A 144,179-nucleotide genomic window follows, 5' to 3' on the forward strand; every position below is an offset into this window, starting at 1 on the left:
ATATTCGGAGTTTTGCTTGTTTTGCTTACACAATTAGTACAATTACATTAGTATTACCACCACAGTACTTGACCATATATACACCTCGCAAACATTCCATTCCTCGTAACATTTGCGGACATCGTTCCCTCTTACTTTGTTTTTTCTTGCGTTGACCTGGTTTTACTATGCGTGGAAATCGGTGTATCCCATATACACCGATTGCTAATGCATGCGCAGCTTAGAACATCGTAAAGTCCCGTTAATACGACTCCATATCACTGACAATGGTCATTTTCATACTCCTCTGTGAGACGAAATATTTGAATCTTTTCCTCGCTTCAAATTGTTGAGGATAAACATCACGAGACCGTCACCCGTAGTCCGAAGCCCGTTCAAAGTCTCATTATTCTATATATCCATGGGATCTACATGGTCCGCAATTTTAGCGGATTAAATGCTATTGAAAATTGCAATAGGATTGTGATTCCCAGCTAGTGTGTGGAAAATTGGGGTGGAGGCACCAGCAGAATTCTTAGAGGGACCGCGTAGAGGTGCCGAGAGATACATATTTAAAATTCTCATCTGATTAACGTGGATGGCGCGAAGGTAGAATGTTCGGAAAATGCCGTTATTTAAGTAATATTCGAACAGGAAACAAATATAGTATCAACAATTTCACAACTGCCAAATAAACTTTCTTGCTTAAATGAAATAATAACAAATGGCAAACTCGCGGCAAATATTGATGTACCAGCTCACCTACAAATTTTTGGTATTCAAGACACCCATAACTGAATGGGTTATTTAAATTTCAGCAGCTCCGAATGGAACTGACGGGATTCCTCGCTCGGTACCGGAGCCCCAGAACAAAATCAAAGACGAAACGTTGGCCGTGATAGAAAGTTTGGTCCAAGCAGTCGTAGAAACGGTCGACAAGGAGCCCACGAAAATACAGGACTCAGTCGGAGAAAAACAAAACATGGTGATCTCCGAAAATTGTAAGTGTCACGATCGATTTAATTCTGAAAAATTCGACGCTGATTTAATTTTCATGTTTGACTGTTTCATCCTTTACCGAAAATATAACCTCTCTCCCTTTTATCGTATTTTATTTTGTTTTATCTATTTATTTCATTTTTTTACCAACGCTCGAATCATAATTTATACATTGAAGGAAAGTAAATGTGATTTCGTCCCAAATTTGAAGGATAAACAAAACGAGAACAAATTCTGATAAATCTTTGATCATTGAAAATTCGATAGGAAAATTCCACCTACGCTTTTCTTCGAGGATAAATACATAAATTTTATAAAATTCGATGGAAATGTGAAAACGCTCTGATATCACCCGTGGGGGTAACTTCGGTCTAATAATGTGAAATTCTCTGACCGTTTAGACATGAGAGAAGATGCCAATGTTGAGGCAACGGAGCACTTGGAAACCTGCAGACCAGTTGCTGAACAGAGAAAGACGGCGAAGAGAAAGAATTGGTTCCGGCGGCTGTACCGGAGACTTCGTCGTGTCTTCAAAAGGCACTAATGACTTTACGTCTCGGCGGGACAGCTAGTTAACAGCTAAGAAACTAGTTCTAGTATAACTTTTTTTTTTTTAATTCTTCTTCTCCAGCTTAACTGAAATGGCAAAGCAATTATTCTCAACCAGCTTAAAAATTTAAAAAAATACAAGTCCTGTTTATTATGGCAAGGCAGTTATTTGCCAAAGCATATTGTAAAGATCCTTATGTTGCCGATTTTCATGATGATATCTTTATTATGATTATTTTTGATCGTGATTGACTAGCGAAAAAAAAAAAATGATTTCAATATGAATAAATCACGGATGTTTTTATTTTCTGAATATATCGTTTCCTCTCTTATTTTGTCGTTTTCTATAGAATGGCTTATTGTTGCAATACAAATTATTATGTAAATTTTAGCATGATATAACTCTTTAAGAAAGTTTTTTACTGACATCAGAGATTTGTAGAGATGATATGAAAGGAGTGGTATATACTATTATCATATTTGTTCTGATCCTTCCATCTTATTATTTAACGATAGCGAAATGATCCGAAGGGGATTTTATATATCAAGTGTATCAGAATCGATTTTCACATGTAGTCGTGGTCAAAACTAACATTTCAGACTAGAATTGAAATGTTTCTACAACAGTTTCGAGTGAATTAACACTCGAACTCGATTTTGATTCCATAGAAAAAAAAAATAGCTCAATTAGAAAGAGATTGTCGTTTTGGCAAATCAAATAAATAAAAGAGAAAAAAAAACACGCGTATATACCCATTTACATAGACATGTTCATTTCATATTTCGTGCTATTAACTTTTCTTTTGGACTAAATATGAAGCTACTGAATATATTGAATGGCGGAACGAGACATCTTTCATTTGTCACAGTGTTTCCTAAAGTGGGCAATATCGGTCCATGGTGGGCGATAAAATGGTTCAGGGGGGGGGGGAGGCGATAGAAGCTACGGGTAGAACATAGGATCCTATGGATTCGCTTGAGGTGGGGACGATGAGAGAAAAAATTCCTGAAGAAGAGGGCGATGGAATAAAAAGTTTGGAAAACTGAGTTATATCAAATTAAAAATTCCAATTCATCTAGAATATTTTACTTTGAAGAAAAATTTATAAGCAATACAATGATTATGTGCTAAATTTTTTCTTCTAATGCAATAAAACATATCCAAAAATGGAAAGAAATACACAATAATTATTTTTGCGTTAATATTTGTATTTTTTTGGTCTTCAAGGTACAAGACCCAATGTTGTACCTTATTGTAATTTCTGGAATTCTCAGGAGTTGTTATCTTTTGCAGTCATTTATTAGCGAGTAGACACAAGTGGAAAAAATGGTCAGAGTATTAGAGAGTAAAAAGTTGTTATTTATTGAAATCCTATTCTGAAGGACTTAAATAATTACAGACCTATTTCTGTTTTGAATTCTGTCTCAAACATTTTCGAAACATTAATTAGAAATAAACTATTCCTTTCTTCATCACTCAATTTTTTTTCAGTTAATCATAATTTGGGTTTCTCCCAAATAAATGTGCTGAATCGACTGCAGTTGTTAAAAATGTTGATCTCTTAGACGAAAATTTTAAATAATAAATACCATTTCATGTCAACTGATTTCACTACAAAACTTATTTATTAACTTATTTATTTCGCGTGGTTTACAGTGGGTTTAATCTGATAATCCGGGTTTCAAACATTGGCGGACAGTGTAGGTCGACTGAAGTTCGTTTTCTGCGGTTTACGAATTTAGAGGCGTGAATGCGAGCCAGTCTACCATTTGAATAGGTCTCTCTGCAGAGAGCAGGCAGTCCTACAACATGATACAGTGATACCTCGCCACAACGACCTCTATAACGATATTTTTTTTTCTAATCGTATTTGGAATTGTCTAATTTCGATACAACGATATATACATATCCCTTACTACGAGAAACACTTACTACAAAAATACTTAATAATACTTACTACAACCCCTCTATAATGACCCCTCATACTACTTAAATATTTACTACAACCCCTCTATAATGACCACTCATACTACTTAAATACTTACTACAACCCCTCTATAATGACCCCTCATACTACTTAAATACTTACTACAACCCCTCTATAATGACCCCTCATACTACTTAAATACTTACTACAACCCCTCTATAATGATATTTTTGAGGATATATTTCAAAATCAATACAACAATAAATTTTATATTTCGTCTTCAAATTCCTAATCAGTTTTTGTTCTTTCGAGGCAGTTTAATAACATCAATTTTTGCACTATCTACCCTCCGAAAGCGTTTATTAAGATGCGGGGAGACTAATTTCTGCGTATTACACATACAAGTGTTATGCGGTAAAGTACACTTTACAGGGTGCCACAACTGACTTTATTCATTAACTAATAAATTGGAATTTATTTGCTGCGAATAAATACCTAAAATATATTTTATGAGCAGTACTAACAATGCTAATTCAGGAGAAATGCCAACAACAACTTAAAATTTTTGGCGCCGGCTTTTAATGCCACCTCTCAATATAACGACAAGCGCTCTCTCTACAACGATATTTTCTGCTTCATCCGCAGAGTATCGTTTATCGATGTTTTGCTGTACTTTCATAACATCAAAATTCAAGCATTACCATCTTCAATTCAAAATATTGAAGACAGATGGCAGTACCAGCATGTGCGGACTCGCATCGCGATGACTTCGAACTCCACCGTTACTACAGTGGTGGTCGGTTGAAGTTGGTTTTTTGCGGTTCCTAACTTCGAGGCGCAAATGCGAGCCGATCTCTCCCCCGTTAAAAAGTGTCGCCACAGAGAGAAACAGGCCTACAACGATATATATATATCCAATCATTACCCTTCACTCATAGTTAGAAAAATTGATGGCAGCACTACACATAACAAGCATTACACGCAAACAAACTTTACGTCAGGTTGGTTCACTTCACCTTCGAACATGTACCAATCCGTTGAACTCGAAAAGAAAAATCATCTGGTCTCCACCGGGACTCGAACCCAGGATCTCTTGCATTTCGGGCAAGCATGATACTTCAGTGCCTCACGCCACCGTGCGTGTTATAAGAAAGGCAGGGTCATATCTCCAGCAAAGGCACCGACGTGAAAAGAAACGTGAGAGCTGAAAGTAGTTGGCCGTCCCCTATATACGGGACTTGACCGCGTACGCAGATGAGGAAGGGTGCATTGCGTTGTTTTTTTCAGAAATTATTGAAGGGGCTCAGCCCCGTTACATGATTTATTGAGGGAGGGCTGAAACGTCCTAGTTTCTGGCACCTATTGTCTCCAGTTGTGTAGATGGTAGCTTACTTGCCCGGAATCCCTGGGTTCGAGTCCCGGTTGAGATCAGATGACTTTTTTTTTCGAGTTCACCTCGGCATTATGTTTGTCTCGGTTTTATGTTTGCAATCAATCAAAGATTTAATGAAAAATTCGAATTTTTTTTCATACTCAGCAGTCAAAATTGGTTTTATTATAAAGTTTCTATCTACCCTCATCCTTTTAGTCTCGAAGTCATGCGTGGACAGCAACAGTTCTTTATTCTTGGCATGCTATAAATAATTATGTTTTGTTACCAGTACGAACGCAAGTACAGTATTTACGTGAATGCTGATGTTGCGCATTGTTATAGTGAAGATGGTTAACCTGGTATACCCCAAGCTTCAAGACATATTCACATCCAGAACCAGAACCAGTATTCGTCTTGATGCTGGTTACATGGTGGTTCAAAGTATACTTCCAGTTACAAAAAGTTTTCAATTATGAAATGCCCCTTTTCTTTGTATCCGCCTGTGCTGACCACTAACATATATGGTATGTCATCCTAATCTTTTACTTGAACCACTGATATTTCTTACAGGGTATTTAATAATTCGCATTTAATTTTATTTTAATTGTAATCGAATTTTCAAGTTCACCAAATGTTTGCCAAGTTTGCTGCCTTTCCTACTCTTGTACAAACATTTTGCGGAATAAAAAGCGTAATAAGGACATGATTTTAAGCGAAAAAAAAGGAAATATACACAATATCGAAACCTTTGTTAATAGTATTTAAAATGCGTTTTATATTGATTGGTGAGTAATTGTCTCGACTCGCGTTTATTCCGAGTACAGGCAGGTGACTCACATTCTAGACCCATTCCCTCGTCGGGAATAGCGCAAGGAAGTGTGTTGGATTACTGTCTCTACGCTGATGACAGCGCTATTTGCTGTAGGGATAAAAACTCTAGTAAGGCGCTTTCAAATTTACAGGAAATAGTGGGTCTGGTCGAGCGCTGGTGCGTAAGAACCCGTGTTCATTAATTCAGTTTTAAGGTTTTTTGACCGACGTGATGTCGACGTATACTTTTAGTCTTTCTACGTTTCGTTCACACGGGTTGCAAACATTTTCAAGAATTACGTACGCCACCCGTGCGAACGAAACGCCGAAACACATCACGTCGGCCAAAAAACCCGAAAACTTTAAAATTGAATTGTAATTTACATGATGGCCACGAGTCTTTTTTTGTTTCATCAACCCGTGTTCAGTTAAACGCATCAAAGACAGTATTCATGTGGTTTACAAATAAGATTGATCTACCGTTCAATGCTTACATTTTAGTGCAGGACACACCTATCTACCCTGTAACGCACCCAAAATATCTTGGTATTGTTGTGATAAGAGGTTCAGTTTCTTCCGGCAATGTGATGAAGCCATTCGCAAGGCAACTGTGGCCTCGATCATACTCAACAAAGTATGCCACAAATATTCCAGCTTATTAATACGTAATAAACTAATTTACAATGTCTATCTAATAAAATACCTAACTAATTTATAATATCTATCTTACTTTATAAGATGATCATCAGTGCTATTGTTATTTTTCTTAAAAAAAAGGTGCCCTTTTGGGTGTTAGGTGAACCTACATATTCGCCCACTTAATGTTTATAGTCGTCATGGCAAAGCGCACTTATGTGGTTTAGTATTTACTAAGATATTTCTTATATACGCTGTATGCATAGGTAAGTGCTGTTGAAGAAAATTCATACGCAAATCGTAAATTATAATAAATAATAATGATGCCAATTGTGTCAAAAGCGCTGTTAAAACAAGTTTCAAGATGGAGGGTTATAACTTCCTATGTATATAGTCCGTAAATGCGAATTTCTTTACATTGAGGAAAAAAAGTGTCCAATAATCCACACGTGCAAATCTTTATGGACTAATAACTATTAAATCTTACAGAGTAAGAGTGGTCACGATTTTTTAGAAAAATTTCGGTTCTTTTCGACCCTCATGCAAGTCCGGTCCTAGAAATTCTGCTGCCTGAGGCGAGTATTATTTTGCCGCCCTTAAGATACGATTATCAGAAAAGAGTTTTCTTTCTTCATCTCTATTACCGTGATACAGTGGTTCCCAAAGTGTTGGTCATGAACCCCCGGGATCCTAGATCCGCCCATGCTTGGGGGAAAGTTGGTAACGTTGATGATTATAAATGTCACGAGAGAATTTCCTAAATAAAAACGTCCTGACGAGAGTAAATATATCGAATCAATATAACAACTCTTCTTTGAAGGGGAAGGGTAGTCCCACAGTGAACGCATCTGCTTATATTTTTTCCTGTGGGTTTTGAAAAAAAATGTCTGCCCTTCAAATTATTAATTGAGCTATTTTGCACATATACCGTATTTTAACGTATATAAGGAACACTCGTGCATGTGGAACCCCTGATTTTTTGGGCTTAAAACTTGGCCAAAAAGTTGAAACGATGCATCTGTAATACTGTCTGTATATATAAGTAACCCCTCCTATTTTCGAACCCCAATTTTTGACAAAAATGGGGTTCCTTATACACATTATAATAGCGGTCAACATAAAATTTACGGAAAATAATTTGAAGTAAAATCTTATTCAATCCACTATCACAAATGTGCTTTTTCGCATTTTTATCAGAAAAACATTAATTAATTATTTAATATTTATTCTTTGAATCCAAACACAAAATTTATTTATTGAAAATAAAAGAATCACTCTTCTCAGTTTTTAAAACTGATTCTCCGTTATGTTGCTTATACCAGTGGTTCTCAACCTTTGATAGCCCGCTGTAAGGATTTCACTTTTTTGAGTGGAAGGCCCGACCATAAATGCGACTAATTGGAAATGGATGGGGAAATATGAAATGTGATGAATCACTCACGTCCCGGTTTGACTTTAGAAAGGGCCCGGCGGTTGAAAAACACTGGCCTATACACGCGTAGCATATAAAGATGTTTTTCCTACCTTTTTATTTATACGTTTCTGTGAAATTTTCTAGCCAAGGAGCAGACATGAGTTCATACTTTTGGGACCAGAGCGAACGCAGGAGAGAACACGGGGGAGGCGTTTCATCCCAAGTCTATCAAAAATTGAAAATATTTCAGTAAAAGAATTAAAATATCGGAAGAAAATACCTTTAAACTATATGTTATCTTTATCCATTTGTGTTAATTTAAAATTCTTTATGAGAGTAAGTACCTCAAAATTTCTCTCGGAGAGATTCCTTATGTTCCCAAACCCAATGTGTGTCCGTCGATCTTGCGTACCAAAATGCTCGTGACCAGGCGGGGGTCGTCCCTTATATACGGGACTCGAGCGCGGACGCAGGAGGGGGAAGGTGCATTGCATTGTTTTTCATACATCATTCGGGGGAGAGGGGAACCCAGCCCCTAGGTTCCGGTGTCCATGGTATAAGGCAGTGTGAAAGACCTTCTCATGGTGCAACCTTGGTACCAATATAAAACAAACTCCAATCCAATCCGAAGGTGCATATGCACCCTCGAATGGTTGGTAGTGTGTCGGAAGTGAAATGAAGTGATGTATAATAATCAGATCGGGTGTAAAGGCCATGGAGCCGAAGGGAGAGATGTCGATCCCTCTGGGCTATATTTCCGTAATCGGGTTTCCTGCCAACTTGGCGAAATCTCTTCTAGATAGGGCTGATTGAGGGCAAAAAGCTCCAATGGTTGTCCAGATAATTGACAAGCAGAGAATGATCTAAAGCAAATTTATAAACATTACTGATGTAAATACGGTCGGCCTTGACTCACCGCAGTTCCTCCCCCCACGGGAGATGTGCGGCTTTGACTTAAAATAGTTGTCTGTGAAAGATAATTATTTCCTTGAAAGGCTTACGGACATCTAGCTTTCAAGGATGACACTGGATGTGAGCATGGCCCCCACATCCCGAAGCGGGGCCCTCGGTTAGACTTTTCACGGGCCCTTTCTGTAGTTAATTTATAGCATGAAAAAGCAAAAAAATGACGAGAACTGTCCCGGGCCCCAGGGCTAGAGCCCTGTCAGCCCCCCCCCCTTTGTGGGGCCATGGATGTGAGTTTTCTTTTTCATTATCAGATGATAGCAGCAGTTCTACAACCAGTTCCATTTTTCCAATGATGTTTTCAAGTCTATCCATAGATAGCAGCAAAGTTCCAAACGTTTAGATACTAAGTTAATATTCAAGAACTGACGTGAAAAGAAATTGCGGTGCAGGGACCCATAATTTAGTGACCTCAGATTTAACCAGTAATATAAAAGGGAAATCAACCAAACATCTTGAACTCTATAGGGCGGAGTGGGGGCTTTCTTTGCAAGAGAAGGATTTTTATAGGCCTACACACTTGAGTCTGGCCGGGATTCAGCATTATTTAGGACATGTCGTTCACTTTATATACATTTCCAATCACAAACGCTGGTCCCCTTGAGTGACCAGCAGAAATACATATCACTTGAGTGTCCCACTGAATATTTCCAAATCACTGAAAAATGGCTCGGCACAGTTACAGGTCACTTAAATGACCCATGGTGCTGTTCCAGATCACTTGAGTGGCCCACTACAAACCAATGCCGTGGACAGCACTGTCCTAAAGGTTGAGCCCCCAGACCATGTCCTTTCTGCAGTTAAGGGAAGATTGCCTTCCTTACCTCCCACTCTATACTGTTTCGCCCCACTCATACAAGAGATAAACCAAATACCAAAACTTCTGTTTTCATTTGATCCACTTTTTATAGTTACAAAATAGAGTTTTGAAAACACTTGCGTACATAAAAATAAAATTGTTTTCAAATTATTTATTTCTTATAGTACATTTTTTATTTAAAAAAAACAGTCGCAAAATGGCTCGTTTAAGGTGACATCTCCACAGGAGAGTCAGTGGGAAAATATAAGACATGATATCTATATAGAGGTTTATTTGACAATCGGGGGAGGGGAAAGGGCAAAAGTTTCTATTTAAGAGAATCCAACAGACTTCAACCAATTTTTGATCTCATCTTGATATCTTGAAAGATGAGGCAATACGAAAGTATTCCACCAGACCTGGGTAGCTGATTGGAACTCGAGATATGATTCGAGCAAAGAGCTGCTTGCTAACTGGAAATCGTGGCCTTGCATTACATGGACTCCAAATATGCACATAACCAACAGCAGCGGAATCATCAACGTGAAAATGAGACAAAATTTGCACCGAGAACCTGGAGAAAAAAAAAATTAAAGAATCTTTTATTTACAGAGCCATGCATGTTATGGTTTAATATATATTGGATTCTGCTCACAATGTTTTTTTTTTTTTAAAAAAACCCCAGCATGAAAATTTTTTTCATGTTAAAAATGTTGTACACAGGGAAAATGCTTTAAACATTAAATTTGGAGTATTAGTAAAAGTTGGGATCACGAAATTAAATAGGCCCACAGTGGGAAAATAATAATATAAGCGAGGAAACACATTCTAAGTGAGGATATTATAAGCTAAACCCACTTTAGCAATTTCCTTAGTTCTTTTGGGTGCTTGAAATGACATGTATTATGTAGATTTTATTTTATATCAATGATCATGTAAGTTTGAAATCTTATAGCCCCCCCCCCCTTCCCATGTCACACCAAACCTGCTTAGTGACAAAAAATTTTTTTAACGAAATCTTCCTTTTCCATGCCTTGAACGAAAAATCATGTAAAACGTGATTCGATATAAAGCCAAATTTGTTATAGTGCAAGAATTCTACAAAAAAAAGAAGCCATTAAATCGGGGTTTGGCTGTAGTATATCCCTTCATTTATGTGGGCTTGATCATGTATATGTTACGGTAAATGTGATAAATTGGTTATTATGCATAATTGAAAATCTAGGACAATAGACTTTGATAAATTTATCAATTCTACCAGGAATAATGCATAATATCCGAGCGTCGTTGGTAAATTCGTTATATGCACTAAAAAAATTAACACTTTTACCTCTGATTATATGTAATACACAATTGTAATTGATGAATTTATTTCTAAACGAGTCTCAGTGGTATGTTTGATGAATATAGCCTGACTTTGATATAACTAACTCCTATTTAATGAAATCAATGGGTTTTTTTTTGTTTCTTTGTGAATCCTGTTCCTGTGCAAATTTGTTAAATGAGAACTTGTAAAAAATTTGTTAAATCAAAGAATTTGTTAAATGAGAGTTTGTAATACTGGGGTACAATCGTGAAATTTGTTAAATATGAGTGTTATATCAAGGTCTGATTGCAGAATTCGTCCACTAGTTATTTCTGGATGTTCTGTAAAAATTCATTGAGAAGTTCATTGTACCTGGTAACTACCATCACCTGAATAATAAATCGTATAGCTGCAATGAGAACGATTCATCATATATACAGTCAAATCTGTCATTTCCATCAAATTCATGTCCATCTCAAAATGAAGATCATGCATAATAATCAGCAAATGTAAAGAATTTAATCGAATTCATCAATGACACTTGGATATCATGCACAATCGCCAGTAAAAATGATAAATTTAAGGGAAATTTATCAAACTTACCAAAATGGTCAGATATTATGCATAATAACAAGATTTATCACATTTACCCTAATACATAATACAGAGAGAGAGAGAGTGTGTGTGTGTATATATATATACATATATATATATATATACACACACATATATACATATATATATAGACAGAGAGAGACTCTTACTAATCCGACACATATCAGACCAAGGTGTGCCAAATTACACAAATCACAGATTACTGGAAGTCAATTGAAAAAAAACCCATTTAAATAACAAATTTATGCGCGAAAACATGCAGTAACATGCTTTCCTCATCTATGCTCAAAGAAAACGTGCTAAAAAAACCAAAAATGGCGGATTATTAAGAATCTACAGTACATATAACCAATATCGGCCCTATAATTAAGAATAAATTACCTGTTTTAGAACTGGTACTTGTCTTGGATCCATTTGCTGTAGTCGTTTGGCCTTAAAAAAAAAAAATTAAAGTTAAAGCTAACACATGATAAATAAGAATGGCATGCACTAGAACAGTGGTCCTCAATCCTTTTCTGACTCGTGGAGTCCCCCTTCTCGTATATAATTTCTATGGCAGAGCCCCGTAGGCCTGTTTCTTATTTATTTATCAAAGTTACTGATTTATTTTTATTGTTTAAGAACATTTAGAACCTTTTTTTTTTTTCAATTTTACTGACCTCGAGCGGCCACAGAGGCCCCCCCCCCAAGAGCTCTGCAGCGCACCGGTTGAGAACCGCTGTAGAAAAAAACTCAATTTATCTGACCCTAATTCATCTTGAATTATTTTTTCCAGTCCTCCAAGCACAAATGAGACTTGACAGCATTACGCCACATCCCATAGGATGATTCTATTCTTTTTTAGAAGAAGTCAAACGTGAAAGCTCAGTTGTTGACACACACAAGTTCTGACGTGCAATTGCTTCATTTAAAAGAATATAAAAGTTTAACATGTCATGACAGGACAAAGGCAAGTCCGATCTCGTACTTGGAGGACTATATATATCTAGCATGTGGTTTCTACAGTGATGATAAGGAAATTATTGCCAAAGTATGATTTTCTCCCATGATGATGGTAAAAAGTCATGGCAAAGTACAAACAAGAAACAGTGATGCTTTTAAAGAATTATTCAAGTCTAGGCTACCTTTTTATACACATTTTCTCTTTGTTTAACAGGGTACCCAGCATCATTTCCGTGGCCCAAAAAACTCCCAGTGGAACAAATATACAGTTGAACTCACATATAGTGAGCCCGCTTTTCGTGAGAGTCTACATTTAAAGAGCAAATAATTGCAATTTTGTTTGGTACAATGCTAATTGCATAGCAACTGTCTCTCTATTTTTCAATTACTTGAAACAGATTTAGTGAGTGACCAGATCTAATGAGCATTTTTTATGGAAAAGGAGCTTTTCTGATTCATAAGATAGCCTACGTTTGATTGAAATTGACTGATTCACCACAATCAATGCATACCATTTTTGAAAGTATCATTTTCACTATTAAGTTTTGGTTGACTAGTGATTTTTTCTTTCTTTTCAGCTTTCCTCTTCTCTCGTTCAGCTTTCTTAATTCTCCTCTGTTCTGCAAGCTCTTCTTGCTCTTTCGCTAATCTTGCAGCTTCTCTGGCTTCAATTAAAAAAAAAGTGTATATATGTAAATATATGAAATGAAAATGATAAATGGCACTGGTACCACATCAAATATCACTCTTTTAGTTCAGCTGATAAACCCAAAAAGTAAAAATTTGCATGAGCATGTTTCGGGCGGGGGGGGGGGGGGGGGGACAACATATAATTCTAGAATCACAACTTTTGTTGCTAATAATGCCAATACTTTTCACAATATTCACCTCTTTCTTCTTTCAAGCGTTTCTGCTTCTGTCTTTCAAGTTCAGATTCCACGGACTGCATGTATGCTACAATCTGAAAAAAAGAAATTGACTCAACCAAATTTATGTAATCCAATATTATACACTACTCATTTAGTTTCAAAATTATACAAATAACCATTTGGTAGTGTCAAAAATAATATTGTGAAAAACACCAAGACCGCCATTAATAATTGAATGAATGAATTAAGAACAAGTTCTTACATTTTTTGCACAGGCCTGGCACTGCTTCGGATCCAGGCAGTCCCCGGCGATGTTTTTAAGTGTATGTGTCAGAGGGTTGTTCTTGAGATCCAGCCATCTTAATCTTTTTAAACGGCAGAAACTCACAGGAAGCATAGTCAGCTGATTTCCGTATAGATCCAAATACTCTAGATTCGACAGTTTACCAAAGTTTTGTGGAAGCTCGGTTAGGAAATTCTTACTCAAATCTATCTTCACCAAGTGCGTCAGGGTTATGAAAGTGTTCTGAACACAAAAGAAACTACAATTAAGAACACATTGTGACAATACATTACAGTTAACATAAAAAAGAATGGACTGCTTTCCACAATTTTAAACAAAAGTTTTCTTTTTGTAGGATTATAAACTTAAGAATCCAGGTTTCATAAAACTCGGTCAATGTTCAATTTTACAAACAACACAATTTTTTACGAACTTGTCCTCTGGTCGCAAACAATATGCCATTTGTTGACATCTTTCACGTCTATAAACTTTCGATTTTACGTACTAATTTAATTGTAATGAGACAATCATTGATCAGAGCTCGACAAGTTGAAAAAATATATCTATACACACACACACACACAGAGTTGGCAAAAAAGTCTATAGAAATTTTAAAAATGAATAAAAACCGGAAAATAACCTAAATAAAAAACGGTTTGCAGGGTTAGCATCGAATCACAGGAAGTTTCGAGAGGGAAAAAAACCCTCAAAAACAGTGAATAGGTGGCGCTGGTACGAGCGGCTGAAGTGGAAATATGCAAATAAGATGATTATAAGAACTTGCACACATAATCCACAACCATTTCACTGTTGCAAACCGTGTATGTGAACCTGTTGCACTCTGCTGTTGCTGGATTTGTAACTCTCCGGCAATGTGTTATCCCCTGTACTGGTGGTCAGGTCATGCAAAATACATACTGCTGTAATAAAAGATTCTGAGGCATTCTGTTTGTTATTTGCGTATCTTTTCTTTGACTTATGTATGTCAGCGCCATCTATCGGTTATTTTTTAAGTTTTTTTCCAGGCCTTAAAAAAATGCCTGCGACCTAGCGATGCTAACCTATGAATTTATGCTTTATGAATTTTTAAACTTTCTACTAACTACAATTCCGCCCCAGTCACCGTCGGGGACGGTCGCAAAAATTCTTGCAATTGTAATTGAAAACCAGTGAACCATTTATTAACTTTTTCAAAAGAGGAATTTCTCCCAACCTTTCCCCTCTCGTACACTCACATACATATTTACACAAACATTACTCCCTTGTCTTTTTTCCTTCATCAGGGGGACGCGACGGGCCCCCAGCCTGTATGGGGAATATATGGCCCGCTTAAGGGCCAGGCATCCCCTTAAAATTTTTATTCTGGTTCTGGTTCTACTAACTTTTGCCCACCATGTGACTCATTGGTGCTCCCCCACGCATGGGGGGGGGGGGCAAAAATATGACTTATTAAGCGGAGTGATTCGTTAAACAGAGTAAGCCATAGCTGTGCCAATTCATGCCTGAGGACAATTGGGACTTCCAAAAAGTGACCCGGTAAGCGGAGTGACGTGTTAACCGGGTGACGCACTAACGAGGTTTGACTGTATATACGCCAGCCAAATTTTTTTAACAGGCAAGTATGGTTTTTGCCAAATAAAAACAGTCCTTTATGATGCTTTCTTTTCAAATATTTTGGGACTTGATAACGCTTTACAATGTTTGAAAGTCGTACTGCAATGAAATCAGGAAATTTTGTGACATCCTTTTATTGTCCAGTTTAGCAAATCATGTATAGAAAATTTTATGTGTCAAGACCGATTTCCCAGCTATCCTGGATCTGTGAAGCCCTGCCAACGACACATTAAGCTTATTTTTACTACAAAGTGTCAAAAATATGCAACTACATTCAAAAAGTTCTGGAACTTATTTCATTATGGAACGCTGAGTACAGATACAACCCGTTTACTTGGTGTTTCTTTCGAATTACCTTGTGCAATTATGCATTTTTGCCATTGTTCGTACAAAGATGTAAATGTGGATGACAAGTTTTTTTTGCCACATCTTCCAGTACTTTCATTGCTGCACTTCTCTGAAACCGAGAATTGAAGCCCCTTAAGCAAATTCTTTATTCAACGGGAAAAAAAGGAAAAAGTCACATATCAGACATGATCATGGGAATGAGTTGTTTGTGAAAGTATCAGAATTTGATGTTTTGACAAGTAACCTGACACCAGAAGGGACCTGTGAGTCTTTAAACATCTGCATGATTCAGTGAGACGCAAGCAACCAGATCTAAGGAATGCCAAGCATTGGGTGCCCCATCACGATAATGTGCCAGTTCATGGTGTCAGATTACCTGTCGAAACATCATATTCCAATATTTCTACAACCAGCTTATTTCCCTGATCTTGCCCCAAGTGACATTTTTCCCTCTGATGAAGAATTTTCTTAAAAGGGGCACCAATTCTCCAGTTCTGAAGAAGTGCAGTGACACAGGCAGTGGAGGATGCAAAAAAAAAAAAAAAAAAAAAAACCACATTTACATCTCGGTATGAATGATGGAAAAAATTCATGATTGCACAAGGTTAGTTACTTGAAAGGAAAGATTAAATGAACAGGTTCTATCTGTATGTGCATTTTTCCATAATAAAATACGTTCCAAAACTTTTGAATGGCAGAATTAAGGTAACAATTTTTCATGATGTTTTTTTTTTTTTGGACATTACCATATCACCTCCCCCCAATTTCAGTGGCATATGTAACATTTAATGAAGTTGTTAATGAAAATTTCTGTGATATAAATTTCATTATCAAAATTATGACAACAAATAATTTATCTCGTATATGGTGTATCCCTGAAAATAAGACCCATCTTATATTAATTTTTCTTTCAAAAATGGATGAAGGCTTATTTTCGGGGTAGTTATGTTAGGAGCATCCTGAAAAATTATGCTAAGGCTTATTTTTTGGTAGAATAACTATCTTTTAGAAGACATTTTTCAATGATGGCTACGCAAAAACCGACAAAAAATTAAAACTTCAGAAAACATTTCTTTTGGGTGTTGTTTCTTCTCACAGTAAGTTCGGTTTAGATTTTCAGAACCAACTAGGAGATGTGCCCATGCCCGGTGCAAATACTCGTCGCTTCTTCCAGTCCTCAGTGTCAAACTGTACCGGTTGTATACTTATGCCAGACACTACACTATAGAAGTTAAAAAGATGTTTTACAAAACTTTAAACAAAAAAACAACCACTAAGACTATAACCGTTACACTTATTTGTTGTATTTTCGAGTTTCATAAAATTGCACACAATTTTATAAGGTAATCTTGGCCTATGACAATAACATTCATTGGGTAGCCGGAATATGTCATAGGCCAAGATTACACTGTAAAAGTTTTAGAAAAATTCTTTTATAAAACTTGAAAACAACCAATAAGCCTATTGCTTATTGGGTCACACTTGCTTGAATATAATCAATACACTTATTAGTTAAATTTTTTAAGTTTTATACTTTCATAAGTTCTTTTACAGTGTAATACCGGCCATACGTTGTTTTTTTTATTTACCATCAAGAAATTTTCTTTGATAAAAGTCAAGGTCTGAAATTTACGTGTTTACGTAGGCGATCACCTCTCGTCTAGGGAAGCCTGCTTGAGTGTTAGAGAAAATTTAATTTTTGTTCACATAATTTATTTAGAGTATAAATTTCAATGGTATCATTCATTTACATTTTTGATACAAATAATAAAACCATTATCATTATATATATATCTAGTTCATGAGGGATATATTATCCCTCATGTGTTGCAATGACATGCTAAATGCATCTCATTGACGATTTTACCTAGGGCTTATTTTCAGGGTAGGTTTATATTAGGAGCATCCTGAAAAATCATGCTAGTGCTTATTTTTGGGGAAACATGGTATTTACTACATTGAACGTTTTTGCACCTGAACACATTCTACTTCACTACGATTTGCAGCTCTTTCTCACTGTTGTTTGGCAATTTTTTAGTAATAAATTACAATTGTTCCTTCAATTATCAATTTTTTTCCTTTGCAATGTCCTGTATTGAAACTTGAAAGGTTCAGGAACAAGCAATTGATGTAAGCTAACCTAACACGGTTAATTAAATATATAATTGAAGGACAGAGAAATAAAAATACGAACCGGAAGTGAGTGTATCTCATTGCAAGAAAGGTCAAGATGAGTTGCTTTTGGTGCGTTTGCCTAAAAGGGAAATATAAGAGAACGAAAAGCTAATTTTCATTCATACATTTTAAAATACTGAAACACTCATAAAACTAGGAGCTGACACAAAGAAAAACAATTAACATGGCTCAGTTTAAAATACAAGATACCACAATTCACATTTGTCTAGACTCCAATATAGTAGGCATCACTGCCTAGTGACATATTGTACCAACCCCATATCTCTGCCCATGACATCAAGAGGGCCATGCACACAGGGCTGCAACTGGGGGAAATAATTGGCTCTGGTGCTCCGGGCGCTGGACTGGGTGGGGGGAAATTGCCCATCAACTGCTCTTTATACATCAAACAGGGGTGCCTAATGCATGGTTGTTCTGGCTAACAAAGTCTCTAGTTGCAGCCTTGCATGCATACCCTCCCTCCAATTCCCAAAGAAGGAAGCTCATTGACCTGCCAAAGGGTCTCCAGTTTATTCATAAAATTTTCATTCACTGTAATTTATCTAAAGAATTTAATAAGTAGTAAGAAAAGCCTCTTGCTCCTGGATAAGTGTAAGGGTCCCTGGATAAAATGGGGAGCAATAAGATAATATTCAGTATAAACATGCATGTCAACAGCTGATCATGTTCATACTGCATAACCTTTCTCTCATGAGGGAAGCTCATTGATGTTTAGCCAAGGGGGCCTCTTCAAGACCCCTTGGCTAATTTTAACTAATAAAATTAAAGCCAAGCGAATTCATAAAATTTTCATACACTGTCATTTTTACTCAAAGAATTCAATGAGTAAGAAAAGTGTAGCTCGTGGATGAGTGCAGGGTTTCCTGGATAAGAAGGGGCCATGGGCTAAAAAAAGGTAAGAAACAATGGTTTACGTTAGTTTGTTTAGGGTGCCTCTATCTCACCAATGTACGGCCCCCAGGGCTCCAGTCTAGGGACTGACGATGAACATTTTTCATTGCTTATTCACACAATTAACTTAATATAGATTGGGGGCCCTCCTCATGCAGATTTTTGACCGGGAAGGGGGCAGCAATCATGTGACACACTAACTCAAATAAAGTAGTAATGCAAGCTATACTCACCAGTTCTTGAACAGGGACTTCGGTGAGCCCGTTCATACTCAAATCCAACTCATTGCCTTCGATTTTGTCTTTAATTGCCGTCTTTTTCATCTTCCCGACAAGCGCAATTTGACACGTAAATAAAATGGATCCTAATGTAAACACACACGTCAACAGCTGAGTACAGCTCAAGCCGCTAGAACCAGCGCTGGTACCTGAGGAGGATGTAAATGCAGACGGTATAATCTTTTATAACTTCTTTTTTTTTTGACAAACCATTCAGACGAGAACCCAGAAACTTAGTTTCCAATACTAGCGAGAAAAACACATGAACTAAAATCTAAATCACACATTTTTCTATGAAAACAAATTAATCATCGAAAATTACGATATGTAAATTTTTTTGGACATCTAAGAATATAGCGGTCAAAGCCGTCATGTCATTGCTTTTTTTTGTCGGTTGCCTCTGTGATGAAAGCTGTAGATGTCAATCCAACCATTTTCGTATTTCGCGGGTTATTAGACAGAAATTGAGTGGTAAATAGCCAGTGACGTAAACAAGACTCTATTTTTCGTGCTCATCCAAAGTGTAAATCATATTTCAGATGGCCAACAATTCAGTTGGTAACAAGCGGACAACCCGAAGCAGCTCGAGAGTAACTGTGAGTTAAGCCTTTATTATCCAATCATATGAGTTTTCATTACTACCAATCATCGATTTTTGATGTTTAAACACTGTTTTTCACTATTATTTAATGAAAAAATTGCATTGTCCAGTTCCTTTGTGTTTGCCCGGCTATCATTTGTAGAGACGTCCCGGGTGAAACTTTTGAATGAGATCCCCCGGGTGTAAAGGATCGAAGATGTTCGGGAACAGCTTCGGTATAAGGGGCAGCTTGGCGATTTTCGACGCCTTTTTTTTTTCGACCCCAAACATTTCCGACGACCCGATCAAAAGTCGCCAAAGCCGTCAGACAGTACGGACGCCGAAAAAAAAATCGCCAGCATAAAAAAAAACAACGGAAACCTACAAGCACAAAATACAGTAGATTCTGTAACTCGACACGTGGATAACTCAACTATCCGGATAACTCGACAGCTATTATTCCCTTGGTTGGCCCAATACTAATTTCAATGAAGGAGGAACTCTCTAGCTCGACACATCTTTGGCTTAGCTCTGCTTAAGTCAACTACGACTTTTGTCCCTTTACTACGACTGGTTTTTACAATTGCCCGTGTTTTACCATTCTAAGAATTTTTTTGACGTTGTACGTGCACTTTGATAATATTAAATTAATATTTTGATAAAATTTAAATATTATATCAATCAGAGTATAAATAAAATACAGGCACTGTTTAAATAAAGGCCGCAGCTATGGGGGGGGGGATGTCATTTGGAAGAAAAGAGAGGGGGAGAGAATCACAGTTATGACAAAATGGCAGTTGGAAGTTTCAAAAGACTCGCTAGGAGCAACAGAAAACAACAATCAGTGCCATCTGACTATTTTTTTTATCAGAAAAAACATTTTAGGACAATGACAATCCAGCAGGCAATGGAAATACAGAACAACACAGCACGCCAGTGCTGGCGACTTATCATTGGGAAGCCTCATATCATATTTATTAACCCAAAAAACCATATTTATAATCTAGATCTTATGTTTTCATTTCTCTTGTGTTCCATGATATTTTTCATATTGTTTTCTATGCTTTCATATTTTTTTTTGGTGCCTGTAATGTGTCTAACAGCTTTGGCAACTTTTGATGGGGGGGGGGGGGTCATCGGACATGTTTGGCAGCGAAAAAAGTCGCCAACCTCTCCCTTATACAGAAGCTGTTCCGTAGCATTATTATGTAATTGTATGTGTTCTCATTACTACTGATGATCAATATGTGTTGGTTAAACTATGTTTTCAGAAACTGCGACACGACCGCAGAAAAAATTGCTACCGCAGGGAGTCCCCCATCGAGGGGTTAACGCACCAACCTCTTGATCAGTATAAAAACAAGCCTGTCGTTCGGAATTGGCAACAAATTGTAGGTCCTGGTCTAATTAGTCCTCGTGTGCAGAAAATGACAGTGGTGCGACAAAAATGATCTGATCATAAACTATGTTTTAATGAAAAAATTAATCTTATAGCTCAGGGGATTAACAAATCTCAGGTCATAATTTCAACAGAAAAATTGGAATTGTCATCTAATATTTTTTATGTATTACAACTTAATTGCAGTCGAAGGACCGCAAAAAGTATTGGAAATTATAACAAGGTTTTTCTAAGTTCTGGACAAGTCAAAGAATGCAATATTTTGGATTGGTTTTACAGTAAAAAAAATACTTGATGCCTATAAAATTTTGCTGCCACCTAAATTTTTTTTTGATTTGTCAAACCCTGGTGTAGCTCCTGTGTGTGTTTCCGAAGGTCTCGAATTCCTGAAGGGGCCCCAAGTAATACTGGTGATTGAGGAGATTGAATCATTACATTAATATTTAAGCCCTGTCAAAATTACATGGCAAATATCTCACTTGGGAGGAATATTATATAATCTGTGTGTGAACGCTGACTGGTGACATTTCTAAAATTGCCAATGGAAATTCTGTGTGACCTGAATTCGAGAAGTCTGTGGTTTACTGTTGCCACCAGCGTATAATCTGCATTGGCGCATAAGGGGGCTGTGCAAGTATTACGTAAGCAAATTTTTACCCATTTTTGAACCACGCTCCCCCCCCCCGTCAGCATAATTTCATCATCACTACCTCCTAATGCATATTGGTGGGATCAGAAACGTGCGCGCGGGAGGAGGCATAGGAGGCTCGTGCGTCTTGCCCCCAGAAAGAAAAATATTTTAAAAAAATTCTAAATTTCTCAAAAGAAAATACCTTTATCTGTTATTATAATCCATTTCTGTTAATTTCAATTGCACCCTCAAACCTAATTTTGTAAAAATGAACTAAGCGGCACATTAACAAATCGCTTAAATGACCTGTGTCATATTTTCAGATTACTTTCACATTCAAAGATCACTCTCGAGCCAGTTACAGAACACTTAAACGATTCGTGGCACATTTAGAGATCCCTTGAGTGACATGTAGCACCGTTTTAGAGCATTTAAGCGGCCCCTAGTGCTGTTCTACATCACTCAAGTTACCCGCGGAACATTTTCCAGATTACTTAAGGGATCCGTGGCATAATTATGAATCACTTGAGTGATGCGGGGCACAGTTACGACACACTTAAGCGGCCCAGAAACATTTCCAGAGGACTTGAAGGATCTGTGAAACATTTATAGATCATTAAAGTGGCTCTGTAGGGAGACTTATCAATAGGGGGAATGTTAGTTCAGGTGCCCAATAACTATCGAGAAGTTTTTTTTTTCCGTTTTTGGCACACCAAATAAGATGTCATTAAGAATATTTCATAACTTCATAAAGGGTGGTTGATGATGTAAGCATCATCCAAACTGCCCCCCCCCCCCGGTCATCAAAATTCTGCAAATCGGAAACCCCCATCAATATCAATGCTGGCTTAATACTTGAATGACCCTTAATCTGTGTACAAAATTAAAAAAAAAAAAAAAAGTAATGTATAATCCGCTGATGCATATTATCTGCAGGATTTAAAAAATAATCAAAACTTATTTCGTGTTTCAATAATCGATCCACACACATTGGTATTCTGATTAATGAAATTTATTTACGAAACAGTAGCATTATTTACACACCAAATATAATTTACAGTTCAGTCAAAAACCAATTTGGCAGCAATTTCGCTTATGGAATTTTATCAACTACTTTTGTGTTAATGGAAAGTTAGGCAAATTTGAAATTGAAGCCACGATAAACTGTGTACATTGAAAGTTGCATTAAATATGATAAGTGCTGATAGAGCAACGTCAAATCGGTATCGCCAAACATTGGTTTAGCAACATGTAGTCAGAAGCAATAATTTTAGAATAGTTGCCAATCAGCATTTGTTTACAAAACTAACAACACCAAACCTGCATTGCTAGCCTCTAGTTTGGCAACATGTAATTATGAGCAATGATTTTATGATATATATATTTGTCATTTTTTCATTTCATCTACTCTTATATTTTTGTCTTTGTGCAAAAATAAAATTTGTTTCGTTTATGAAAAAGCATTCTGATTGTCATTCATCACTTGCACTTGACCACTACAGTGGTTGGTATAAAATTCATTTGAAGAACTAAATTAATGACTTAGAATTTTCTAGGGAGGCACACGCACCTTCTTCATCAGCCGTCCCATCCCCCTGCAAAAAGTCTTACAACAATACATTCCTATGATTTGAAATTTATTTTTGTTGTTTTTTCGAATTGCAGAGAACTTCTGATCAGGGTTCGACCGATGCAGCAGCTTCAATGTCTGTGAAAAAAGAATCATCAAAGAAAACAAGTTAGTGCGCTCCTCCTTTATTTTTTATTATTTTAGGCTTGTTTATTATCACTTGATCATTCTTTTTATTGTATTTATTATGTCGTCAGGCTTATTTTATCAGAAAAAAAAAATTCATGCATGGAATTTGTACTTTTGAAACAGAAGCATTTTTTTTATTTTTAGAAATACTTTTTTAACCCATCAGCATTATAGCTTCATTATTTCGTGCAGTATCGCCATTACGGTGATCGAGTGGTCATGGTGACCCACTCCCATTGCAAGGACTTAGGTCCTAACCCCACCATCACCAATGTGGTGGCCGGCTGAAGTTGGTTTTCTGTGTTCCCAACTTTGAGGCGCAAATACAAGCTGATCTCCCTGTTGAAAAATCTCGCCACAGAGAACAACAGGCCTATAACAATACAATTATTCAATTATTACACTTCACTCATAGTTAGAAAAATTGGTGGCAGGTGAAAGCACTACACACACAACAAGCATTGCATAGAAACAGACTTTGTGTCAGGTTCACTACTCATGCACACACATTCCAACATGTACCAATGCATTAGAAGTTCCAGAGAGGGATATGGATGAGGTTCATGTCTGGTTCAGTAGTAGCCTAGTATATTAGATCTGCTGAACTGATAGTTGTCCACATTGATAATGGAACACATTGACTGTTCTATTTTTTGTACTCTGACTTCATGTATTGTGACTTTTCTCCTGTATTCATTACTAAGTTATACTAGGTATAAATATTGTGATATTAATTTTCAAACATAAGCATATAAGCCACCCACTTCCGCCCTCCCCAATAATTTGCTAATATATCCGAGACACTTAGACCTCAACAAACAAGGTAATTTAAGGATGTGCCATGGGAGCCTCCTGAGATTTAAAATGAATATTAAAATTGCATTGCCGGCTATCATTGGCAGCAATATATATAAGTTTTGATACGTGGGCAGGTGCAATCATGCACATCGCCAGTGAGCGTTGTAATCAAACCGATATAAAAAGTCAAATAGAACAAATCACATGTATAAAATCAGCAGTAAATCAATAAAAAAACGATCAATAAATTAATCCAAGTTCATATACTTGTAAACATGTAGGCCTACAGTTCTTGATAATAGTTGCTGTGGTGGTCGAGTGGTCATAGTGACGGACTTGCATCGCGAGGATTCGGGTTCGAACCCCACCGGCAGCACAGTGGCGGTCGGCTGAAGTTGTTTTTCTGTGGTTTCCAACTTCAGGGCACGAATGCAAGCCGATCTCCCCATTAAAAAGTCTCGCCACAGAGAGCAACAGGCCTACAACGTTAGAAATATTCAATCATTACACTTCACTCACAATTTGAAGTATAGATGGCGGCACTGAAATATCAAGCACACGGCTAGCTACCCACTCAGACTGTTAGGTGCATTCACTTTGTTCCAGACTCTGCCACAAAGCTGGGCTGGAAGAGATCTCTGCAACTGGATAAGTCTGGTGGCAGAGCCCCTGGCGTTCATTAATTCATTTAGTTCTTGATAATATACTAACAGGCCCATGACTAGGCTGAGGCAACCTGAGCACTGCCTAGGGTCCTAAGCCAAATAGGGGAAACAAAAAGTGAACACTTATTTTGCATAAAATCCCCTTTTAGAGCAGCCTCCAAGAAAAAGTCTGCCCCAGGACCCAAAGAAGGTGGTTCTGTATACTAATATTGGTTTGCAGCCAATCATGAAGTTCTGCAGAGGAATGTGAAAGAGGTACATGTGTGGTTTAGTTGTACTAGTCACACTGTCCGTCCAAATGCTAACTGAAAGCGGATGGTCTTTGTTGGGGGTGTGTGTGTGTATGTGCAGCGGCCTTGCAGATACAATGTGGACTATACAATCCACTGCATTTTCAATCTTAGCATCCGACTCAATTTTATGTGTTATAGTATGTAACCACTTAGTCAATGCGAAGTTTGGGATACTCAGTATGTATATACAGTAAAAATCCTATATAACAATACCCTTTTTAATATAAAATTACATACATATTTATATTGCTCTCTGGTCCGATGCATTTTTTGTAGTGTTAATATATTCCATCTATAAAACGTAACTCCTTTGCAACTATATGTTTCTCCGGTTTCCTGTTTATTTTTATTTAGCTGTTTCACTGTGTTTATAAAGAGTGGTTATAATTAAAGTGACACTATACTGAAACGTGTAGTGTTTCTTCTGATGGATGTATTTCATTGAAACTTGGTAAATAGGTTGTATGGACTATGGGTGAAAGAAAACTGCAATAAAAAATAGTTCAGTTTTCGACCACGGGTGAAAAAGTGCCCAAACCTAACCGTGGAGAAAAGAAAACTGTAATAAAGAAAAGCACCACTGTCTCACCTTTTAATTGAAAATTCAGCTACTTTTTTTTTATTGCAGTTTTCTTTTCACTCCCATGGTCTGTATAGCCTATATACCAAGTTTCAACAAATATGTCTACTGGAGCAGCTGCTACATAAGTTGGAGTAAAGTCAGTTTAACTAAACCCACTCGGTGCACATGCGAATGTTTTGCAAAATGTGCAGAAAATTTAAAGCAAATTTTCACTTGATGAACTAGTGATATCATGTAATGCGAGTAGTACATAGGCCTTTACCAAAGCCTCCTAGATGAATATCAGTCTACATGAGGCTTAGCATATTCACATTTTCTGTGAAAAATTACAACAGGAGTGACATTCATAGCTCAAGCCTCATTTGTCTGTATGATGTATGTCTCTCTTCGTATATGATGCACACACTTGCTGCTGTTTTGAATAATTTTGATAATACTCAAGCCTTCAATATAAAATAGGTGAAAATAACATACTGCGATTTCAAAATAAGTCCTGCAATCCTCCTTTAAATAAAACCTGCACTATATCTTTGAAAAGAATTGTCTCTGGAATGGGGGGTGGGGACAGTCAGGGAAAGAATCATTTGAGTTGCCACCATTTCCTATGAAGAGGTTTGCTTTGATATATGAGCATGTTTTTGGAATGGGTTATGCTCGCAAACCAAATTTCTACTTTATATGAGCATGTATTGTAATGATCGGGTATATTTTGTTGAGAATCATTATTGTCTTCAAAAAGATTATTTTGAAAATCTGCAGCTGAATTGGAATATGATCTGGTTGAGTACATGTCTAGAATCTAGTTTGATGAAGTTTTTGATTGCATTTCTTTTAGTACTTCACTATATGTTCTTTCTCTTACTCTCCAGAGAGTGCTGAGAATACTGCGAACGAAGAAGCAGATGTTAGCCTAAATGATCCTAAAGAGAGCAGCTGTTCTGTAAGTTATTTGAATTATATTTGTACCTAATCATTGATGCATCCCCCCCCCCAACGTACTTTATATGGCCGAAAAATTTTCTTTGGGGCATTCCTATCGCATCAGTTCTATATTCAAGATAAAATATTTTTCCACATCCTGATCACTTGAAACTGTCACTCGTTGGCATCGAGAAAATAGATAATTGTGATAAATTATTTATGGGCTGTGTGTAATAGTGACTCAACTCAAAATAGTTACTTTTTGAAAAAACAAGAAACATTATTTATTTCTTTGTTTCCATTGAGTTTTTAATTGGTAATGTAAATCACTGGCATTTAACTAATTACTTTCATAGCAGTTCTGCTGGTTGATAAAGAACACACGAGCAAAATAACTAGGATGCCTTAAATAAATAGACTCATGAGTTTTGATAACTTGTGGGAATATAGTCATGTAACTTCTATGATTAGTCATAAGAGTCAAATTAGCTTATTAGCAAAATACAGTAAGATCTCTCTATCTTGAATCAGATGGAAACAAAAAATATTTCAAGCTTTTAGGAAATATAGAGTTTTTATGTAAAAAAGGGGTATGACTGAAATGGCAAAAAATTTGATTAAGAAAACTAAAGACTTACTCACTATTATTACAGTATTACTCGGCAAAGATACAAACGTCATTTACTCATGACTACAAGTGACACTGGCTATGTATCTTTTTTTTTGCCTACAAGTGGGATCACAATTTTTGATGTCTTGTCTGCATCTCTGCCCCTTTTCTCCACTCCATTTAACCCCCAATATTATTGTTATACTCCTCTATTTTCTATGTTTTACATACACACGAGTGACAGCATCCATAATCATGACGAATAAAATTTATTCCACAAGTTTTCTGCCTGAAGAAAGAATGCCTGATTTATGTGAAAGGGAATGAATTTTCATGTCTTTTTTTATTACCAGCATGGTTTGGCCTTCGAGATAGAGAGGTTTTAAAAAAAAACATATTTTGGTACAGAGGGGGGAAAATGCATTTATTTAGTACAGTAAATGTAATGATTTTTCCCCCTGTAAGGTACAAGATTGAAAAATTTTACTATATATAAAATTAGCTTATTCATTTCTAAAACATCTTGCCTTAGAAATTGTAGAAAAATTAAAGTAACCCTTGTGCATTAAAATTTAAAGATATATATATTTTTTTCATTTTAGGATATTTCCAGTATAAAAGAGGAAGGTATGTTTTCTTGTCTTTTTTTTTTCTTTGAATATCCTATATCCTATCCTATGCATGCAGCTAAAATCTCCAATATAACTATATCATTATACAAGGTGCAATAATTTCTGAAATTTTTTCATAAATAGTATACACATGATAGTTTAATTATGAGTTCGTTATACCTCAAATTACTAAGGTAATTTATTCTTGAATCATGTTCATTACCTGTAACACAATTTAAGAGTGCAAACCATTCCAAGATGGTTTCTCTGGGCAGTCATGTCTGTCTGTCAGGCAATTTCCCATAGGTAAATGAAAAGCTTCACAATTTTCAGGAACTGAAGTTTTGAATATGTTTAATAACACCTGATTCACAAAAGTTCTGATTGCGCATATGATGTGCCATTTTCAAAGGAAGAATTAGTTGATTAAAAATTAGCTTAATGATCACCCTGCCCTTATGATATTTTTGCAAACAAAAAAAACTATTCCTCTGTTTTGTGACAGAATTCACAATTTCAATATATCATAGTACCCAGATGATTTAACATAATAAGGACAAGCCTGTACTGAAGAATCAAATTTCCAGATAATCATTTTCAAATGTATCAATTTAAAGGTCGAGTTTTTTTTCAGTTTTATAGCATTTTTTGATTGAATAATTTGCAAATTAAAATAACAATTTGTTTTATTTAATTGAAATAATTGGTAATTATGATTGCATGAAACCTTGAAGCATGTGGCAAAAAAAAAAAAAAATAATAATAATAGGGGAAAAAATATTTCCATTGATGGGCGAAGAATAAAAGAATTCCAGATCAAGATAAAAATAAATTTTGAAAAATGAAAAATATTAAATTCTACATAATGTAATGGTACTCTTATCAGATTTTGTAGTTTCGGAAAATGATTTTCTTAAACAGAAATGAGTGAAAATTGCTGGTAATAATATTGTAAACAAAGCATTGCATTTGTGCAATGCCAGTCAAAAATGGGTTAATTATACAAGAGTTGTATCTTTAACCCAAACCTGATTAATTACATCTGAAGCATTTCATTTGATACAATCAGCTAAAAGAAGCTTTGATGGATGCATTCAAAAGAGTTTGGAAATTCTAGTAGACATACACATGAATCCTTTCATTTGATATAGGCCTACCATATTTACCTACGTATAATCTGCAGATAAAAATTTTGCTAATTTGAAAAACCATATTGTTTTTTCTGCATTGGTGTATAATCCACATATCCATCAATAATAAAATTTTAATAAATAGAGGGTTTTTTTATACCTTTTTTGTAGGGGGAAAATGTCAGAGAAGTCTTAAAAAAGTTTACTCAAACAAAAAGCAGAAAAAACTTGATATTAGTCACAGTGGTATACTGATTAGCCTATATAATTAAGATATTTCTGTCTTTTTAATGTATAACTTTGAGATTACATGCAGGAAAATACTGCTAGATTTCATACTTTTGCAAAGGAACATTTGATAACTTGAGTTCTTATTGCTGGCCAATTCATATCAGTTGAATTTATAGAAAATAAATTGCATGGGAGATTAAAATTATTTCAAGATAGCAAAAATTATAGGAGTTTGACTGTACTTTTTTAAAATTTTATTTTGTGAAAAAGCATGATTTTATCAAATTCGTAGAAATAACAGGCCTAGTACGTTGAATTCTAATGTGTACGCAAAATACAGATAGTATAGATATTTTTTTTAATTATTTGGATACCTTCAAGATAATATTTTAATTTTCTAATTTTAAATTTTTGAAAAAATCCACGGTATTCTTGATATCCTCTGACCTATGTTGCCACAAAATACTTTCTTCAGTAAGAAAATGCTGTGATGTTTTGCAGTTCACTCTGACATTTAGAGGTGGAAAGAAGTCTGAGACTGCTGCAGTATTCAAGATCATTTATAGTTATTTTACTTTTACTGAACTTTTTTTTTACAAAGCGGTGGATATATCAAGATAATGGATGTGTACCTTTTCATTTTTCTTGCTGATGAAACTCATCTTTGGAGATGGTGTAGCTGTTTCATTCAATGCTGACAGAACTTCATTATTTTCAAAGAGTTCGTGTGCCTACTTTTTGTGGACAAATTTATTTCAGAAAAGCAGTTGACAAAGTTATTGAAACAAGCATTCATTTTTACATTTAAATCAGTTTAACATATTGGTTTTTTTAATGTGCTGTTTTGTTTTTCATAGGCTAAATTTGTTTCATTCCAAGTTACATTTATTTCATCCTGCTTTTAATTACTGATATTATCAAGTTTACCAAAGCTGATGTCACTGAGAGAAATTTTAATCTGACCGATTTAGCTACTGCGAAAAAAATGGAAGAGATTCCAATGAAGGACAAAGATTTTAGTGAAGATGATGCTGATGTTAATGGGAGCGGCGACAGTTTAGAAGGAAAGAATTGTGATGGTGAGCAAGAGGCCCATTCAAGTCCTGCTGCTTTAGAGAGTGAAGATATCATAGAGAACCTAGATGACGCAGATTTCGATCTTGAAGATCTCACCATTGTGGATGATGACGATGAGGCTGATTTTGATGAGGTAGAATATGATATTGAATCTGAACAGTCTGGAGATGATGAAGCATCTGAGGATGTACATATTGTTGATGACGATGATGAGGCCATTGTTGAACTGGTTGAGAGGTTGGTCAAGTTTTAGATTTTAATTTCTTCTCAAGCTTCAACGCATTGTTCTTTTTTTTTTTCTTTTAAAATTAGATTTTCATTTTTAATTTCAGGTTTTTGTTTTCTTTAATGAATGTTTTATTTAGTGGAGTTTGTGATTGACAAAGATTGTTCTGTTATGTTGAGTAGCACGTGATCCGTCCAAAAAATTCTTACAAATGTGTTTTTTTTTCAAGTTTGGTTTAGCTTATTTGTAGACAATGCAGACCATATGAGAACACTGAATGCAAAATTAATTTAATAACTATGTGCCACAATTTTTTCAATGTAGTTAAGAGAAAGAGGTTCTTTATACATTATTTCTTTTCAGTTTCCATTATTATTGCAAAACATTGTAAATGTAATAGAATAGAAGCTTTTTAATTGATTCTTCATCAATGCTAATCTATATATATTTTGCTCATAATACATACTTTATGCTATTTAATTATTGATAGCTTAATATTTAATTTGAAACAGACGGTGAGTATACACCTGTATGTGCTCTAAAATGTTCAACCAAACCCTTAAACTGCTTACATACTCTATTTCCTCCCTGTATACAAAAGAGTTCAGTCAATGGTTACTTGCTGATTAAATTTTAATATTATTGACTTTTGTTGCATTTCAAATATATAATTTTAAATACAAAAAAATATTGATGACCATTGTAGTAAAATTTGCAATTTTAAATACAAAAATGTTGATTGAAAAAAAAGAAAATATTGATTGTTCTTGTGCCATCTGTTATCTTATTTTTTTGTATTTGGATTATCTCAAAATATGAAAGTCATTAATTAGCTTTCAAATTATTATAAGTATCACTCTTCAAAACCTTTTACACTTCCAATTTTACACAGTCACATACAGGTCACCTCTTGTAAGTTCAGTAGAATGGTTTATAACAGGGTTGGCAAGTTTTTGCCATAGTGAAAAAAACCGTCCTAGCAAAAGTAAAAGAATTCAAACTTTGAAAGTTTACTTTCATGAAGTAAGTTCTGAAAATCTTTACAAAGGTGAAATATTTAAATATGAAATTAAATATTAAATATCAAAATATTTAAACTATATTTTTTTACCTGTGGAATCAGCTCCTTTCTTTTCAATTAGACAAAGGGGTTGGAGATAAATATGAATAAATACCATTTCTGCCAAGCAAAGTTGCTTGTAAACAAGTTCTTAATAAAGCATGTCTTTTCTTAATGAAACCCAACAACATGAATTGATATGAGTTGTGTCACAGTAGTGAGAGTAGAAAATCCCTTCCCATTTTATTAGTTTTGATAAAGGTCAGTGAAGTTAGTGCCACAAAGTTGCGTTCCATAGGTAATATGTAAATATATATCACCATCGTTGACTAAGCCTACAGTATTTTAATTTTCAGCCTTTTTGTTGAGATTTTCGTCAATTTTTTTTTGTTTATTTGGCATCTCTTAAATTAAAAGCAAACATTACAATAGTTTGATATTTTAACATTAGATGATATAAGAACTGTTTACAAGGATTATATATATATATATATATATATAAAACAGATGGCGAAATGTGAGAAATTCAGCTGTATGCAAAATAACAAAGCTATTACAGCCAGGATGAAAGCATGTAAAAGACTAACACAATTATAAACCTTGTATTCTGTTGTTGTTGTTATTATTTTTTGTGTAGTATTATAATCTTTTCCCTGCTGCTCAAGCTGATAATCGCAACAACCAAAATTTAAATTTGACACTACATATAAGAACTGTTCAACAAACTATGAATATGTTTATGCACTAAAAAGACAACTGGGAATGAAAAGCAAAGTTTTTTTTTTTGGAATAAACAATTTTTTGTTAAGGGAAATGAGGTTGTTAAAAACCATGCTTGAAGAGTTTTGCTCGAAATGTGCACCACTTATACGAAAAATTCCCCCGCAATTGATACTATTAATATTATTGATTAAGTTCAATAATGTTAATAGAAATATGGAAGGAAATAAATGATGGAAAATGTTATCTCCATCAGAATTGCTGTTCTAATGATTGATAATTACATAACATCCATAATGTAGTATTTTCAATTTTTTTTTCATTTTTCCATTTTTTGTTATTTTTACCAATTTTTGCCAGGTTTTTTGCCATTGTTCTGGCAAAAATTCATTTTGCACTATTTTCAGCAAAAATCCAACTCTGGTTTATAACCAAGGAACTGACACATACTCTTCTATTCAGCTCAGCTCTTTAAAACCTGTTACAGCAAGTTTGAGCACAGAGAGTTTTATAGATTCACTTTTGATGTTCTAAGTTCGAATTGTAGCAGTTACTTTAGAAATGGGTTATAAGTGCTTTGCATTGAACAAAAAACATTTCTATTTAAAAAAAAAGTGTAACACTGATGATGAAACTCTCCAGATGTGAGCTGAGTTACAATAAATTCATGGGTACTCTGTGCTATCATTAAGGACCACTTATTTTTGAACAGTTAACTTAAATGGGCTACACATTCGCAGAAGGAGAGTATCCTGGGTGACTGGTTTATGCTGGAAATCATGAAAGATCACAAAGGAGCTTGAGATAGCTGTTGTTGTGGGCATTTTCCACAGACAGGTTCACAATTATCTCCATGAGAAATTATGACTAAAATAGCCCCAAAAGCAGAATGTTTCGCGATGCCTTGCATCCAAAGCTCTTGGCTGACTGAAAATGTTTTGCAATAATAGTATTCTCCATGCATAGAGGATAGTTATTTTTCGTCTTTTGTTACAATTCTTCCCAAGATTCATCGGATTCTAGGAAGATTTTTTTTTTATCCCATGCAATAGTTTTTTCCGGATTGCTCACACACAAAACTGTCTTGCTTTTTCTTGAAACTTGAGTGTTGCACTTACGTTTTGCTCCTTTTTTCTGTCTTACATCTTTTGAAGAACAAGTTTCAGGAGTTTTTTTAACGCCCCATCTTCTTTGTTGCAAAATTACCTAGCATTTCACATACATCAGTTGGCACTGTTGATACTAGATCATTTGCAACAATATCAGCTTCATCTGCGATGTTTCCATTTTCATTAGCATGTAATTGGCATATATCTACATCTTCTAATTTGGAATCTGAAAGAGTTTCTAAATATCTTACAGCTTCTCGTAATGTGAGATATGTTTTTGACAGGGTTGGGTTTTTGATGTCAAAAACTGGTCTAAACTATCAAAAACTGTTGAAAGCCGTCAAAAACCTAAATGAATGCCTTTTGATAATGTTTTGAACACAATAGGTATACAAAATGATGAAAAACTTACTTTTTTGCATATTACGTTTTATTTTTAAACATTAATTTATTATAATAATTAAAACAAAATATTAATTATAATTTACAATTTTGAATTCTTTAACATAAGAGCCTAGAACATATAAAATATAATTTTATGGTTTATTTATCTAAGCTACTCATTACCTGTGTTCAATTTGCTGATTGGAATAGGGCTGCTTATTCAAAATATGATAGGGCATCAGGATTAGGTTTTTGACCCAGAAACTAACTCTGTATTAAAATTATCAAAATCTTACTGTCAATGATGTCAAATAATTTTCGTTAACTTGATAGATATGTTAAATAACAAAACACTTACTTTTATTTAGATTAAAGGGTTTTATATTCAGAATGATAATTACTGAGAAAAAATATCTATTTCGATATTTTAAATTTTCTGATCTGCCCGAAATTTTATTCCATATAAAAATTCTCATGCATCTGTTAATCCACTAATTAAATTCATTTCTTTTCACCTAAAAATTTCTTAGATCAGGGTGTATAGATTCACAGAGCTTTAAAGAGTATTTTTAACCAAAGCAAAGCTGTCAAGACTTGATATCCAAAGCATTTGTTTTGCACGTTTGAATACAGCTTCAATTGGAAAACCATTGCATTATAAATGCTAGTAAATGTACCATATCATAGTGCAAAAGTAAGAATAACTAAGTTTGGCATATACAAGCTAGCATTGCCAAATTAAATGACATTTTAGTCTTACAATTTAGTATTTTGATCGCTAGATATATTTCAATTTTATGCGCAATAAGAGTATTGTTTTAAGTATCAGTGGCTATCTAGATAATTTAATAATAACAGAAATCAACATTACATACATGAGGTAATAAACTTTTTTAAACACTTATCTGTTGTAAAAAGAGGACAGCAGACAGTTTATATCAATGCAAACATATATAAGCAGTTGAAGAAATTTTGGAAGGTCAAGAATCGTAGCATTTCTCTCAGGACATAACTTCCAATAATTTGTTGTATGTAAATTTCTAGTAAGAGGAAGTGGTATCAACAGTTGTGTTTGATTGATTTATCAGGGATGAAGCGAGCTGAAGCAAACTTGATTTTTTACGCTCACTGAATCTGAGTCCACTAAACTTCTTATGGGGGATACCTGCAGAGTCCATGGAATACAAATACAATGCCACAACAGGCAAATTGCCCAACAAGGTGGCTGACTTAAGAACATTATGGATCCCCGAGCCCCTACCTGCTACTGCTACACCACACATGCACCCCCCCCCCCTCCGCGGAACCCCCCCAACGAATCGGTACATGCGGGAATGTGCGTGTACGTACAGTGCAACCTGACGTAAAGTTTGTTTCTGTGTAATGCTTGTTATGTGTAGTGCTGTCATCTGCCCCCAGTTTTACTAACTATGAGTGAAGTGTTATGGTTAAATGATTTACCGTTGTAGGACTGTTGCTCTCTGTGGCGAGACTTTTTAACGGGGAGATCGGCTCGCATTTGCGCCTTGAAGTTGGGAACCACAGAAAAGCAACTTCAGCCGACCACAAAAAATTACTGTGGTAAAAATCTTACCACTACTGCAAAAGTAGGTTGAAGAACGAGTTATCGTTGAAATCAAATAGATTAGAAACAAAAAAACGGGACACTCTACTTCAAAAAAGGGACGTATGGTCAGTGGGAAATATATGTAAATATCGAGGCCTGTACAGAGAAGTGACTCGTACTTTGAGCAACACCAATCATTTTTGACTTCCGGCGTCCCTGATTACATTCAATCCGAACTAAGCCATTAGATTAGGCCTAAAGTCCTTCCCATTAGCGGAATGCATACCGAAAGATATCATTGCAAGAATTTTTGTTACAGCGAACAAAATGAATACACCAGGAGTCTATGAGAGGGTACTCCAGTCTTTCATTTACCGATATGAACTGTGCAACGACTCCCCTTGGATTGGTGTCACGTTGAGCATCTCCTTTGAGTCCTTAGCTGATCTGCACTGGATTGTGCAACATCTTTTTTTTTACTGTTGAAATTTCAACGTGAACAATTTACTTAATGTGTTTCTGACACTCTGAGTAGATTGTGACCATAGATTCCATTGTGAATATTGTTGGTCTTGATGGGTACTATGCTACTATCACCCCTCTAATTTTTTTGAACAGTTTAGGAACACCTTGTATGTAGTTATATAAAATTTCAAGCAAGTGAAAGATATGAAATCAGTAAATAATTTTGAATGCCCCAAATTTCTCTGTTATCAATTACTTTTGTGATATATCTGTGAAGTTGAAAAATTAATTTTATATCAGATTTTAAGGAGTGAATAATATTCTGTTGTAGATTTTCTAAGTGTAATTGTCTAATATTTCCATAGAAAGGACAAGGAAATAAAACATGGTGCCATGTTTTGGGTTATTCACGATAACAAAAAGTATAGTCTGCCCCAAGGGTAACCCTGCCATCTATAAACACCACAAACAGTTTTGCTATCTACAAACAATGTATCTGTCTAAGAATTTAGCTGTACAAAATAATCTCAAATTCGATATCAAAATTGAAAAATGTTGCAAAATATAAATCAGATACAACATAAGAACCTATTCTAAACACTTGGCTAATTTGGGTGGGCTGGGGGATTTCAGAGTGTATAAAATTAAGCATAGCTTCATTGAAGTGTGTTCATTGAAAAAACATAGTTACCACCATACGTTTATCACTCATATAAATCTAGTCCAAAAGTATAGAATTTAATATTTTACCACTAGTTACAGTGGTGAGACATGCAAGTTTCACAAACAAGTGGTTTTAGTGTATTAAAAATAGCATTCCATATATATACAGGGTGCGTTCCATAAGTAATGCGACTAATTTTTTCCAGATGCACCTATGCACTGCAGCTCCCTCTAACCTGCTGGGCTAGGTGGAGGGGGTGTTAGCTTCATAACACACCCATTCTCAGTCGGCTCTGAGCTGCCGGAAAGTCAAGACAACGAACAAAAGAACATGCGAGTGCTCTGGTGCCAAGAATTCTTGGAAATGTGTGAAAAGGATCTTAATTTTTTAAACTCAGTTATCACCGGTGATGAGTCATGGGTTTTTGAATACGACCCGAAAACAAAAAAGCAGAGTTCAGAGTGGCACACCCCATCGTCTCCCCGGTTCAAGAAGGCACGCATGAGCAAGTCCAGGATCAAAACCATGCTCATTGTCTTCTTTGATGTCAGAGGCACTGTCCACCGTGAATTCATACCTACCGGGACCACTGTGATTGCAGCTTTTTTCTTGGAAGTGCTCAAAAGGCTTTTTTTTTACCGAGCACAACTCAGGTCTATCGCCATAGGCAATTTACTACCTAGCGAGTTGTGCCGGACGCTCAAAAGGCTGAAAAGGGGGGTCGCAAGCTGCAGAAGTGACATCAAGGACGCATGGAAAAATCATCACAATAATCCTCCCTACAGTCCTGACCTGGCTCCTCCAGACTTTTTTTTGTTTCCTCGCTTAAAAGGAGCCCTGAAAGGGAAACATTGGGCCAGGATTGAAAACATCTAGGCTCATGTTGCATCGGCTCTATAGGACCTCCCAGAGAAAGCCTTCCAGGCCTGGAAACACCTTCTCTATAAATGTATCAACGCAGGAGGGTTTTATTTTAAAGATATTTAACTAATTGTATGAATATGTCCAATAAATAATTTTTTTTGAATTTGGTCGCATTACTTATGGAACCCACCTTGTATATAGGCTTTTCTCTGGTAACTGATTGTCCATTCATTATCCTTATATTACATGTTTTATTGATATATTCTTTTTCATTCAATTTTAGTTTGATCTTTCTATATATATTTAATTGTCATAAACATGCTTATTTCTAGTGCTGAAGAAGAAGACTGTGCCGTGGAAGTCATTCCCGATATCCCCAAGACCAGTTCTGGGGATAGTGGCGTTGTTAATGATGGAAAATCTAAGAAGGGGAACACCAAAGAAGAAACACTGAAGATGAAAGTGAAAGAAACTGAAACGAATGATTGTAAACAGGTAAAAAAGCATGATCTTGAAAAGACAAAAGAAAATAACACCAAAAAGGTAGAAAAACAAGAAATTGAGAGAAGGGGCTCCAGAACAAGCGAGAGAAGGGATCCTAAAGCTGCAAGCAAAAGTGATGGAGAAAGATCCAAGAAAGAGGATAATAACGAGATTAAGAGAAATGATCATAAAGAAACCAATAAAGATGTTCGTGCTAAAAGTCTAAAAGATGATTCCAAAGAAAGTAAAAAGGCTTCAAAAGAAAAATACTCTAAAGATAGTAAAGATTCAAAAGAAACAGATTCTAAAGAAATCAGGAAGGAAAGATCTAAGGAGAGTGAGAGAGAACTTGGTAAAGAAACCAAAAAGAGTGACCTTAGAGATAATCGGAAAAATGATTCCGGGAGAGCCAAAAAGAATGATGGTGAAGGGAGAAAAACAAATAGTCCTAAAGAAATCTGCAAAAAAGAATCAAGAGGAATTAAAAGGGATGCTATAGAAAACAAAAAAGATTCAAAAAAAGAAGAAGAGGATTCAAAAGTCAACAAAAAAGATTCAAAAAGAAGAAGAGGATTCAAAAGTCAGGGATGTGGATGCAAAAGTCAACAAAAAAGATTCAAAAAAAGAAGAGGATTCAAAAGTCAGGGATGTGGATTCAAAAGTCAACAAAAAAGATTCAAAAAAAGTAAAGGAGAATTCAAAAGTTGAGGATGGGAATGCAAAAGTCAAGGATGAGGATGCAAAAGTCAAGGATGTTGATTCACAAGTCAAAAACATGAATAAAAAAGAGGTTAAGGCTATAGATGAAAAAGAGGTCAAGAAGGATATGGATAAAAAGGAGGTCAAGGGCGACGATTTGAAAGAAATCAAGTATGTAGATTCGAAAGAAGTCAAAGACGTAGATTCGAAAGAAGTCAAAGACATAGATTCAAAAGAAGTCAAAGACATAGATTCAAAAGAAGTCAAAGACGTAGATTCAAAAGAAGTCAAAGACGTAGATTCAAAAGAAGTCAAAGACGTAGATTCAAAAGAAGTCAAAGATGTAGGTTTGAAAGAAGTCAAGGACATAGATGTAGAAGAAACCAAGCAGGTTGATTCAAAAGAAATCAAGATGGATGTAGAAGAAGTCAAGGAAGTGGATTCAATGTCAACGGAAGAAATGAAGGAAGAGAACCCTAAAAATTCTCAAGAGGATAATACTGACAAATCTGACATAATTGAAAAGCTTGAAAAAGAAGGTAATTCCGAGATTCAAATAAAAACAGTGATTGAAGACAAGAAGGTTGACATTGATAAGTCTCAGGACAAGCAAATGGATGAGATAGAAGTCCAAGAAAAGACCACTAAAAGTGACAAGAATGATACCAGTGAAACAAAAGAAGAAATTAGAATAGAAAATGGAGATACTAAGGTTGATTCCACAAAAGAAATGGAAAAAAAAGAGACAGGGGTACAGAAAAAAGATTCAGATGAAGGAGTGTCAGCTAAAACAAAGAAAGGTATATATGTTGCATTTATACGTTTTATGTAATCATTCATCTAGTGTACGAAGATGAATTTCACCTAATCTGACAAATGACAGGTATGATAGAGGAACTCAAGTGGAACATAAAACACCATAGCACACCTCTCCTAACCTTAACTGTTTATGAGTTATGGTGGTTAGAAAGAACATGTCAAATCTTAAGAACCTGAATATGTGTGAAGTTTCTGAAAGACCTGTTTGCTCAAAATAAGCACATATTTGGAAAGCACAGAAAAAATCCTATAAAGTGACGCCATTAAATCCAAATATTCTGTTGAAAACAGTGAGTTGCAAGCACTAACAGATTGGCGCAGTGCAAAATCCAATTGTCCCCGAAACTACCATTTCCGCAAACACCCTTCTAGCTATAATCGGTCAAATATGCCAAAAGCTTGTCTATTCCACCAGCTTTCGAAAAATCTACAATTAACCCAATTAACCATATCAGTGTTCTAGTTCTGGAGAAATTTTACGTTTTGTTTATAGTACATCACTGAAATCGGTGCTTGCCAAAGTACACATTTAGTACATTTTTATAACAATTTTATTTTGCACTTCAATGTCTCAGTGGTTATTGCTTGCCATTAATTCCAGATATCCTAATGAATCCCAAAGCAGAATATGCCAAAATTTGCAACATATATTGCATAACAATCAGTGCTACTGTAGAATTATCTGCCAGAATTTCAAGAAAAATGTAGAAAACAAAATATTATGGAAACTGCACAACATTTCCAGTCAGCCGAGGGCTTGTTTCAGAACAATGCAAAACATTCTGCTTTGGGGCTAATGGAAATAGTGTCACTTTATAGGATTTTTTTCTGTGAAATAAAATTTTCACCAAAATCTGTAACCACCAATTCTGAATGTTCGTATAATGTCTACTTCGATGAACGCCTCACTGAGTGATGTATTGCAAGCAACACACTATATAAATTACTCCTGAACTAACACCAACACGGCTTATTGTAAGCTCTTTCAAAAGCTGCTGGAATGAACACAGTTTTGGTGAATTTGATCGTTGTAGCTAGAAGGGTGTTTGTGGAATCTGTGGTTATAGATTTTGGTTTTACATTTGAATTTTGCATTTCACCAATTTTTCAGCACTTGTAGCTCGCCATTAAAAGCAGATAGTCTTATAAAAATTGAGTCACCTTATAGGATTTTTCCACACACACACTAACTTATGTGCTTAGTTTGCATGCAGATCTTTCTGGAACTTCAAAAATTTAGGTTTTTCAAATTTGGCACATTTTTCTTCTATCCACCATATTTTGAAAAGGTTAGAGATAGGATAGCTCCACTTGAGCTTGCCTATCAAATTTTTTTGTTCGGCAGGTTAGGTGAAGTACATCCTGTATGTGCTTTGATCCCCAAAGCAGAATGTTTAGCACTGTTCTGCAACGAGCCCTCCACTGACTGGAAATGTTCTGCAGTGAAAATCCCCCATACATGTAATAGTATTTTTTGCACTTTTTCTTAAAATTCTTCCAAATTGTTCTGCAGCAGTGCTAATTGTTCTGCGACGTATGTCACAGACTTTGGCACATTCTGCATTAGGGTCTTTTTATTTAACTATTTCATTCATTTTTGATTTTCAGTGATGCATTCAATCATTCTAGTAACAAGACTTACTGTACATATATAAGAATTTTATTACAGAACCTTCCATTTGAAATTTTAGTATACTCTATACCAGTGCCGGACAAATCGCAAAAAAAAAAAATCTTGGGTCAAAAAGTTTTACCTGAAGAAAAAGGTCCAAAACAATGTTTCTTTTGACTTTTTAAGGTCATAGTAACCCTCTTTCATGTTGGCAATGTTGGCAGCTATGTTACTATAAATTCCAAACATTTTGTTCTGCTCTCAGCCTGTAATTTAGTAGCTACACAAAAAAAATATATATATATATATATATATATTATCCACCAATATACACCAATTTTTTTAGTCACCTTGGTGACCTTTCACCTGGGATTTGTCCAGCCCTGCTCTATACTGTGTCTTCTATGGTGGGGAGGGGGAGGTACATCAAACTGAATGCATTGTTGTGTGTGTCATGTTTAGTGGGGCACGGTAGCTCAGGTCAGTGAAATACTCGCCTAAAGTACCAAAAGATGCTTAGAGGTGTCGCGAGTTTGATACTTGATTTGTCCTTGTCAGAAACTTTCCTGACACGGGAGTACAACAGAAATGGCGACATGACCACGAGAAAGATTGCTATTACAGAGAGTCCCACATCGAGGATAGCGCACCAATCTCTCTGAGTATAAAAACAGGCTGCCATTCAGAATTGGCAATAAATTGTAGGTCACAGTCTAATTTGCCCTCATGTGCAGAAAATGATCGTGGTGCAACAAAAATGATCAAAATGGTGATAAAATAAAATGAAGCTTAGTTTAAATTGAATACTAAAATAATTATTAAGTTGTTTTATATGTGTAACATTTTATTGACGGCGTATTGTTGGACTAATTTTGTCTGTTGTATGGATTGGAATGTCTTTCATTATCAGTCTTTCATAAGACTTTCGATACTGCCTGAAACTAGATATATTCTAGAAAAAATAATCATTTTTTTCCCCCTCGCTTATTTAATTCTTCAATGATTCTTCTCTTTTTTTAATGAGTCTTCAAATTTTTATTTGGTTTTTTTAAATATAAATATGATTGCATGATTATATAGTTTATTTGGTTTTTTCAGCTTCTGAGGGTGCCAACAATGAGAATCTTATTCAAGCTTTGTGGATTTCCAACCTTCCCACCACAATGAAAGCTACCGATTTAATGAAAACATGTGCAAAATATGGGAAGGTAAAGATATTATTTTCTCTAAATAATATAGTCTATTGTCCTGAGTGACACACTTTGCTACTACCTTTTTATTTTTCTGGATAAATACAAGAGTTGTATAGATCAGTCTTTTGAACTAAAATACTTGTCAGGGCATGAAGGTTTTTTTTTTGATAAATAGAAGAATAGTTGAAAATGATTTTAATCACAGATGATGCAGTATCATATGAAAAATTCAACATAACTCATAAAATGTGACACAAATGGAGCATAATTAATATTTATCATGATTTGCATTATATAAAACTACCTGATTTCAATATGATCTCCATCATTGTAGCTCGAGCTACATCTAAACCACACTCAATTTCGACCCACATATGTATCTGCTAACATTGATTGTGGAAGAGTCTCAATCACAATGTCTTGTTTTTAGTTCCTTAATGTTGGCTACAGGTGATGTGTAAACATTCTCTTTGACATATCCCTATAAGAAGGAATTGGGGGGGGGGGGGGTTAAATATGAAAACTCAGATAGTCATAACAGTGTCCCATCTAATCCATTCGCCTGGGAATTCTTTATCGTGTGGATCTAGTTTTAAAAATATTCCTGTGTGGAGGAGCGCCGTCTTGTTGCCAAAGATATTTGGTTGTGATTGGAAAATGTGTGGAAAGGAGAGGCTAACAAAAGTGTTACGTAACAAACCCATACTAGTTATTATGCACTGTTTGTGTCACATTTTATGCGTTTCGTTGATTTTTTTTTCATGACACAGTGAGTGATTCTATGAGTGAATTTTTTCTGTTTATCAAAAAAAAAAAAAAAAAAAAAAAATGGTATGATAAATATTTAGTACAAACCACACTTCTATGTCAGTTGATAGTATATAAGTTTTTAAAATATTTCTTGGACTTTTGCCCACTCTGTGTACTTTCTAAACATTTGCAGTAATTTTTTTATCCCCTTATTTTTTCGGGTCATTATAAACTGAAGAGCCAAAAAAACTGGTATAGGCATGCGTATGCAAATAAAGAGATATGGAACCAATCAGAGTATGGCGCTGCGGTCGGCAACGCCTATATAACACAACAAGTGTCTGGCATAGTTGTTAGATCGGTTACTGCTGCTAGAAAGGCTGGTTATCGAGATTTAAGTGAGTTTGAACGTGGTGTTATAGTCGGTGCACGAGAGATGGGACATAGCATCTGCGGCCGGAAAAAGATCATGCAAGAACGGGACCAACGACGACTGACGAGAATCATTAAGCGTGACAGACGTGCAACCCTTCCGCAAATTGCTGCAGATTTCAATGCTGGGCCATCGATATGGGCTTTCGGAGCGAATGCCCACTTGTGTACCCTTGATGACTGCACGACACAAAGCTTTACGCCTCGCCTGGGCCCGACAACACCGACATTGGACTGTTGAGGACTGGAAACACGTTGCCTGGTCTGACGAGTCTCAGTTCCAATTGCTTCGAGCTGATGGACGTGTACGGGTATGGAGACAACCTCATGAATCCATGGACCCTACATGTCAACAGGGGACTGTTCAAGCTGGTGGAGGCTCTGTGATGGTATGGGGCGTGTGCAGTTGGCGTGATATGGGACCCCTGATATGTCTAGATACGACTCTGACAGGTACGTAAGCATCCTGTCTGATCACCTGCACCCATTCATGTCCATTGTGCACTCCGACGGACATGGACAATTTCAGCAGGACAATGCGACACCCCACACATCCAGAATTGCTACAAAGTGGCTCCAGGAACACTCTTCTGACTTTAGACACTTCCGCTGGCCACCAAAATCCCCAGACATGAACATTATTGAAAATATCTGGGATGCCTTGCAACGTGCTGTTCAGAAGAGATCTCCACCCCCCTCTTACTCCCACAGATTTATGGACAGTACTGCAGGATTCATGGTGTCAATTACCTCCAGCACTACTTCAGACATTAGTCGAGTCCATGCCACGTCATGTTGCGGCACTTCTGTGGGCTCCCTACACGATATTGGGCAGGTGTACCAGTTTTTTTGGCTCTTCAGCGTATATGACCCACAGTTTTTTTCCTCTGTTTGACAAATACTGCTCAAACAGTAAAAGTCAGTTGTAATAAAAGCTTGTTATACCAGCAAAAATTGTTTGCTGTGCTGTGGGAAAAATCTTGTTTCAACTAATAAAAATCTACAACTTCAGCTCATTGATTGCACATTGAAAATCACTCAAAGTAGTGAGATTCTCATTATAAGACGTACTCAATGCATTAGACTTTTGGCATATTCCGAGTTGCCAACTGCTATGGATTGTCCATGGTTTCTACTGACAGCAGCGTTCAACTATATGAAGCTACAGAATATACTCTCAATACTATAGAAATTGTTTTTCCTTCGAATTGTATATTATATTTTCCAAAACAATTCAAATCTTTGAGTTTCTTGCTGTATTTTAATTTTTTTTATTTTTGAAATCCCATTTGTCTTTACTTTAATGATAAATTCGTATAGCCTACAAATGAGTGAGTTTTAGAGAAGATAAAGTCAGATTTGAAAGGGGTCAGTGAACAAATTTAGTCATCTGTTGGATGGGTTCCTCTTTTCTTAGCATATCTCCTACACATGCACACTCACTGGAAGGTTAAAGGGATGCTATGACAAGCTTGCCATCCGGGATGGCATCAGAGTGTGATAATAGGGGTGAATAATATCGGACTTCAAATAATCTGGAAAGTGTAAGGAATATGTGAAATCCGTCCTCATCTGGTAAAGGCAGTTTCGGATCCACCCTCCGCACTACTGAATACCTAAACATGAAAAAAATTGATTTGCTGTCAAAATCACCCGAGCCAAAGCTCTGTTACTCTTAATGCTCACGCTCAGAGCTGCGGGCTAAAAACAGTTTTTTGACCAGTTCAGTGCTATGAGTCTGGGCCCAGGTTTATTTGCACAGATAGTGCCAGGTCGAGCCCATGGAACTTGTTACGGAGAGAATGTTTTGTCATATGTGCTCTGATAAGAAAAAACAGGTGGGCTCTAGGGTTGCTAGATGTCTATATATATGACCCACAGGAGCATATGCAGAGTGAGATAGCAATTCATGAAGTTACAATGCAAATGAACTCGGTAACCTCATAAAGTTTGTTTGGAGGGGGGGGGGGGACTCATGTGGTCTAGCCAAGTAGGTTTAAAGGCCAATGAGGTGCTATATTTAATTGAACATTCAATTGAAATTTTATTTAAAATAGATAAAAATAGAATTTTTGAGTGATTTTTTAAAATTATTATTTGAGTATGATTATGTTGTCCCCACAGTTACCCCCATGGTAAAACTCAACATTCATCATTACTGGCAAGCTTCATGACAATGTTGGCATGTCTGCATATTTGAAAATAGAGATCCTATTATTGATCATGTTGCATTGCATAATATGACTCAAAGATGAGATCTGTCTGTGTTGAGATTTTTGTCTTTTACTGCGATTGCAGTCACCATGCGTAAAAGACCAATTTTTTGCAGCATTTTCCATTGCTTTTGCAAGTTATTAGAATCAAATCCTTCGGTAGACTGTTATATCAGAATCTTGTCTTCCCAATCGAAAAAAAATTTCTCCACAGAGAACAGACAGTTCTTTAACACAGCCCTTACATTAACATGAAAATTCAAGAATTTACCAATTATCACTTCAAAATATGGAAGCCAGGTGAAAGCATCACTGGAATACAAAACACTCGCAACTCTGACAACATAAATATGTTAAAGGCACACATGTTTAGACATGTACTGATTCATTAGAAATTACCCAGAGGAATGTTTACTAAGCACATGTACTGTTGAGTAGTATATCATACAATCATTGTAACGTGGTAAGGGGCAGAGTCATGTTTGTTTATTGGATTACCTGTTTTTAAAGTCTTTTTGCTTTTTATGCTCCAGCAACATTTAGCACTTCTATATTTATTTTGCTACTTGCAGGTTGCAATTTCAAGGATTGTCAAAAAGCCAAACGACAATCGGTTGTATGGTTACATTATGATGACATCTGTTGAAGATACTGAAACTTGTCTGGAAAAACTGAATGGTTTCTGTTTGCAAGGATGCACTCTGGTTGTGAAAAAGGTACAGTATTCTTTTTTTCTTTTTTTTTATTCATTATTCATACATTATTATACATTTCAGAAAACAAAATCACCAAGGAATCATATGATCCATACTGGTGATCATAGGTAAAAATGTACGATTCATTTCATGTAAATGCATGATCTTACATGTTGAAAAGATTGAGGGACAGCAGTTTTTTTATTTGGTACAGTTAGTAATATCCGGTATGTGGATAAAACAAGGTTTTGATATTATTTAATTTTTATTATTAGTAATGAGTTTTAATATTATTCAATTCAATAAATTTGTATTTATGAAATTAACTTCACCTTATTTACCTCATTCTAGTATTAATCAAACACATATTTTGTTTCCATTTCTTGAAGGTGTTCTATTAAGTGGAAATTTTTTCTTCAGTTTAATTATTGTGATATTTTTAGAAACTTTTCCAGTCATCTACTTGAGGAATTACATTGAAGTGGTAGAAAAACTGTTACACCTACCTATGTATATACAGGGTGATTGAAAACTCAATGAACAAACTTTTAGGGGAGGTAGAAAACAAAAAAGAAACAGAATCACTATTTTTTTTTGTGCATAATTGGGGATGGTAAGAACTTTGCTGTGCAGAATGTACTATAACAAAGCATTTCATTTAAATTTAGTTTATCTTACACTGACAAAAGGGTTACAGTAGTTCCAAAACAGCTGTCTGGCATTCAATTTGGTATATTTTAGTGAACATTTTTGGATTTTTTGCTCTCCACACATTAGTTTTAAAATTCAGTTAGCTCCTGGGAACTGTCTCTTGAATTTTTCTTTCATACTTTATTTTTCAGTAAAAAAGTAATTGGAACAATAGCTGCTCTCATAGACTATTTCTGAAAGCTAGAGTTGGCCTAATATAAATCTTTTTGTATCAATTTCTTCCTTTCTTATTTTATATCTGTCATTTTAATATAATTATGATATCTCTTTAGGTAAATTAGGAATTAAGAGGGTCAGACTTTCCCCACATTTTCACTGTGCTGAGGCAAGCGGAACCCAATGCATTTAACTAACCCCATACTCCAACATTTTTGTGAATTTTGCATTTCCCTTCTCATTTGCCTCATATAATGTTGGATAATATTTACAGGGGAAGAATGGAATGTAGAAAACTCACAACATGAAAACAAAGTTACTAATTAACATTCTGCAATTGGCTTTTTATACAAAAATAATACATATACAAATACAATGCCACAATAGGCAAAATGCCTAACGAGGTGGCATGATTTAAATCAATTTTTTTCTTTATTTAAACTTTTCAGTTATAAATCATCATTTTATGAATGATTTTAAAGCACAGTCAGCATCAGGTTCCACTTGCTGGTAGTAAAAAGTCATTGTAAGTTACAATGACTCATTGAGTCAAAGAGACTCATAATTTGCTCATAATTGTAAAATCCTTGTTGTAAGCCATACTCATTGTGCCAGACTTTTACTGTATGTGTCATTGCATGTTCAAAATCGAACTTTTCAATCAGGCTAGAGTTTAGAGGGGGAAAAAAAATAGAATAAATAATGTATGTATAGACATATTTTTTTTAGTCGCAAAGTTTTTAGTGTGAGTGCTTATTATATAGATTTTTTTTAAATTTTACATTCGATTTTCTTGTACTGTTGCATAGATGAAGCAAAACTTAGTTGGGCGAAAGAAGGCTGACAGTGATTCCAAACCAAAAAAAGATGTTGATAAAAGCAAAACTGATTCTTTGAAAGAAAAAGGTATGTTTGAATAAACAATAAAAATAAGTGGTTCTCCTATTTTTGCTGAGAACATGTAGAGAATTGTATACCTTTAAATCAAATTATTCTTATTATCTTCTTTCAGTTATTATTTCCACTCGCTCATTGCATGATGTGAATTTCATGAATATGAATCACAAAATTATCTACTTAATTTTTGTTTTAACTGTCATAATGGAATTTTTTTCAGTGAAGGCAGCATGATAAGTACCCTTGCCTTGCTAATGTGCAATTAGTGTACTGTGGATTGTTATCACCTCAAATTGCAAAGTTTGCTTATTAAAAGCCAGACTCGTACTTGAGCGATAGCACAACTATGTGATTCATAATATAGACTTGAAATTCACGTTTTTAACAAATCATTGTCAATGTCGCTGTAGTATTGCTTATTGTATTGCTTCAGTGCCTAAGAGTACAAAACAATAAGTTGATTCATGTTATAATTTACAGATTTTGCAGAAAAGGGTTTAAAAAAAAGTTTTCTGTTTGAAAGTCATCGTACCTAAGGAGACTCCTCATTTCAATCCACTAATTAATTTTTAATTTTCTTTTATTGATAGAGAAAGTAGACACTCCAGCTGACATAGATACGGAAGATGTTGGGGATGAAAAGCAAAGTAACAAGGATAATCAGAATAAGGAAAGCCCTGGAAAGAGAAAGCGCGAGACAAGCAAGAAAGATGAAGGTATTGCTAGAATTGATATGAGAGTAACTAAAAGTAATAATAATGACTCATTACAATGAGCTCTTATATAGACTCAATCATTCACCTGCTCATCCACTTATTCACCTATGAATTGTTTGTCATAAATTTCCCTAGTGGCTAATTGCCATATCAGTGGAATGAACATGATGAATTTTCTTTTTGGTGAACTACATGGCATAAACTGTTGTCTGAATTTTTTTGTGGTGAGTTGTTCCAGGTTAATTTTCTGCACACAAAGGTCTCATCCCACCCCACTCTTGCTCCTAACATACTTATCATAGTGCAAACTATGGCCCACGGGCCAGATGGGGCTGCAGAAGGTGTTCTGGTAAAAAAGCATCAATGCACGCAACACAATAAATTTTCTAGACGGATCATATTTCCTTCATAAAAATAAGGAAAGTAGAAAATTGGGATCCATCCGGTATATCACAAATTATCTCAGAAAGAATTGTCTGGTGCATGTTAAATGGCTAATTATAACCAAAATTTCAAAGGTAAGCAAAGTTTCCCATTTCAGCCAAAAAGAAAATGGCAACGGCAAATAAAGTTGCGACCTATTGCCAAAATTGTTGAAAAATTGCAGATGGCAGGAAGTAGGGAGCTTCCACAAGACGCAATGGATAACAATTTATAATTTTGCAAACAAAATGCATATGTTTGACATATATGTTTATATTACTATAATTTTTTTTATGTAAATTATATTGTGATAAGCTTTGCTATATTGTCAAAAAATAAAAACCTCTAAAGAAGCTATTTTTTCTCTCTGACTTCCCCTGCCCTCCAAGATTTTAACTATATTAATCAGGGTTCGTACAATCCTTGAAAACCTTGAAAAGTCCTTGAAAAAAAAAAGTTCATTTTCAAGGCCTTGAAAGTACTTGAAAATTGATGAGAGTCCTTGAAAAAGAAATTTTTTTTAAGAATTCTGTGAGTCCTTGAAAAATTTGTTTTTCCCGAAATAGTTTTCGCCACTTTTTTTTTACTCCGTACGTGACGTCCTATAAGGCTTTTCCCCTGTGCTTTGCACAGGGAAAAAGCCTTAGCAGCCAATAACTCTGGATAATTGGATTTAAAGCACGTTTTTTCCCATTATTCTTAAGCCGGGTTTTCGTAGGAGCAGGTTCTCTGTGCCGCGTGCAAAGTGAATCGCCCAGCATGACACGCCGTCCACTCACCAATAATACAAGTTCCACTGTTTTCCTAGAAAGCGCAACAAGCCTCACGGCAGTGTTTTACTTCGGGTGTGATTGGCCGACTGCTTCTGGAGGAGTCAAATGTGTTGTGCGCCACTCGTTTTACCGATCTTCTCTTCATTTTTGTTTTCTTTCACTTCCCTTCATTGAGCTCGATGCTTCCCTTCAAGCCTGAGTATGCAAATGACAGAGTAGCTGATGCACCACGGTAGAAATACACAAACGCGTAGTGTGATTATGTATCACATTTCTGTCGACGCGAAATGATCCAGTTCGGTTCATGCGGTGCCAAAAACCTATGTTGGAATGTTTTTTCCCTTTTTATTCTCTGTGCACGTGGAACCGCTGGGCCCGACGCAATATGTAAATCGCGGGCGGCGTGCTCTCACCCACACGGGAGCTCAGCTTTATATTGTAGGCTGGTTTTTTTCCGCGTGTATGTCTGGATTGTTTTTTTTTCTCCCTGAGATTGCCGGTTGTTATTTGTCGGCCGTTTTATTTATTTTTTTTATAATCGTAAATGATCTTGTTTTTTTCCTTGCAACTTTTATGGAATAAAAGCTAGTGTCCAAAATGAACTTCCGATCGTTGTTTTTTTTCTTCAGCTCAGTCGGCACGCTCTGGCCCCCAACAACCCACTTCTAGGAAAACCCGGCTTTATGGTAGCATGCATCCTGCGATCGTATGTAGACGTATTTGGAGTCGTTGGAAGTCATTAAACTTTTGTAGAGAAATCAATATTTTGGAAAAAAAAGTTTCCTAATTTTTGCCGAAATAATTTCAGCCTTTCGGTCCGTATGTGAGCAAAGCTTCCTCTGATTACTGTCAATCATAGGCGGAGATTACTTGGAAGTCTGGGGGGGGGGCACGATGATGATGATGTCAATTCATATATGTATATATACATTAGATCAGTCAACTTCACCTTTCACGCTAGCCCCCCCCCCCCCCCCCCGGTATCTCCTCCCATGCTGTCAAGAAAATATTTATTTAGGAGTGATGTGAAGCGCTTGTACAAGGTTCTTTAAAGAAAGAAAACGAAAAATGAGTAGCAAGTGTGTGTACTTTTAATTACTTGTGGCTGAAAAATCCCTTCTATCAAGATTGGTTGCTGAGTGTGCCAGACAAAAATGCCGCCAAATGTGAGCTGTTCTTCAATGGGTGAATCGGCGCTGAAATCCATTGAGCTTGTATTACTGGAGGGAGTATGACGCAGGGCCATAACTAGGATTTTTGTATTTTCTTGCCGCTCCCACCAATTCGGAATTCGATAATTTTATAACGGTGTTCACTTAAAAATTGCCACCCGGGGCAGTTGCCCCCCTGCGCCCTGTAGTAGAACTCCTTAATACACGTTGATGTCATCTTACCCTGTAGTACTGGTGCTGGTATGACGTCATTGGCGTACATTATTTCTTGGAAGATCACGTGATGCGTTGAATGTCGGTGCATCTCCGTTATTTTCTAATGGCATCCATTGTTGTTTAAAACAATAAATGAAAGAAATAATTTCAGTATCGATGATATGATTCCAAAATAAATGAGAGATAATTCCAAAATTAATGAAAGAAAAAATTACAGAATTAATGAAAGAAAAAATTACAGAATTAATGAAAGAAAAAATTACAGAATTAATGAAAGAAAAAATTACAGAATTAATGAAAGAAAAAATTACAGAATTAATGAAAGATAATTCCAACATTAATGAAAGATAATTCCAACATTAATGAAAGATAATTCCAACATTAATGAAAGATAATTCCAACATTAATGAAAGATAATTCCAAAATTAATGAGAGAGAATTCCAAAATTAATGAAAGACAACTTCAGCATTGATAAAAGAGATAATTCCAAAATTGATAAAGCAATAATTCCAGAATTGATAAAGCAATAATTCCAGAATTGATAAAGCAATAATTCCAGAATTGATGAAATAAATTCAGAATTAATGAACGGAATAATTTTTATTTTTCTATCTTTAGAAGAGTTCTTTTTTTTAGTCTTTAAAAGAAAATTAATTGCAATATTTAGAGACTAAACTATGTTTCAATGGGGAAATTGACAGGCACGAACTGTGTTATTCAATGTGTCATATGTTTTGTATGATATATATGTGTATGTGGCCTCCTTTATTCATTACGGATAATGTGAAATAAAGTAGGTAGAAATGTAATCTCTGAAAGTTTTAATCAAAATTAAATATGCGCCTATTCATGTGAAAAATATGCGTTTGTAAAAAAGTCCTTGAATTTTTAAGTTTTACCTTGAAAAGTGCTTGAATAGTCCTTGAATTTTTAAGTTTTACCTTGAAAAGTGCTTGAATAGTCCTTGAATTTTTTTTCGTTGGAAGAGTACGAACCATGTTAATGGATTACCAGCACAGGTCCCCCCCCCCCTATAAACATTAATCTGAGGTACAAAGGATGGGCAATTGAAAGAAATCATATTTTTTTTACCCTCTCTTCATATTTTTAGGCTTTCTCATTCTACACGCAGGATGTGGGGTTATTCTGTTCAACTTTTGTTTCTCCCAGTGACTGACTGACAATGGTCATCTTTCATCTTTTTAAGGCTATTTGAATAGACCTTGCAGATTGAAAACAGCTAAACAAATCACGCTGAAAAAGTATCTGATTGGCCTAAAACCAAGTCCATATGGCTATGGAACTGAGTAGTGATATAACAATTGAGAGTGTCAATTGTTCAATCAGTTGGCTGGATCAATATGAAAATGTTAAATTTGATGTAAAAACACGCAAAAAAATCAACTGCTGAAAGACCAAGAGTTGATTTCACAACTACAGTTTTGTTGATCTGCTAATAGTGAAACAAAATGGCCTAAAAGATTATTATAATGCAGATACAGCAGGAATCTTTCATAATTTATAATTTGACAGAGTGAAAAAAATGTAATTTGCTCATACCATAAAGCCTATTATAACAGCAACTTATTGTTCTGTTATTGCTAGCTGCCATTATAACAGACTTTTATTGTATTGTGATTGAGTTAAACTCTAAGATATAGCCTCAACAACACCAAACACAACTTTAAGTGGCAGAGAAAGTTTTTTTTAACTGATTCAGACAGTTGCAACATTTGTGGGGGGGAGGTGCGCAAACTGCTTTCTGCCCAGGAGCAGGATATGTAGTATTCCTGCTACTTGCTGGCCAGAAACTCCTAGGTATTGTGTGACCTGAATTTTACGGGAAATTTCTGTAATTTTGAACATCCCAATGTTTTTTATATACATATATATATAAAATTTTCCATTTTCTCTCTCTTATTTTATGTGAGGCGTACTTGAACTTTTAAAATCAAGAATATTAAGATTTTTCATCACTTTTTGATAATTATGACTAAGTCATGAAAAAATTTTAATTCTTGATCTTTCTCTTTAACAATCCCTATTTATATCAGAATTTTACTGTATTTGAATTTCAGTACTCTTTTGACTTTAATGAATTACCAGAAGTTATATGTTGTGTCAAATCTAGCAGATAAAGGAAAATTAAAAACAACGCAACTTATTACCCTGAAATGACTTGAAAAATTAGCATCTTTCATTATGATGAATGACAAAGCCCTGTGTCACATGTTACTGATATTATGACAACTTTACATTCCTTCTCCCAAAGCTTAACCCTAATAATTAGAAAAAAATTCATGCTCCTTTCTGATTTTGTTGTTTACAGGTGATGAGAAGCCCTTTGATCGTAACCTAAATCGACGCAGAAGAATGAGTGATCAGAACCAATCGGATGATAATGATTTCAGGAATAGAAATTTCCGGAGGCAACCAGACAGAAATTCTGGTAATTGGAAGAACTATGACAGGCATAACAACAGAAGAACCTACTCAATGAACTATAGACAAAGATCTCCATTGAGATCAGATAATTCATACAGACCTGTAAGTATTTTAGTATACTGTATTCTCCCATATTATCTGGCATGCTTTAAAACTTGTGGGGAGGGTCAGGGCCGTAGCTAGCCAATAGTGTGCCCTGTGCAAGAATTTGAATTTAGGCCCATTCTGGGCCGCTCTTTCAAGTGGCCCTGTACGGGTGCACGTGTTGCAACTGCCTAGTTACAGCCCTGTGGAGCGGACACCAGCTGTATGAGCATTGGAACCTGTTCCTTTCAAATCATTCTGGGAAAATTGAGGTTTAATAAAGATAACAGTATACACATCCCAAAGACTAATATGAATTTGTACTAAGTACTGAATAAATAGATAGATAGAACCACTCACAACCCCTGACTGATGTAAAGCAACTTGCTTCCTTTACGTCAAATGAGGCAGGGTTGTAAACCAAATAAATAAGCGAATCATATTTGTTTTACCAGAGCAAAATGTGATCAGACATTTTCAAGTCCGTAGCGGTTCCCCCAAAATATGAGAAAAGGGCAAAAGATAGCCAAATCTTTGTTCTATCACTTGCACCCTTTTAAGGTTTATTTATTGCTATATTTTAAATATAGTCATAGAAAGAAAATAGACATTCCCCACAATTTTTTTTTGCATGTTCAGTGATTGAAGTTGCTGTCACTTCTGTATTACATAATGTTTTACTTTGCTTATTCCAATCTTATACACATGATCAAGGAATATAAAAATACTTCAAAATCCACTTATGATGGCATTTAAAACCTTTCAAGAGGCTGTAGAATCGTTCTTATCCCATCTTTTTATGGAGTGTAACTACCAAACTGTCAGGGTTCCCAAAATGACCTGAGAAGTCACAGAAAAGTTGAATATTTAGCAAAAGCAAGGGAAATATGCGATTATTTGATAAACGTTATGGGGAAACTGAAGGGGGAAAAACTGAAACTTGAAAAATATTTTCAAGATAAAGATTTTGAATTTTATTTCTTCACGAGTTCTTCAGAGCAATGATTGACCAGATTTTTGTGGGAACACCCTAACTGTCTTTCAAAGGGTTAACTCCTCTAATCTACGTGAACAAATGTGAAGCTTATTTATGAAATAAAAAATTTATTTGTTAATTATTTTGGAACATTTCCATTTTTTTAAAATTGACTTTTCACTTTTCAGAGTTTAACTTTTTATCCAATTTTCACTTTCAACATAGTATTTAAATAATATTCTTCTCCTAAATATTACCTGCTGGGATATTTCCACTGTTGTAAAGCAGTCCACATAGGCTGGATACAAGAATATGGGGGAGTGATCACTACCCACTTCTCCAAAAAATTATGTTACAGTTGAACCCTGTTATAGTGAACCATCTGCGGACCAGTTCACTATATCCAAATTTGTTGAAACATTGATATTTTTTAGCATTTGATGCTGGTTTTGTTGGAAGCATTCACTTCGCTAACACACACTTTACTAATAAATTATTAATCACTTGAATAAACAATTAACAAGGAAAAATTTTAAAGTAGTACTACTTACCTTTATTTTTACATCTTATGGAAAAAATTTATTATTTTGATTGAATAAAATACATTTGAAGTAAAGCTCATCAATTTTCTTATCAACGATTAGGAAAGAGTCTAAAGTTTTTTTTGTCCACGTTTTCTGTAGCAAAGAAAAGTATTCAGAATGTTTGCAACCACTTTCACTTCAGACCGACGTAGCTTCTTTGCTCTATCCAGATTTTTTCGTGAGCAGCGATGATCATGCTGCAATTTTTCTAATTGTTGGAAACTGTAGATTTCAATAACAAAAATTCCTTGAGTATTTCCGATTGATTAGCTCCATCTTAAATCTGTTTGATTATTTCATCATCAATTGAAAATGCTTTCCTCTTTACGGAATTCGCCATTTTCACCAAATTGTTATACTGAAAGATACTGTTGAGATAGCAAAATGTTTGTTTGGTCCAGTGTTTCCCATAGACCCCCAGACCATTCTATTGCCCATTATGGGCCATAGTGGGCAATAGAATGGTCTAGGTAGTAATAGCTTCGAGTATAACATAGGATCCTATGGGTTTGCTTGAGTTATGGGGCGATGAGAGAAAAAGTTTCTGAAGCTATGGAACAAAAAGTTTGGAAAACGATGGTTTAGTCCAAAGCAGTTATACAGATGTGAAGACAGCGGCAGGAGGTAGAAACAAGGGAGACATCAGATAGCTCTAGGTCTATTCTACTATTATTCTAATTTTTCAAGGGGTGGTTTGAAAAGATTGGGGTCTTGTAGTGGACCAGTGGATTCCTAGAAACAGCAGGGAGAGTGAAAGAGTGGGATTTGACACTGAAGTCAAGGAATACCTTCTTTCGGGATCATAATATGTGTAAGCTTACCTTTGAAAAACTGGGACAAACATTTGGGAAAGAGACATTTCAGTTCACTATAAAGCTGACTTTCATTTTCTCAGCAGTTAACTATAAGTGTTTAAAATAGCATTAGTTAAATAGGTGTGCAGTTGGGACCACTGAAAAAGTTCACTATAGCAAGGTTCGACTGTATTAGCATTAGCGGGAGTGTGGAGGAGGAAAATCTACCCTCCCCCCTCTGTTAGAGGAATAACTTTTTTTAGACAAATTGTAAGCATGGAAATGTGATCCCTTTTAAAAATAAGTTGCTCAGATATTCTTTTTTTGCTCCCTATTTTTAATGAGTGTTGAATGAAAAATACTGTTGCAATGTTAACAGAGTTGCCAACTGCTACAAAAAACTGCTACTATAAATGGCTACACTCAACTACGGAGGTACAGGAGATGATCTAAATACTAAGGAAATCATTTTTCTTCAGGCACTTTTTTTTAGTCTCTTGTGATATTGTATTTATTTTTACTATTTTTGAAACTATGTCAATCTTCGCCACCTATCTTTTGTGTAATTTGTATACTCATGTGACAGAATGAGAGTTTGAGAGAAGACAAACTCTGGAGGTCTAGGATTGCCAGACGTCTGAATTTGCAAGAGCGTCTCTGGAGAGGGATAGCATTGAATATTCATGAATTACTAAGAGACTGAGCAACCTTGTTAAGTTTCTTTGGAAAGGGTTTAATCTGGATGGAGTCTCCCTAGGTTCCAGCGCCTATCACATGCAATTTTTAAATGGGCTTTCAATTAAAAAAAATATTGTTTTTTTTGGGGGGGGGGGTGCAATTGAAGCTCATTCATCACTACTGAGAAGTTTCATGCCAATGTTGGTGTGTCCGTGTTAATAAATTTTTGAAAAAAATATTGTAAAACAAAAAGAGTCCTTGAAGCTCAGGGAAAAAACATTCAAATCAGCTGATCAATTGCCTCTTTTAGTGCATAAAAATTGTGCGGAATCTGTGATTCAAATTTTCTGATATGCTATTTTACCTCAATGTTTCTATGCAAGCTGGTTAATATGGGAGAAATACAATATAACTTTATTGTTCTATAACATTGAAAGAATGTTATTGTTACGTTAAACAAATTACTTTAATTTCCCATCTTAATTCTAAAAAATAGAAATCCCTCCTTACAAAAGGAAATCTGAGGAAATTTGTTGAAAATTTCCCAGAAGAACATTTATACAAACTGTATGTATGGTTCAGTAATAGCATTAATTTGTGATATAGATTGTGTAACTTAAATTAACCCATTTACATTATGAAGCAGAATAATCTACTCACATACCATGTAAAAACGTGTTTCTTTACCGATGCATAGTAATACTGTATAGGTAACAAATTCCAAAGGAGGTTGCAAATGGGTTAATAAACTGCTCTAAGCTTTATTTTAATAACGCTCTGATAAGGAAGATATTTTTTGTATTTAAAATATTTGTCTGTGTGTTATGATGCTTTTTTAATGACACTAAAATTTTCAAAATTTACTACAGCCTGATGACGATGATAGGCAGAGAGAATTGGAGCGCAGAAACAGGGAGGAAGCCAGGAGACTTGAAAAAGAACGTGAACTCTTGAGGTACTGCACGTTTTTATCACCTCTACATTTTTATTTTATTTTAATGATTGAAGTACAGCTAATTATACGTTATAAGTGCAAAGTGAGTGCATAGAATTAAGAATAGCAAACCGAGGGAAATTTATTGTTATAATGTGTAGAGGCATATACATTTTTTTTTTAACTTCACCTTTATCTCCCCCTTGGTATCCAGCCTATCATACTTTGTATGAACAGCCATAGAGGGACACCGTTTTTCTCTATACCAGGAGTTTACTTTGTATATTTTGAATCTCTTGAAGCAAACTTTTATTTCCCTTTAAAAAATTTTTTGCGGTTAGATTTCCTTTCCTCGAATAGTTGAATTAATAACAATTAGTTTCCAACATCGTTAATGTATCTCAATATTTCCAATAGTCAACTGGTGTTCATATCATATATTAATGAGGAGATTCAGTTAAATGATAATCAGGGTTGGGTTTTTGATGTCAAAAAACCAACCCTTGTCATGTCAAAAAACCAGTTTTTGACATAACAAGTGTCAAAAACTAGTTTAAATTGTCAAAAACTATAAAAAAACGTCATAAACATAAATAAATGTTTTTGAATAATATTTTGAACACAATAGGTTGATAACATGATGAGAAATTTATTGTGTTCAAAATATTATTCAAAATTTTTCCTTTTTTTATGTATTAAGTTTTATTTTTAAACACTGATTTATTATAATTTAAAAATATATATTGATAATAATTTGAAATTTTGAATTTTTTGACATACAAAGTAGATTAGAACAGATTGTATGTAATTTTGTAGTCCATTTTATTTGAATTTTTTTTTTCAAGCTGAGCACAACTCAGGTCTATCGCCATAGGCAATTTACTACCTAGTGAGTTGTGCCGGAATTGTAAGTGTGTGTACCTAACAGTCTGAGTGCGTATCTAGTGTTGTGTATGATTTTTCAGTGCTGCCATCTATATCTCAGAAGTGAAGTGAGTGATGTGTAGTGACTGAATATTTCTATTATTTGTAGGCCTGTTGCTCTCTGTGGCAAGACTTTTTAACGGGGAGATCAGCTCGCATTTGCGCCTCGAAGTTGGGAACCACAGAAAGCCAACTTTAGCCGACCACCACCAGTGTGGCGATGGTGTGCTCGAACCCGGATCCCCACGATGCGAGTCCGTCACTATGACCACTCGACCACCACAGCGGCTTTTATTTGAACTACTGATTACCTGTGTTCAATTTACTAAATGAAATAGAGCTGTTTATTCAAAATATGTGTGATAGGGCATCAGCATCAGGTTTTTGGCTTCAGAAACCAACAAAAAATTGTTTACTTACAAATTAAAACAGTCAAAAATTTGTTGTCAAATAGTTCTTTTTTTTAACCTGATAGATACCCCACAGTCATTGATTGCATAAAAATGTTTTCTTTCCACTATGTACTGAATTGCAAATTGCTTGTAGGTATGAAAAAGAAGAACTTGAAAGAGAAAGGGCCAAAGTTCTTCAACAAGAGAAGGAGCTTCAGAGATTTGAACGAGAAAGAATTAGGGGGGAACTAGAGGAAATTCGAAGCAGGCAATCGACGTGAGTATTCTTTTTTTTAATACCACTATTATATAATTTTTTAAAAGTGAAGCTGATATTTTTTAAAGTAAATTTTATGAAATATGTTCCGTGATATATCACATGTGAGCGTCACATGTTCATGCAGAGGGTGTTAGGCATGGGAGGTGTCGAATCTTGTGGTTGAAATAGTAATACATATGGGGGGGGGCGTGTTCGGGAAGTAAATACAATGTCTATTATTTATTCAAAATATTTTTGTTTGAGAGAACGGAGGCTATCATTACTGTTATCATTACTGCATAATTGCCACCATTGTTCCTACATTTATTTTGTCTGGGTACTAGTTTCTGTATTGTAGTATCATAAAATTTAGCTGCCAGCTGTCAGAACTACATGTTAACTTCATTTTTTTATTCTGTGATCATCATGCATGTGTATGGTCTTTCCTCTTAATTCATTAAAGCTCAACCCCTCTGAGTCATCTGATGTGGTCCACAACTTCAAAAATAATTTTGTAAAAAAATGATCTTCAGGTGTGCTGCAGGTCACTCAAGTGATCTGGAAATGTGCCTCTTAAGTTACCTGTGGTACTGTTCCACCTTACTTCAGTGGCCCAGGGTACATTTACATATCACTTGAGTGACTCACAACGCAGTCCCAGACAGGGTACTCTAAATTAAATCATTTGATTTTTTAAAATAATCATTGATTATTACCAAATCACAAAATTTAAATTCCATTTTTGCTTTATTTAACTTCAATCAATAATATTTAAGTAAATGTAACCTAATATGGTACACATGTTATTGAATGTTGTCAATTAAAAAAATATAGATATGGCAAATATATAGACGTGGCCCTTAATTCTTAGATATAGTGCAGAAAGATAGCTGTTCTGTTTCTATATTTTGTGGATAGAAAAAAGAGATAAATGAGAGCTAAAGAGATATAACTGCAATAAGCATTTGCAATACATTACCATGGGGCGCTGGGGTTCCCTTTATTGAAGAAAAAGCAGAAATTAAGAGTTTTTGTGTAAAGCCTTGAATTTTATGCCCCTAATTACCGATTTAAAATAATAGATATTGTACCAACATAAGTATTGTTGGACTTTAATAAGGAAATGTTATAAATTTAAAAGTATAAAGTGTTTGCTTGTTTTTTACCAAAATTTATTAAATCTGTGGAAGAATAAATATGTGTAAATTATTGAGCAACATCATGCAAGTTGGAAACACATTGTGATAAATGTAATAAATTCATCAATTGCACAAGAAACAATCTTGTTAACAGAATGTTTTTCATTTAGTTGATGCTGAATGATCTTTTGATTGTTGTACATTGAGTGAATCAAGAGAAACACTGCATCATATTTGATACTGAATCGTTACCAGGCATTCACTTTAAAGAGGTGTGTGTGTGTGGGAGGGGGGGGGATCGTGAATAAAAGCTCTTTTCTCTGCAAGAAAAATGTTGATTCAAGAAGTTCATTTGGACTCAACGACTTTTCATGTTACATAAACAGAATTTTGTGTTCATATTTTTACTTGTAGTTTGTTTGTTTATTGTTAATTTATAGTTTATTCATTAATGCTAAATTTGAGAGATTTAATGAAAAAAATAGGTAAGTGATATGAAAATATGCATTCTTAATGATTAACAAGATTTGTTTAAATTAATAAGCTGTCAATTTATTTTAATAAAAAAATATATTTTTTTACTTTACTGACTCATGGTTAATTTTCAAACTGCTTGAGTAACCCACTACATATTTACAGATCACTCAAATAACCTGCTGCTCAGTTCCAGATCACTTACAAAATATTTACAGTTCACTTATGGTTGGCCTACTTTTTTATTGATGACAGTCTTTATTCAGTTTGTAAATCTGCTTTTGAAGTGACATGCAGCACATAGTAGCCTGCAGCGCTGTTCCAGATCACTTAATTAAATAGCCCACGGCACATTTTCAAACCAATGAAGTGGCCTACACTGCCCTAAAGGTAGAGAACCCTTGCCCTCTCTCTCTCTAAGATGTAATTAAAGAAACATGGGAAACTTGCTGGCACAATGTCTAGGCCATATGGGTCGAAACATACCACATGAATCTTTCTAAGAAGTGCATCTAACATTTGCTGAAAGGGGGATGTCACTCGTCAACATTTGAAAGGTTTTGAGTTTCTTGGCATTTCATGAATGCATATGGCACCATTACTGATGGTTATTGTTTTGATTCATGAAAATAAGTCCTACCTCCAGAGAATTCATTTCATATAATTACATTTTGTTCATTCACTTCCCATAAGCGCAGACACTTTTTTTGTGAATGGAAGGTCTCATTAAAAAGTACCACAGAGCGCACTTAGTAATTGGTGGGATTTGAACCTGTGCTGCCATTGCAAACTCTTGCTTCTCAAGCTAGACTCAACATTCCAATGACAAAATACACTAGGAAAAAGTATTGTTATTTTCCGCACAACCGTTGTATGTATTTTTTTTTTCTTTTTTGTGGAATGGAATGACAATAGAGTGTATCAGTGTAAGAGTCCAGTCAAGTTTTTTGTGTTTCGAAGAAAGAAACAAGTAATATTATATGATCTAATAAAACTCTGTTGACAATTGTGTATATTTATCTTTAGGTCTAACTCAGTGCGAAAGCGTTCTCCGGATCGTGATGATGATTTTTGGGGAGAGACCGCAGCTAAAAGATTTGCAGATGATCGATATGAAGACAGAGGCAACAGGTATAGGAATGCTCATTCTGTTTTGTTTTAGAAAGCTGGCCTGGATACTGCTTAACACTAGAACAACAAGAATTTCAAATCACATAGAACGACTGTAAATGACTGCAATAGGAATAAATCAACATAAATCATTTTTCTTTAGGGAAACTTCTAAAAAAAGTATCTATCCAGTCTCTTACTTATTATTGTGATAAACCATTGTTCATGCACAATTTTTTTAATTTTTGACAAAATGGCTGGTTATCACAAAGACTAATCCAGTGTTTTGTTGCTTTAAAAAAGGTGTGACTATATGTTTTTTTGCACTTTTTGATTTGTGGCTTCATTTTCACTTGACAGTCCACTGACAAGGTTTAAAATATAATACACTTGAGAAATTTGCAAAGAGATTGCTTGTGCTGACTGAAAAACCTTGAAGAGCTGCCAAATCCTGAGCTATGTAAAATGCATACGTAAGAGAGCTTTCGATGCCAATCACATTGTCCACTGAATGAATTCATTTTGTCGAAAACATCAACGACACTCATTAGTAGAGTAATAAAATTTTTCGTAGAAATTTCCTTTGTCCATGATTTTAATTGTATATATGGTATTTAGGACTTATTTTATGTATGGATTTTTTCTGCTTACGAACTGTAGAATTTTTTTTTCTCTGTTGAAAGCATGCTATGGCTCCTCAACATCACCCAGCAGGGACCCTAGGATGGGGTCTTTGGTGGGGGAGGGGGCTTCCTCCCTCTACAGAGAATTTAAAGTGTGAAGAAACATAGATTTCTATCCCGTACTAGAGCCCCCCCCCCCCCCCGGTTCATGGGTAAAATAGTAAAATAAAAATATTTTCATCGTGCAATATCGTATCGTAACAGTGAATGGAATGCAGTATACATTCAGAGATCTATAGAAATGCTAAATGAATTGAATAACATACAACAACCAGCTTTTCAAAAGTGCACCTTTGAATGGTACAGAATGGGTACTGGAGAAAATTAAATAACATGATAAAATATCTCTTCTCTCAATATTAATATTTGCATAAGTAGGTTGTCCATTTCAGCATTTTTTTGCCATTCTTTGCTAAAGCTAAATACTGGCTAGATATTTTTACCTATAGACAGCAGCACATTAATTCTAATTTGTGGGGGGGGGGGGGGGGGACTCAGAAGAAAAATTTTTGCTCTGAAAATTTTATTTTCTGTTTTTACATTAAACAATTTCTGTGCGTGTGCTTGGTGCATTAACTGTAAAAAAAAAATAAAGTAAATATTGAAAGAGGTATGTGTTATTGATTTTGTGGTACTCATAATGGTTAGCATAACAAAGAATTTTTGTTCATAAGTAATGGTTCAAAATATAATTTGCCAATGTTATTTTGATTTATATAAACAATCTTCCTAATTTCATTAATTGCCATATCAGACTCTTTGCAGATGATTGTGCCATCTACCAAACAGTGCACAACAAATCTGACCAAGCATCTTTTTAAAACAATCGCAACATTATATTCGAATGGTGATCGTACTGGCAATTACCCCTTAGTTCTTCAAAAACAGTTTTTATGAAACTTGCAATATACTCTCTCTCTTGATTCTTCTTACTCTATCAATAATTTTCTAATCAATGAGGTTTCCTATTATATCTGGGTGTAGTTATTTCTGCCGATCTCCTTAATCCTGGGTGTAATTGTTTTTGGAACCTCCTCCATGTTGATTACGTGTTTCATAAGTGTCTCTGAAAACTTTTTTTTTTCTTCATCGAAACCTTAGAAACTCCACCTGTCATATCAGACATCTCTGCTTGTAAACCTATATCCTTCCTGTACTCTTATATGCCTGTGATATCTGGGACCCCCATGCTCTCTCCAATATAGACAAAATAGAATATATTCAAATTAAATCCTCCCTTTTCATTCTTAACTGTTGGTCATCCTCTGCTCCGTCACTGAACTCAAGCGCCAACACAATAAGTAACCGCTTTTCACCCATAGATATATCTTTCAATTAACTTTTCTTTTCAAAATCCTTCATGGCCATTTTCATATCCCCGCTTCCAATTTTTTAACTCCAGCTTCGACACTTTCTGCGTTAAATTAAATTTTCTAACTCCAGCTTCGTACTTTTCCAGTAGAATGAACCATTCCCAAAAATTGAAACCCATCTTTGCATCCACTGATTGTTTCAAATTTAGTTTCTTTCCAAGAACAATAACTGATTGGAGCAGCCTCCCACCAAACATTGTTGATTGTACAACAGTTTCCAATTTCTTTCGTAACATTAACCGTCTTTTCTGTCAAACTTCACAACCGAATGCCCTTGTATAGGCCTCGGCCAAGCAATATTAAATAAATAAAATAAAATAGTTAAGACTGCATCAACTTTTCTCATTGTATTATTTCGCTAAAATTAATGTTATCTGAGATAGGACTGAAAAGTTTTTAAAAACATATTTTTCGTTTTATAGAGGGCATATTTAGTTTTTTAAGGTCATAGATGCATTTTTTATAGAGTATTTCTTAGTTTTTAGGGCATAAAAATCTTAGCCATAGTGATCAAAATGACCGCTACTGTCGTTCTACGTAGAACTTCACTTTACCACTCAACTAAAAAACATAGAACATTTATATTTCAAGAACTTGAAGCCCTTTAGAAGATGAGAAATCATGAAACTTTGATAACCTGAGATGAACCGTGTGTGTAATCACATATCAAAGTAGCTTTGAGGTCAAAGTGACTGCTTTCGTTGTTCTAGTGTTAATATGGTACAGGAACTTGTTAGACCTACACGCTTTTGTAGAAAAATATAGTTTTCATTTTCATAACTGGAAAGCACCTTCTGTATTTAATCCAGTTTTGATTACAACTTTATTATCCAGGTTTTCCCGCTCGAGAGAAAGACAGAGTTCTCCTTCTCCTCCTCCTTCTCGAGGAAAGCAAGACAGATCGGTTGACAGGGAGTACCTACTTTTCGTGTATGGTTTGGCTCAAGATGCAAACGAGAATGCTCTTTGGCAGCTTTTTGGTCCCTTCGGAGCAGTAAAAAGTGTTTCGATCCCGAAAGATCCAAAAACCAGGAAAGGAAAAGGCTTTGGCTTCGTCAACATGGCCAATTATGATGATGCTTATGAAGCTGTACAAAAACTGAATGGGTATACATTCCGTAAGAAAGTTCTCCAAGTCTCGTTCAAGACGTCAAGGTTCAACACTTGAAGAGAAAGTGTGAAATCATGTTTTTATAGGCATGGCGATTGTCAGAATGTCGGCATCTCTGAGATGATGATTGTCACTGTGTGAGAGAAGCTACCATTTATCATTTCATAAATAGTTTTCTAAAGAACTTGAATTCTCGTTTCTTGTGGGTATAATATGAAAAAAAAACAAAAAAAACCACTGAAGTGTAATTTAGAAAAAAAAATTGTTTCCTGTCATTTCATTTTGCGTCAGTGTTTCAAAGTGCAGAGCAAATCAATGATAAATTTTCTCTGTTGCCACTAGAGAAGTATTTTTTCTGCCGAATGGACTACATTGCTCAGAGTTCAGACACTGGCCACTTTATAAAGACACCAGATTTATGATACATAGGTCATATATACAGTGAAATGCTTATATAATGATACTCGACGAAGGCCCATGAAATGTGTCATTATAAAAAAATTAGCATTGCATATATGGAATATATAGTGGTCCGGAACTCTGCCAACAAATTTCTAGGGTTGATCGTACATGTCAAGACAAATAATTTTTGCTATGGAACCTTGGGTTGAAATACATTTATTGAATCTGAGAACGAAGAACACAAACAGCTGCAGTTCAGGAATATCAGAAAAAATTAAACATACTAATGTAACAGGCTATATAAGCGCTCACAGTAGCTGCTCCGTGACGTCCAAGGGTATTATTGCAAAACTGACACTGGTGAATTAAGGAATGGCACACCCACTCGCAGAGGTCTGGTGTTGAGTTAATCTTGTTAACAGCAATAAGTTCTTCTGTCACATTCACTGTCATAAATGAATGACTTTATGTGGCCCCAGAAAGAGTAATCCAGAAGATTCAGGGTTAGGGAGCATGCAGGCCATGTCACAGGTCCATTAGGTTGTTTCCGACTAAATAATCGTGTTTCGACCGAAGCTTCCATTACAGAAATTATTTGTCTTGATGTGTATAATCACCCCCTGGAAGTTTGTCTGTGAAGTTCCGGACCACCCTGTATATTAATATGAGACTGCTATAGCTCACCCAATTGGGTAAAGGGCAGAAAATCACTTCATTGTGGTAGGCCTGAGCTATAGTCGGTTTCAGATAAAGATAAAGATATTAATACGAGAGGTGCATCGGGACCTGAAAAAAGTATTGTCATACAGGCAGTTATCGTTATATAGGATTTTAGTTGTTTCCATATCAAAAATCTGACCCACCCTGAATAAATCAAATTACACTTAGCAAAGTCTGAGACATGCTCAACCTGTGCTGATGATTGTGTGTGTGTGCGCAGTAAAACCCCTCTTTATGAACACGCCTGTTTTATGGTCAAATAATAATTTTCCCTTGTATAACAAAAGTATATATTTCAAACCCCTGACTAACGGTCACCCCTTTTTTATGGACATTTTTTGCACAGATGAACACAAAATAGAGGTTTTACTGTATCAGATTGTAAAGTCATTGTTGTGACATAGACAAGTACAGGGAATTTATGCAGTTTCCTGGCTTTTAGGCAGAGGTCAGTGAAATTCACTTCCTGATGCCCCCACAATAAATAAACCAACAGTGTTGTTGAAAATAACCACGTTATTGTTTGATTGATGGCACATGGCCCTTGAGAACATTCCTCTGAAAGATTTTTAACAATAAGTACATGTTGGAACCACACACACACATGTGTGACCCTAACATATTCATCATGTTGTCAGGGTTGTACATTAGGGTGGAACAAAATTTTTTTTTTTCGAAATTGCTATTGTAATAGAATTTCAAATATGCCTTTATGTGAAGAAATGCCATTCCTAATTTTTTTCCCCAAAATTCAAACTACTTGAGGTTCCTCATCGCCTCTAAAGTTTTACGCACGTGTGGAATTCTATAACATGACACTGCGGAGGAGGCTTTCCTATTCCCATGAACACATGATTCGTTGAGTGAACTGGATGTTTTTCCCTTGTTTCCAGTATTCATCTGCAATCTTACTCCTTAACTGAGAGGGTGTATAGCAGTCAAAATGACGACCAGGCTTTTATTGACATTTAGGAAATCCTAAAGAGTTGGATTCTCGGGTCTTGCCCACCTATGGCGATGTTATGCTTTGTTATTTACTGACTCAACGCAATATGAAGGCACAACAATCAAGAAAAGATTCAGCTATTGCAGACATTCTTGAAATTATCGTGCCAAAGATAGAAAATATTTGGAAAACTGCTTCAATTCCTATGGTTTCTCACCACTAGATATGCAAAAATTTCAAAGACTTTTACTGTAAATACAAGAATCTTGAGAAAAAGATGAAAGCAAGGAAAGATTCTCAAACTTTCAAATTGAACTTGAAATCTGTTCAGTGCGAAGCACAGAAATTGTTCGACATTGCAGCAAGCAAATGTGATTCTGAAGACTTGAAGTGTGACAAGTTGAGAAAGGTCCCAAATTTAGAGCGAGATTTCTTACAATATCAAGGAAGTATACGCAAGATGGTCATTGGTCGAGTAGATGGCCTAATAATGAAGAAATTGGAAAACAATGAGAAAACAAAGAAAAATTAAAATGGTATCCCATTTTAAGAGAAATAAATAGGCCATCCCTTGCAATGGCTTATTTGTCTTTTTCCACTTCAATGAGTTACCTCTAAGGCATCTTGTGAAGCATCTAGATGGATTTTCCATCAATCCACACGGGCTTCAAAGTGATATCGGAAAAAGTTTGGAAAATTGTGAAAGATTACCTATATATATATATTGTGATATTTAAACCAATCTTTAATAACCTTCCGATAATGGACAGTGACAACACTGATTTAAGTGCAGATCAGATATATCTTGTGGAAATAGTACGGGCAAAAAACTGAGAATCAAGAGAATTCTAAAAATTAGAAATGAAGGATTTTATCAGAAGCACAAATCCGTACATTCCATGTTCCGAAAATAAACTTTTCTGCTAAGCACTATTCTGAACTAATTGCATGTGATCAAGTGCGAGTGACTGAACCACCTATTATAAAAAATCAGGAAATGGACCCATAAAAATTATCTGAACCTGCTTTTGTATGCGAATTTTACCGTGTCACGCAGTTGAACGGTGAGTATGACTCGTAACTGAAGCATCCATTGCTGTATCACCAACCGAGAGTCGTGAAGGCTTCATTAAAGCCAGAGTAAAATCAAGGAGTTCTCTTCCATCGTTCGAAAAAAAAAAGTGGACTATTTTGCAAAAAAGTGAAATGTAATAAGTGTGATAACAGAGGAAGTAATAGAGGCATCCTCCTGACACCTTTATCGTCAAACTATGTTTTTTTTTTGATTTTATAATTTGGAACATGGTTATAGTTTTGTCCCCACCCCATCCCCCCAAAAAAGGGTTTATTATATATATATATAATGTTTACATAGATTTTTATAATGTACACTTAGAAAAGTCGTTTTGCTCGACCTTTAGGGTCCGTGAGGAACCTCAAGATATTAAAATATTTTCATAGATTCTGGTATAACGTCTTTAAACCTTGAAAGGCATCTTTTGAATACTAAGGCAACATGAATTTCCAAAAAAAGTGAAAAAACACCCTTTTTCGTTCCACCCTATTGCACATGTTTCATGTTATTTTTGCACTGTTTCTGTGACTTCCAGTTAGTTTCATCCATTCTTCAGGAAGGTTCGGAATCGAATAAGTGATGAGAACCCAACTCTTCAGGTTTCAAGTTGTGCTGCCATATGTTTTCAGTATTTTTAAGTGGAAAATGGCAGATGCCTGAATTTACTCCAACAGCCGATTTCCACCAGACCCGCATACAGCCAATTGGATGCCATTTGTGAAAAAAATTGGCAGACCTTTGACACAATACTAACATACCATAACAATTCAGCCATTTGCCATTTTAGCTTCAGGATACGGAAGACAGGTGGCAGCACTAGCAGTATTGTCTTTAGGCATGGGCCCACCTGGAGGACGCCTAAAAATGGGATCTGGTTGAAATTTTTGAGAATTTGCCCTAGCAGGTCTGCAGAAAAATTATTTTGCCCATCGTCTCATGATGCTCTTCAACACATTATGTTGTCATAGCATTTTTACCAATCCATTTGGAATTTCGCAGGAGAATGTGTATAAGGTGCATGTACAAGTCAAGTAGTAGTAGCCAATTAAAGTCTGACATATCTAGTTAAACCAGCGGCAACAACTCTTGCATTGAATTAAAAGGAACAACTTGACACACACGTTTAGATGTACGATGCCTTTCTCGCTTGTCACAGAGATCTACACATATTATTAAACCTCCAATTATATCTGCTGCAGATGTAAGGGCGAAACGCCAGGAAGTGGATTTCATGGGCCATAGCAGATGGTCAGACATGAAGAAAACATTAGGAGGGCAGCGGCTGAAAGTAGCCAATCATCTTATATATTATACAGGGCTTGAGCAAGGGCACAGACGTGAGGAAAACATTCAGACGTTGTTTTGACATGAATGAATTCTTTGTGCCTTGATCTGTGTGGTAGGCACTGACTTAATGAAATTTGATCCGTCTTTGAAATGTCTGAGAGACGATATCATTGTTGTCTATATGCTTTGCCACCTTCCTGAGATGTATAGTGAAACAGTGTTTCTAAACTGGTGCTCTGCGGAGCGTTTGGGGCTCCATGTGCATTTGCCAGGGGGTGGGGGCAGCAACTCGAAGAAAATAAAATAAATCAGCAATTTGATTAATGAAAGAGGGAAGCTTACGGGGTGCCATAGAAATTACACTCTAGAAGGGGCTCCTTCGAATCAGTAGAGGTTAAGAACTCTTGCTCTATAGCATAGTTTCCCAACCATTTTTGTCCCATCGCCGCCTCCTTGAGAAATTTTTTTCTCCCATCATCCCCAACGCAATCTAACCCATAGGATCCTATGTTATACCTGTAGCTTCTACCTCCCCCCCCCTCCCCCTGGAACATTCCAACGCCCACGTTGGGAATCACTGCTCTATAGCTTTCACAGGAACTTTAAACAGTAGTTCTAACTCTGCTTACAAAAACCACTACCCTGACCACTTCAAACAGCTTGGTTGTGTTATTTCTGTCTATATATGGGTTGATTTCTTTTTAAATAGTGACAACACAGTGCTTGAACATTGAAGGACCGGACACACCCCGCTTCCCATCTCAAGGAGATAAGAAGGCTTCCCGAAAGATGGGACAACATTAAACCACACATGCACCTTGTGTAGCGACACCATAAAATGGATTTAAGCTATATCATTTTTGACCACAAGTAAGTTGAATGATTAGAGCAAATGAACTCACCCTCTCATTGCGTGTGTGTAGTGATAACAGGAAAAAAGCAGTTGTTGATGAGCCGATCGAACTAGTGCCACTCTGTTTTCGAAGCAAGGGGTAGTTGAAAATTCAATGGGCTAGAGGTCGTAATACACGATGGTGTCAACAAGGGCTATTACAAAACCAAACAGGCACCTCATCCATATTCCTCTATGGAATTTCTAACGAATGAGTACATCACAGATTTCCAACTGGTGTTCCGTGACATCTTTTTGAAGGTTCCGCATGATCAAACGCCATGGAACCCCTGGAAAAATTCCAGAACCCTTAGAAAGCTTTCGAAGAAAACTTTTTTGTTGCTGATATTCTCAAAGCTGTTCTTTGTTTAGAACTCTCTAACGAGATGCATTCGTTTAAAAATCCAGATCACACTAGAATGATTAACCTAGAGCAGCAGTTCTCAACCTTTTTTGACTCGCTGAGCCCTATCCAGTTTATAATTTCTGTAACGGAGCCCTGTTTTGTACATAATTTTTTTGGCAGAAAATCTTGTAGGCCTCTTATTTATTTATCAAATTTACTGATTTATACTATTTTTCTCAAGGTACCTGGGAGGTGCACACATAGCTTGGGGCTCTGCGGAGCACCGGTTGAGAACCCCTGCCCTAGAGAGAGTACAAGCATGTGAGCGAAGGATGAAAACAGTGACCTAAAGGGTGTGAAAGAGTGAACTAGACAGAGGCATATTTATGGTGTAAAGGGGGAGGGTTACTAATTTGTAGGAATCAGTTGTCTCAAGGAAACTAGACCAGAATGGGTAAAGGGCAGCAAAATTTGTATAGTGCCCATAGGTAATAAAACTATAAATCCACCTTGGGGTCCAATAAAATTATGTGGACCTCGTTAATTGGTTGAAATTCTGCATGGAAAAATGAGACATTTGCCAAAGCGGCACCTTTCTTTCATATCGAGCACAATTCAGGTCTATTGCCAAAGCGGCACCTTTCTTTCATATCGAGCACAACTCAGGTCTATTGCCAAAGCGGCACCTGATATTTATCATCGCACCTGACCTAACTACTGTGGAATGCCCCTAAGCACCAGAAAAGACTTTCTGGGCCAATACGTTAAAATGGCCCTTGGGTACTTTACTAAAGAATCAGGCCATATCTTCCTCTATCAATTAAGAAACAAAATGAGTGAAATAGCACTCAATGCTTGATAATTAAAACACTGTTCCATCGAAAAGCACCGGAAGCGCAGTTCTGTTTTGATTGAAAAACAACTATTGTGTAGTGGTGTCACACATCTCTTGTGATGTGAACATATATAAGAAGCATGGCCTTGAATGCATGTGCATTTGTCTTCATGTCCAAGGTTAGGCACATTTCTTATAACCAAGATCAACGCGTTCTCTCGCATATTGATAAATAATAGCATTACACATTGGAGCCCCTGCTGCCATCTATGAAATTTAAAAATACTAAACATATCAGCTTGCTTAAGAAAAATCCTGCTACAGCTTGGCTGAATAAAATTTGTTTCGGTGGTACCCCAAGGATCCTTTATATTTCCCACATAGTGGACACATTCTCTATAATTTCATCTGCACAGACTTGTTTCTCTGGCTCAAAAAAATTTTTGATATCTGTGCGGAATGAAAAAATAACATGCTGTATACCTTTTTATACACAACATAGTGAATTTTTTTTCTGCGCAGAAAAAACTTGGTGTACATGAAAGCATTCTGAGCAATGTTCGCCAATACCTATTTAGATGTGTGATTCGGGAATCAATTTTTGTTTTTAATAACACTCTTAGTCGTCAGACGATATACGCCCATATTTTGGTAAACACTGAAAAACAGTGCCTTTCTCAGTTACTTGTCCATTTGGCGCAGCAATCAAAAACTGGTCACCAGTCTCAATCATAACAGTTGTGTTTTTATCTGACAGGTGGCAGAAGGGGTTCCAGTTTAATGATGTTTCACAATATAATTAATAAATCCTGTATTGCACAGTTATTTTCTAGAAGGCATATTTTGGCTGATAAAATTTTATTTCTACCCGTTTTTTGGTAATTGACAAAAGTAACTAAGAAAGACTTTTTCATAGCGTTTACAAAATATGGATGTTTAAAGTCTGAGAATCCAGTGTTATCCGAAAAAAACAATTTTGAAGGATAATTTCACTTCTTTCTCCCCATAGTTTTAAGAGGCAAATTTGCAAATAGAAGAGTATTTTTTTTTGATGGAAAAACAAAAAAGTAACTCTAATAAAAAAAATTACCCAAAATTTTTGTTGGAGTATTTTCACTCCAAAAAAAAAAAATTTGGGGGAGTAAAATTTTTTTCAAATTCCTGAATTATGCATTAGATTTGTATTGACAAACGCCACTGAGAATGTTTCTGTGTACACAGAGATTTTGCTGGGCAGAAAAAAAAAATTCACTATGTGTATCAAAGTTATAGCATGGCATTTTTCATTCCTTACAGATATCAGAATTCTGTGTGCAGAGAAACAAGTCTGTGCAGGTGATAAAAAATTTTCTCGTTCTATGAGCACCCCTGCCCAAGATCTTTTGTGAAGGGGGGGCTCTATATAGTTAATTTGTAGCGTAAAAAATAAAAGTAATGAGATTTGTCCCAGACCCCCGTGCCAGTCCTACCTTTGTGGGGGTTCACAGCACTTACATTGAGAACAACAGATGGTTGATTTGGTACTCGGGGATATTCTTGGACAATTGAAATGAACACTCCATGATTCACTGATTAGCATCAAGATCATTTCAGTTAAAGCATATGACACAGTTCTTGTATGGGAGCTACTATTTGGGTGATGGATACAATCAAAGCTCTTGATTCGTGAATATGCCTTCCAATAAAGTCTGACAAGGTTCCAACCTCAAGTTCAATCGGGCACAGCATGGAGACCCATGACCACCAAATCCTGCAGTAGGGCCCATAGCCTGAGATATTTGGGTTCCCCCCCCCCCCCCCGGCCACAAATTTTGTTCAGAGGGGGACCAAAGTGATGAACAGATTTGGCCATCTTTTCCAGCATTTTCTCACATTTTGGGGAAGGGGGAACCAGAACCACCTCTATGGCCTTGGGTCTCCCTGAGGTTAGACTCTTCCAAGGGCTCCTCTATTATGAACTTATAGTAAGAAAACAAAAATCATGAGATAATCGTCTCAGGGGCCCATGCGGAGACGTGATGAGCAGTGCCGTCTTAACGCATGGGCCCACCCGGGGCCTCACAAAAATAAGATCCGGTTGAAATTTTCTAGGATTTACCAGGTAGGGCCTCCGAAAAACCACTTGGCCCTGGGGCCCACGATACTCTTAAGACAGCCCTAGTGATGAGATGGCAGTAGTGACCCTTTTTTTATAAATATTCAAAAATTTGTTTGATTTTTTTTCTCATTATCATCAAGGGTTCCGCAGAACAGCCTTACAGCTATCGGGTTCCACCTGAAACTCAACCTAACATGTCGGAAAACCCTAGAGCATATGTAGAAATGTGCATGTTGTGAAAATGAATTTTGCTTCTCAGGAGGGCTTGTTACATATTAAACTAGTGTTGCCATCTGTCTTTTGAAATTTTAAGCAGACAACTTGTCACCAAGGACTGCAAGAGGCTTGCCGTGCATCTGCATTACCTTACTGAACATTAGCAAGATGGGTGAACGCCTCCAGAAGGGAATGCGAAAATGTATGTGGCTCTCTCTTCGCACTTCCAGAGATTAGGTAGTGCCAACAATATCCAAAGGCTTCTGTATTGCTGGGAGCATGTGGTGCGCAACACTAGTGGTAAAATTGATGGCCTGTAAAACTTATATAGAACCTTGTATATACACTCATGTCCATAAATTAAGGATAATGCCAGCTCCGGCAAATAAAGGTTCAGAAACAAAACAAACGTTACTTATTCATAAAGCCCATTTATTAAACACAAGATAAAGAACAAAAACGATGGTGTATGTATTATACCATTCATAAAAACTACGATTTTCGCTCCCTGGAGCAATTGTAAAAAATATCTCCTTTACAAAAACTTACTATTACATGGTTGGTATGATGGTTAATACATTGTATGTTTCCCATATGATGAAATACAGTCCGTACAACGCCTAGGCATGCTGAGTATCAAATTATCGATCTGATCTTGGGGAAGATCACTCCACTCAGCAAGCAATGCTCTCCGAAGTTCCGGTACACATGTAGGAGGTGGTTGACGGGCTGCAACTCATCGGCCAAGCATGTCCCACACATCCTCTATCGGATTCAAGTCAGGTGAGAATGCTGGCCATTCCATACAGGTTATATCCTCAGATTCAAGGCATTCGTTTACGATGTTTGCTCGGTGAGGACGGGCGTTGTCATCCATAAACACAAATTCTGCGCCCATGGCAACCCTAAACAAACGTACATGTTGTTCCAGAATGATGTCCCGATAAATTTGGGCTTTCGTGGTTCCGGTTTGAACATGCAGATCTGTTCTGGAACCCAGTATAATTCCACCCCAAACGAGCAATGCTGCACCACCATAACGGTGTCGTTCAATGATGTTGTCTTGGTGGTAACGGGTACCTGGCGTTCTCCCTATGAAAGTCCGACGTGAATCAGACTGCAAGCTAAACCTGGACTCGTCGGAAAACATCACACAGGCCCACTGTGACGATGTCCACATTGCATGTTCTCTACTCCAGGCTAATCGCTGCCGACAGTGAGTTGCCGTGAGCGGAACACATCTGACAGGCCTGCGAGCATATAGACCAATATCTCCCAAACGTCTGTACACGGTTTGCCTTGAAACTGCCCGTGGTTGCAGATAGCTGACGAGACAGGTCGGATGCTGTGCTCTGTCTGCTTCTTTTGGCAGTTACTGCCAAATACCGGTCTTCATTCGGCGTTGTTACTCGGGGGCGACCTGTACTGTAACGTCTACTGACATTTCCGTTATCTTGGAATCGTTGCCAAAGCCTAGAGATGACACTTTGGGCAATTCCAAGTTCCTCGGATACTTCCATCTGAGTATGCCCACATTCCATAATTCTACCACGTAAAAAATCATCCACATGCGTCCTCTGTGTCATAACTATTCGCTTATGGCAATGAGCGCCTTACAGAACTCTTGCGAACAATTTTACTTCTTTGCCACCATTCCTTATATACCCCCCTCCTACACTCTCGTCATTGTGACGTACTATCGGCATCATCTGGTGGCTTCTTGAAATTTGCATATCATTCTTGCAGATGTGTGTGATAATTCTACAGGTGAAATTTTTACTTTAGATTTCGATTTCTGTGTGATTCTGAATTATCCTTAATTTATGGACATGAGTGTATAACATACATTGCGGGTAATGGTCAAATTAGTCAAAATTTTCAACAGGATTGTATAGTAAGGACCACGAGTCATTAATACACCATCAATCAACTGTTAAACACCAGTATCATGTAATAAGGGCCAATTCTAGGTTGTGGTGCCGCAATAAATGGAATAACTAATAATTTACCTCCAGGGGTCATGAATTTGAATGCAACATATTTAAAAAGAAGTACGATAAACAGTGTGATAAATCAAGAAGCTATCCATATACTTAGATAAGAAAACCATAATCTTTTTTACGGGCAGTGTATTGTATAGTATTAATTATGTTCCCCCCCCCCCCATGTGATATATACTCTTGTACGTACATAGTTGCTGTATTTTGGTTATATTTGACATCCATATTTTTTTAGCCACCTTGTTGTGCATTTTCTTTTTTGTGGCGTTTGTGTTTGCATTTGTATGAAAACGAAAGTCCAAATTAGAATTAAATTTAAAAGTTTTCGGTTTTTTTGGCAGACGTGAAGTAGTTTTTGCCTTTTGATGTTTCGTTCGCACGAGTGGCAAACATTTTCAAGAATTATGTAGTGGCGGGCAAAAGGCTACTACTTACGCCTTCTTCCTGCTTGAGTCGCACTGCTTTATCGGGATTGGTCTATTGAACCAGATTTTCCCCATTGGCCGAAGTTGTTCCTAAGGGCTCTGGATGATACTTGGGTTTGGATCTCATTTTTAAAATGGGAAACCAAGCACTGTTGATTTTCATCCTCTTTTCCAGGTAAATTCTTTGAGAACATTTCCCCTCCCCAAAAGCAGGGTTTTTTTTATGATCATAGTCGAAATTCAGGAGGTTTGGCAACAAGAAAGATTTGTGCAAGAAATCCACATTATATGAAAAAAAAATTGACACATATACTCAAAGTAACAAAATATTTTTTTTTTTTACTAAGTCTTGATGACACGAATCCAATGTATAAAAAAAACAATCATAACATAAATGCATTTGTCACACCCACGATTTAATACTTGTTACATTTCCATTTTTTTTAAGGGCGTGAAAATATTCAATTGACAAAGGAAATAGAAAATACTGTTCGATTCTTAAGGACTAAAACTTGCCTATACACATATTTACACGATTCCAAAGAGATAGGATTAAATGCTTTCGCCATTGCGACGAATACAAAATTTGCATAGATTATTCGTGATGGAAAGGGAAAAAAAACCTTCCTTTGAAAAGAATGAAAACGATTTCTTAAATTAAAACCTTGGCTATAACACATACATAAAAATTCAAGTGGAAACAACAAAAACTACACACACACACAATATTTACATATATTAAACAAGTTGATCCTGCATATTGCACAAAAAAAATGTCACAACGTCAGTGTTCAATTTTCTCTTTTATGAACAGCGACGTTCACACCAAAGCTTGATAAATCGCAACAAAAATTTAGATGCTGACAAAATTTCTTTGAATCGAAGCACGATTTTTTTTTTTTTTCAGAAGTCCAAAACAATGTTGTTTTTCAATGTTTTCTCGGCTCAATGACCCTCACAATGTCGGAAGAGACATTATGAAATTAGAAAATTTTGTCATCTTCAGAAGATTTTAGATACCAATACAATGATTTTCTGTTTGCTATAGTGACCTAGGATTTGTCAAGCCCTGGTTTAGACATAAAAATATCTTTGTTTATAACATTTGAATTCCAACGGAGTAGTACTCAGCAATGAAACATGTTAATGAGGTTTCTGAAACTTATGGTTAGCATTACAAATTCAAAAGCTAAATATCACTGTACACAATTCCAGTATATTATCAGTCATCAACTTGCAACCTCTAACAGGCTCTCAACTAAATCTGAATCTCATGCTAATGTATAACCTGTAACTAAGACATGAGTTACTTTACTATAAGTACAGTCCCGATAATCTGGGTCAATTGAGCTTGTAACATACTAAGGCGAGCGAAAACTCTGAATAAGTGAACATTCCTATCCTACAACGAATATATCAAGATACTCTGCACAGGGTGTCCCAGGACTTTACTTCCAGAATGAGAGGGATGATAGTACACCTTAAGACAATATATATATATTTTCAATAGAACCCAGGACGACAACCCACTTATTTCGGGGGGTACACCTCAAATCAGCCCACGTTAGAAATCGCCAAAATATTTTCTTTTTGCTCCAATGGTTATTTTACTATCACTTCCCTCTCCTTATTTTGCAGCAGGCATCTTAGATTGCAAGAATTGAAAAAAAAAGTCATTAGCAACTTTGAGTTTGATTGCAAAATGTGTTTGCTTTAACATATACTATCATCGAGGCAGTAGAATTGTAGGACACCCCGTATAGTGAAATCAAAAAGACAAACACTTTCAACACACACATATTCTTTCCCGCATACAAATACAGATAGGTGCAAAAACTTGTTGCACTATTATGGACCTTCATACCTTTCTCTCACAGGGTAGAGTAACCCGAAACAATTCCATGAATCATTGGGTTGGGAGCAACATTCCCAAAAAATTCTAGCTCTTACATAATAAGAGTTTACACATGAGCAATGATGAAATTTAGCATTCAGTCCTTAAGAGTGACAAGTATAGTAATATGTTAGTTTTTGCAGAAATTCTTGTCAAAGTTCCAAACAATGCCACAACTAGTGATTTTTTTTCAAAATTTTATACTAAAAATAAATGTTTTTTTGTTAGCTATCGCCAATTAAAGCAAATCCACAGATAATCCCCCTAACAGTGGGTTAAAAGTACCTGTCATTACTCAAATCAAATGATGACAACAAAAAAATCATCATCGGGCCAAAATTAGAACACAGACAAAAGTCCCTATAGCCGTGAATGGTTGGGGAGCATGATTTTGGTGATATCAATTCCTATACATGCATATTCATTAGATCAGTCAGCTTCCATACTACAACTTGTAGGGCCCTCCTGAAAAATTTGTGATTCTTTGCAATAACAGGCAAAATTTAGAAGATGTAAGAATTTTTCTGGAGCCTCCCAGAAAATCTGAGAATTGGCAGCTATGGCATTGGCACCTTTGTCAATCGTTGAGATCTTGCATGCATAGCAAATTAACATCAATTACACTGGACTGGTAGAAAGACCCATTGCATTTTCTCGGTCTGAGGGCCTAGAAAGCAGTCAAGATGGCTATATAAATGGTGTTGAACATTATGTCTAGAATATTTCTGTGAAAATCTCTAAAATCACTTCCGCATCAAGGTGAATTGAACGCTCTGTCACCTCAGATTACCAGGGCTCTACTATTACAGACAAGAGATATTTTATCATATCAATACTTTGATAATACTTCTTACATTTTTAATACATTAAATTAAAAACATAACACAACAAAAACAAAATAATCTACACAATAAAGGAAGAGGAACGGGAAAAACACATACAAATCTCAATATTAAATAAAAAAGTAATTGTATTCAATGCCGCAAATACAATAGAAAAGTGATTCATTAGAGAGATCGATTTGTACTTGAAATGAATTATAGTCATAACAATCCTGATAATCCAAAAAACTACAATGGCAATATAACAGCTAAATATCCGTAAGTAGAACTCTGTAGAAATAGAATTATACACACATAACAAAGCATCTAGCAATATAAATTTCAATTCAAGAAAATCTATATACAACCCTCACTTCATCAATGTTTCTTTTCTCCCTCTTTCGCTTCTAGGCGTATGTATATAAATGCATATAAATTTCAACAAATCTCAACAGATCTCATGAATGAAAAAATGCTGATTTCAAACTTCATATAAATCGGATACGGCTGATGTAAATGCAAACTATTTCTCAGTCACGAGGCTGTTCTATGATTGCAAATATATGAGCTGCCAGAAATTATGCTAGCTGCCCTCGATTAACACATGCTATGTTACACACCTCAGTGAACACAATGGTGCTTCGCAATTTGCCACTAACTCTTAGCAAAAAAAATTAGTCAAATTTTGGGTCCACAGGTCAATTTACAGAAAACACACTCCTAGAAAAATTCATAGTAAAATAATTCACAGATGGAAAATCACATCTGGGAAAATCCACGATAACAGTTCCTCATTAGTGGGTGAGTGAATGTGTGAGCAACCAAATAAGTGCATGAATTTGTGACCCTCCATGAGTGGATGACTGACCATATGAGTGAATGAGTAAATAAATGTAGGAACGACTCACTCATTTGCTCACTCACCTGCTCCTCCTGTCACTTTGTCAATGAATTGCCTGTCCATGAATTATGCAGCTATAAGCAAGACAAATAATTACTTGATATTTTGGCAATGAATTTTCCACATACGATGCAAGCCTACCAGCAATTCTACCAGAGAAATTCAAGCATCACAAGACTTGAGTTGCAGATGTCAAATTTCGAAGCACCACTGATCATTCAAGTCTGAAATTTCATTATTGAGTAGTGATGAAAATTATATTTTGTACATAGGAGCCAGAGCACAATGATTATTTATTGCAAAACAAGTCGACAAACAATTTTCAGGTACATTGTGTTCAAACTATATAAAAAAAAGAACACACGAAACTCTAGAGCAGTGGTTCCTGGATAATATGCAGTGGGATTAGTCTTGGGATACAAGGCACGTGGATAAAAAAAAAAATTGAGTTGAAAGCAGTTATAGGCATCTCATTCTCAATCAGCATGAAAAGTCTCTTATGAATTTTTTTTTCTTTAGGTTGAAATGTAGTTTCCAAGGTTTCCAACCCAGGAAATGATGTAAGTGTCCAACTCACTCTAAGTAGCTGAAAAATGCCTTGGTAGATGTAACCAGTGACATAAGTACTGTGAGGAGTGTGTGAACTTATTTTTCGCTCTCCACTAAAATTTGCTATATTTGGCACTTATTCCAATTTCTATCTTGTCTCCTGAGTGGTACAGTGGTAAGATGCTTGTCTTCTGGCATGAAGGGTACCGTCAAAGGTCATGAGTTTGATCTGGGAGTAGGGAACATCGAAAACAAGATTTTAACCAACCAAGCCTGAGGCGACCACCACTAGATGATACTTTCAGTTTTCACCCAGCTACATCAGTAGGAAGTTGCCTTATGGCCGGAATTGGTGTGTAGTGAAATAGTATCCAATTATGCAGATTTCACAGGCATACATATGTCAAAGTTGCTATAAGGAATGCACTCTGTTGATGATGGGCATAGGCAGTGCTTGTGACTCAAGAAAGGTTGAAGACCCTTGTTCTAGCACATCCCGCAGATCTCCTAAATACCATCCTGCAAACTACTCGGAAGCCATTGCTCTAGTATCATTATTCTGTATACTTTCTTTCGAAGTAATATATAGATTAGTGATCTGATTATAACTGGTCAAAAACGTTTGGAACATTCAGTCAATCATGATTATTATATGTACTGTACATAGATGTTTGTAACAATACACATATTATACACATTTCTGACACTCATGTGCCAGCTCATAATTTTACACATATATTCAAAAGATTCATTCACAAACTTTTAGGTCGAGCTTTGGGGTGCCATCAAACATCACTTATGTTTTTACGGACAATGACTGGATTTCGATACAACTCCATACAATGAACTGGTTTAGTTCATGAATTCTTGTGTTGCCTCTAGGATGCTTGACGGCTAAAAGCAACTCTAATGAGTTGCCAAAATCATCAAGATAGTGAAGGGAGTCGGAAGAAAATCCAGTATTTGTCAGGAAAGTGTTTCCAACTCTTCAAGAGTTAGCTATGGGACATTTTCATTTCTTTCTCGTCATGTTGCCTTTGAGGTCCATTTCGAACGTTCCCAGTTGTCGTCTGAATCCTCCTCTGACTATCCTGGCATATTTAACAAACCCTTGTTTTGCATGCCATAATCATTCTCATGATTGACCAGTTACTGGGCGACAAAACTCAGAAATGTGAGATGGCAGCTCTAGCGTCATTTACATTTTTAAATAGCGACATTATCAAATTTCACATTGCACAAGGTCATCTAACTATACTACCGGCATGCACATACACGAATCCAGCATATCACATTCAATTTTTTGACACTCTGCTTTAAGCACCAATTCTTGCGATACATTTTATTATAGCAATTAACCAATCATTCATTATGCATTAGGCTTTATCATGTTACTCTCTCGATATATGATCAAGATATTGAATAAAGAGAAGAAATCAAACAGGAATATTAGTTTCAGAAACTAGTGGAATGTTGAATTTTGACATTTTCACAACATGAAATGCTCACAAACGTATCAAAAACAAGCATTCTTTTTTTAATTAGAAAACAATCATGGGCTTAAATTACCGATAGGTATACCTTTGTATACTTGATGACTTTGTTGTACAAATTACAAACATTGAACCTTTTGATACTACTAAAGTATTCACTGTGTCTTTAGAAAACAATGACTGAAGCAACTGATTGGAAACAGAAATCAAGAAAACAATAATCCGGCTAATCATAACTCGGTCGAAATGTTTAAACAAGGAGGCCACTCTCAAAGTATTATCTACGGCACAAGTCAAGGTTCCTGCTGCAAAATGCCATTTCGCTAGAGTGTTTCATTTTACAAGTAAATGAAAGATTGTATTCAATAAACAAAGTGTGTTTTCTCTACTGAGTAAAAAAAAAAAAAAAAAATTTTTTCAGTAAGAATGGCTCTCAAAGTGTGTCAGCTTCGTATATAGTCATTACTCAACAGACTCAAAACCTCAGCCTTGAACGTTCAAGGTTTTTTTCAGGAATGAGGGGTAATTTCAGTTTGAATATGATTTCTACACTGGAACACAAGGCTGCCAATGTGACATTGGAGAGGCCACATTTACACCAGTTGTTTGAGGAAAATTCTTTTTACCATTAAAATGAAACAGTTCTTTGTGAGGGGGGAACAGGCAAGCAACTTTTTGGATATAAACTCTTCTGGAATATATAATTTCTCCCCAAAAAAATTTTTTTTTTTTTCAATCACGGTCGAAATTCAGAGATATAAAAATTTATCAGATGTACACAACTATAATTTTCACATGTGTATGCCACTAGTAAATGGTCTTCTAGGGAAGGGAACCACAGATGTTCAAAGTTTGAGAACCACTAGATTAGTCCAATCATCACTATTTACAAAAAAGCCAGCAGGAACCCTGTTACACATGTGCTACAGTCAACTGCTCAAAGGAGTTAATTGTGTGATTAATGTGATATTCATGTGTGTGTGAGTTTGTAAAAATAAAACAATAATTTAAAATTGAATGACTTGACTCTGACACACAAACAAGTAGAAATCACATTATAAGTAATAAGCATGAATGAAATAAATTTTTCTGCCTTCTGCAAGAACGATATAGTAAGCAACTTACAAAAGAGTGAAATAAAAACGGGTTGAATAACTATGATCGGGAATCCACTAATGCCTTAAAATACAATCATTTAAGGTGTACTGTTTACCAAACGCTGCACAACAGAGTTAATTATAGCTCCACTGCAAGCATGAAAAAATGGAAGACTCAATGGTAGGACGGCAACATAAAGGTAGCGACACGACAGAAGAACACAAGGTCTACAAAAACACATCCACCACAATTTTCTAGACTAAACAATATATGGCAAAACAATATAATCAAACACTGTCTTTTTTTTTTAATGAACTTTTTTTCATTCAACATGGCACGCACACAAACAACATATATGTAAAAAAATTAAACCAACCTTACAAATTAATTAAAACAAAATCGTCCTGTACATTCTCTTTTATACATAGAAGTAGTCATGTTGTCAATGTTTGTTTTCCGAGTGAACTTCAACGTGAGCAAGGACATATGAACCAGGCTGAATTTGAGAAAAAGCTTCGGTTTTACAGTTCCAAGGTGGCAAAACGGTTTCCCCTTTTGTCCGTGATGGTACATATGTCATCTGCGGAAAAGTTTGCGGACAATGTGAGAGAGGCGAAGAAGCACGACTGCAACTACTCAGGGAATGTTGAGATGCTGGCATCAGGCTCTTGTCTTTCCCGATGAGTAGAGGTTCGAAGTATGGCGTGTGCTCCGAATCCTCGTGCGGAGTCATAGTGCTGTACCCGTGATCACTATCCCCACCTGGTGGCCGCCGGTAGTTTGAATGCACTCGATAGGGTGAGACAATCAGGTTATCATCATCATGAGGACCTTGGCATGCTGGACAAGGAGGTGAAGCTGAAAAATATAAATAATTGCTTTGAATTCATAAGTTTGAATATAATCTTATTCACGTTTAACTCATTTACCTCCTACTTCTACTTTTGCTACCTGTCTGATTTACCTGTAGATTGATAAAAAAAAGTAGGTTTTTAAGCATTGTAAAATGTAAGTGGCACCACAGGAAACTTACCAATTACAGATGTAAATTAAAATATAAAATTATGATTCTTACGTGGAAGAATAGGTTCATGGAAGATATCGGGCTCATCTGGCTCATTGTCTAGCTGAGCCATTCTCAAATTCGTGTCAGGCACAGATACAGTGTGGTGAGTAACCATGCCCCGTCTCACATGATTTCTGTAGCAATAAACCACCAGAGCCATCGCAACAAACAGCACCATGAAACCTCCTGCAACAGGTCCAACTGGGCTTCGGAAGATCAAAAACTGTTCAGCAGGAAGGCCTTCTGGAAATATAAAAGTGTAAAATACGTCATGTGTTGAAATACATTTTTTTAAATCTTACAAAATAGTTTTCTTCGGCAATTATTAAAACGCTCCCATGAATATGTATTTATCATACACTACATAAAAAAAATAAAATTCAGTTTTCAGCCACTGAGCAAAAATTTCAAGCAATCAGGATATGATTAAAACTTGGTACGATCAATGTAAATGTGCATGTATCGATCACTGTGTTTCCACGAAACTTGACATTTAAAGTACCATGTCAGTCATTGGTGCTCATAGTTGAGGGTAGATTACATTACCAGTCATTACTCAGGAAATGGACATCCCCGCAACTATGCACCAAACAAAAGATTTTTTGAGTGTGACAGTTTTCTCAATTCAATTAATCAAGGAAAGAAACCTTTATTTGGATGTTATGCTGAAGTGAACTCTGAAGAAAGAGTCTTCTGATCTCTGCTAGAAATCCAATCCCGATCCTCTTGCAATCCGGGTGAGTATGCGACCATATACACAGCACAGCTAGACATCTGACCTTTACACGCTGTGGTTTGACATGCTAAAGTATATACTAAGCAGCCTCCTTCTTATTTATGAAATATGGTAGTGTAAATTGCCTCGATTGCGAGAGGATCAGAGTTTAATTCCTGGCAAAGACCAGAAGACTTTTTTTTCTGAGTTCACTGTTCTATCAGCATAATATCCAGAAGAAATATTTTTCATTCTACACAGCTTACTGATGATCTTTTATTCCTTGTCTCCATCAAGTGAAAATTTCATTAACAAATGCAGGTTTGGTCATTTTCTGCACAACAGAGCTAAAAAAATACATTCAGTAAAAATGCTTGACACTCCCACGGTAGGTAGGGGTTATTATCAATGATCTTTGTAGATTATTCATGCAGCAATTTTTTAGGTCATTATGAAAAAATTGGATCAAAGACCTGCGAAATATTTTTTCAGGTGGTTCAATGAAATAATTATATTTGAATGAATCATCAAAGAATTTAATGCAGTGTCATTTATATCTGCAGAATTTTTTCTCGACTTGAGATGATTAATTTTTACGAAGAAAAAAAACTAACATATCTCTAGAACTTGAACAAAAGTAAATGAAGAAAATTCTTGTTTACCCACCAACAATTTCATCGGCATATGGAGTTCTAGCTCCAAGAACACCACCAAAGCATTTCCTCTGTTCGGTGCAGAATTTATTTTGGAGCAAAGTAATTCCATCAGAGTCTAACTGACACCACTCGCAGCCAAGGATACCAAAACAATCACTAAAAGACATCATTTAAAATGAGAGGATAATGCACAGGACACCATAATTGAGTGTTTTATTTTTTGGACGAGATAACTTAAAATTCATTGCCAAATTACAACAGACAATGCATTTGTCAGAAGTCTGTCCAGACATTTATTCCACTGTAATTAGTAACATTAAAAAAAACACTAACTTTAATAACATAGAAAAAAAGGGTTACCTGAGAGTTGATCTATGATTGCAATGATATTCATAACATGGTTGAAGGGATTCGACAAGAACACTGTCAACCAGCGGCAGATTTGGTTCCTCAGGAAAAGACATACATGTCGGATATCTGCGCAGGAAAAACAAAATGGTGACTGGCTTTAATTTTACATCAATAGTATCCCAAAAAATAATTTAAAAGATCGAAAAGTTGATATGCTAACTGCACAGGAACTTACTGATTCATCCCCACAAAATAAATATGAACACTAACAAACAACACATAATTTAAGCCTGAGGTGCGCATGCTACTTTTGAGCAAATGCAACCAATAAGCATATTGGTAGCACTCGAGCAAATGTTGCCAATAAGCTTATTGGTTGCCAAGTAACATGTGTATCTTGAGCCTTACTGTGTGTGTAAAATTTAGAATGAAAAGTTTTTTTAAAAACATGATTGCCTTATCTGAAAAATATGTCAGCTGGTATTTTTGTAGAACACAAAGAAAAAAATTTTAACCCTTTCAGAAGAAACTACAGTACATAAGAAGTGAACATGAAAATAATGTGTGATACAGAAACATACCTGTTATTCTCATCTATAAGATCACCAGTACATGAATCGATTTCCAGAGGACACTCACAGGGGCATTCACAGTCAGTTGGCTCCATGCGGTGGCAGTTGAGGCACAACCTATTCGTCTGTACAAAGTAATAAAATGATTTGAGTAACAAGAAAACATTCATTTCAATGACAATATCAAACTCTCTTACAAGATGTAACTGAAGCAAGAATAAAAACTCCACATATTCCATTATACAGACTTAAAGGTAGCAGATAAATTTTTAACACCTACCACACTACAAGGACAGAATGCAGTAATTCCATCACAGGTTCGATTCACGATTCCAAGGAAGATATTTGTCCCGCGCAAGGCCATGATCTGTAAAGATTAGGGAATTTTTTGTTTCATTCAAAAAAAAAAAAGAATATGCCAAGCAGTCAGCAATGGGACAACCCAAATTTTTGTATTAAAATTTCCAACATCTCAAAGTGGTTTTGACATCAGTCTAATAGACTTGCTTTAAATTATACTTCAATTTTTTGATAATTTTATGTAATATTAATTAAAGGAATCATTTCAAGTATAAATTTTTTTATCATATGTTAACAAAGAGACAAGCAGAATATTTCATAACTATAATTATATACATATGAACACAAGATTGCATTATTCACTCAAGTTGACAAATGATCATACTAATTAAGATGTATATCAGGGATTATATTATCACTATTCAAGAAAATTACTGATTTTTGAGGCAATCTTATCAAAAATATCCTGAAATACTATTATAATTACCTGGTATTTCGTGCAGTGTTCTTTATGAACCTGATTAGTTAGTATACCATGAAGACTGGTGTTCAACTGTCAAAAGAAATAGGGAAATTCAATGAATTTTATTAATCTATACTTTTGTGTCTTCTATATACCCTCACACATTGGTTTAAAGATAATTTGTTCTGGATTGATATTTCTTAGATGAAACAGGATTTCCCATAGGTTTCTATGGAAATTATTTAGTCCATCTCAGGTAAGGCCCAAAATTTGACAAAGATTTTATAAAACAATAAGAAGCATTATAAAAATGATAAAATGATTGATTGAAAGCTGAGATGGAAAGCTTCAAGATTGGATGGAGGAGAATTCAATGAAAGATGAAGATCTTTTAATTTTTTCACTATGGTACACAGGAACTGTTATCAAAGATTCAAAAAAAAAAAAAAAAAACTCAACACAGCTAACAGAGAAATCAGATTTAAATTTTCTGGCAAATCAAGTTACAATTTCATGGAGCAGTGAAAAATGTGAGGTGTGTGTGCGTGAGCGACTATATGATTTATTAGTCGCAAATAACTACAGCTTGTCAAATGACACAAATTTATTAAAAATCCCAAAACTTCACAGCAAACTGTAATCCATGAATATTCTTTAAATTAATGTTTACTGCATTGCATAACTGAGAATTTTGTTAATTTTAATTCATCTATATCTTTGCCTAATTTAATTAATTTTGCTGCATATATATAGAAAAATGTATAAAATGAACATACCAGCGCTATAGGCAGCTGTAATATGCAGTGTAGTGGAAAAACATTGAAAAATATCATTTTATATATATATATGAAAAAAAGAAATTAATTATGTGAATGCTGGAAAATTCTTCTATATTTTCATTATTCATTTTTTGGCTTTCCAGTTCACATAATTAATTTGTTTTCTTTTTTCTCACTCACTCACTCACTCACTCACTCACTCACTCACTCACTCACTCACTCACACACACACACACACACACACACACACACACACACACAAAATGATATTTTTCAATATATATATATCTTTACTTATTTTAACTGGTAAAGAATTCCATCTAAAACAGATATCGTAGTGAATAAACTCCAGTAGTAAAAATGCTTTCACTAATAGTTATGGTTTTGATTTGAGCGCAAGATCTTCCATAAAGTCATCACATCTATCAATTGACTTACCTGATAATAGCGCTGGATAGTTCTATCAATAAAACTGTAGCAAACTTTCTTCTCTACAAATTCTTTGTGATTAAGAAGATCATTAGCCACGAGAGGTTCCTACAAATGAATATCCAACATTATTCAAGAACATATGCAAAAAAAGCAATAACAAATTTCATGTATTAATTATAGAAAGTAAGTTTTGGAAGAAGAAAAAAAACTTACTTTGTGAGTGATATGTTGCTGTTCAACAGGACCTTTTCCACTGGGTTCAATTAAATCTGGATGAGCAATAAGGTAACCACGGTCATCCAAGAGAAAACACCTATAACACAGAGATAACAAGATTTAAATTGTATTGATTCATATCTTGATATCATACCCCTCAATCCTTCATACATCATGAGAAATTTGAAAGTCTGAGACGAAAACAAGTCTAATGCAAACTTTTGAAAACAAATCATGTTAAAAAAATATATAGTTAATGGGAATTGTAATTAATGCTAATTAAAAATCTTTCTTCAATTACATTCACATTAAAGAACATTTAGAAGACATCACATATAAAAAAAGGTGAAACATGACCCAACATTGATCAACAGAAGCATTTAAAAAAATTTAAAATGCAAAAGGATCATTATTTTAGTGCTTACGTTATTTTTTGTTCCTTACAGACAGAGACCTTCTCTAAAAGTAGCTTGTAGAAATAGCCGAATGTGAAATCCATGCCCATGACTGCTGCTACATTATCTAAAGAATTATGCAATGCAGTTGGCCTGATTGCACAAAAAATGGAAAAAAAGGCTTGTAAAAATCCTAATGGTGCAACATTTTAAGATTATCGTATTGTTAAAACTGGCAATAAGTTTCTTGAAACGTTTTATAAAAATATATTTTGCATCAAAATAATTCAATAGTGATGTAAAGTGAAAAGTATTTATGCATATATACTTACTTTCCCTCATAAATGGTATGACTCAGAGTAACAACATAGCCCGCTCCTCCAATATCTAGATATGGAGCAGTGAGAATAATTTTTCCAGGGTGGTCTAGAGCTCTAGTATACCAATCTCTACGGGTTGGGTCGTACATTTTATCAATGAGTGTGGCTGGATATACCTGAAAGACTCCACTGGTCGTTGCAATGAACCTATAACAATGAGGAAAATAAGATATGTAAAAAGTTTTAAGTACAACATTTAACATTTCTGATGAATTGCAACATTCTTGTTACTTCAACTGAACAATGTCCTTTGAAGAAACACTCAAAAAGTATTGCTATTGCTTATGAGACAGTCTTTTTGTTTTGATCAGCATTTCCCTTACACAGATAATTTTAGACTTCTGCTAATATTCCTATCAATGAAGAAAAAATTATCTGATGAAACTAAATCCAGTTAATAGAAGGTCACATAAATTGAGGTTTTACTGCAATATAAAAGAAAATTCAAATTTTCATAGTCTTCCTAGGTAATAGTTTGAAAACTCCTGCAATATACATAAAAATATCACATATTTGTTCATATATGTTATTAAAACACAATCTCTTACCGTCTTACAATGTAGTTAGAAAATTCACTATCCTGAGCAGATTTTTCCCAAGTAGGGGTAATCCATGAAACTGCCAGAACATCACTTCGAACTCCAACCTGAAGATGAAAATTGTTAAAATATCATTCGAAAACAAAGGAGTTTATTAAGAAATCATGAATTCATATAAATTCTCACAAACACATTGGTTTATTGGTCAAATCATTTTTAAAGTCTGATGGTACAAAAGAACTAACCAACCCACCATTACAATTTTATATCTAAATCCATTGTAGATTTAAGTTCCCCACTGTTCATGCTAATTACTGAACAATACAGAAAAATAAATTCATAGGATAATTTGTGAAAAGAGTAAATAATTTTTTTAATCCTGTGTAGAGAGATAAGCATACCTTCAATCCAGGATTTGCAATTAGTTTTGTTGTGTCAGTTAAATATGCCATATAGCTTTGTACCATCTGCTTTGTTTCTTCTTCAACAAGGTATTTATATGGCGAAGTAAAACATGATGCTGACAAAAATAAGGCTGTTGTTCCTGTATAAGGACCAGACATAATTAAAAAACAATAATAAAAAATGTCATAAATTCCCCATAAACAAATTTAATGTAATTGTTTTTTGCATAAATATAATTAGTTTATGGATACATGTTCTGTGAAATGGGAGGAAAAAAATTTGCAAACCTAAAGATGAGAGCTGTTTCATATGCCTACAGATATTTGATGCTGGAAGCAAATCTAACCGATGATACATGAAATGCATAACCTCAGGCACAACTGTGTCTTTCAACATCTTATGCTCTTGCAGTGCACTCTCAGAAGCCATCACAATAACGAAAGGTGTATCATCAACCTGAAATAAAGATTTATTTTATTAAATTCATTAGTTTTATATTTCAATGGTGATGAAATCTATGAATCATTTTTATAATATTGAACAGTATTTAAAAAAATTAAGCAGTCACATAAATAAATCACTATAAAAAAGATTATCAAATCAATTTAGTTTATTCCAATTAATAAATAAATCATATTAAAAAAACACTAACAAATAAATGGGCACATACATTTCAAACTGAAAAATACTTTGTTTAAAACCATAGTTTCATTGATCTCAAGGATTTTGGGAAATAGAACAGCCTCTATTTATACACCACAACTCATTATAATGAACATTTAGATAGTTTGGGTCTCTGATTAGAATCCTTGTTAAAAATTCAACCAGCATTAGAACATAGCCAATGTAACCAGGTTACACTTCGAGTATATCATTTCATGTCTTGACAAGCTTACTATAATGGGAGGCTACTATATATCAAAATATATGAAAAATTATAAAAAGGGAGTAATCAATACTAAAATCATCAAAACACAGAATCTTCAAAAGAGAGATAAAAACATCTTACACGTCGCCATCTGTAGACAACAGACTTCCTAAACTCGTTTCCCACACGTGCATCAAAATTAAGCTCAAAAGAACTCTTGGAAGAATATATGAGACGCTCTTCTCCGCGAGGTTCACTATAATAAGGGAAATTCATGTGAAATTAATAAAAACAGGTGAAGAAAACAACTTATTATAAAACATTCTAACTACCAAAAGCATCATGAGTTATAATGCTAAACATGAAAATATAAGTTATAAAACATTCCAATTACTGAAATTCCCATGAGTAGGGAATATAATAGTAGTAAAGGCTAGAGATGAAATATTGGATCTTGCTCATAATGTTTTCAAAAACTATCATGAAAAAAACATAAGCAAAAATGCTTTAAACAGGAAATATTAATTAGCATTAGTAAGAGTTAGGCCAAGAAAATGGGTTGTACCAAACGGGTTGCACTGAAGCTATTCTCTTGATGTATTTCAACAAAAACCTTCATGTAAACTTCGCAAATGTTTCAAACATGTTTTTAGAAAACTAAAATTCATCATTAAAAAACCAAACATAACAAACAATATTCTTTATGAAGCTCACCTCATAATCTTCTTACATATATCACCAAAACCTGGCTTGTCTTCGAGATACCATATGTAAGTATGAACATGATGCCCATTTGCAAATGGTGAAAGGCTATATGAAGGATGAACTAGCGCAACACCTAATAAATAACAAAACCAACATAAATTGAACAAATTGTCTCCACTACTGTTGACACATAAGAAACATAGAATAAGTGTGGAAATTTAACACACAAATTTGAATCAAGGAATCTTGCCTGATTTTTCTATAACAAAAATGTAACTTGATTTCTGGTAATCATAATATGTTGAGAAATCTTCAGCTAGATCTGCCAAGGAGATGTCAACACCAGTAATGCCAACCAATTCATTTTGGTAATATACCTGCCTTGAGATCGCAACAACCATACCTGAAAATTTATCAAACACGATGAAGAAAAATTACCAAATTTTATATATATTTATATCAATGATTTTATGGGAAAAAAAGAATGACTTATGGAAGAAGAAAACAGTAATCACCTTTACTGACAGGGTCCCAAAGTGGAAGAGAGAAGAGTGGACCATCAGATAACTTATTAGGAAAGGCAGAAAATATGTCTCCAATCCGCTCAGCAAGGCCTTTGGAAGAGCTTATAGGAATCATCATCCCTCTCTGCAAAAAAATATAAATGTTCAGGCAAAATTTCATTACACAAATACTTGTATATCAAAACCAGTACAAAAAATATAGCAGTGGAATTATAACAAAATACAATGAAAATCCTATATAATGTGTTAGCTCCTAGCAATGGCCGCAGCTGAAAGCAATGTAGTCTGGGTCTTTTTACGATAAGAACAACAATTTTTATTGTGACTCAATACATCAAAATCTCGCTACCCACTTCTTTATACAGACACTGTTGTCTCATATTCAACTTCTTGATGCATAATGCCCTTCTGTCACTGCTCGAAGTAATGTTTTCAAACATGTTCCACACACAACAATATTAGGACTACTCTATGGTACACTACAGAGTATTAAGGCAAATCTAGAAAATTTGCTTCTCTATACCAAGCCAGAAACCTCTAAAATTGGCAACTTTTGCCTAGGTTTTTTTTCCTCTCAGGTCTTTTTTCTTCTGAGTATTAATTCCCATTCCCACATTGAGAGTTATGACAGTGAAACTGACCACAGCCCTGTGAAAGCTACACTTCACATATATAAAAAAATTAGTATACACACTACCTCAGCACTGAACTTGATTTCTCCTCTCTTGATAAATGAGCTTTTCTACTTTTCTAATAACTTTGATATTTTCGAAATGCAGTGAAACTCCTCTAAGCCGGCCACTCGACATTCAGCAAAAAAAAGTGGCTGTCTGTGGAGGTGACTGCCAAATAAGGGTTGTATGACAGAAAAAGCACATTTCAGGGGAAGGGACATCAAAATAACGGTTTTCAACATCACAAAAAATCTTACGCTCAATTTACTTACAATGCCCATAAAACAGATACATATACCCCCTCCATAATGGTATTTTTTCAAATATTGTTTAGAACAGCCTATAGTTAGTAATGCTAAACTTCTTTCGATACATCTATAACCTTAATTCCCCTCTATAACAATATTTTTTAGGAGGATTTTGAAATAGCTACAACTTTTATTATTTTCATTCATTTTTCACTCGAAATATCCTTCAGTATATTTTTTTAAAACTCATGTCACATGTTTAGGTTTTTCCTAGGACGTCTAATAATATCTGTGTTCGCCATCACTTAATCACAGAAAGTGTTTTGTATTGCTACTTTTTTGTGTGATACACCAAAGTGGATTGCGAAAAACCCTTTTACAAGAGCAACACAAATCCAACTGAATTTCTTTTATCTGCTGATCAATTAAAATATTTTGCAGCGAATAATTACTCAAAAGCACATTTTTTTTGGGAATACTGAAAACATCAATTTAGAAAAGTTGCCAACAGCAGTATAAATTTGATGACACACGATGATAATTTCGACTGTTGATTTAAAGATCATTCCTCTACAAATACATTTTTCTTGGTTACGTATCATTATGTATATCAAGGTTTCGCTGTATCTTATGCAGAACTTGAAATACCAGATTATCCGATCGATTCCTTAATCTGTATTATCCGGGATCTGTTCTTTATAGCAAGTACTGTACACGTTCTTTCATCACATTTCTTTTACTCCCTCACTGTTGTTCTACTGAATCTCTGATGAAAGTATCTTCAAAGCCGAAACTTCCACATTCCTTACCTATTCAGTAATGATCATTGACTGTATGTCTGGTTTACACTGTCATTCCGGGAGCAAATTTTCAAACAGTCTCACTAGCTAGCAGCAATCGTATAGGATTAGCCTCTCTTTGTTATCCTATTTACAAATGTTTCCAACTTGATAGTGTTATACTATCATGAACAGAAAATCTGATTGATATGAAAAGGTATTTATGCTGATGCATAAAGATAATAAGGTTATACAAAAAGAACTACCAGCTCTGAATGCACTAGGAAGGAAAAAAATCAAAAACTTTTTTAAACTCTTCTTATCTACAAGGAAGTAGCCGCGGACAGGTTGGCTGCTGACCACATACAGAGGTGGTCTGGGTATGGGAGTAATTTCTGTGTTATGTCTATGGATCCCATTGTCCGTTCCAAAGAAAACTGGCTGCAAAAGGAAGGGGAGTGGCCAGGGAATAGGGGTGGCTGTCTATGGGACTCTCACTGTATTCGTTATTTCCGTACAAATTCGAAAAATAAAAACACAAACACAAATACAAATACAACGCCACAACAGGCAAAATGCCCAACGAGGTGGCTGATAAAAAGATGCCCATAAAAATATGGACGTCATACACCTCAAAAATACAGCAACCCAATCAAAAATGCAATTAACACAAATTATAAACAATATATACACATGACAAAATATTATACAACGCCCATAAAGAATACTTATGGTTGTCTTATTCTAAGTATGAATAGCTTCTCGATTTACCCCCAACATGTTTATCGTATTTCTTTTTAAACGTGTCAAATTGTGTTACAATTACAATCACAACACAAGGTTGTGATTATTTTCTTTCCCCCAAAAGGAAAACCCAACTTTAGTGTTTTTCCAGGAATATACTATGTAGTATGTGCATATTGCACAGTAATTTCAGTTTGAAAGGGACTAAAGCAGCCTTCAGCCCTACAATGGGTAACTGGTGTAGTAAAATAATAGATTCCCTTGAATGAACGTAGATCATTTTAACTTTTGGGAAGTAGGAAATTCCTGATAAAGAGAAACAAGTTTGGCCTTTTTCTTCATAATGGTAGAGAATGACATTGTACCCCTAATCGCTTGCGTAAAATCAATGGAAGGCAGTGGAAAGCTATCAGTGTCTTAGCATTGTTCACCACAAATTCCACCCCCCCAACTCTTATCAATCACTTTATCATCTTCGCATCCTTTTTTCATTCTTAATTTTTTGAAACATAGCAGCTATATCTTATTTAAGGAAAAAAATAAAGTTATTTGTGCTAGTGGTGGTTTTTTTTTTCAAAGTAAAGCCAACATTTGCAGCATTTTTAAAATTGATTTTTGGATAATTCGAGTTTTTCGATAATTCAAGGTGGCTTCGATCCCATCCATTTCAGATTATTGAGACACTACTGTACAGGGTGGTCCAGAAGTCCTGGCACGACGTGAGAAAAAATCTATCTAAGATAGAGACACGTGGCTTGAAACGTTTGAAGGAGAGGGTTTCAAAGTTTATTTTTTCTATTTAATACCAAATTTCTACATATACATCTTTAGTGACATAGAAGATGTCATAGCCTATGTATATATATATATCTTTCTTGCCATCTTATTTGTAACATGGATGTTACAAAGAATGGAAGTAAAATGAATGGAAAGTAGTAAAAATTGTTGGGCTGTTGCCATTAAACTGTTTAACTGAATTTATGGACTTTTTATTTTTTTATATCTGTACTTGTATAAAATTCCAGATAGTCCAGAAGTCCTGACCTGTTTTGGAAAAAAAAAAAAAAAAAAAAAAAAAAATTCAAAAAAAGCTGCTAGAGACAAACAGATTAAAACACGTAAAAGAGAAGGTTTCAAAGTTTTTTTTTACTTTCATCCTTATTTCCACTTTTAGTAACACTCATGTTACAAATAACATGGCAAGCAGTTACATCAACAATGCTATATACGATTGACATCCTGAGTCACTGAAGGTGTGCATATAGAAATTTTGTAGCAAATAAGAAAAAACTTTTAAACCTTGTCATTTTAAATGCTTAAAGCTGTCTGTCTCTATCTTCAATAGATTTTTACAAAATATTTTGAACAAATTATGTCATAACTTCTGGACCTCCTGCACAACAATATTGATTGAATAATAATGAAAGTTTGTTGGGGAAAAAGAACTCAAATATTAGAGAAACAAGACAAGAAAAAAAAGTTGAGTATCAAAATATTTTACACACCTTGACTTTGTACTTGTTTTTGAAATGAATATTATAGTTTTTGAAATTTTGCTCTGCAACATCTCGCATGAATGGCTGTTCTAGCATGACAGGTTTTTCATCTAGAAATGGAGGGAAAAAATAAGCAAAAACAAAAGAGTCAAGTGAAGTATAGCGAGTTTAAGTCATGAATTAAGTTTTATACAATTGTTTTATTTTCAACAAAATTATATACAATAATATTAAAGTTTTTTTTTTGTGGGGTGAATCTACGCTCAGAAACAGTAAAAGGAAATGACTTAATTATAATCTACCATCAAGCAGTTTCACAAAATTAACAATGTACATATATTATGCAAAATGCACTCACCATCAATGATAGCATAGGTGTTAATGACAACAATACTCTTTGAATTACGGATCCCATCAGCAATTATTTCCAAAACTTGTTTAGCATCAATTATAGATGACAATAGACCTCTGCTAATGTATGTTATCAGAACTTCATCTGAGAAAAAATAACGCAAATTAATATACAATTTCTTTGAAAGAATTTTATAGAAAAATTGAACGAATGATTAATCAGCTTCTAAGCCACAACAGCTTGTACAGGACTTGTACTTGAGACTTGCATGTGCTCATCACCGAGCATTGAAGCAAACACATTCCCCTCGCCAACCATCAGCAATAATAATTATTATTATCATCAACAGCATCATAATGGTTTAGACCAGTGGTTCTCAACCTTTCTCGACTCGCAGAGCTCTTTTCAGTATATAATTTCTATGGCGGAGCCCTGTTTGACTCGAGGAATCCTTTTTTGTACATAATTTTTATGGCAGAACCTTGTAGGCCTCTCTTATTTACTTATCTACCAAATTTACCGATTCATTTTATTTTCCTCGAGTCGCCGCGGAGTCCCTGGGAATTGCACACGGAACACTGGTTGCGAACCGATGGTTTAGACTGTTAACACAGCTATGGAAGTCTTTAGAATTTTGATAGACCAAATTTCATTCTAGAGCAGTGATGGAGAATATTTTTCTAACCAGTGGCAATATCAAGACCCTAAATCTTAGTGTGCAACTCATTTTTATTATTTCTCTCATCCAGGGTTGCTAGATGCCTTATATACAGTAAAAGTTTGTTACAGTGAATATGGCTTATAATGAGAATCTCCCTATAATGACCGATTTGTCAGGGATTGTCAAGTAGCTAATGTTGCAAATACACAAAATTTGGTTATAACAAGTTGAAAATAAGGAAACATTTGCTATAACATTAAAAGAGCTCTCAGGTTTTTCCTTCTCTCTTCAAGAATTGAACATGATGACTCTTATCATGGCACATACTCCTCGTAAAAATTACTCAGAGGTACTTCTAACAAACAATGAACACAGAAAAGTCAAATTTATTTAAGTTCCTCTTTCTATTTTTGGGCTTCCCTACAATACACATGGGATATGTGATGCTGATCATTTTATTCAATTTTTGTCTGTCCCAGTTACTAAAATATTACAGGACTGGAATTTGGTGTTTTATATTGTTTATGAATGACTGAAAACAAATCACACTAAAAACTTTCTGATTATGAAATAAAAGTCATTTTTATTATAAAAGTGGAAAAAATGTTGATGAGTCCATACAGACATAGAAGTGAGCAGTGATATAATAACTGAGAAATTTTTCAATTGATTGACTAAATCACTTTCATAATATGAAATTCTATGCAAAAAATGTCTAAGAACAATGGCTATGAGACAAAAATCAGTTTCATGGCTAGAATTCTGTTCACTCGTTAATATTAGAATGTGGCGATCTAAAACAGTTTCCCAAGCTTTTTGTTCAATCATCCCCTTCTTAAGAAATTTTTTTCAACACCCCACAACTAAAAAAAAACCATATATAATTTCATGTTATACTCATAGCTTCTATTACCCCCGGACCATTCTATCACCCACTGGGAGTGATATTGCCCAATTTGGGAAACACTGATCTAAAAAATGTTTTAACGCACATAAAGTAGAAATTTTCTACAATTTTACAGTCTGACAGAGCAAAAAATTAAGATTTGATTATAATGAGAAGTCTGTTACAATGACAATTTTTTGTGATTGTGAATTGTCGTTATACAGACTTTTACTGCATACATTATTGCCCTGTATTTGAAAGAAATCTCTCAGTGTTACTTTTAATTAAATATGAATCTTCTATTTTTTCCCCATCTAAAATTGTGTTACTAAAGTTTTACTCTTTGCTCCTTCAAACTTGTTCACCTATTTTTCAAATGAACATGAAACTTCCAAATATGGCAAAGGCTACTAAAAGCCAGATCAATATCAGAAATCTTCATCTAAAACTTAGGCCATGATTGCACTATATAAGTTTCATAAAAAAATCACAAAAATTTGAAAAAAAAAAACAACCAATACATTTGCTTCAATGTAGCCAATATGCTTATTGGCTACATTTTATAAAAGTTTTATGAAAAATAACTTTTATTAATTTTTTACAGTGTATAATCCCATTATAAAATACTTTCTGAGTGATGCAACACTGTAGCATTAATTTTTTCTTATTATCAAATATTTTTCCCTATTTTAAACATTTTTATGGTAAACCTGTGTACTACTTGTTTGTTCTCTGTGGTACTACTATAGCTTGCCACACATTGACCACCTGCTATTATGAAGTACAGTCCAACAAGTTTTAAACATCTTATTCAATGCTAATAAATTTTTGCAGAAATGCACATTTATTTTGTCTATCTTGCCTAACTACCACTAGCGGAATGAGAACATATGAAAGACAAAATTTGATGATCACTCACTTGTAGAATAGTTGTGTTGTTCATAAAGTAAAATAGTCTCAAATATGCTTTCAAATCCCAACACGTGATTTGTTACATCTACGGAAGAGAAAAAAAAGGTGCAGATATTAACATGCAACGATGATCAAAAATCAGAAAAATTTATAAGCTGGAATAAAAAAAAAAAGAAACAGAAAAAACAAGAACATGAATGATCTTGTAAGATTGTAATTTTTGATTCACAAATGTTACAAATTTCTACGAGATCAGCAAAAAACATTAATATAACTTACGCTTTAGCTCTGCTTGTCTGTAAAAAGGAAAAATCACAAAGGATTATGGGAAAAGGTGGCACGAAGCCCCATAAATTCACCAAAAAAGAGATGGTTAATATCTTTCTATCACCTTTTCCCCTTTACGAGTGACAAGAATTTGCCAAGCAGGTTCGTGCTTACCAAACAAATCACCAGAGTTTAAACTACGGTCGTATTTTTGCAAAATGCAAAAGAAAATCTTAGAATGTCAAAGAAGCGGCAGCCACTTTTGCAAAAATGCGTACCAGTGGTACTTTAATTTTTTTATGGAACGAGTAGACATCCAACCATCAATCATTACATTAGCACTGTACTAAAGCTTTTCTCCCCATTTTTGCAAAAGGAATTTTTTATCTAGCTTAAACCCTGCATTCACCCCTCTTTCACATGTAAACAGGGATTATTTTTTAAGACACAAATTTTCATAAACAATATATCTGAAACTTAGTTGCACATGAAGCACTGACTCATCAAAATTTTTAAACATACTTCTATGATGCACAGCAATGAAAATGTTTTATAAACAAAAATTCGTGAAAAATTAAACTCATGGTAATGTAAATAACAGCAAGAATCTCATACTTTGCTTCCTATCTAGACCTTCAATGAATCTTGTCATATAAAATTTTGTATCGGACGTAGCTTGCATAACTCTATGATGTGAGCAACCAGAAGGAAAAGAATTTTGCACGTCTGCCGATAACCCAAAAACTGCAACCTGAGAAAATAATTAAAAAAAATTAATTTTAAAAAAGTGAAACAATAACAAATAAAACCGAAGAAAAATTGGGGGTAGGCTGTTTTGACATAAATATTGATTCTTCGTGCCTTGAAATGTGTGGTCGATAGATTTAATGAAATGGGTATCATGAGAGTTGTCTTAAAGATACAGTAGAACCTTGATTGACAGTGCACAGATTAATTGGGAAGTGGATCGACCGTGCTACGCAACTTTCATGTTCAGCTTTTCTCTATGTTGTTGTTTTTTTTCAATGGTTATGTAAGATTTTGTGAAGGTTTCGATGAAAGCAAACATTTCCATTTAGTAGAACTGGATTTCTTCATTCTTTTACAGAACCCCCCCCCCCCCATATTCTCAGAGCTGAACTCCCACGTCAATGTGTTGAAACGGCAGCCCCATATGCACACATAAGAACCGGTAATTGTCCTGGGAAGATCAATACTTGAGTATTTACAGCCAATTACAGGAAGTGCTGGGAAGTTAGTAGAAATGTATTGTTTTTTTACAAATGAAAGATGAGGTTCAAGAATATTGTAGCTTTGGATGCTGCATATCTCATCGGTTGGATCAACGCTATTCCTTGTTTGTGCCATTCTCATAGTATATTTTATAACTGTGTGGAATGGCTGACAGGAAAAGGATAACCATGCGTTTTGGTGTTATCAGTGATCACCTTCCCCAACATTAACTTGGAAAATTGAACTTCTACTGTATTACTGCCATTAATCAGGGCTCAGCACGGATCATGGCCTCAAAACTAGTGAAAATAGTGACCAAAATATTTAAAAAAGTGACCAAATAGTGACCAAAATGTTTAAAAAGTGACCCAATAGTGACCAAAATAATTTTAGAAAGAGACCAAATGGACAATGAATTTTGATTATTACCAAATTGAATGAATTGAAATTGAATTTAGTTTTCACTAAACTTTGTATTTCAATGGAGCTCATCGAAATTGCTTTTTTTACATATAGTAGGGTGAAATAAATCAAACTCGAATGCATTCTGCTAACCAGAAAAGTTTTGAATAACTTATCAAATTTATCAACAACTATGTGTGAGAGAGTAACATTACATCCTTTCTAAGTAACAGTAGTAATGCCTTTCCCCCCCCCCCCCAAAGGGGCCGTTCAAGTATTACGTCATCATAGAGGGGGGGGGGGTTCCGATTTGCTGACTTTTGATGACAGGGTGGGGGGGGAGGTTGAATAACGCTTACGTCATCAACCACCCTTTATGAAAATATGAGTTAGGATTCGGGGGGGGGGGCAGAGCTGATGACGAAATTTTGCTGACAAGTGGGGGGGGGGGTCAGCGTTTTGCTGATGGGTGGGGGGGGGGGGTGTTCAAAAATGGCTAAAAATTTCCTTATGTAATACTTGAATGGCCCCATATTGCTATCCACAACCCAGCTTAAAATCAATTTAAGCAGGACAAACTTCAAAATGGGAAAAAATTTTCACATTCAAAGAAGGAAAAAAAATGAAATAACACAAAATTTGATGAGAGAATTTGTCCCATCTACATTCTAGTGGATTTTTCATTATGTTATGGTATGAATGACAGTATATAAAATGTACTCACACTTTTTTTTAACTAGTACAAATTGATTTACATAATTAGGTTTGTATAATATCTTCCAACAAATTTTAAGAAATTTACTATAATGATTGATTTAAAAAAAAACTAAAATTACATTTTTAACAATATTATTTTAAATTATTAAATTAAAATATTACTTAAACTACTGAATTAAATAAATTATTTAAATCATTAAATTAACTAAATTATTTTAATTGTTCGGGGCCGTTCAAGCATTACGTCATCATCGATGGAGGGGGGGGGTTTCTGACTTGCTGACAAGGGGGGGGGTTTAGATAATGCTTACGTCATCAACCACCCTTTATGAAAATATGAGTTAGGATTCAGAGGGGCAGAGCTGATGACGAAATTTTGCTGACAAGGGGGGGAGGGAGGGAGGGGGTCAAAAATGGCTAAAAATTTGCTTACGTAATACTTGAACGGCCCCTTATACGTTGAGGGAGGGCAATCCATCCTTCCCCCCAACGTCAATGGCAGAGCCTACTGATGTATATCAATTGTCATCTGCCACACCTCTAAGACCTTCAAGTCTATCTGCACCTATGGCTGGACTGGGAAGGGTGGGTGGGTCTATTCTTTTACAGGCGGAGGGGGCTCCAAAATAATACTGCTCTTGGGTGAGGGAGAAAACAAATCAGTTTTGAAATTGTTTGGTTTTTGAGAGAAAAATTTGTAAATATATATTTTCCTTTTTTTTTTACACACAACATACACCCCTGCAAAAAAAAACATTTACTACTTTACCCAGAAACAATATAATTTTGCCCCCCCCCCCCGTAATTTTTAACAGAAAAAGACTCCGCGGTCTTCCCCGGTAAATTTCCCATGAACCTGGTAAGCACCAACGTGGCGACTTTTTTCCGCGCCAACCAATCGCCGTTTTGCGGCGGTCAATTCAAGATGGCTGACAAAGATAAAATTACAAAAAAATATATAATTTATAACATGAATCAACCAAATATGCGGCAATATGCGAAAATCGATAGAAATATATCGGGAAATACGGAAAATTAGGATAAAATGAACACAAAAATCGAATCAACGACATACGGGGTTTATAAATGCGGTTGATATAGAGTTTATGGATGCTGCTGTCAGGGCTACCTATTTTAGCGCGAAAAAAAGTCGCCAAGTTAGCTCGGACTCCTCCCGTAATTTTCAAAGAACAAAAACAGTGAATTCGCCCCCACCCGGGGCACCCGATTTACCAAGGCCGTAATACGATATTTTTTCTGGAGGGGAAACGTAATCTTACTGCCCCTTGATTGTGAAATTCGATAATTTTACAAAGGAATTTATTTCCTTTTCTTAAATATACCATTCCATCAAAAATTCCATTCGAGGCATTGCCCCCCCCCCCCAGTTTCGGATTTGATCACGGTATGTAGCAACCCGGGCCGCAAGTACGAACGAAAATTTACTATCGCCCGGGGCCGGTATCCATTTTTAACAACGGAAAAAAGAGTAAACTCGGCACCCTGGCACCCTTCCTCGTTCAACACCCGTGGAACCAGACCCCGCCCTCTCCTATTGCGGTCATAACAGCGACTCGAGACAAAAACGTTGTAATAACTTCCGAGGTCTGAAAAGGGGATTTTTTACACAACACCGCGCGGAGAATGGAGCGCAATATGTCGATATTAAGTCAACAATCAGCATCGTGAAGATGCCCTAAATCAAGTTACGGCCAGAAGCGGATAAAGGTCAGTTGTTGACGGCCCCGGGCATAAAAAAAATTAATATTACGCCCCTTAAATTAGGAAAAAAGTATAAAGTAGGGGCCAAAGGCACGGTCGCTGTGCCCAAGGGCGTAGCCAGGGGGGGGGGACTTGGGGGTCTGGTCCCCCCCCCCCGAAATGTGAGAAAATGACCGAAAAAGGGGAAAAAGATGGCCAAATCATTGTTCTGTCACTTTGGTCCCCCCCCGAACGAAATTTCTGGCTACGCCCCTGGCTGTGCCCACCGTTAAATCTGCCTCTATGAACGGCTCCGCATGCAGGTTAACTGAGTTTTCATCAGCCTGATGACCAATTTTCATCTGATTTGGTTAAACTAAACGTTGAATTCGAAGGTTTTTAACAACTGGCTGTTGCGAGATATATTTTGGAAAGAGAAAATTCAACCGGAAAGTGAAAGGACGTGGGTTCGATTCCCAGCAGGGGCAGTTGAATTTTCTCTCTTTCCAAAATATATCTTCGCAACAGCCAGTTGTTAAAAACCTTCGTATGGTAGCAGAGAGTGACGTCATCCTTCCATAAACGTTGAATTGCAGGATTCTGTGATCTTTTCATAAACAGTTCTCCTTTCGATCCAATTTGGGGCTACGGTTTCTTGCTGAGATTTAAATCCAGTTAGAAAAATAGCACGAATTTTATTTCTAGATAGATCGCGATTTTCAGTCGGATGATTTTTTTTTTATTGTAAGTAAATTCAAAATACTTGCGAGCTTCTTTAACGTTGGCCAGCTACAAGAGTATTCTCCAAAGCGTACTAATAATACGCTTAATACGTATTAATAGTACGCATCTTTAATATGCGCGCTTTGGTATTCTCCCGCTGCGCGTAAGTTAGTTTCTGCACGGGCTCTCTTTATAAACTCGCTCAATGTAAATGAGCCTTTAAATCGTCATTTCAAATATTAAAAAAAATTAACAAAAGTAACGATAGAACAAACAACAAATGTAACTTGCTCGATGCTCCAAGAAAGGAATTCGGCCCTTAGGACAAACTTTTTAAAACAAATAAAATAAAGGATCAATTTTAAAATAAGATAAAAATGAAAGAACGAGTGGGGAAATAAGAAAGAATGGTAGTAGAGGAGGGGAAAAAATTATTTGTTGTAAATACGCCTTTTACGCTATTTTTTTCCGACCGGCTTTTCCATAAAATGACGACTCTTAACTATAAGGAGCTTTCTTTCCAAGCGCCTTGAAATCAAGTTATGCTGACGTCACACGGTATGCTCCCGGGAAGATAAAGACGCCTTCATATATATATAGGGGTTCCTTGTACGATCGTAGTTCAATGAAGGGAGGGAGAAAATTAGCGACCTTGAACCGGTAAAGTTCCTCCTTGAAGAAAAGAAAAACACTGACAGCCGAAAAGCGCGCGAGACCGAGGTTTTTTTGCTAAAAAAAGTGGAAAAAGTGACCTGGGCCCGAAAATAGGTAATAAAAGTGACCAGCTTCTAAAAAAGTGACTTTTAGGGGAAAAAGTGACCCGTGCCGAGCCCTGCATTAATGGAACACAGTATATTAGTAAATTGGCCATCCTTCAATAAGTGTAATTTTTTGTTAGATTTTTTGCACGATAATATAAATATATACAGTGGATAGTCATTTTAAACAGGTAAAATACATATGTTTTTTTCCAATTTTATTTAAAATCATTTTTTTTAATCCCGGCAGTTCAACCCTGTTTTTTGATTATTCATGTTCACTTTCCACACCATTAGCCCAGATAATCTACCTTATATGTTCCATATACTCGTTCCATATTGATCAACACCATTGACTTTTATTTGTATTGTGTACCTGTCAAAATATAGCATAAAACAATTTTGGTATGAATGCAGGGCTTGATATTTGACTGAAAAAGGTAATAAAACCAGAGTGGTATCATTGGATTTGTCTTAACGAGATCTACCAGCAGACATCAGAAACACCAATATAGTCTGATTAATTCCTGAGATTCCTTAGAGTTTAAATTATTTCGGTTTGCAACTTTTTGTGAATGCACCCAGTATTGCAAGATGATTGACAAGACATATTCACCTCGAAATTTTCACAGTGATAATGAGGTGATTAACAAAAAAAGCTAGAAATTTTGAGGATTAGCTGTATTAACTGTTTAAATGTCATAGTATAAAACACTAAAACCCCTGTAAAATATATATATTCTTTTTTTAAGGGTGGGGGAGCAAGCTTTCTTTAATTTTTAAGCAGTTACAAAGTAAGGGGAAAGTTTTCATTTGAGAAATCAGCTTTACATAGCTTGTCATTGCTAAAATGAAAGGCTTTTAAGGAAGCAAGATATCTTATTAATGCCACTGAGAGGATTAAAATGTTATATGCAGAAATTGATGAGCAAGATTAAATCATTCATTGCAGCAGGGGTTTCCAAACTGTAAAGCACATTTTTCTTATGGAGGCTTTGATGGCCAGAAGAACTTCAAGATCTTAACACGATAAGCTTTTTTTAACACTCTGTGTGAAATGTAATGTCATTGTCTGTATTTATCTCTCCAATACATGATCATGTTCTGATTCAAACTGCCATTAATTCAGGTAAATTATTGCTGCTTATATACTAACTTAGGGGTATGCACTACTAGGCTTCATCAGCCTTACAGTAAAAATGGTTACAGCTAACAATTTGGCTCCAAAGCAGAATGTTTAGCACTGTTCTGCAATGTGCTCCCATCTGACTGAAAATGATTTCACAGTAAAAATTCCAGTAATAGTGTTTTCTACACAAAATACTTCTTTTCTTCATTTCTTAAAATTCTTCCCATGATTGTTCTGCAGTAGCACTAACAGTTCTCTGATAGACATCATAAATTTTTGTATATTCTGCTCTTGGGGCAGTTCAAAAGTCCCCCCCCCCTCCAATACAGTAGAGAACAATACAGCGTAAAATTCCAGATTTAAAAAAATAATATTTAAAACTAACTTACTTTATCTTGAGCAGTCAAGAGGTTTAGGATGTGCTTCGCAACAGATTTTGCTGTCAGAAACTGCGAAGGGCTTAGAGCATAGCCCTGCTCAATCATCATGATCAGCAATTTCGGATTTTTCACAGAAGTTTGGAATACATCTCTGAAACACAAAATGAATTTTACATTTGCTTTCTCCCCCATAATTCTGTGGTGTTTGGTTAGACCATGATAACTCCAAAATCACATTTTTGAGATTTAAGCATTTTCATTGTCATTTAAAAATTAAAAATAAATCATACACACAAATACAAATGAAAATATCATTTATTAGTATGTTGTTTAGCCGTACACACGTATTTGTGCATTTATCTCACTTGTAATTAGTTATAGTTAGCAAGACTCACTTTTAGATCAAAAAAACATTTTTGGAGATATCATGTTCTGAACAAACACCACAGAATAATAAATGTAACTGCAATATTAGAAAATATACACATAAAATCTCGCTATACTTCAGGTAAGATTACTCTTATCCCCCTTAACAATCACAGATGAGATATCTCATCCCAACCCAAATGGAAATTCATTTCAGCTCAATGTTTTTTTACCTCTTTTTCCTCTCATCATGAAGCTTCAATATAAGAGAAACACAAAGAGAGAAAAAGGAACATACACGGGAGAAGTGAGAAAGAGAGGGCGAGGGCAAAAGAAAAACACACCATACTTTTTTTTGTCCCGTCTATTTCTTTCCCTTTTACAATTATCACTGATACTTTGAAGAGATCACCCAAATTTGTTGCCAAAAGCCTGTAGGTGAAAATACAAAAGTATTTATTTAAAAATGAAATATATACCTGTGACGGTCAGAAAACGAGCTGCATTCTTCTGTTACATCAGTATTATGGGCTGGATATTCAAAATGAATTCCGTTAATGGAAATGAAATACTGCCATAGCATGGTGGGTAGCGTTTGTAAATTACTCTTGAAGGCTGTGAAAAATTATTTTCATGAGTAAATTAAAAAGCATATACATAATAAAATCAGACATCTGAAAAAAACAGAAAATACTGAAACCAAGGTTTACAAGGTTTTGCACATTGTGGTGAAAACAAAGTTAAATACAGTATACTCTGGATTATCCAGCCTAGTTTAAAAACAATAATACATTGATGAATTACAATTACAATATTATATTTTCACATTTGTGTAACCATTTATCAATGAACAGTAAAAAATAATATTAAATAATTTTTGTAAGAACTTAGCCAACGTTTTAGGTTATGCTTTGTTCATTTTGAAAGCATATACATACACTTTTAAAATTGCAGTAGTGCTTCCCAATCTTTTAGGTGTAGTGAACTCCCTTTAATGAAGGTCAAGGCACAGTGGACTCCCTTTAGCAAAGGTAAATTTACACGCTGCCTTCTCATGAAATCCAAAATTTGTTTTTTTTTTATAATTTACACATCATAAAAAATTGAAATGATAAATTAAAATTTCACAACACTAAATAGGCCTATGCCCTTTATGCAATAATAGTAATAAAAATGATCCAACGTACCCATGGGGATCAGCTGAAAAACACTACTGCTATTAAACCCCACATGCACAGCAACCACATTCCTATACAGAATTTCTAATGAATTGGAACATTTTTGAAAGTGAGAGTACATATTTTATGAACCTAATGTGAAGTTTGTTATTGTGTAACGCTTGTTATGTGTAGTGCTGCCATCTGCAATCAATTTTTCTAACTATGAGTAAAGTGCAATGATTGAATAAGTGTTCTGTTGTAAGCCTGTTGATCTCTGTGGCGAGACATTTTGAAGGGGGAGATTGGCTCACAAATGAAAAATACTGCTGTATAGTGTATATGGTATTTCTTGTTTCCCGCAATTAAGTTAAACATTATAAAGTTCATCTTGATACGTCTGCAACATTTTTATTCCTGGACTTCTGTTTTCTAGGAGAGTTTAAGACAGTCGAGTTCAGTAGCACATAACAAACATTTATTAAGTACTCGCCTGTAGTTAGAGGTCAGAAAATATTAATAAGAGCAGATTTTGGTATAAAAAATATGTTTTTTGATGATGGTATGGGTTGGGGTAGGAAGTGAGTATTTATAAACTCTGGCTTATCACACTTATTCCTCCGCCACATAAGGTCAGAGGTTACTGTACTAAGGTTTTTAGATCACTGTTTAAAACCTCTATCCTATTCCCATAAAAGAAAAATAAGATAAGTTTTTAATATTATCAGAATTATCATCATCAACCATTTTTAATCCACTGCTGGATGAAGGTCTCCTCTAAGTTTTTCCCATTTTGCTCTGTCTGATGCTTTAGCCATCCAGTTGACTCTAGACACTTTTCTGATCTCGTCGATCCATCTTCCATGGGGACATTTTCTTGGACGTTTAACATCACGGGGGTACCAATCTAGAATACTTGCAGTCCATCTGTTGTCCTGTCTTCTTGCAATATGTCCAGTCCATTTTCGTTTTATACGTTTAATTCTTTCCATGATATCACATATACCTTTGTTTGGTTCCTTATCCAAGTGATTTGTTTTCTGTCTCTCTTTGTGATGCCTAGCATACATCTTTCCATGCTCCTGTGAGTATATGCTTGTGAGTGTACATATTTCAGCTTCATATGTCAGCAAACACTGGTTAAACACTTCTTTTCAGGCATAATGGAATGTGGCTCTTCAGAATTACACATTTTTTTGCCAAAAGTGCTCTATCCAATTCAGATCCTTGTTTATTCCATTAATGGGAGGTTATGCATCATCAAAGAAAAATTGGTTTCCATGTCATATTTTTTTACTTATGAACATTTTTAGGATAGGTAATTCACTGCTAACAACAGCTCTGGATACGTTTAGATTTCAGGATCCTTAGAAAAATTTGAATATAGACTCCACCACTAGTATTTTATCATGTTACCTTCATTAAAAAGAAAATGGATTCGTTTCTATATTATATTTTGACACTAAGAGGTTTTTGACAGTTAGGGGCATTTTAGACTATTAAAACCATGTTTTATGTCCAAAACCCTAACCAAAATATATCCTGCTATAACAGTATGGAATACTGTTGTAACAGTAATTTGCTATACATACACAAGTCTAATGCACATCTTCCCCTCCCCACTCCCACTAAAAAATTAAACTATTTCATTCAAGAGTGTATTGGAATCTGCATATGGATTTTTCCGAAAAGCAGAGAAATAAGATGCATGTTAGAATCAGATGAATACCTAATATCCTGCATGTTTTTGAATACACCACGTGGCCGTGAGGGCATCGTGCTGGACTCTCATCCTGAGGATCCAGGTTCGAACCCTATTGACAGCAGTGGCGGTCGGCTGAAGCTGGTTTTCTGCGGTTTTACAGCTTTTAGGTGCTAGAGCAGGCAGCTCTAGAACACGACACTGACATAACATGAAATATTCAAGCATTTCCATCTTTACTTCAGAAAATGGAAGACAGATGGCAGCATGAACACAAAACAAACGCAACTCAACCACATAAATACGTTAGGGCCACACATACTCAGAACATACATTTCGGAATCTACCTATTCGTTAGAAATTCCATAGAGGAATGTGTGTGTACAGTTTAGTAGCAGTATACTTTTGAATACAATCAAATTCAAATGTAACAAATCAGATAAAACAAACATTCTTGTTCATTAAGTCAAGGAAAATCGTTATATTGGGGTTGAGCTAAACACAAATGGATTTTTAAAAAAAGGCACAGGGTATTCTAAAAAAAACTTAGAAAATTAGAGTTTTTTACATTGGGGTTTGAATTAAATTAATTACAAACAACTCAGTACCCTTTACTAATGAAAAATAATATAAACTTCACACAAAAAATGTGAGTTCATACTTCACATTTTCTTTGTTTGTCTCCATTGACTATATAAATATAAAAATGTGATTCTTTGATGTTTCTGTGAAGGAACAAAACAGAAACACTTACTGGGTGTTAGAAACAAGGCTGCAATATCAACTGCATCAGATGTGTTGCTGTACAAATAGGATTCACAACCCATGCTCCTCGTGACATCTACACCGAAGTGCTCATCATACCTATAAGAAACACAATTAAGATGGTTGCAGCAATTGGTTTGGACAAAAATTTATTCCAGTTCTGATTTTTAAAAAAAAAATGAAATTTCATCCTAAAATAATTCTTTCAATAATTAATTCCTAATGATCAATGTAGAAAAGAGTGCCGTTCACAAGATCTTTGACTTTTAACAGTTATGAATAAATCCACTTGATATTCCTAAAAAAAAATACATCAAACCTGAGAATTTGAATTGGCACTTGACAGCATGAAAACTTTCCAAAATCAAACGAATGCCTGTCTGTATTCAATTTCTCCTCGAGGGCTAGCTTATTCCGCTCTAGAACCTTCAAGTAGCCATTGAACTTTTTGCTAAGTTTTTGACCCAGCTGTTCAATAGATAAAAAAACATTATAAGAAAACAGTGTAAAGTCTTAAAAACATGTGAATGAAAACACAGAATGTTGAGCAAAGATGACGAAAGATACATGTAAGCATTTGTGATTATGATTAAATTGGAGAAGAATATGAATTTGTTTTACAGGAAATAAACTTAGATTAGCACAAATCAGGGTATTACTGTATTAGATATATAATAGACGTATAGCAGGGCTTGACAAATAAAATATACTCATATATATTTACACGCCTGTCCAATTTCTTAGGAGCCAAGCATGGTATTTTGCTGAGGAAAAAAGATATTAAATATGTTTTTTCACTTTTCCCATGTTACAGATGCAGCGTTATAAAATTGGAAAATTTTGTACCACCCTCAGGCTCTGATTTAAAAATTTACTCCAACTTAACAACCACATTTATAAAATTTTAGGCATCAATACCAATTTTCTAGACGCCATGGAGACCTGGCCTAAAGCAATGAAATTCTAAATTTTGCCTAATATCATATCCCACATAATTTATAAATGCATCTTTATCTGGTCATCAACTAGAAATCGACCTTCCAGACTTACTTTTCTCTTGAAAATATTTAAAGATGAAGAATTTTTTTTACATAGATTAATTTGAAACCTATAATGACAGTTAACAAAGTATCAGCTCAAAGTTCAGGAAGTATTTAATGGAAGCACAGTTATAATATATCACTTCAACGCTCTTTGAAAAATAAAATAAAATACAGGGTTAGCATAAAAGAATGATGCTATTTTAAAAATTTATCAAGTGCTGAAAACCCTCAATGAACTTAAAAAATGCGTCAGCACTACATTTGAACCATTTTTTTAAACCATCAACTTTGTAAAACTGCAAAATGGGTAGAATGAACTTGGTTAAAGATTGAATGCTTTCATGTTAGGGAAGGTTCCACACATCGAACATTAGCAACAGAAAAAAAACAGCTTTGAACGTTTTCTTTATTTTCATGTATCACAGATTATATGTGTTGTGTAGCTGCAAAAGTGATTTCCAAAAAAAGAAAATTTTCGGGAAAGTTCCTTTTCTGTCACACAAAGTAGCCAGTTCTGCTTCTGCAGCATGTCTTGATTTTCAAGCACGTTTTAAGCTTGGATCTGACCAATTTTGAAATGCTGTAGTCTTCCCAAGCGGTAGAAGAAATCAATTGAACTTGGAATCTTTGAAAAAATACATTTATGAAAAAAAAAAAAAAAATGGAGATGGACAATTTTGCAGCTACTTGAGTCAATTACAGGTAATACTCTTAAAAATGAGATTTTAAAATTGTGTCATTCATTTATGATAACCCTGAACACTTTCTCAAGCACTGAATGATATGATTACCTCTTTAAGAAGGTTTGGCAGATCCTCTACGATATCCACTGAAGGTAGAGAATCATATATCTCCTGCGGGAGAAAAAGAAAAATACATAAAAATGAGACATTAGGCCTAAAATTTAAAGAATACAAATTTTGAAGCAAATGATTCAGTGAAGAAAGCAGTTTTTTGGTAGGAGACATCTTTGCTACATTTTTTTTCATAATAAGGCATCTCGGTACAAATTGAATGACTTCTGCAGGGAGCTAAGCTTCATGTCAGCCAGCAACACCATTCGCATTATTCTCAGCAATTACTCATACAAATTAATATTTTCAGTAAAAGCTATATATTTACAGTCAGTCCCGCTTACAACATTCTAACTTAGAATGTTTTGCACTTAGTACCACTAGTTTTCGTGGTCCCAACTTTAACTAATTCTTATTGAGATTTCCTATTTAAAACGTTTTCCAGGGTACAATATTCTTTCATCATGGTTTTTAGAAAAATATAATAGGTATGAGTGTGATTTATTGTGTATAACAGGGCTTGACAAATCTAAAAAATATTTAGGAGTGAAACATGTTATTTTACTCAGGAAAAACAGACCTAAAAATAGTGTTATCTTTAATTTTTCCAATGCTAAAAGATATAGCATAATGAAATCAGAAAATTTTGCATCACCCTTAATCTTCAATTCAGCAAACACATTTAGAAAATTTTAGGTGGCATTACGGATTTTCTAGTTGCCATGGCAACCCGTGGTTTGTATCTTTCATTATACAACAGGGCTGAACAAACACATAAATTAAACTTTCAAGCCATTTTTACGTACAGCCACAAAATAGAATGATGACAATGACCATCAAATGGTGCATACAGATACATCATCCAACTACCCCTCAAAGCAGAATGTTTTGCGTTGTTCTGCAACAAGACTTCAGCTGACTGAAAATGTTGTGCGTTAAAAATCTGCATATACATAATAGTGTTTTTCTACATTTTTCTTAAAATTCTTCCAAATTGTTCTGCAACAGCACTGGTTGTTCTGCGACGTACGTCACACATTTCGTCATATTCTGCTTTGGGGCAACTACCTAGATCAAACTATCTCTATTTCGGGAGTGTGACCTTCAACACACAGCCCCATAGGCAGAAATAGAAATGAAAGGATGGGGAGAGGGTGCATGATGACAATGGCAATTCATACATAGGTATATAGGCCTACATTAGATGAGTTGGTTCTGTTATTGATGTTGTGGGGGGGGGGGGGGGGGGGGGCACAGCCTCTATATAGTGACACCCCAACAGCTATTTTTATTCTAATGGATACACATTCACACATTCCTGAGGGTAGCTCTGATTCTGCATGTAGAGCCTCTTAAGGTACAGGGCCTAGTGTGACCAGATCTGTCTCTCAATCCCCCCCCCCCCCACTAACTAAAGACTGCTTTGATTCTGTGAGCGTTCACAAGTCAACAGCGATATCATTCGAAATCGTGAAATATTTTCAGGTTCTTCGATACAGCGCTGCTTTCAAATACAAAGAAAATAAATTATCACATAGGATGAAGGATCTTAATAAAACCTTACAAAGCTACAGTACTCCACATTATGCTATAATGTTGCGCATTATAGAATTACCCGCATAACTGCATGCTATGCTATGGTACAAAATATTATCATGAAATCCGCAATCCACATTAGAATTACCTGCATAGCTGTGATACCAAGCTCATCATTGCTGATCTTTCTCAAGTAGGAACTAATGAACTTTCCGGGATTGTTGTCATGGATTATCCGCTTGTTTTCTTGATGGGCTCCGGACAATCCGCTGAAACTTTCGGCGTTGTGAATGGCATGAGGAAGATCATTGTTGTTGTTGTTATTATTACCGTCAACGGCGGCATCCCCACGTCCATTGGCCACAACAAGCAGCTTGGCGTTCAACAACTCGACGTATTGTCTTTGACTAGATTTCTCTGGTTCGCTCTCGAAGCTCAAGCCGACGAGTTTCGAACGAGGAGAAGTCGAGTTGCTCGGACGAGCATTTTCGGACGAGTAGCCGTCGAGGATCAGCATCAAGATGAAAGCGACGATGGTGCTACCCGTAACGCTCGTTAAACAACCTCCAGAGGCCATTAACATCTTGCGTTGTTGCATTTCAAAACAGTCACTCGAAGTCACTGATGCTCAGCATCTTTGATTATCTCTTCGACACTCGTCACTGATTAGTCACATCACTACGACTAAACATTGTGAAGCTGTAGAAGCAGACGATGAAAATTAATCCCGAAATATACATAATTTTCAAACAAACAATAGCAATTAGACAGCCATATTGGTGTATCGGTGTTGCCATTCACGTCAAAGTAAAAGTGGGACGTCATTACCGTAGAGAAAAAAAAAGATTTGATTTTGACTTTTGCCTTCCGCTATCTCGATAAAACTCGTAAAATCATACACTCTTCTTGTAACTTACGAAAAAAATCATAACTATGAGTTATGTCATCCTCATTATGACCATATTTAAAAAATACAAGGGCTGATTTTTCAACTTCTTTGAATCTAATAATGACGTAATCCTAGAAATTTTATTGTTCTTAATCATTAAACGTAAGGTAGTCCACGATTTCATATTTGAGATCTTAATTTCTTGCATTATTCTCAAGTCAGTCATTATAATATGGTCAGTTTATTTATTTTCTTGTCTTAATTTTGGTCAAATCAGACGACTGTTGTCATCTATTGGCGAGTAAAAGAAACTCAAAGAGTGTTCAAAATTGTCACTAGGTAGCAGCATACATACTGCACGTATTATGTAAATGAACTGACTGTACTTTTTCGAAAAATACGGGAGATTCGGTTTGAAAATACGGGACATTAACAATTGTCGCCAAATTACAGCGAAATTTCTAATTATGGCACGAAGCTTTCTAAAAATTCCCACAAATAGCTATTTTCAATCCCCATATATGAGAATTCCGGACATATTGTTTCACATTAATTGCTTCAATTTTTTTCCATTCCCCCCCCTCCGACCATTTTCCCATCAAGTGTAGGAAAAAGAGTGCTATGTGCTGTCAAAAATTTTCATGTTTGTTTATGTAAAGGCCCGTATACACTAGCGATCGGATCTTGCAATGAAAGCATTCGCAAATGGTTGTTCAGTAATTTGTACGGTGTTATGAACGATTCTTGAGCTGTTTTCGCTGGACCCACCTGGAATCGGTTTTTTCAACGAACACAAAGGAAAGATAGGAACACAAAGGAAGTTTGTGTACCCACGAGCGGATTAGAACTGCTGCAGGGGCACGTGCGTTGCACGATCGGCGCGCTAGTGTATAAGCGCCTTTACGACCAAAGCCCGAAATCGAACTGACCGGCTAGTTGACCCAGCCAATGTTCGAATTTCAGGCGTTAGATAGCCAGTTAGAAAGATGTCTGGAGATCCCTGGCCGAAGAAAAGGCATGATTCGGGATCACCACCAAATTGGAGTATTTCTTTGTGGTAACTAGGACTACATTTATAATTCTGGTTAGCAGTGGCAGCCCCAACAATCGAACAAAATCGGAATATCGAAGTCTTGGGACAGTGTGCTGGTGATCCACCAATCTTTGCTGCTGCTCCGCTGCGCTCCAGACAAAAGTTTTTTATAGAGATTCTTTGTTAAATTGCTCTGGGGAGCCGCGGATAAGCGTTAATTAGGGAAAGGGGGAGGAACCGAGAGCGGGAAAGGTTTAAGAACCCCTGTCTTACGGATTAAATATCAACATTGAAAGGATATCCAGCCACTTGCCGGCCAATGTCCGTATCCGTCTTCGGACATTGGCCGACAAGTGGCCGACCCGAACTGGCCGATTACGGGTTTTCACTGTAACATTTAAAATTTTTACTTTGTCTTCTGCATGTGTTTACTATACAAATATATAATATAAAAAATATTTTCGGTAAATTCACAGGCTATGTCCACGTTTTATTTGAAAAATCAATGTTGCTCTCAGCTCTCAACGCATAAGATACTGGATTAAATCAATTAAATGAGATAATGTGCTTACAGCAGTCTGTCAAATGTGAAAAGAAGCAGGATTCTGACAATATATATATATATATAATATATTACTGCCTAACGCTTAAGGTTTCAAAATTCTTCAACTCCCTTTTTACCATAGTACAATGCAAGAACAAAGAAAAAAAAATGGTATTTATTGTTTTATTAACAGGTTTTGACCGATTTTTTTCCAAATAAATAATTCCAATACGTTGTGTCCGAATAAATACAAAATCTGCCTGGTACCTCGTGCGTTACTTATGCAAAGACATGTGTGCAAAGTGTTATCAATACTTGTAACATTCTGAGGAAATACAAATATACAATATATCTCTGAAAATCATGTTAATTCGTCAATTCATAGTTATTGAGTTGCGAAAATTACCTGTATCAACGTTTTTGATGAAAATAATGAATTCAAGAAAACTCCGATTAAAAACCGGGACTGCCCCGGGAAATACGGAACACATGGCTACCTTGGTGAAAGTGGGGGCTATGTAGTCTTTCTATCCCTAACATCTCAAATATCACTTTCACATTCAGAGATCACTTAAGTAACCCGCGACAAAGTTCCAGAACACTTAAACGATCCGTGGCACATTTAGAAATCCCTAGAGAGTGACATGTGACGCAGTTTTAGAGCACTTAAGCGGGCCCCAGTACGGTTCTACCTGCGGAAAATTTTCAAGATTACTTAAGTGATCCGTGGCATAATTATGAATCATTTGAGTGATGCGTGGCACAGTTCCAGAGCACTTAAGCGGCCCGGACACATTTCCTGAGCACTTGAAGGATCCGTGAAACATTTAGAGTGCACTAAATTGGCTCGGTAGGGTACTTATCAATAGGAAGAAAGTTAGTTAAAGTGCCCAATAACTATTGAACGATTTTTTTGTTTTTTTTCCGTTTTCGGCGCACCGAATAAGATATCATTAAGAATATTTCATATCTTCATAAAGGGTGATTGATGACGTAATCATCATCCAAATCCCCCCTTCCCCTTTGTCATCAAAAGTCATAAAATCGGAAACCTCCTCCCCCATCGATGGTGACGTAATACTTGAATGACCCCATAAGTGTAGAGCAGAAGGTCTGTGCTGAAGTCGCGATGATATTGCGAATATATATACATGTTACAGTAAATGCGAAGTTATTTACAAAAAAATTCATATTTTTAAATACAATATTAACGGAGATATTTGATTTTGAAGTTTTCATCATTTGTCGTGAAAGATTGAGGGTGTACTACCCTAATTCCGAAACACAAATTAAATTCGAAGTTGCGAAAATTCTGTAATTGCTAAAAATTGTAATTGCTATTTATTGTGAATAAATAAATAAATTAGTTAAGTTCGTTCATTCTAACTGTGTACAGCACCTAATAATGACAACCTTTGAGTCAATGGATATTTGCCAATACAGTAATAAGTTGCTAAAAAACATAGTGATTTTACATACTTAATATCTCGATAAATATTGCATCTAAAAATATGAAATTGTTTGCTCATGACTTTTCAGAGCAAGATCCACATTTCAATAACTGGAAGTTTTAGTACACATGGAGACTTAATAAAAAGTTAATTTCTTTATTATTTTATGTACACGACCCTAAAACAAATTACGATTACTTAAGAAACTGCACGTCATTTGAATACTTTTTGTAATTGAAAGAATGTTTCTAAAGTCAACGGCTGCGAGGATAATCTGCGGTGAGATCAGTATCATTCCTCTTTGTATATTTTTTCGTGACTTTCAAAATTGTTTCTAAACAACTCTCATTTGTTTCTCCTCCTCATGGATCGAAATAACTGTAAGATTCGCTATAGAACCATCCTCCCAAAGAACAATAGGATAAACTGTAGAGTTTCAATGTGGAAGATCATTAGGGCTGCATGAAAAGACCGAAGAATACATTAAAAAAAAATTGCTGTCGTGGTAATTTCGTTGACAAAACGTGACGGAACGAATAGGGTCGACAAGAGAGGAAAAAATAAAGAGAGCTGCTGAGCTCAGCGAGAAATTCAATCTCTTCAACGATCCTGCAACCATAAGTTCATCCAAAAATAATAATTCTATAGTTTAAAAAAAAAAATCACTGACTCCGCTGATTTTAATCCTCCAGAGTGAGGACAAGGATAACGTAGAAACAGCAGTTGACGAAGCTCGTATATATAGATAGCCCGCCGCTATCTATCTCACCTATCAACTCAGGAAAACAACGGGATCATATTAAATTTCTGCTCTTTTGTATGTATATGCGTACCGACTGGGAAACATTTTTTTTTCTTTTCCGAGGATTTCCAACTTTCGAAGTAACTAAATTTACCCCATGAATGCTATTTATCTCTAAGACAAATTCTATAAATATTCGATTTTAGAAAAAAAAAATTCTTGCATATTTAACGAAAAAAAACCTCTTTATCTGATAATCATATTTCTTTCAAAATTGCTGAATTTCAAAACTTTCGATCTGAAAAAATTCAATTTAATACAAAGGAATACTTACTAGGGAAATATAGGCTATTTATATTTTGTGAGATTTATGTATGAGTTCTGATTATAATCCTTTGATCACAGATGAGAAAGATCTGCAATCGGCTCAATGTTGATCCCATTTTTTTTTTCTTTTTTGATCGGGTTCTTCCGAAGAATTATTTCTTGCAGATGATTTTGTTATGAAATGCGTTATCATATCTCTGAAATTATTTACAGGTTTCATATAATAACGGTTTTTCTACCTGAAGAAATCTTTGATTCAATTAATGAATTTTTCTCGTTTCCATAATCTTGCAATACGTGGATATAAGAATCATATACATCATGGAAATTAGTGAGCGTTGAATTTTGATTTTTTTCAGAGGATATTAATGAAAACTGAATATAAGTATGCGTATTATATATAAATGGTCCCATATTTATGTGATTTCTAAAGAATTCTTCGACAGCAGGTTTATAGACTGAAAATTCACCGGTACGGTTCATCAAGGAAAAATTCGTCGTTAAGGCAAATGATCTTCGATAAGAAAATCAGACGATTTTCCGCACAAATTCTTGCAATAGCTTCACTGGACATTTTACAGCTTTAAAAACACTTGAACACTGTCTGTGGCCTGGAGGCGTAACAATGTTCAAAGAATGTTCCGGAACAATGTTTTGCAACTGTTTTGAACAGTTTTTGTGTGTATTTAACAGTCTGAGTGCTTATATAGTGTTGTGTGAGAATTTTTTTTGTGCTTCCATCTATATTACAAATGGTGAATGAAGTGTAGCGATTGAATATTTGTACCGTTGCAGAACTGTTGCTCTCTGTGGCGAGACTTTTTAACGGGGGAGATCGGCTGGCATTCGAGCCTCGAAGTTGGGAACCACTGAAAACCAACCAACACAGCCGTCCACCAGTGGGGTTCGACCCAGGATCCTCGCGTTGCGAGTCCGTCACTCCGACCACTTAACCATCACAGCGGCCCCGATCAAGACAAGACTTCAATACGACTCCCTAGGTTATAAAAAGTTCTATTATGCTAAATCAGAGGTCTTCAACTTTTTTATAGTCGCGAGCACTGCTTGTTCCTATTATTAAAAAAAAGAGCACCCTTAAGGCAAGTTTGACGTATAAATTTATGAAATCAAGTTCTTTGTTTCAATCCTTGAAAGCAATTCGTACAAGGTGTTTAATTGGAACGTTAACGAAGCAACGTGTTGAAGATGCCTGTGCTAAATGAGTATCTTCGAATTGCACTAATGCTAGGAATTAGCAGTTGGCGAACGAGAAAGGTCGATTGCGCATTCGTTACGTTACGACTCGGCAAGGACCGTTCAAATACCTTTACGTGATGAATAAAAACATTCATTCACACCTGAGATAAATGACAAGAATTAATAGAAGAAATTGTTTTCCTATCGGAAACGATCTAAAAGTAAATATTGGGAGGTAAAACCGAACGCGAACGTGCGTATAGGAAGACATACGCAAACGAGTATGACTCTCTCTCTCTTCACAATGATACATAGTAAACATAAACAGTGTACGAAAACAATAAAAGTGAAACAAAAACAATCTAATTATCTTTTGTTTTAATTCAAATGATCTCGGAATAGTGTTACTCATAAATCTCTTCGTGGGGAGGGGTAACGCCCTCCGACGTCTCCAAAAAGTGGAGTCATTCTTATGCAAATAACCATGGGATATTATGCGATCGGGGTGGGGGGGTGGGGGGTTGGTGATATAGAAAGCTCATTATTATACACCTCGCGATGAATAAACAAGTACTTCCAATGGATAGAAATTAAGCTCCGCCCAAGTCCAAGGTATAAGAAGAAAATGAAAAGACTAGAAAAAAGACATTTGAGCAACTAATTTAATCTCTTCCTTCTCATTAAGTTCTGCAAATGAGTGCGGCGATTCGTTGTTAATTTCATCGGCAAATAATTGCTGTTCTCCGAAAAAGAAAGAAAAAAAAAAACCCCTTTTTTTGTGCTGCCAGTATCAGATCAGTCATTCTCTCATTCATTAAATAACCTCTTTTCTTTGAGCTTATCCACGTGGGTTTTTTTTGCTCTTCTCTTTTTTTTTTCCCATCGGAGTTCATTGTGACATTTTTCTTCAATATGGAGATATTTTAGATCAGTGGCACCTAACCAGATGTGCTAGCAACACGGGGGGAAGGGGGGGGGGGTGCGGCAAATCATTTTTTGGGGGCTCGAGATAGAATAAAAAAATTCTAAAATGTTTACTTAGAATTCAAAGAATTTCAAGTAATTAGAAAAATTGAATTTTTTGGTTTTTCAAAAGCTATGAATCGTCCTGTGGCATTTCGATACCTCACTTTGTATCTTCCGCTTGCAGAAATGTCTCGCGTGAAGTTCGGGTCGCAAAAGTTTCACATTCTCGGTTAGTGACTGTACTTGTTTTTTTTTTCAGGAAAAATACCATTAATACCCAATTTCTTTTGCTGTTGATTTACTTGTGTTATTACCATACTGCACTTAGATTTGATAATGCTGTGAGTATGGCTAACGGAAAACATAAAAAAATTTAATCAAGTGTCAAATAATCACATATTCTATCCCTGGGTGGACAAATCCCAGGCACCAGGTAGCCATGGCAACTAAAACATTGGTATTGACACCTCAAATTGTTTTTTTGTAATTACTAAATTGCAGTCTGAGAGCAGACCAAAATGATTGAAATTTATAGCAACATAACTGCTAACATGAAATTGTCTATGCCATGAGAAAGTCAAAAGAAGCATCATTTTGGACCCTATTCAAGTAAATATTTTAATCTTCAATAGTGGAAGAAAATCTTACGTAAGTGCAGGACACGAGGTTTGATGGCAGACTGTTCCAGATTCAGCATCACGGCATCTGTACCCGTGAAAGAAACAATCTCTTCTGGTATTCGATCACTGGTATTCTTATTTAAAAGTGATACCTACGTTGGTTGGCTCGACTGTCCATGACCTCAAAGAATAGCTCTCCCGATGGTAGGTGAACCCTTTGGCCACCGGTTTGTAGAGTATCTTCAGATCTGCAACGATTTTGCGCCACTCCGAGAAAGCAAACCCAAAAACGACATTTCATAACAGATTGAAAATGCACTATTCAAGGGAATGCAGGAAGGGAAATCGTATTTCACACTGGGGGTGCGTGATGGAAAAAAGAATTAAGAACCTAGATTATTCACAAACGATGTGCCTTCACAACGTATGGTGCTGCGTGACACTTGCAGATATAAATTAGTGTCGGCGGAAAGCATTGAGGGGTTCATAATTCCTAAACATTGTGTGACGCTTTTAAAAAAGCAAATATTGTACGTATCTGTCATTTGAATATTTTGTTGGTCTTTCCCTTCGTATTGCTTTCTAGATTGATTGTATCGATCGTCGTTACATAGGTTATGCGATTATGCGATAATCTATGGCTATTTTGTCTTGTAATACCACATCAACGTTTTGTTATCCATGCGGATCGTTCGAACCTGCTACGTATCCTACGTTGGAGCTTCAACTAAGCCGTGCTGCTGATACTAAGCCTTACTTGTAGTACGTTATCTTCTCTCATGAGTAAGTTCTCTAGCTCATGGAATTATCTTGGCTATCTGGTTGCGTCTTTTGCTATATCCATTTTCGTTAATGGTTTTCATGATGCATCGAATGGTCTCCAACTACTATTGACAGTGATGGGCACTCGTCTAAGTCGATTATATTCGTGTCTTACAATCTATACTGTACAAGGTGAGTCAAAAGTATTGTGAAAAACTTTGAATGATGGCCACATCATATCATATATTTTTTTTATATCATAGAATGTGTAGTCAAAGTTGGAACTAAAGGCGATTGAGAGGATGATTGATCAAGTGAGAAAGTTCCTTAACATTGTTCCAACGCTTCCCTATCATTCATGTATATTTTTTTTTGTGGGGTGAAAGATAGTTTTGAATCCGATGAGGAACTCGTTCAGTCAAATAACTAATCTATATATATAAAATTGATTTTCTGTGTGTGTATGTACTCTACATATTTAAAATTTTAAACCAATCATCGCCCAATTTTGCATATGTACAAACAGCACCCGTCTTGAACGATAAGCTAGTTCGAAAATTCGTCAGAGCTGCGCAAATGCTCAGAATGGGTGGAAAACTATCAAGTTCTTTAGAAATGTTCACTTCAGCTACCTTATTCCTGAACAATGCGTTTCAGACATGTTTACTCCTTCACAATGGTTTTCCACTTTTCCAATGCTTCCTTTTATGGAGAAAATGTAAAACCGCGCAGCGAGGTAATTATAAGTAGTTTAAAATATTACGCAATACAAGCCTGTCACTCATTCACTATTATGCCAATAATGTAGTTTTATAAAAGGAAACTTGAAAAATAAGCTTACCAACGTGATGCATTTCAATAGAGAAAAAATAGAATGGCAACACTGCTACGAACTATCTCCTCAATTTCACTTCAAATATTATCTTTGAAGTAAACGGAACAAATATTGAAAAAAATATTTATTATTGATATTTTTCCCGTTTGTTTAGCTTTTATAGAAGAACTTAAGTCCTCACTCTACAAAAAAAAAGAGTTTTTTTTTCAATATTAACTTCGTTTCAATTCCCTAAAGGCATTAAATTTTTTAACCCTCTTTCTTTTCTAAAAAAATATATATAGAAATTTCTTCAAATAAAGATTTCTTTCACAAGGTTTTCTTATCTTTTTTTTTAAATATTGATTCCAATTTCTGTTTGAGAGTTCACGTGAGTTTTTCTTTATTCCGCATCCGTATATAGACTACCTCATATCTTACTATAAGTGTTACTCTTATATAAGCGGCGATGTCTTAAACTTTAGTTATTTATTTACTACTTTTTTTACCATTTCGATACTCTTGATCCAGTATGAAATTGAAACTTGGAACAACATGCATCAAAGTTTAATTTCTTAGTGATGTATCTGAAAAAGAAAAGAAGTTTTTCAGAGATATAGCACTAGAAAGTTTGATTGATAAAATAGTAGAATATATATATATATGGTAGAAATATATACTTTTTTTGATTTTTCGGAAATGAAATTGAAGATCTTGTAGGAATGAAATTTTTGAATGCTCAGTTTCAATTCGGTTCAATTTAATTAAGGTGGGAATTCTTTGCGCCGTGAGTAGTTTTTCCTTGAGTCGTCTTCAAAAAGTAGATTATTTTGAAGGCTTCAAAATATTAGATTTTACAAATTTTAAATCTTGTCTTGGCAAATCGCATGTAAGTGAATGCGAGGGGTGGGGTCAGTGAGACATTGAAAAACATATGTAGATATAAGAATAATGATAGATAAAGATAACAAAAAATACATAAAAATGTGAAAAAGATATATATATATATATATATATATATATATATACACACGTGTATACACTCAAGAAGAGAAATATTAAGAAGGGTTGGTGCGAGATCTTGGCTTCCCATGTCTTCCTATGGGAACAAAATCCTTTATTTAAGGAGCAATTGAAACTTTTTCGTTCACTTTAGGCATTCAATTTTTTTTTCAAATTCTGTGAACATTTTTATACTATTTAGCTAGAGTATTTAGGATTTTAATTCTTGGTTATTTTTTCTCTACTGTTAAAAACAATTTTAACTTCAACAACATGCAGCTTTTTCAAAAATCACTGAAATCTACCCTTACTTTGCGCCATAAAATTTCTTTTAATTATTTTAATAAGAAATTCTCGCGTTAAAGTATGTAAAACTTTAGGGTTGAAAGACACATAATGTTACAGACATTTGAACTAGTGGTGTTCAAAAAAATGTTCGTTATCTGGCAAAAACGTCCGTTACTGGATGGGCCTGACCAGCGCATGACCGGATTATTAAGAGTCTACTGTACATTATTGGCATAATAGTGAATGAGTGATAGGCTTATATTGTGGATGATATTTCATATGTTATTTAACTGAAAGACAGACAGACAGAGAGAGAGAGAGAGAGAGAGAGAGAGTTAAGAAAAGGACATTTCAATGGAAAACATTAGCATATTTAATGCCCCCCACAGTTTGTATTAAAATATGTTATAAATACTTCTAGTGCAGAATAGAATAAAAACTTCAAAACAGACGTAGAAAGTTTCATAGTAATTGAAAATTGAAAAATCCAATTTGAACACAAGATACACAGACATATAGGACCAGATCCAGTGCAATACGTCGGGAGGGACGATTGATTATACAAGCCTGCAGGATCATCCCGTATTTTACAAGGCAAACAGATTTTGCCCATATTATTCGGCTCTTGGGCTGGCGATCGTCTCTATCGCTTCTTCAAGATCCGTGTCTATACAAGGAGAAAGGGTAAAAATACATTGATACAAGATAAGAGAGAGCGAAAAATATTGTGTGGTATATAATCACATATAGATACAGGTCGCAAGGGATAAAAGGACAGGTTAAGGTAGAGATAGATAGAGAGAGAGACAGATAAAGAGAAACAAAGAGAGATAAAGTAAAAGAGGGAGGGAGAGAGAGAGAGAGAGCGACAAAAAGAAAGAGAGTGCGAAAGTTAGTATATTTTTTTTCCGGACGTTTTCAAGAAACCTCCTGTGTCTTTTTTGTTTTAAAGTATCCTAAAAAGTTTCTCGAATGTTTTTGAACATCATTTTTCTTCTCGAATTCCATCTAAAAACAACAACAACAAAAAAAACATAAGAGCGAGAATTAAAATTTTATCAAGCTGTGTTCTTGTGAATCAACATGATCAAGGTAACGACATTCCATGGGATTTAAATGACACGAAAACTCTCAGATATTCCTGCTTTTTCGTGAATCTGCCTCCCTCGATTACAAAATCAGCCTTAAAATCTAACAGAAGAGACGTTAATACTGAAGTAGTTTCAATGAGAGGCATGTCTTGTAAGTAATGCATGTATCATAACTGAAAATGTCAAAAAAAAAAAAAAAAATAGAAAAGACACGTAACACATCAAAATTTGGAAACCACATGTAGTATAAGAAATAGCAGCAATACTATCCGGAGAGTCAATTGAGATCTTGTCCACAAAATGCCAAGAAAAGTTCTTTAGTCATTATTATTATTTTTCTTCTTCTTCTATCATTTCACTTCTTTCGTCTAGTAAAACAAATAGACTTCCTATCAAAGAGCTGGAAGGTCTGCTAAAAAGACTTAACGGAATTCTAAAAAGACATAAGACCACTGAAAAGCCCGATAGACTTTTCCCGTGGCCATCGGGGGCACCGCCTTTCTCTTGTATTCGCCGTGGATCAATGGGGATTGTGTGGGGGGGAACTTCCTTTCTACTTTTGCCCTCGTTCCTCGTTTGACTTTTCTTTGCCGTCTTCCTACGAGTTCCTAGACAACGATCGAAGATAAGTGGGAAGAAAAATTAGCTTCCCCTTCTCTTATAATCTTAATGATATGGAATGTGTTCTTCCGATAATTACCCTAGGATTTCCCAGAATCTTAACCGGTATACCGATATCTCACTCGCATATCGGTTACGAAGGGGCGAAATAGCAAACTTTTGCACACAATAGAGGGTTTTAGACGTTATGCATGCAACCCATTAAATGTATAGCATTATAAAGACTACAGTAGTTTATACATAATAGTAGGCCTAATTTAGCTGTGACCACCGCACCTACATACACATAAAATTTATGCGTATATAAGGACAAAATGAAACATATCTAAACGACTATAGTCTTTATAATGATTTTCATTGAATTTTCATAGGGGTATTTCGTGTTCTTTCATTATGATTTGCGGAGTGATTTTCGATTGTGTATCATCGTGATTTTCAATTTTCCTTCATCGTGATTTGCATCGTAATTCAAAGTGATTTTAATTGATTTCCCATCAGGATATTTAGTATTCCTTCATCGTAATTTGGAATGTTCCTTCCCCGTGATTTTTAATATTACTTTTCACCGATCTTCCTTCTTCGATTGTGAATCATCGTAGTTTTCAATGTTCCTTCACCGTGATTTGCATCGTGATTCATTGTGATTTGCACTGAATTTTCATTGTGATATTTTGACAGGTTTCATCCTTTTATCGTGATTTCGATTGCGATTCATCGTGATTTTGATTGTAATTCATCATGATTCTCAATGTTCCTTTATCATGGTTTTCTTGGCAGTTGCATGATTTGCATGAAAATTCATTGTGATTTTTAATGTTTCTTCGTGATTTTTATGGAAATTCCTCGTAATTTTCAATGTGGTTCATCATATTTTTAAACGTGTGTTTGAAAAAAAAACCAAAACACTCCAGATGATTGAATCAAGAATTAAATTAATTTCATTTCAGGTATTTCTCATTAATGACAACGAGATCATCAACGTTGCAGATCCAACCGCAAAGATGAAAACTCAATATAATCTTTATTTTAAATAATTTCGAGCGTTAAACAAGCTTCAAAATCAGAAGCAGTCTCGATTCGAGCGTTTCGAGTTTACTGACATTGAAGCTTTGCGGACCGTGTTAAAAGACAGACACCGAGTGAATTACCCCAGTGGATGTGTCGTTTTTAATAGTTTGTTTATTTACTCACTCTAATAACGTGAACTCATTAAAAGCGTAATTAATAATGTCTTGTCCCGTAAAGAAAACTTTCATTTAAGGAGACGACTCTTTGCTGGCTCGAGATCTTTTAAAAGAAGGCAGTTTTCCGCGTTACTTGATAGGCTGAAATATGTCGCGACAGTTAATATCAGCCAAGGGAATTATTTTATCACGCTAGTAAATTATATTGAAAATGCGGGTGTAATAACTCATTCGTGACATTTTGAAGTCTCGGCAGGATTTGACGATTTTGGTTCACTGATAATTTATAAAAAAAATTGAACTAAAATTTAGTAGCTGAGATACACAGAGTTAAATTTAAAAAAAAAAGCTAATTCATTTCTAGAAATTAAATCCATCGAAGCTATTAAGCTGATCGACAGATTTTATCACACCAAGATGAATTAGGAAATACAGTATAACCTCTCGATAATGGACACCCATGGGACCAAAAATTATGTCTGCTGATTGGGAGTGTCCGCTAATGGGGAGGTATGGTACCGACGGGCGGGCGCTACATTTGTCTGAGCAGTGTCAGTATATTGAAACTACTCGGACCTCTGTGGTATCCGTTCTGGTTGACGCATTCCATTAAAACTTAGTATATACGCTTTATGGACCATGTAGGAAAAACATTATCAGTCTTGTAATGTTGTCTTTCTTCAATTATACCAGCATGTGCAAACAAAACCAACATGACCATTCGAATTCAACATTCTGGACCATCGTTATGACCATCTTTATTATATCAATTAATAAAGCAATTAATTGAAGATTTATCATGTTTTCCTACATGAGCTTGGGAGTGATGCATGATCGTAGTTGAATATGATAAATTCTCGGTTTATGACCTTAAATTAATAAATTAGAGTTTGGAAAAAATATATGAGTTTTCCCGATTTTTTACTGTCCGCTACCGAGAGTGTCCGCTAACGGGAAGTGGAATACATTAAAGCCCAATTCCACGGGACCGGTGATCAGGAGTTGAACCTTGATTGGTGATAACGGAGTGAATGAATTTGATTTTTATCTAGTGGTCCTAGAGGTCCCGATTGAAATAAACAAACAGTGCATACCCCCAGATCCTCTCTCTGCCGATCCAGATACAGTAGCGCGTTGAACGCCATAGTTGGTATAGGCACTTTATAGAATTCCCGTTCCAATTTAAATTCTATAAGTAAATTTCTATCATATATTCGGGTCCGGTATGTTCAATATGAGGTGAAATTTTAAATCTCTGGCACAAAAACTCTATGAATCGGCTCCACTTTTTGTAAATATTTTCTTTCTGTAGTTAGATGACAGTGGAGCTCGACTACTGATCTCTACACTTTTTTTTCAGTTCTAAATCCCATCAGAGATTTCCGAAGAAGTATTTTCCGCTTAAATCCGGTTCCGTACAAAGATTTACGAATTGCTGTATTTCGACGCAACAGCACTGTCCAACACTGTGACATCCGATATAAGAAATGCATTTTCAAAACTTCTTAAGCATATTATATTCAACGTCATGGAAAATATTGCCTTTCGGAATCCATATTGGAGATGAACATAAAGTTTATTCCCTGCGTCAAAGCGCATGAAGTGTTTGGAACGTTTCACGGAAAAATTCTGCGGTCGAAATATGAAAAAAATGAACAAGAAAAAACGAGGGAAAATTCATCTACGTCTTTCCTTAATATAGTTATTTTGAGAAATTATGAAAACTAAAATGTTTATATACGATCCCAGGCATAATTTCCATTGGTTTAATTTTTACCTTCTTTTAGATTATTCACATCGTAACATTTGGATGAATATTTGCCGAGATGATTAAATTTTTCCACCTACATGGTAAAATAACAGCCTTTGATCGTTCGGCTGCGATAGTCGGAGAAATGCTTCTCTCACTACGACAACGTGAAAAAAAGACCCAATGTTTCTTTTTTTTGTTGTCTTTCGCGAAAGATAGATGGCCCTCAAATTCATACGTTGCAAATATCATACAATCGAATGAAATGTGTGAGACAGACGTGACCGCTGACCACCCAGAGAGACCCATCATGGGATGGTTTGTGCTCTTCCCGAAAGGGTATGCACTGTCATAATTATAACCATTATTATTATTATTGTCATATTAATAATAATACTTTTATGAGGGATGATTATGTCAGACTCGATTATGAGATATTTAACCCGGATAAAAAATATCTTATCTTATCCCAGGAAGCACCATTAACATTACGCGAGAAGTAGTATAGTGCCCCTGGAGTTTACATTCTTGAATCAAATTTAAGCATGTGACAAAACATAGAATCTGGGTTAGAGCCCATAATAACCGACAAAATAGTGATTGGGGCAGGAGGAACTCTACTACTACTACTACTCAACAATGTATACCCATCCCATAGAATACAAGCTAATCACCGCTATGCGGTCGCGTGGACATTTCGCTAACCTCTCATCGTGAGAATCCATGTTCGAATCCCCGTTGACGCACAGTGGGGGTCAGTTGAAGTTGTTTTTCTGCGACTTTCTAACTTCAAGGCGTGAATGCGAGCATGTCTCCCATTTTAACCCCTTCGCTTACAAGTGAATTGGCTTGGACTTGGGATGCTTTCTATTTGACGAATCGGCAATAAATAAATATAGTGACTTAGTCCTAACCTAACCGCACGTTAGACAAAGAGAAGAAATAAAAAACATAACTAAAAGAGTAAAAGAGTATAAAAGATAAGGTGATAAAAAAGAATATAGGTACAGAGTTAGATTTCTTTTCACCCTTTACCTGTTCTTTTTTTACTCTCATAAGAAAGATGCGTCATATGTGAGGAAAAAAAATCACTATCAGTATCAGGGTATAGAAAAAAACCAAGAGGAAAAACAAATTTGTAAGGCTGCAACAAAGCTTCGGGATGATCAGGAGAGAAGAAAGAAAACAGAGTGAACTTGTTTGAATTCATTCCACTAGCGTTTGGACGCAATATTACGTCCTTTGATCGAAAGTGGTTAAAAAGCCTTTCCGTAGAGAGAGCAGGCAGATTTGCAACAGGTATTTATATAACATGAAAATTCAAGCATTTACCATATTAAGACAGATAGCAGCACTAGCAAGAATACGAAACAAGCACAACCCTAACAAAATAAATACGTTAGGACCCTGCATACACTCACATAATACGTTCCGACGCGTACCGATTCGTTAGATATTCCATAGAGGAAAGGTGCATGACAAGGTGCATGCTCGGCCAAGCAGTAGCAGTGCAAGAAAACCTATCAGAGGATATAGGAATACAGTCGAATCCCGTTATAACGAACTCCAAGAGACCGGAGAAATCACTTCGTTATAACGAAATTTCGTTATAAAGGAATTCCAGGTATCGGCATTTTTCCTACGTAAACTTATTTGGAGGATTAGGAAAGTGTTCGTTATATATATATATATATATATAACGAGAATTTCGCTATAACGGTATGCGTTAAAACGGGATTCAACTGTAATAATAATAAAACTAGAATATATATGTGTACGCCACCTATACGTCATTTTAAGAATTTCAACTTTAAAAAAAACCCCATTTGAAATCATCACAGGATGATGACAGCAGGCCAGACTGGCCTTTCAACATTTTCCGAGGGGAGGGGGGGGGCGGCAAAGAGCATAAACTCAATGTGTACATATATAGGGCATCCATAATTAAAAGACCCTATTTTAAAGTAGCCTACAGGTGAAATCAGTCATCAGAAAAGTGGGAAATTTTGTGGAGGACTTCATGAAGGGAAGGGAATTTGTTTCATGGGGAAAAGAATTAGTTGCACGTGTCACCATTACAAGGCATTTCACTTTGAATACCTGTAGTAAACATGTAAATTTATGTGATGTCACGCAGCAGCTGTTATAAAACCTAGAAACATTCGCGGAGATCTTGTTTCCTCAATGTGTTTGCTGCTCACAATGACGATAAGTTACGAGATCGCGCTTTCTTGGTCAAATTGTTTCACCAAAACAGCAATTCCGCAGTAACTGCTCTACGGAAATATCAGCCGTGGAAGAGGGTTCGGAAAGGTCCAATGAATGTTAAAAATCTTCGGTGTATGATAACGAAATTTGAAACCACAGGATCGTTGGCTGTTCGTCCTGGAAGAGGAAGAAAGCCCTTTTCTATAGACGCAATACAGGAGGTTTCGCTTCAGGTCGAAGAGGACGAGCTTCAAATTGCCGTGGTAGCACTAGCGTCAGGCGTGTAGCAAAGGCGTAGGATAGTCCACGTTCAACTGTCCATAAGATCATGCGAAATATCCTCCGATATTATCCGTACAAACTTTCACTTGTGCAGCGGTTGCTTCCACATAATTATGACGCTCGACTCCGATTCTCTCTGCACTTTCTAGCTCGCGTTGAGGTCGATTCAGAATGGCCTTGGAATATTCTCTGGACAAACGAAGCGCATTTACACTTGAATGGATCAGTCAATACTCACAACTGCCGCGTTTGGGAACCAGAACATCCGCACGCTATCTTAGAGGTTCCGTTGCATTCACCAAAAGTGACGGTATGGTGTGGATTTACTGCATCATTTATTCTCGGTCAATACTTATACGAAGAGTTACGTTCTACAGGTCCAGTGACATGTTCGATCACCGGGAAGCGATAAGCATTGCTGTTACAGAACGAAATTGTTCCGGTCCTGCAAGTACGTCACTGCCTTGCAGACACAATATTTATGCAAGACGGAGCTCCTCTACACATTGCAGTGTATGTTAAGAATGTTCTTAAAACACATTTTACAGAACAACTTGTCATCAGCCGCACTTCACTTCCCTAATCTATGGCCTCTCCGATCCCCGGTCCTTAATCCATGTGATTTTTGGCTTTGGGGGCATTTAAAATGCCCAATAAGTCATGACAATCCAAGAACTTTACCTAACCTTAAAAAAGCTTTTAAGGTTAAGGAGGCTTTCTCCTTAAAGAATTTCCCGCACACACATTTCGGTCAGTTGTGGAACATTCCATCTTGCGATTTCACATAGCATCTGAAAATGATGGCCATCGCGTGGAACATGTTCTATTGCAGTATTGCAGTAACAATTGTAAAAGTGTTTAAAAATTGTTAAATTGTAAACATTTCCGTAAATGTGTCATTTCTTAATAAAACGCCATCTGGTGGTGACATGTGCAACTACCCCCCCCCGAAAAAAATTTATATCACTTCATGAAGTCCTCCTCAAAATTTCACAATTTTCTGATGACCGGTTTCGCCTGTAGGCTACTTTAAGTTAGGGTCTTTTAATTATGGACGCCCTGTATATATATATCTATTGTATTTTTTAATCCGGGTTGGGGGGGGGGTAGAACCTGCAGCAGGCTACTACGCTCATCATCTGTGGATGATGGGGAGCACTCGGAGGGTTAAATTGGCATTGAGAAAGGCAAAAATAAAAAAAAAATCAATCTCCGATATCTCGGTGATATATCAGATGAATATCTTTCAGTGCAATGAAAACTGCCGAAAATCTTTCCAATTGACATTTTTTCAATTGGGAAAAAGTATTTGAGCATTCTTATTTTCATATCATTAATGTACATTACGCTATCTCACAGAGGTGCCACTGTCATGGATGAGTTTTCCCTCTCTCTCTGCTGATATTTTCCGAATTTTTTTATTTCTAATTCTTTTCGGACACACTTCACGAAATAACCCGTGTATGGCTTATTTATAATGCAATGCAATTAGTACATACTCGAAAGACAGTGTATTCAAATGCATAGTTCACTTTCGAAAGGACTTTGGTGGGGTTTCTCAACTAAGAAAAAAAGAGAGAGAAAGAAAGAGTAATCTCTCTTTTTGCTCCTTATCTTTCATCTCATTTCCCTGATCTCATAAGTGACTGAAATATACAAAAGTTTCTTCATATTTCTTAATTTAACAATTTTTTTTTTTGAATTATTTACGACGTGGAAATTCCACGGTGAGGATTTACCGCATATTTACCCCCATCCATTTATACATTATTATTATTTTTTTTTTTACTCTAATGACATTTAACCTGAAGCTTTTGAACATATTTAACACTTTATTTATTTATTTTACTTTTTTTATCTTCATTCCTAAAAAGGAAAAGAAAAAAAAAATATTTTCCGTTCAGCCTCAGCGGGAGATGAGGTTAAAACCTTCCTGAATTCATAATTTATGAGCTTACTTTGCTATTTTTATAAGAAAAATATGAGATTTGCCATTTTTCCTTCTTTTTTTTTTGTCTTTGAAGAGAAATTATTAAATATTGCAATTTTTCTAACTTTTATTTTTCTTGAATTTTTAGGAGAATTATTTGAGTAGCGAATTTTATTGAAGATTTATATGAAAACAATACGGGGTATTTTTTTTTAGGAATTTATTTTCCATTATAATACATTATTTTTTAAAAAATAAATATATAGCAAATAGAATATAATGACTTTCTTTTCCCTTAAGAATCTACTAATAAGCAATTCTTGGGAATTGAATATTAATGTGTCCAATATGATAATGATGATAGTTAATATTAAAAAGAAAAACTAATTATAATTAAATTTTCAATGTAACCAAAAAAACGATGTGTATATAAATATAGGGTATCTCATAAATTCGTTTCACAATTTCCTTGCGCTTGTTTCGTGTTCGTCCTGCCATCTAGCTTCCACTTTCTGCAGTGAAGATGGAAATGCTTGAATTTTCATGTTATGTTAGTATCGTGCTGTAGGTCCGTCTGCTGCTACTTCACCAAACACCTCTGGCCTGTTTACACCGCTTTATTTCAATTTACTGCTAGTAATAAGATCGGTTGGAAATGAAAGCGCTGTCTATTGGTGTCACCTGAAGTTCGTTAGGGAAAATATCTTATCTATATCCTATCTATATCTCGGGTTCGAACCCGGGACTGTGATAGCAACCTTCACGGTGGTAAACGAGCATCTTACCATCACGCTACTCGGGCGAAGTCTGCTTGCTCCCCGAGGAGAGATTTTTCAACTGGGAGACCGGCTCGCGTTATCGCCCCGAAGCTGGAAAACCGCCGAAAACCAACTTCAGCCGACCACCACTGTGCCGTCAACCGGGTTTGAACCGGAATCCTCAGAACGGGAGTCCAGCATTATACCAACATGACCGCACAGCGACTAAACATACGTACCTACTTCTCTATAAACCTGCAAAATCTACTGTCCATTGATGATATCTCCGTGCACTTTTAACTTTTTTAAATATTTTTTTCCTTATTAACTAAAGTTACTGATCCACCCCCCCCCCCCTATATTTATCATCTTAAATGTTTTGCCCTTTCATGGCAGTAGATCAATTATTCAAATCTTTCTTATAGTCTCTAATTTTGATGTTTAAAATGCAACCACGCATTGCCACAGTGATGCAACTACTAATTTTGTTTTTTTCCCTTCCCTCTCCCACCTCTTACTCAATATTTAACTGACTGTCAATCCTCTCCCCCCCCACCTACATTTATATTTGTGTTTATATATATATATATATATAGATAGACATTTTTCCCCTCTTCTCTCACACATTGTGCTTTTGTTTATATGAAAAACTCATTACCCAGTACGTGGCACTCATGTTCGCCTTGGACAACCTGTTCTTTCTATTTGTGTATGTTTGTAAATTTCTTATGTCAAATAAATAAAAATAAATAAATAAAATAACAAAAATTTAAGGAATTGGTCAATTTGAATGCTGTTTGTGGAAAAAGTTATTCTCACACGAAGGGGGAATTTTTTTTGTTTTTGGTACAAGAAAAAAAACTAGTTAAATTTTTGTCGAAACAGGGCACTGCACGGGAACGAATCGCTGAAAATATGCAAATCCGAGTCTCGTAAAAAAAGCAGGATGTATGATTAACAGTTCAGTTCTGAATTTTCCTGTTATTGGCGTATTTTTATAGTGATGTCGACATTGCTATAGACATTGCTATATATAGAGCATTACTGGTGAATTCTTTTGAATCAGCCAAGAAGAGCTGGCTGAACTTTTACGAACGTTTCGGACACAGAAGAGAATTGTTTGGGTCCAGTCACTCCTGCTGGACTGGCTTTTAGTGCCCTCCGTTGACGAAATTTGAACTATTTTTTTTTACAAAAAAATTCTGTTTGTGAGGATAATTTTTTTTGACAAACATACTAATTCCTTCAATTTTTAAACTAGGAACTGAATTTATGAGACACCCTGTACTCGGAGACAATTTCTATAGAGTTGCACCCGTTAAATGCTGGTTAGGTATTCAATAAAAAATCCGAATACACACCACATTTATAGACGAAAATATTTTACATTAGGGAAAGTATTCGAAATGCGTATTTGAAAATAATTTTTTTATGAGAAAATTGTGTTCGACACACTCACATACGCATTTCCGTAAAGAATACATTACGTTTTTTGTTCCCGATTTTTTTTTTTTGCTATATTTTTCTCTATATAACTAAACCAATACCGTAACAGAGGAAAAAAAAATAACAAACCAAAAAAAAAAAAAAATAGAAGAACCGAGACAAAGTAGCTATTAATGGATCCATTAAGCTAACTTGAAATGATTCGGTCTATGCCCAGTAGGTACAAAGTTTCGGCCTTGGAAATACATCCATTAGATGTTCCTTCTCCTCATACAAAAGTAATATAAAACAAGAAACAAAAATAAAATAAAGAGTTCCATGGTTTCAAATAACTTATTCGTTTTCTTTGAGGTCATTAGTGGAGGCTTTTTTTTTTAAAGAAAACGAAAAAATACCATCACTTATATTCTGCTGGAAGTTCTTACTTAAGTTATATTATGTATGTGGACATTTTAGAATAATGAATATCTTTTATAATTAATAGTTCGTTTCCGATAGAAACTATTAACAGCGTATAAAAATCTATTGGGGCTGACATCGTGAAATCGAAATGCAATTAAAGCATAAAGTAATTGGGTTTTTACTTCAACATTATTTTTGGTAAAAGCCTAATCATAGTCAAACCAGTAAAAAGCATACACTATGTAGCCAAACGGCTGTGTATCCATTTTGGAGTTTGAGCTATTTTTCCCGAAATTCTAGACAAATCGTTTTGAAATGCTGTTCATGTAGACTTTATGTTAGTACTCACAATTTCCAGTGAAGATTTAGTCACGAGTGCATTTAGGGGAGCGCCAGAAAATTAAATAAAAAAAATGTATTTGATCATCAGGCTGCAGATGACTGACTTGTAACTTTCATAAGAAACTTTACTATCTCTGTACAATACCTGTATGTATTTTTGTGAAAATAGCAAGTGTATTCACGAAGATATAAATGTTTTTAAAAAAATAAAAATTCCAATTTTCGTCACTTGTTTTTTTTGTTTATAACTTGCGAGGTTTTCAAGCAATTTTTACGAATACTTTGACATTATATATGAGACACTGAAAAACCTTAAATTGTGGCATTGTGGCATTCCAATATTCAATGAGATAAAAAATTTTGAGTGAATGAAAATTCCAATTAAATGTCGTGGAAATTCAGATAAATATCGATGATAGAGCAGTAATTTCGTTACTTGATGATAGTAACTGGATGGTAAGGGCCGTTCAAGTATTACGCCATCATGGGGGGGGGGGGGGTTTAGATAATGCTTACGTCATCAACCACCCTTTATTAAAATATGAGTTGGATTCAGAGGGGCAGAGCTGATGACGAAATTATGCTGACAAGGGAGGGGGGAGGGGGGTCAAAAATGGCTAAAAATTTGCTTACGTAATACTTGATTGGCCCCTAAGGGGATTTCTCATAAAATTGTTATTTTGATTATTCTCTGTCATTTGATTATTTCGAGAATATGCATACAACATTATGCGAATGAGCAAAGAGGAGTGTTTGATGTTATGCAAGAGAAATGCTTTATCATAACACACCTTTATGATATCAAAATGAACAAATTGAAGGCACTGAATAATCAAATGACAGAAAATAATCGAAATACCAATTTGTGGAAAACACCCTTACCATCCAGTTACTATCATCAAGCAACGAAATTACTGTTCTAGTAATATATATGTATATCGTATACGATATGTATTCGATTTCTAATTATATATATATGTATTATATATCTTTCTGAATCTTCAGGACATTTAACTGGAATTTTTATTAAAAAAAGTTTTATACCTCCGTGAATATATGAATGCTATTTTGAAAAAAAAAATTCGTAAAAGTATTGCATAGAGATACTAAAATATTTTGTGAAAGTTACAAGGCATTTGCTGCTTTCTATGATACAGGGTTGATCAAAAACATTTTTTTCTTGTTAAATTTTTTGATGGTCCTCAAAATGTACTCGAGATTAAATTTTCACTGGGAATTGTGAGTATTTATATAAGGTATACATGACCGAAATTTCAAAATCATTCGTTCAGTATTTGCCTAGAATTTTGAGCAAATTGCTGAACTCCAACGTGGACGCAATCTTTTGGCTGCGTATGTAATAGTTGTAATTTTCTGTATTCGATAAATACAGAAATCAAACTCAGAAAAGGAAATGTATTTTCCATAGAAAAAGGGAAAAACGTATATTTTGTACGTCGATATATTTCTAGATAATGAGCGAATATTTTTTTTTTTTTTGGACAATGATGGAATTATCATTTAACCAACATAATTTTGATTATAATAATGACTTTCTTATTTGCTTTTCACGAAGTAAAAGTTTTCATATTACTGCTTTTCCTTTCGGATATTTGAGATAATATATTTTCTGTTTGGGATAATTATTTTGTAGCATATACGTATTGGAAACATTTCTTTCATTCATACAATATTCGAAATGAATACAATTTTGTTTTCCTTACGATAGTTATTTTTCGAACAGTATGGCAATAAAGATATTTTACTCTAATAACGTTCAGCATTATTTTCACTTTCATTATTTATATTCACTTATAATAATAGAATATACGTATCAAGGAAACAGTTATTTTCCGGATATTATGCTGAGGTGAGCTCGGAAAGAAAAGTCATCACGTCTCCGCCGGGACTCGAACCCAGGCCCTCTTGCATACCGGGCAAGCATGCTACCATCTACACCACTGGAGACAAATGAATCTGCCTTCCTAATTTCAAGCACTGTGTCGTGAGGCGCTGAAGTAGAGGCATTAGTAGCCTCTCTTAACTTCAGGAAATGGCCCCCGGGTGGGACGGTAGCATGCTTGCCCGGTATGCAAGAGGGCCTGGGTTCGAGTCCCGGCGGAGACGTGATGACTTTTCTTTCCGAGCTCACCTCAGCATAATACCCGGAAAATAAGTGTTTCCTTGATATTTCTGGCTGAGAAAAAAAGCCATCTATATCTCTCTAGAATATACGTATATTTCTCATAAGTTACATATAACTGATTATGACTTGTTCTAAGCATAATCGTTTTTTTTAATGAAAAAGGGAGCCTGCGGAAATCTATAGAAATATATTAAGTCACTGATAATAAGTTTTACTAATAAGTTTTCTGTAACAACATATTGTTACAAAGATTTCAATTTTCTAAATAAAATTTTGAAAAATTGTTTGCTAATACATCAGCTCTAACTACGTAAATGACTTAGACTACCATGACTGCTATTATTACGCCATTCAGTTCAAATACACTAAAGGATTATTAATAATTATGGATTATTAATAATAAATGTGAAATTCAATGCATTATAAAAAACTTCATTGCATAATTAAAGTTCTCCTAAAACTGCAAATATATTCATGCAAAAATTATACGCTTTTATTCCGTTTTATTTTATGTGATTTTATTTTCCATGAGAGAAAAATACGTAAAAATGCAATTATTAAAATTATTTAAAATTATATTTCAGGACCATTAATTGGCAAGAAGTAATACGTATTCATTTCAAAAATTCTTAAAAAGAATTAATATAACCATTAATTTCAAATGATAACATAATCTAATTTTTGAAATGTATTCATACCATTTTTATGAATAAGTATCGCTTGAAATTATCTAGTCACAATATAAAATAAAAAAATATTATTACGAAATTAAAAACAAAATCGAATGCAATATTAAAAAAAAATTACGTATCTGTAATTAAGAGACGGAAATATGAATTGTAAACATTCTTTCTAACAACAAGAAAAAAAAAATCTATTCTAGTGAGATTAAGAATTAAATAAATTCTTTTATATATAATAATAATAACAATAAAATCCATTTTGTTAAATGAATGTTTCGTATAAATTTATCAGCTTCTTATGACGTATCACTGTTTTCCTTACACAGAAAATAAAAATCACTTTTTTTGAACACATTTTAATTTTATATTCTTGAAAACAAAATCGTAAGGAATTTTGAAAGAAGATAAAACAGTGTTAATTAAAAAAATACATACATACATCGGGGAAAAAAATATAACTACAATAAATTGCGTAGTCTCCGTAAAAAAAAAACGGTGATGAAAGAATTTATTAAAGAGTTCCGAAAAAAAATTATTTAAATTAACATGATGTTAGCATAACACTAATAGTTGGAATTCAAAAGGTTAAATTAGGGAAAAAAATTCTTATAAAATAAAAGTATTCGAAAAAACATTCAGAGATACTGGTTTTATCCAAGTACTTTTACTTACTTCTTAATTCAAGTAATTAGAAAGCAAGCAAAAAAAAAAAAATCCACTACCATGTTAATTAATGTCTGTTTCGTAAATGTCCTTAACTAGTACGAAATGCAAAGAATTTGATTTTTTATTTCATAAGTTATAATTATTCAGATGACATCTAGAGATAACAGCTAACCGAATACTCGAAACAAAGTTTTTTTTTCGATGTTTGTCTTTCATCACTGTTTTTGGAGAAGAAAAAAAAAAAAGATTATCAATTAAGATAATTACACAGAAATTAAAAGAGTCGAGAAAGGTATTATCAAGCAGACAAAAAATTATTGGAATGCGAGAGTTATGAATAAATTTGTATCGATATACTAACTTCTCAATGAAGAAGGTAATTAGGTGATATGCAGAAATTGGGAACTACTGTATAATAATAATAATACTAAAATTCTATCATTGGAATAGATGAAGGTTTGCGTGTACCCTTTCATGAAAATTCATTGAACAGGTCATATTGTATCATTTAAAAAATTCATTGAGTTATCACAAAAGTTAATTATGCCAAAAATTTATTTAAAATATTCCTTGAAAATTTCAAAATTTTCTTCAATCATTCCAAAGTTTTATTGAATGCTCAAATTTCTCTAGAAAACATCAGGTTATTTCAAAACCGCATTTAGTTGTTGTAAAAACTCTAAAATATAGCATTGAAGCAAAAATTGATTTAAAAATTCATCAAGTAAAAATTGATTTAAAAACTCAATAAGTAAAAAATTGATTTAAAAACTCAATAAGTAAAAAATTGATTTAAAAACTCAATAAGTAAAAAATTGATTTAAAAACTCAATAAGTAAAAAATTGATTTAAAAACTCAATAAGTAAAAAATTGATTTAAAAACTCAATAAGTAAAAAATTGATTTAAAAACTCAATAAGTAAAAAATTGATTTAAAAACTCAATAAGTAAAAAATTGATTTAAAAACTCAATAAGTAAAAAATTGATTTAAAAACTCAATAAGTAAAAAATTGATTTAAAAACTCAATAAGTAAAAAATTGATTGATTCATTCACTCTTATAATATATCAGTATAACTAAGTGACATTCGAATATTTTTCTTTATTTTATGTTTCAATTCGAAAAATTTTTAAAGCTCCGAAAGTTTTCCGAGAAACTCGAATTTTTTTCTAGGTTCATTAAATCGCTTCCAAAATTCCTTCAACTATTTCAAGGTTTTATTGGATGATCAAATTTCCCCAACATGCATTGAATAATTTCAAAAATTCATGGATTTTTTAATGCAAAAATTCATTGAGCCTCATTTCAATAATTCAAGTTATTTTACAAATTCATTGAATGCTAATTCGCAGATACTTGCTGTTTTTTTTGCATTGAATACTTCAATTATAAAATTCTGCAATGTTTTTCAAGTTTTCCGAAACTCATTTTCGAATGATTGAATTTTTCCTGAAATTCATCAAATGCTAAAATTTATTGCCTCAGTAAATTTAACAATTGGAAAAATACAGAATTTACGACGACTTTTAGTACTCTCAATTTATACGTATGAAATTGATTTTCTGTATATCTGTCTGTCTCTCTGCGTGTATGCATGTTCTTCATACAAATGTAAAATTTTTAATACTTCTCCGCCCAATTTCGTATGTAGACCAAACAGAACCCGACTCGGACGATAGGCTAAAAAGTTCATCAGAGCTAGGAAAATGCATCGGAAACTTTTGGGCAACAATAGTTCGATAGCCTCAACAGTGACTCACAAAAAATGCGGTTCAGATATCCTCCCTCTCATGGTAGAAATATGAATATGCAAATTTTCACTTCTTAGGTATATCAACTGGGTCGTTATTTTATTTTGCTATCTAAGTCAGAAATTCGAATGTTTAATCCATATTGAAACGCATGTTATAATGCATTTTACGGAAATAACACATGGATAGAGTAAACATTCAAACGTTATTTCGCCTGTTTTGAAAATTTGCACATTCATGCTTCTGATCATGGGGGACGATGACGACGATATGTTTATCCTTTTATAATGGTTTTTCAATTCTTCCAGTTTGTTGAAAGAAAACCAACAAAAATACTGGGTAGCACCGGCTCTTATTGCTAGTGGAAATAATAAATGAGTGAATTCTCTTACGAAATCAGTGTGATGATACCTGAGTTTGAAGTACGTTCTCACGAAACAAAACGAGTTCCACCTCTCGAGCTTCTAAAATATTCTTATATAAAAAAGCCAGATCACTTATCTTCGTACCAAAAAGATGTAGTTCGCAAAACACTGTTTTCAGTCTCATAAGATTTTTAAAGACCGTGAAATTAACCCAGAGTTATTTTTTTTCTTTCACCTTCAAGCCCCAAAATCGAACAGAGATTCATCTTATTCGAGATGATAACTAACTACTACACGCCAGATTGGACCTTAAAAATTAACGATAGAGCCGTGATATTTCGAAACGATAACTTGATACACGACGGCACGAAGGCAAATTAACGAGCGAAATGAAAAAGCATCTTTTAAAATATCCAAACCACAAGGATCGTAAAAATAAAGTTTCTTACCCCTTAGCTCTTGTTTTAACGAACCATTAAATCCCCAGGGAAGTTCCGATACGATCTTGGGGAAACACCTTCCACACGTGTATACTCGCCGGTATATTTTCTTCCCGAGTAAAGGAGCTTCTATATAGCCAAGCACTTGCTGTAACCGCAGGAGCTCATAAAACTCGCAAAATGCCGACTCTCTCTCGTGGCAAAAGTTCTAAAACCCAGGGCTCTTTACAGCTTTTCAGAATCCGAGAGAGAGAGAGAAGCAATGTGTTCACATCGCGAGCCGAAAAATCACTGAGGCTGAAATAATTGCGCATAAACAGATCTTCGAAATAAGCCTGAATATAGCTACTTTCCACGGGAAGCCTGTTAATGTCTGATAACATCTCCTACAAGCCTGGGATGGGGATACCGTACTGACTGTACTACTTACACCCTTGAGAAAGGTTGGCAAAAGGTAAAGGATGAAGATTATTGCCCCAAGGAATACCGAAAAAGTTTATACCTATAAAAAAAAAGGGTATCTTACCTTTCTTTTTTGCAAAATGAAATCTCCTGCAAGGAATTTATTACAATCATTTGAATTTATTATTTTTTATTATGATCCCAAATCATGAAAAACTGGCAGTTTTTATCCAAGACTTGATAATCCGAGAATCTCTAAATGACCTTCGGCTGAAACTTTGGCTGAATTTAATTTTTTTTATGACGATGAATCTTTTAAGAATTGATCGAAAGAAGATTATTATTTTTTTTCATTTTCGTATATAATCTATGAACCGTGTGACTCATGATTTTTTTTCTTGTATCAAATCAACAATTTTATTTAAATGCAACTGTTTTAGAGTTTATCTGATCACACATGTTTTTTTGAATTAAAAACTATAAAGTAATACCTCTAGTAGATATGGACCATAGGGAAAACTTGTATTCGTCCTACTACTACTTAAACGTACATTAGGCTGACCATATTTCCTCGAGAGAAATACGGGAAAATACGGGACACCGCCAATTATCGCCAAAAATGACGCCAAAACCAAACAATGTTGCTAAATATTGCTAAAGTTACGAAAAAATCACAATGGCGGGAAATGAAGCATTACTGCAAATTGCAGTGGATTAAAATGAATTCCACGGAAAAAAACGTTCGCCAAGAGAAATGTGGGAGATTAATATTCTCATTTATAGTTGTAATTATCATAACATAATTTATGAGTTGAAAAAATAATTTCAATCTTTGACTTCAATAAAGAATAAATATTCAAGTAGGCTTCGCGTAAAATAGGGAAAAACCGGGACACTTTCGCTAAAAAGTCGGGACGGCCAAAAAAAACCAGAAAATGCCGGGACTGTCCTGGTAAATACGGGACGTATGGTCACCCTACCGTACATGCACTTGGAAAGTTCCTCCGAGGCAGCGTTTCTCGATGTACATCTGAAGACCAGAGGGGGTTCGCGAACGTGGTACAGCTGGTTTCCAGACACACTTGACAGTTTAATTGTAGTTGGATGAAAAATTTTCCAAATGTATGTATTTTCTTCAAATAAAATATTACACCTAGAATGACGATATTCATGGAGAACAAAAAAGAAAAATTATTATCCTAAATACGGGATATCGTTAGTTACT

General features: G+C 35.2%; 5 protein-coding genes and 1 non-coding gene across 6 annotated transcripts in view; 3 read left to right on the forward strand and 3 right to left on the reverse strand.

The window, feature by feature from the left end:
- LOC149088201 (uncharacterized) overlaps window positions 1-1,838 on the forward strand; it is a 2,015-nt gene extending 177 nt beyond the window's left edge. The window contains exons 2-3 of the mRNA XM_089252812.1: window positions 798-980; window positions 1,380-1,838. Coding sequence (XP_089108938.1) covers window positions 798-980; window positions 1,380-1,522 — 326 coding nt within the window. The 3' untranslated portion in view covers window positions 1,523-1,838. The remainder of the gene's footprint in view (window positions 1-797; window positions 981-1,379) is intronic.
- A 7,771-nt stretch (window positions 1,839-9,609) lies between these two features.
- On the reverse strand, window positions 9,610-19,180 carry LOC149088202 (leucine-rich repeat-containing protein 59). Its single transcript, XM_089245515.1, has 7 exons — window positions 18,750-19,180; window positions 17,624-17,683; window positions 13,447-13,710; window positions 13,204-13,276; window positions 12,828-12,980; window positions 11,755-11,805; window positions 9,610-10,026 (listed from the first exon to the last, which is right to left on the reverse strand). The coding sequence occupies exons 1-7, from the start codon at window positions 18,837-18,839 to the stop codon at window positions 9,785-9,787; spliced, it is 933 nt and encodes a 310-aa protein (XP_089101641.1). The 5' UTR covers window positions 18,840-19,180; the 3' UTR covers window positions 9,610-9,784.
- Window positions 19,181-19,249: 69 nt separating this feature from the next.
- Window positions 19,250-39,054, forward strand: LOC149088203 (uncharacterized). The gene is made up of 6 exons (XM_089245504.1): window positions 19,250-19,390; window positions 23,070-23,142; window positions 26,372-26,442; window positions 27,636-27,660; window positions 29,977-30,319; window positions 37,474-39,054. Exons 1-6 carry the CDS (start codon window positions 19,334-19,336, stop codon window positions 38,330-38,332), a joined length of 1,428 nt encoding a protein of 475 aa, XP_089101630.1. The 5' UTR covers window positions 19,250-19,333; the 3' UTR covers window positions 38,333-39,054.
- LOC149088204 (uncharacterized) lies at window positions 38,400-65,246 on the forward strand. Its single transcript, XM_089245493.1, has 10 exons — window positions 38,400-39,123; window positions 41,853-41,962; window positions 45,915-46,058; window positions 47,714-47,810; window positions 48,392-48,517; window positions 53,432-53,649; window positions 57,533-57,618; window positions 59,068-59,190; window positions 61,812-61,916; window positions 64,786-65,246. The coding sequence occupies exons 1-10, from the start codon at window positions 38,400-38,402 to the stop codon at window positions 65,117-65,119; spliced, it is 2,067 nt and encodes a 688-aa protein (XP_089101619.1). The 3' UTR covers window positions 65,120-65,246.
- Window positions 65,247-82,695: 17,449 nt separating this feature from the next.
- On the reverse strand, window positions 82,696-114,685 carry LOC149088205 (VWFA and cache domain-containing protein 1). The gene is made up of 28 exons (XM_089245523.1): window positions 114,000-114,685; window positions 112,313-112,375; window positions 110,798-110,946; window positions 110,468-110,577; window positions 107,334-107,469; window positions 106,498-106,639; window positions 100,061-100,196; window positions 99,186-99,263; window positions 96,726-96,863; window positions 96,377-96,477; window positions 92,418-92,550; window positions 92,153-92,305; window positions 91,912-92,035; window positions 91,339-91,453; window positions 90,617-90,785; window positions 90,326-90,468; window positions 89,934-90,031; window positions 89,338-89,532; window positions 89,036-89,158; window positions 88,608-88,707; window positions 88,401-88,499; window positions 87,208-87,273; window positions 86,701-86,787; window positions 86,430-86,545; window positions 85,858-85,974; window positions 85,508-85,653; window positions 84,136-84,369; window positions 82,696-83,918 (listed from the first exon to the last, which is right to left on the reverse strand). The coding sequence occupies exons 1-28, from the start codon at window positions 114,447-114,449 to the stop codon at window positions 83,503-83,505; spliced, it is 4,137 nt and encodes a 1,378-aa protein (XP_089101649.1). The 5' UTR covers window positions 114,450-114,685; the 3' UTR covers window positions 82,696-83,502.
- A 23,710-nt stretch (window positions 114,686-138,395) lies between these two features.
- TRNAT-GGU (transfer RNA threonine (anticodon GGU)) lies at window positions 138,396-138,469 on the reverse strand. Its single transcript has one exon. It is a non-coding gene; the product is annotated as a tRNA-Thr (tRNA).
- Window positions 138,470-144,179: the final 5,710 nt, after the last annotated feature.

This window comes from Pholcus phalangioides, unplaced genomic scaffold, assembly GCF_987345545.1.
Source record: "Pholcus phalangioides strain wild (caught in Gottingen) unplaced genomic scaffold, Ppha-v1.0 ptg000003l_1, whole genome shotgun sequence".
NCBI classification, from domain to species: domain Eukaryota; kingdom Metazoa; phylum Arthropoda; class Arachnida; order Araneae; family Pholcidae; genus Pholcus; species Pholcus phalangioides.

Excerpts from the sequence above, each read along its gene's own strand:
- LOC149088202 (XM_089245515.1), bottom strand. The coding sequence starts at position 18,839 with ATGAAAAAGACGGCAATTAAAGACAAAATCGAAGGCAATGAGTTGGAT. Across the intron at positions 12,981-13,203 it reads ACGCTTGAAAGAAGAAAGAG|CCAGAGAAGCTGCAAGATTA; the intron begins GTGAATATTGTG and ends TTTTAATTGAAG. Across the intron at positions 10,027-11,754 it reads AAGTACCAGTTCTAAAACAG|GTTCTCGGTGCAAATTTTGT; the intron begins GTAATTTATTCT and ends TTTTTTCTCCAG.
- LOC149088203 (XM_089245504.1), top strand. The coding sequence starts at position 19,334 with ATGGCCAACAATTCAGTTGGTAACAAGCGGACAACCCGAAGCAGCTCG. Across the intron at positions 19,391-23,069 it reads GAAGCAGCTCGAGAGTAACT|AGAACTTCTGATCAGGGTTC; the intron begins GTGAGTTAAGCC and ends TTCGAATTGCAG. Across the intron at positions 27,661-29,976 it reads TTCCAGTATAAAAGAGGAAG|CTACTGCGAAAAAAATGGAA; the intron begins GTATGTTTTCTT and ends TGACCGATTTAG.
- LOC149088204 (XM_089245493.1), top strand. The coding sequence starts at position 38,400 with ATGAATAAAAAAGAGGTTAAGGCTATAGATGAAAAAGAGGTCAAGAAG. Across the intron at positions 41,963-45,914 it reads CATGTGCAAAATATGGGAAG|GTTGCAATTTCAAGGATTGT; the intron begins GTAAAGATATTA and ends TGCTACTTGCAG. Across the intron at positions 61,917-64,785 it reads TATGAAGACAGAGGCAACAG|GTTTTCCCGCTCGAGAGAAA; the intron begins GTATAGGAATGC and ends TTTATTATCCAG.
- LOC149088205 (XM_089245523.1), bottom strand. The coding sequence starts at position 114,449 with ATGCAACAACGCAAGATGTTAATGGCCTCTGGAGGTTGTTTAACGAGC. Across the intron at positions 89,159-89,337 it reads CATACCATTTATGAGGGAAA|GCCAACTGCATTGCATAATT; the intron begins GTAAGTATATAT and ends TTGTGCAATCAG. Across the intron at positions 86,788-87,207 it reads AACACTGCACGAAATACCAG|ATCATGGCCTTGCGCGGGAC; the intron begins GTAATTATAATA and ends TAATCTTTACAG.